Below are 116,253 nucleotides of genomic sequence, written 5' to 3' on the forward strand. Positions count from 1 at the left end.
GGGGCGGTGCCTCCCGAACCCCCCCCCCACTCACGCCTGCTGGAAGCACCGCATGCTGTCCAGGATGTTGAACTGCTGCCACCGCTTGGAGAAGTTGACCTTCCCGTCGATGAAGTCGGGGTTCCCCAGGTGGACAAAGGTCAGGTCCTGGAGGATGAGACCCCTGGGGGGTGGGGATGGGGAGGGGCCGTGAGCGGCCTCCCCCAGCCGCTCGGGAGACCTCTCCCCCAGCACGAGCGCGGCGTCACCAGCTCGGGGCCTGAGCGCAGCGGCTCCTTCGAGCCGCCTAGGTGCTGGAGGGCCCAGCAGCGGCCGCGTGGCAAGGCCGCGGAGGCCGACAGTGAGCCAGCCGCCTTGCATGGAGGGGCCGCTGTCACAGAAAAAGCACGGTAAAGCCAGCCTCCCGCGCTCACGCCTGCACCTCAGCTGCGCAGGGGGCAGATCTGAGGATGACAGGTGAAAAAGCGGGCCGGGAAGGAGTTCCTGAGATTCTCATCCCACCAGAAGTGGCGCTGTGGTGCAAAGTGGCAGAGAGCTAGCCTTGAGCAAGAGAGCTCAGGGCTGGTGCCCAGCCCCCACCAGGCCCCAGCCCCAACATGACTGAAGAAACAACAGCCAGTGAGGCAGAACCCCCAATGGGGGGACAGAGCCCGCTCTTGGAAGAGGGCAAGAGTGGGAGGAAAGATAGGAGCTCAGCGGGCGTGTCCAGGCTGCACCCTGGGGCCCGGCACCTCCCAGGGTGACTGGGACTCACAGCCAGGCCTTGCGCCCCGGAGCGGGCAGAGCTGGGTCTTCTGGCTGTGACCCAGGACCTGCAGGGGTTACTTTTAAAGATCGTGGCAAAGCTGGAGGGCGGTGGCTCTGTCTGTGGGTGTCGGCTACTCAGGGGGCAGAGACTGGGGGGGCTCATGCTTGTAGGCTAGCGTGGGCCAAACGTAGTGAGAGGTCATCTCAACCAGCAGGCCGGGCTGGGCGTCTGTCATCGCAGCCACACAGCAGTAGCCAGGAGGATCAATCACGTTAGTGGGGGGCAGAACACATGAATCCCGGCTGGGAATATGGCCCTAGTGGCAAGAGTGCTTGCCCCGTATACATGAGGCCCTGGGTTCGATTCCCCAGCACCACATATACAGAAAATGTCCAGAAGTGGCGCTGTGGCTCAAGTGGCAGAGTGCTAGCCTGAGCAAAAAGAAGCCAGGGACAGTGCTCAGGCCCTGAGTTCAAGGCCCGGGACTGGCAAAAAAATAAAAAGAACATATGAATCCCTACTTGAAAATAAAGCTAAAAGGACCAGTGGGGGGGGGGCTGTGGCTCAAATGGTAGAGCACCTGCCTAACAAGCAGAAAGCCCTGTTGACCCCAACACTGCTAAGAATAAAATGTGTTATGGCAAAGTCCAGCAGGCCCTGGCTATAGAACCAGGCTGGGGGGGGGAGGGAGGGGAGGAGGAGGGGGGTAGGAGGAACAGGAAGAGGAGCAGGAGGGAGGAGGGAGGAGGAGGAGCAGAAAGAGGGGAGGGAGAAGGGGGAAAGGAGGAGGAGGAGGGGGAGGGAGGAGGAGCAGGAAGAGGAGTGGAGGGAGGAGGAGGACAGGAGGGAGGAGGAAGGAGGAGGAGGGAGGAGGGAGGAGGGGTAGGAGGGGGATTGAGGAGGAGCAGGAGGAGGGGGAGGGGGGAGGAGGGGGGAGGAGGAGGAGCAGGAGGAGGGGGAGGGAGGAGGAGGAAGGGGGAGGAGGGAGGAGGAGGGGGGAGGAGGAGGAGGGGGGAGGAGGAGGAGGGGGGAGGAGGAGGGGGAGGAGGAGGAGAGAGGAGGGGGAGGGAGGAGGAGGAGGAGGGGAGGAGGAGGAGGAGGGGGAGGGAGGCACTCACAGGTAGGGGATGCAGGGAGGGCTCCACCTCCGACAGCGCGGCCCGTAGGCTCGGAAGGAGGACGAGCTGTCGATGAGGGTGCAGTACTCGGCCAGGCCCTGCAGGGTGGAGGGGGGCCAGTGAGCGCAGAGGCCGTTTCAGTCGCCAGTGCACAGGCAACGCGGCTGGCCCCTGCCCCGCCAGGGCTGGGTCCCCTTGCCGAGCGCCAGCCCGGCTCCTGTGGCACGGAGGCGGGGAGCCACTGGCGAGGTCGCGATCTGGGGGACCCTCTCCCACGCTCAGCGCCTGTCCTGCTGCCGGGGTGCTTGCCTGGCAGAAGCCCACCCCGCCAGGCCTAAGGCGGTGCCCAGCCCCAGGGGGCCCCTCCCGCAGGCCAGGCCAAGGCGACCCCGGGCCCCGGTGCCTGGGGAGCAGAGGTGGGAAGGGCGGGGCTGGCAGGCGGGGGCCCCGGGGCCTCCCACCCACCTCTGAGGTCTGCCTCTGCCACTCCAGCCTGCGGATGGGCGCCGAGTCCAGCGCGGAGAGGATGGCCAGGTAGGAGTTTGAAGTTGTTCAGCTTCCGCAGGTGCTGCGGAGGGAGGCGTCGGTGAGGGCAGGCGCGGGGCCGGCCCAGCCTCCCGGGGAGGGGCCGTGGGGCGCAGCGCTCACCTTCATGATCTTGATGAACTTGAGGAGCAGCCGCTCCCGGTCCCTGGGCCTTCTCCTGCAGCATGATGATGGAGCGGACCTGGGGAGGGAGGGGCGCGAGAAGCACAAGGGGTAGCACATCTGCCCAGCCGGCGCCAATACCAGAACAAGGGCAAAACAGACCCCCCCCCCCTGCCAACCCCCAGGAAAGGCTGGCGGTGTGGCTCATGGGGCAGAATACTCCTCTGGCTCTGGGTTCTATCCTCAGTACCTCAAGAAACCCAGACCAAATCAACTAACGACCAAACCAAGCCCACAAAACGCCACCAGACACTGCCCCGTGGCCACGTGGGGGGAGGGCGGGAGGGGTGGGGCTTGCCATCTCAGGACGTGGCGCCTCTGCCCCACCACCACAGCTCTACGAGGGTAGAGCTGTCTCCTCTACGGGGCTGTAGTGCTTCACACCAAGTCCTGAAGACACAAGACTTGGGAGTTACACGTTTTTAAGGAAAAAGGAAAGTCTTCGGAGCACCTACTCCGCTGCTAACAGCCGCTGCTGGGCAGAGCTGGGGTGGATGGGGGGTGGACGCCTGGGGCGGGAAGCGTCCTCCCAGCCACGCCCACCTCGTCTGGGCGGGGCCTGGGGCAGCGCTGCAGGTGGCCACCACGCCCTGCCCTTTCTCCACTGCCCAGTTGGGGGCAGGTGCCCGGGCCTCCCTCCGGCTCTCTCGGGAAGACCCCCCCCCACCCCCCACGTCGTCTTACCAGTAGGACATGTTGTTGAAGTGTTCTGTGAACTGCGTCAAGTTGGGGCTCTTCTCCTCATTCTGCTCTTTGGCCCAAAGTAAAACCTCTGGGATCTAGGAAAGGAAGCAGCAGTGCTGGAGCCCCAGCGTGCCGTGCCTGGGGGCTGGGACCCGAGATCCGCTCACCCGGAGCCGGCCGGGGCGGGGGGCGGGGGGGGCACCTCCCGCAGGCCCCCCGCGGCGGCGGTACCTCGATCTTATAGAAGAGCTCCGCGTCCAGCAGCGTCAGCTGCTCGGCGATTTCGTGGCTGTGGAAGTCCGGTGCAAGGTCCCCGGCCTGAGGAGAGAGGCGCGAGGACGTTTACAGGGGGCGGGGGAGCCGGGCGGCCCTCCTCGGGGCCGGCACACTCCGTGAGCTGCGAGCTCCCGGGGCCCACGGCCCCTCGGGCCCCCTCGCCCCCACGGGCGTCCCGAGGAGGGGCCCAGCCGCGGGGCACGGGGCCGGCCTGGGGCGACAGAGGGCGGGGCGGGGTGGGGCAGGGCGGGGCCGGCCTGGGGCGGCAGAGGGCGGGGCGGGGCGGGGTAGGGCAGCGGGCAGCAGCGGCTCCTCACCTGGCCGCCACGCCCCTGGCCGCCAGGGGCTGGTCGGAGTTGGCGCAGCGCAGCAGCTTCTTCTGGTTCCACCTTGTCCAGGATGTTCTTGCGCAGCACGCGGGCCAGACTCAGCTCCCCGCTGCTCACCAGGGCGGAAGACCAGCTCCATGAGCAGCTTCAGGATCTCCTCCGTCAGCTCCACCAGGCTGGAGGGGGGGCGCGGGGTGAAGGGGGGCCACGGGGGGCCCGCCCGGGGTCGGGGACGGGGAGGGGGCGCACCGCATGGCGGAGCTGGGGCCCCGCCACCCCCTCTGGCTAGGCGCCGGCGCCGCACGGGGACTGACCAGCCGGGGGGGGGGGGATGCCAAGAGGGCCTCCTGGCTCCTAGGAGGGCACTGCCACCTCCCTGCCACAGGGCTCCGTGTGTGACCACCACTTGCCCCACGCCAGTCGGGGCAGCGCGACAGGGCGGTGGTGGAGGGGGGACCGCGTGCAGTGGCCGCCTCTCCCCGGGGACCCGCACGGCCTGGCCCTGCGGCCCTGGGCGGAGGACGCTCCGGGGCAGGGCAGGGTCTCCCTGTCCGTGATGACACAGGGCTCCCGTTGCGGGGCGGTGGCCGGGGCTCTGCACTGCAGGAGGGCAGCGGGCAGGACGTGGCGGGCATGCTCGGAAGGGCGCGTCCCCCAGGCGGCCAGCTGCGCTGCTGGCCTCCCCCCCCCCCGCCCGGACCCCCGCCCGGCACTCACCAGAGCTCATCCACCACCCGCACCAGCACGAAGAACGTGTTCTTGCTGACACGCTTCTTGAACGTGTCCGAGAAGGGCGAGAACTTCTCGTAGGTGGGGCTGGGGTTAAGGAAGCGGCGGGCAGGGAGGCGGGCAGCGCTTGGGGCTGGGGCCCTCCACGGGGAGGCACAGGGGGAGGGAAGGTCGGGGAGCCTGGGCTGGGGCGGGAAGGGCAGAGGGAGGCCCGGGGCAGGGCCGCCCAGCAGAGGGCAGTCACGGCCACGCACCGAGGGCCGCCCGGAGCAGCAGCTCTGAGCACAGGCCGGCAGGGGCCCTGCCCAAGGACGGGCGAGGGCACGGCTGGAGGAACTGAGGCCCGAGGTGGACCAGGCCCGCCCGAGGCCAGAGCCTCAGTCCCCTCAGACCTCACCCGGCCGGCATGGCCTCAGTGGAAAATCTTTGGGCACCAACCTCACCGGGCTGCTCTGCGCCGCCCCCCTCCTGCCCTCCTCCTGGGTGTGCTCCATCTTCTCAGGCTTACCCAGAGTCACCCACACACCCCACTTCCATCCCGCGCTCGGCCATAGTCTGTTCCAGACACTCTCGGCCGGGTCACTGGGTGACACGGGGCCAGGGCTCGGGCACAGGCCCGGTGTGGTAGACTGAGGGGGCCCGTCCTGGGGAGCCAGGCCTCGGGTGCTGAGTGCCAGTGTGGAGGGGTGAGGGGGTCCGTCCTGGGGAGCGGGCCCAGCGCCCGTGAAGGATATCGGTACTGTAGCTTCTTGATGAGCTCCTCGGGGCTGATGAAGGTGCGGTAGGTGGTCAGGAAGGCCTCGCAGTACAGCACCAGGTCTGCGGGGAGCAAGGACCGCTCAGGAGAAGGCTGGGTGCGGGCCGAGGGCCCGCGCTCGGCACGACTCTCCAAGGGCAGGTGGAGCGCAGCCCAGTGCACAGGGCAAACACATTCTACTGCAGCCTGGGGACGATGCCTCATGCGTCATTTTCGGGGTCCCCAATCCTCCCGCTACCAAGATGACACCGAAGCTCGGGCTGAGCAGCCTCCCCTCGGTCGATCCTCGGGGTAGAGGCCCTCCGGCCTGCCCGCAGCTGAGGACGGCTGGCAGAGTGGGGGAGCGAACCCCATGGAGGGCCGGGATGGGAGCCAGCTCACATGCCAGCCCGTCGCTTTCCGAGAGAAACGAAATGAAAATGCCACACGGGGAGAGCCCTGAAGCTGGCCTGCGGAGGGCGGCCCCCTTCCAGGACAGCAGCTGCGCACCTGTGGGGCACCCCCCGAATCAGTGACCCCCCCCCACAGGTCGCTAGTGGAGGCCTGGTCAAGGACGCCCGCGGCCAGCCAGGGGGCCTTGGGCTCCAGTCTCTAGGACTGGGCTCCACCTGGCCAGAAGGGACAGGTGAGATTTGCTGGAGGACAAACCAGTGCAGGGGGGTAGTGTGTGTGGGGGCAGAAACAAGGACAGGGCGGCCTAGCAAAACAGAACTGGGGTAGGGTTCCAAGACTCAGGGGCGCCAGCACCCTGCAGCCAGGGGGGGCGTGTCCAGAGGGTGAGGAAAGGGGCGTGTCCAGAGGGCAGGGAAAGGGGCGTGTCCCGTGGGTGGCTGCCACAGCAAGGGGGGCGTGTCCAGTGGGCGCCAGCACCCTGCGGCAGGGGGCGTGTCCAGTGGGCGGGAAAGGGGGCGTGTCCAGTGGGCGGGAAAGGGGGCGTGTCCAGTGGGCGGGAAAGGGCGTGTCCAGTGGGCGGGAAAGGGGCGTGTCCAGTGGGCGGCTGCCACCGCTTCGCCCCCGCCTGAGCAGAGCGGCTCCTTCCCCTCACCCAGGGGCACCGGGCCCACAGCCCCGACCCCCTCAGGGTGACCACCAGGACGCCTGGCGGCACGGTGGGCACGGGGAGCCGGTGGCGGGGCACGGCTGCCATACCTTTTCTGTCTGTCTCAGTAGCGTGGACCAGCAAGATGTCCCCGGATCCTCCACGCACGTCCGGCCCGTCGTCACCCTGGAACGAACGGCGCAGGTGCGTGGGGCAGTGCGGGGCGACAGTCACCGCGCTGCGGGGACCCCCGGGTTCCCGCCCTCGCTGCTCCGGGGCCGGCGGCAGGCCAGCTGCAGGTCAGGCACGCCCCGGCCGCCTGCTGGGGTCTGCGCTTGGCAGGCGGCGTGGGGAGCTCTCCTGGGGCCTGCCCAGACATGGCGCCCACGCCGGGGTCTCCACTGCCCCACCGCACGTCCACCGGTCACAGCCAAGATGGGGGTCTTCACCCTGAACCCCGCCTCCCCAGGGAGACTGTGGAGGAAGAAGGACGCTTCCAGGCACCTCCATGCTCCCAGAACTGAGTGAGCTGCCCTCTGCTTGGTCCACTGGTGGCAGCCGGGCTGGGCGGGGCGCGTACCACCGTGGGGTCACCTCTCCTGGGTGCCCGTCTCAAACAGGCCTCCCCCACCTGGCCGAGAGCCAAGGAGCTGCTTGTGGGCCAGGCTGGAGGCCAGGCTGAGCTCCGCTGGGCCCGGGAGGGGGCGGAAGCAGCGCCCTCCCCTCCTCCGGCCACGGACCCCCTAGCGCCCCCTCCCGCGCCTCTGAGGGATGTGGGTTTCCTATCCCAGCTCCGGTCCTGTGGGCGCTCTTGAGTTTCCCTCTAGGGACAGCATCACCCTGTCTCTGACCTGCTTTTTGGGAAAAAATGAAGCCCTCTGTGCAGAGGGGCTCGGTGTCCAGGGGTCTCGGATGGTCTGGGGGTGGCGTCTTCCCGGCTGGGCCAGCCAAGGAGGACACCAGGGGGGCTCCACCCTCTCATGCCACGACTCTCCTCAAGTTGCAGTCCAGACAGGCGGCCAGCTCCCCCGGGGACCAGGCTTCCTTCCCATGAGCCCCCTGGGTCTGGGCTGGCACAGGGGGCGGAAGCGGCAGGGCCCTCTAGGGCGGGCTTCCTGTCACCACAGGTCTGGGCTCTGCACAGAGCGCTGCCCGGGCTCTCTAAGGAGGCAGGGGCCGCGAGGTCACGCACGCCTGTGGGCTGCCAGAAGGTTCCTCACGGTCCCCCATCGCAGGGGCTGCGAGAGGCTCCGCTAGGCCCAACAGCACGTTCCACCAGTGGCGAGAAAATAAGCCCTTTTCCCTTTCCGGGGCCGAGAGCTGAGCCCCGGGGTCCCCCCGCCCCACTGCTCACTCATGTCTTTCTGTTGGAGACACTGCAAGGTCCTATTCTCCTCGACCCCCACTCCCCACTCTTACTTCAAGTCGGGGAGTCGTTACCTCTTGCTTGAGCGTCAGCCTGGCCATAATCTCATTGTGGTCAATGAGTGACAGCTCGTCCACTTCCTCTTCTGACTGAGGCTCCAGAGCATCTGGGGACTTGGGGGCCCTGGCGGGGGAAGCAGTTGGCGCTGCATCAGACAGGCGCTGAGCACCCCAAGACCCAGAGGCTGGGGCGGTGCCAGCCTGGGACACAGGCGTCGGAGCTGCTCCTGGACAAGTCACAGAGGCAACAAGGAGCTGGACTGGGGGGCAGGGCTGGGGCGTGCACCCGGCTCCCAGATCTGCCGCAGACCCGGCCGTGCAAGGCGGGGACCGCCCCCCTCCCTGGGCGTCTCATCCGTAAGTGGGAGGCGTTAGGCGCCGGGGAGAGAGCTCCCCCTGGACTACTTGTGCGAGTGCTGGCTTCGTGAATGTAATCCTTTCAAAGGACCAAGCTCAAGACTAAGGAAGAACGGTGATGAAGCCAGGTGCCACTGGCTCACACCTATCATCCTAGTTACTCTGCAGGCTGTGTGATCTGGAGGACTGCGATTTGAAGCCAGCCTGGGAAGACTCCCAAATAAATAGCAAAACGTGGGATGGAAGACACGGTTCAAGTGGTAGAGCACCACCAGCCTAGAAAGCGTGAAGTCCGGGTTCAAACTCTTTTTTTTTTTTTTTTTTGGCCAGTCCTGGGCCTTGGACTCAGGGCCTGAGCACTGTCCCTGGCTTCTTCCCGCTCAAGGCTAGCACTCTGCCACTTGAGCCACAGCGCCGCTTCTGGCCGTTTTCTGTATATGTGGTGCTGGGGAATCGAACCTAGGGCCTCGAGTATCCGAGGCAGGCACTCTTGCCACTAGGCTATATCCCCAGCCCCAAGGGTTCAAACTCTTAATACCACACAGACACACAAACAGACACGCAGACACGTGCATTCACCAAGCCACGCCCAAGCAGACCTGTCACCTTGTCCTCAGCCTTAGAACAAGCAGTCACGGCAGGTAAGCACAGAGGGCGTGAGGAGGCAGAGCAGGGCCCGGCCTCGGGTCAGGGAGGCCCTTGGGAGGCTGGGAGGGAGCCTGCAAACCGCCGCCTCCCCCGGTGCCGCCTTCGCGGTTCCCGCGCGCGACACTGCTGGGCCCGGTACATGCTAGGGACATGCTAAGGTACGTGCTAGGTGCTGAGATGTATGAGGGGTGTTCAGGAGGATGCAATGGGCCTCGGCCAACGAGCCCGGGCCTGGAAGAACCACTCCGGCCACGGTCCAGCTTGGGCGTGGCCTGTGTGGAAGGACAGGTGGCAGTGACCGTGGCCGTGGGTGTGCTCAGCCCTTACACAGACCGTGGGAAACTTTAAAACATGTTCAGGTCCAAAGAAGGGGGCGCAGAGCCCACTGCCGCTCTGGTGCGGCACTGCTTTTGCGAGCCTTTACTGCTAGGATTGGACTGGAAAGCCCACCATTCCTGACCAGACGATCCCGGGGGATACCTCCGTCTAGGAGAATAAACAGATTTAACGTGGACAGCACTGAGGCGGGGGGGGGGGGGGGGCCGCGCAGGTGGGCCTCTCCAACAGGCCCGCAGAACTGCTCTCCTAGGTCTTTTTCTCTTTGTAGTGCTAGTCCTGAGGCTTGAGCTCAGCCTGGCAATGTCCCCGAGCTTTTTCTTTTTTGCTCAAGGCTAGCACGCTACCACTGGAGCCACAGCGCCACTTCCAGCTTTTTCAGTAGCTAAGCGGAGGTAAGAGTCCCATGGACTTTGCTGCCTGAGGTGGCTTTGAACTCTAATCCTGGATCTCGAGGATTGCCAGTGTGAGCCGCGGGTGCCCTGCTTCACCTGTCTTTGCTTTTCCCCCACGGGTCTCTTCTGTGCCAGTCTTTCCTGCCCCTTCCCCTGCTGGTGCTGAGGCCTGACAATGAAAGCGAGCACGTCTGGCTCTGCTGCGGCCATCCGGGGCTCCACGAGGCCCTGATCCTTGGCCGGGGAGGGGGAAGAGGCGCGGACGGGTAAAGGTGACGCCGACCGCGCAGCTCCTTCGCACGCGCCGAGGTGCAGCAGGGCTCCACCGCGCGGCTCGAGGCTGGGGTGGCTCTGCCTTGTGCTGACACCGGACATCGTACAAGTAAGTAACGAGACCTCACGTCCGAATGCACCCCACGGTGGACCTTGCTATAAAAAGTTAATACGTACAAGACGTTTCCACGGGCCCGGGGGAACTGGAGCAGGGTCTGCCTGCCAGCTGGCGAGGGAATTCACCATTAACTTTTCTAGCTGTGCAAACCAGGTAACCAGGAGTCTTAGTTGCCGGGGGGAAGACAAGTGTCACATCCTTACTTTCAGCACAGTATACGCACACAGAGAACGGAAGCTCCCCAGTGGCCAGTGCGCGGGCAGCAGGCTTGGGGTGCTTTTACCCTCCGTGCAGCAGGTCAAGCTGGAGACTAAGACCAAGGAAGCTTGACTTGGGGGGTTTGAGAGAGAAAAAGGGGGTAGGTACTGCGGGTGATTTGGATGGTGGGCAGGCAGGAAGGGCTGGAGGACTCTGGGCAGGGCTCCGAAGTGTGGGTTACAGGGATGGCTCCATTCTCCTGCAGTTTCATTATTTCAGAATCAGAAGGAAAACTCCCAACGTGGGACAGGAGGGTAGGCCCCGTGGGCGGGCTGGCCGCTCATGTGCTCCCGGAGGGGGGTGGGGTGGGCGCGGGGTGGTGGCTCTCTGCTCCCTCCCTACCTCTCTCCGCCATCTCTGCTGTCCTTCCCGGGTGTGCCGACCGTCGAGGGGTCCCTGGGGTGTCCGTCCTTCCCGGCCGCTGGCTCCTGCAAAGAGTGCGAGTGTTGGTGTTGGGCTGGTGGCCCGCACCGGGCCCTGTCTTCCTGACACTCGGCCGGCCGGTGCCCCCTGGGCAATCCGAGGCGGGGGAGGGGGCCACTTGTGTGGGAACTACGGGAAGCGGAGGCCCTGTGGACGGGGGCCATCGTAACCCGGAGCCAGCAGAGGCGACGCGGTGGCAGCCGGCAGCTGGACACAGCCCCCTGACTGCTCCCGGAAGAGAGGCTGCCCCGGGGACCCTCTCAGAGCCCAGTGGGGGCCGCGCTGCCCAGGGGTTCCCAACGCCTACCCTCTTTTGTCCCTAATAACGAGCGACCACCACGACCCTCCCCACGTGGCCGGACGCTGGGGGTGAGCACGCACAGCCGTGCGTGGCAGAATCTGAAGCCAGACCTTAACTGCGGAGGCCCTGCAGCTGTGCTTTCTAGTTCCGAGTCTCGGGGCCAGAACGCTCGAGCAGTGACAGTCCCCGAAGGGCTCAGTGCCCAGACGCAGGGTGAGGTGGCTCCCCCTGTCCTGCAGACTCACTGCTGCCCTGCTCAGCCCCCTCCCAGCCCCCGCCCCAGGCTACCACCCAGCCTCAGTGAATGGGGAACACCACCAGGCAGAGCACTCGAGATGGGGGGGGGGAGCCTCAGCTGGATGACGTGTGTGCACAGAGGTGACTGGGAGGAGACCCAGCTCAACTGAGGTGCGGGTGCCTCCGCCCTGGGAGCTGCAGCCCCACCGCCCCGGGGGGGGGGGGGGCGTCCTGTGCGCCTGGGGGGAGGGAGGCGCATGCCGGGGGGGGGGGGGCGAGGCAGGTGAGGCGGGGGCTCCAGGGTGGGAGGGGGAGCCTGGCACCTGGAGGAGGAAGAGGCAGAGGAACCAGACAGCGGCTGGACCCGTGGCTGGGGCCCGTGCTAGGCAGCACCTGGCGATTTCTAGAAAATCACCACACGTCTACGGAAGCGGGAGCGAGGGGGGAGCTCCACCCGGAAGTCCCGTCCTCTGCCGTGGGGCCTGCGGGGCTCAGCCAGCGGAAGCAGGAGCGAGGGGGGGCGCCTGGGAGCGGGGGGCCCCCCGGCCCTGTCGGCGGGCCGCATGCACAGGGCGGCCGCCCGCCCGCCCGCCGAGGTTACTTACTCCTCGAGGGGGGCCCAGTTCCTCGCTGCTCTGGCCAGAGGAACACAGACTGACATAGTCCCCCTCGCCAGTTTCCTCACTGGCGTTTGTACTCTGGGGGAGACAGGGGAGAGGAAAGACGATGTGCCGGGCCCTCCCGCCGGCCCTGGGGCTTGGAGGGGGGGAGGCGACCAGCGGACAGGCTAGCTCGGAACAGGACTGCTCCTTTTGGGAGAAAGAGATGGTGTGGGGTGTTCACCGGCAGTTCTGGGAGCCTCTTCTCGGGACTCGGGGGCCCCCTGGACTCGCAGGGCCAGGCCTCCTCTGCGGGTGCCAAGGGCCACTCTGGGAACGGTCGCACAGAGGCAGCACCCCGCCTGTGGGGTTCCTGGCATGGGGGGAGAGCTTCTGCCTTCCCCCCTCCTGCACCCCGTGCCCTGGCTCCTCTGCTGTGCGTGAGGCTCTGGGGGGGGGGCTGTCTTTGGGTCCCAGGGCCCTGCAGGTGGGGGGGGATCCTGCGCGGGGGAGGGGGGGGGCTGGGCCTCCCTCCCCCGCCAGCCGTCAGAGCTGGTGGCGGTTCCTGCGCCATCCTATGACAACTTCCTCCCTCGACATGGCCACCGGGTCCACGGTGGAAAGCCAGAGTCCTTGGATGGGACTTGTGTCTAGAAGGTTCCTGGGGACAGAGGGCGAGGACGGCCCCCGGCCTCCCTCCGCAGCCGGCTCCGGGGACCGGGGACCCTGCTTCCTATGGCCCTGTAGGTGCGTGCACACGGGCGTGTTCTCACCGAGTCAGTGAAAGAGGTTTCGGAGGAAAGGTGGGCAGGGCCATGGCAGCTGCTCTCCTGAGGAGACGAGAGAGGCCCGTCTGCGGTGCCGGGAGGCGGCCCGGCCGCGGCGGGCACGGCCGCGTCCGCGCTCGGAGACGGGCGGACGGGTGGGAAGTGTGGAGAGGAGGAGGAGGTAGGCGGGAGGAAAGGTTGGACGGAAGCGTGGTGGTGAGGCGCGAAGTCCTGCGAGTAGGACCTAAACACAGATTTGTACTACGGAGGGACGGAGGGAGACGGACACAGGGGAGAGAATGTGGGGAGGAGAGACAGACAGACAAGAGAAAAGGTGGTTAGATCAGCCGCGGCCGAGCAGGAAGAGGCCCGCCGTGCTGGCGGCTCGAGCCTGTAACCCGAGTGACTCAGGAAGCGGAGACGTGAGAACGGAAGTTTGAAGCCAGCCCGGGCAGGAAAGTCTGTGAGACTCTGATTTCCAGTAAACACTTCAGAGTGGGGGAAAAAAAAAAGGTGGAAGTGGAGCTGTGGTTCAAGTGGTAGAGCGCTAGACTTGGGCAAACAAGCTCGGGGAAAGCACCGAGTCCCTGAGTTCAAGCCCCGGGGCTGGCACACGCACACACAAAAATAATTCAATAGAAAGCCAGAGGCATAGCGTTACTAAAACACCAATCTCTTTTCTTCTCACTTTGTTTATAAACAAGTTCAGTGATTTATGCTACCTTCTGTCGCTCAGAGCCACAAAGCAGCACTCCGCCATTCTTCATCACCACGGGAGTCTGAGGCTAGACACGGAAGAGAGTGTGCAGGCCTCAGGTCCAGTGTGCTCTAGGCTACAGCGCTGGCACCAGTGGAGGCCCCGCAAGCCTGCCAAGCTGCTAACCGGCACAGGATTGCCTAGGTCCTCAGGACTATGCCTCCGGGTCCTGCCGGGCCTCAGTGCCCACCAGACGCTACAAATGTGCATACTCAGAACCCATGGAAACTGGGAAAAAGAAAGAAGGCAGGAAGTTTAAAGCAGGAGGTCAAAGTGATAGTATTGCTTTAAGTAGTTTGAGGTCACCGTGTGTGTGTGTGTGTGTGTGTGTGTGTGTGTGTGTGTGTGTAAGTATGTGCAGGTACTGGGGCTTAAACTCAGGGCTTGGCTGCTGTCCCTTAGCTTTTTCACTCAAGGCTGGTGCCCTACCACTTGAACCACACCTCCGTCTCTGGCTTTTTGCTGGTTAATTGAAGGTAAGCGCCTCACGGATTTTCCTGCCTGAGCTGGCTTTGAACCGTGATCCTCAGATCTCATCCTCCCGAGTAGCTAGGGTTACAGGTGTCAATCGCCAGTGCCCGGCTATGGCTGCCTTTTAACCTGAAGGAATATGCTGCAACCCAAGGGACCAGCCTAACCGCCCCTCTGCCCCCCTCCCTCCCCGCGTGGAAAGCGCTGCCCCTGGAGCCCTGAATCCTCACTCCGTGAGCTGCTGTGGCTCTAACAGGTCTGTGTCAGGCCTACTGCTTCTCATCTACCTCACCACTCGGAGTCGGCCGGTGGCCCCCGGTGACCTAGGGAGACTGCCTCACAGGTACTGACCACGCCACGCAGCCCGGCCGTTCCGCCCACCTCCCGAGTGGAGAGCCCAGAGAGCAGGGGTCCCGGGTGGCCTCGTCTCCTGGGCCACGGAAGGCGCCCGGGGGTTCTAAAGGGACGGTGGCACGGTGCCCGGGGGCTGCTTTTGAGGACCTTTCGGGAAGAAGCGCTTCAGCCTTCTGTAGGAGCCACATCCCCAGCTCTTGTCAGCCACACTCACAAATCCACCTGCTTGCTGCCGACCCGCACGCGGTTCGCCCGTGGCGCTGACTGCCGGGTGCCTGCAGGCCTGTTCACACGGCGCCTCGGTGTGCCCCGCCGTGCCCCGGCTCCTGGCTCCCACGCACAGCACGCAGCGGTCTTTCTGGAATCCCGGTGTGCCCGTTTGGGAAGCAGGCCTAACCAGCCCCGCGGCCTGTCCACCGGGCTTCGGGTCGGGTCTGCCGGGAGCCACGGGGCGCGACCGAGGACGCCACCCTCGTCACCTTCCCACCCCGGGGGACCAGGCAAGCGCCGGAGCCACAGACTTCATCTTTAAAACAAGGATGACATGGAAACTTGGCTCAGAGGGTCCTTGTGGCCACTCAATGGCACAGTGTCCAGAGAGCCCGCAACAAGGCCGGGGCGATGGGTGCCAGCCCGCCTCGGGCTCCAGGCTCTGGTGAGGGGTTACTCTGAGTAGCACAGCGGAGGCGTCTCACGGGGGCCACCCATATTGGCCAGATGACACTCAGGAACAGATACTGTTATTCTTATTTTGGTGCCGGTACTGGGGCTTGAACCCAGGGCCTTTTGTGATAGCTACTGCTTGGCTTTGCTTCTGCACCCACAGGCTGGCGTCCTGCCACCTGAACCATGCCTCCAATCCTTCCTTTTTGCCGGTTAATTGTAAAGTTTCTTGGGTGTATCTGAAATCCTCAGATTTTAGCTTCCTGCACAGTTGGGGTTATAGGCCTGAACCACCAGCATGCCCAGATCGTTATTAGTTTTTGAGATAAGGCTCCTTGCTACGTTGCCCAGAATGGGCTTGAACTTACAATCTTTCCACGTAGCCGGGATTATAGGCCCCGATTCTATTACTAATTAAAATGCCCAGAGCATTGCCTGACCCAAAGCAGCCATCAGCTTGGAGTGAGCAGGAGAGGAAAGCCTTACCTACCACCGAGGAGGCCGGACACCAGGGGCTGTGGTCCCTCCTCCCTCCCTCCCGCCCTTCCCAGACGGCCTTCCCAGACGGCGCTGGCATGCCGGCTATGCAGTCACACTGGGATGGAGCCAAGGCCGCAAAGCACCCTCGGGAGCGCCGGCGAGGCAGGGGAGGCTCTCCAGTCTCCACGAAGCCCCTCCGTCGCTCCACGGACGCCGGGAGCTGCGCTGCCGCCCTGGGGTCCTGGGGACCTCACTTCTCAACAAGTCTCCATCCCTTCCAGTTCTCCGGAGAGGCACCTCCAGCCCTTCAGGACACGCTTGCCCTCGGGCGGGAGGAGGGCGGCGAGGTCCCGTCCCAGCCTGCAGTCTATTTTAGGACCTGGCTGGTGCCCGGCTTTGCTTCTGTTGGGCTAGCTGTACACTTCTGCACACTTGGTGCACAGAAGTTTTTATTGTTAGCCAGAGTATGACTGTCTGGGCTGAGAGTTCTAGAACACCCAGGGGAGGCTTCCACGAGAGCGCTGGGGGTGCAAATAAATGGATAGGTGCCCAGCCCCCAGTGCCAGCGAGGACTGCCGGAGGGAGGCCCAGACCAGGGCCGAGGGCGCTACCTGGCCCCTCTCATTAGTAATGAAGGAACCCGGGAAGGCCTCAGGAACTCGGCTGGGGAGCAGTGGGGTGGGGGGCGGTGGCTGTCACCCTCAGATTGTTCGGGAACGCCACCTGCAACCCTGCAGGGGGATGGCCTACAGCTGGCTCCGGGGTCCCCTGGGCAGGGCCGGTGCAGAGAGCAGTGCCCTAGTCAAGAGCCCCAGGACAGGCGGGGTGAAGGAAGGCAGGTCAGCTCCCCTGAGAGTATCTGCTGAGGAGCCGGTGTGCGCACGCGGGGCGGGGGGCGGGGGGTTAGCGGGCCGCCGTTTGGAGACGCTGTCTGCCTATGCTGGGACTGGCATGAGCACCAGCCGGGGACAGGCCCTCTGCTGCCTCCGAAGCACGCAGGGAAGCGCCTCGGAAATCCGAGTCCTCGGCGGACGGGCCGCTGCACTGGGTTCCTGTCTCCACAGCTGAGGGACTCCGGCCCCGCGCACGCGCACGTGTGCGCACACACAGGCATGGACAGCAGCGTGTGCGCCCCGCCCTGCACGGCTCTCCCCGCGCACACGCACGTGTGCACACGCACAGGCACGAACAGCAGCGTGTGCCCCGCCTTGCACAGCTCTCCCTGAGCACGTGCACATGTGTACACACAGAGGCACGGACAGCAGCGTGTGCACCCCGACTTGCACAGCTTCCCCGCACACACGCATGTGTGCGCACACACACAGGCACGGACAGCAGTGTGTGCGCCCCGCCCTGCACGGCTCTCCTCGCACACACGCACGTGTGCGCACACACACAGGCACGGACAGCAGCGTGTGCACCCCGCCTTGCACAGCTTCCCCGCACATACGCATGTGTGCACACACAGGTACGCACCAGCAGCGTGTGCACCCCGCCTTGCACAGCTCCCCCGCACACATGCACGTGTGCACACACACAGGCATGGACAGCAGTGTGTGCACCCTGCCTTGCACAGCTCCCCCACACATACGCACATGTGCACACAGGTACGCACCAGCAGTGTGTGCACCCCGCCTTGCACAGCTTCCCCCGCACACACGCACGTGTGCACACACACAGGCACGGACAGCAGCGTGTGCACCCCGCCTTGCACAGCTCCCCCCGCACACGCAGGTGTGCACACACAGGTACGCACCAGCAGCGTGTGCGCCCCCCCTGCATAGCTCTCCCCGCACACACGCACCTGTGCACACACAGGCATGGACAGCAGCGTGTGCACCCTGCCTTGCACAGCTCCCCCGCACATACGCATGTGTGCACACACAGGTACACACCAGCAGCGTGTGCACCCTGCCTTGCACAGCTCCCCCCGCACGCACGTGCACATACACAGGCACGCACAGCAGCGTGTGCGCCCCGCCCTGCATAGCTCTCCCCGCGCACACGCACGTGCACACACAGAGGCATGGACAGCAGCGTGTGCACCCTGCCTTGCACAGCTCCCCCTGCACACACGCACGTGTGCACACACAGGCATGGACAGCAGCGTGTGCACCCTGCCTTGCACAGCTCCCCCCGCACACGCAGGTGTGCACACACAGGCACGCACCAGCAGCGTGTGCGCCCCACCCTGCATAGCTCTCCCCGCACACACGCACGTGTGCACACACAGGCATGGACAGAAGCGTGTACACCCTGCCTTGCACAGCTCCCCCTGCACACACGCACGTGTGCACACACAGGCATGGACAGTAGCGTGTACACCCTGCCTTGCACAGCTCCCCCTGCACACATGCGCGTGTGCACACACACAGAGGCACGCACAGCAGAGTGTGCACCCCGCCCTGCACCCCGGCCGTGCTGGGGGTGGTGGGGAGAGCCGTGGGTGCTGGGGCCAGGTCGCCACCGCACAGCCCCAGCTCATTCGCGGCGGCTCGGACCTCAGTGGTTTTGGACGCACTGAGCAAAACGCGCAAGCCGCCCGACGGCCGCTGATGGGGTCGGAAGCTCCACCTTCCTTTGGTGAGAAAACACGCTCGGCTCAGAGAAGCCGCTTCCGGCGTGGCTGGGGCTGTTCCTCGTGGCGCCTCGGCAGGTACCCCCACCAGCACAGCTGCCTGACGGGGTTCTGAGAGAGGAGGTGGGCTAAGGCCATTCCTAGGACAGGGAGAGGTTCTAGAATGTTCATCCCCAATGCCACCAGAGGGAAGAAGCCCTGTTATTCTCTCCTCTCTCTTTCCTGGCCCTAATCCGTTGTTTCTGAAGGCCATTCCGGTTCTCTGGGTCGGCCTCGGCCTCGAAGGTGCCCCCTCCTTGGACTTCCTTGTGCTGATTTATATAGCTACGTTTTATGTAATGACAAAATACAGGCTCCCAAGCCAGGTGGCAGATCTGAGCCAGGCCCATGTCCCAGGCGCCCCCTGAGACCTGCCACAAGCTGTCCGTCTTTGCTCCTGGCAAGGAGCAGCGCTTTTGTGGGTCACCTTGTGAGGGCGAGGAGAGCGTTGACGTCACCACGCAAGACAGCTCGAGCATCAGTATCGGATACTGCTGATACACACCCTCCGTTCAAACCAACTTCCCAGGGTTTATTGTAAAAGCCATGAAAAATAAACAAAAGCCAGAAGTGTCACTGTGGCTCAAGTGGCAGAGCACTAGCCTTGAGCAAAAGCAGCTCTGGGAAAGCACCCCGGCCCCGAGTTCAAGTCCCAGGACCAGCACCAAAACAAAACTTGAAAATTCTAAAAGACAAAGGATGTTAGGGCACAGACGCTCTGCTGGGGGGAATTCTGGGAGGTGGAGTGTAGACGCACACAGCACCCCTTCTCCTGTGGCCTCGCGGGGCCTCCTAGGGGAGCACTATGGACGCCCAAGGCCTCCTACCAGCCCCTGGCTCCCACACCTGCCGCTGCCCCCCCCCCCCCGCCCCTCCAAGCCCCACCGCATCTCGAGATGTTCCGTGCGCTGGCGGCACCAGCTCTACAGGGAGATCAGCAGTTTGGAAAGGGCCGGCGTCCAGCAGCCCACCCAAGTGACTTTCACACAGCTGGGACGTCTGCTGCGTGACTTCTAGAACTCTGTCTGGAGCCTGCTGCGGGGGCAGTGATGTGGGAGGGTGGAGGCGAGGACGCCCCGGCCTCCCAGGTGTATCAGGCCGTGTCACACCTCTGCTGATCTGCAGCTACAAAGTGCACGGATGTCAGCCTAATGCCGCCACTGCATTATTATTATTTTTTATTGGTACTGGGGCTTGAATTCAAGGACTCAGGGGTGCTCAGCTTCTTACTTGCTTGACGGGTACCCTACCCACGGAAGCCACACCTCAAGCCTCAAAGCCGCCCAGACTGGCTTTGAATGGTGACCCTCCAGATCTCAGCCTCCCGAGTGGTCAGGATGACAGCACCTGGCCTCGCTACAGCCCCCTCCCTCCCCAGGGAGCAGCCAGAGCACCCCAAGACCCAGTGTATGCTTGCTCTCTTCCCATCCTCCAAACCGGGCAAAACCGTCTGAGTTCTGACTCGGCTCTCGCTTAAGACTGAAAAAAAGGCTCGGCTTCTTCAGTGTTCCCCCCTCTCGATCGGGGACGACACTCGGCCGGAGTGCAAGGAAGACCCTGGACCAGGGACAGGAGTGGGACGCGAAGGAAGGCATACGGACAGGGTGAAGGAGACGCTGCCTAGGAATCAGCTCTGGTGGGCTGGGCTCGGCTCCCTGGCGCGCCCTGCTGGGGCGGGCGGGTCCTGGGCTCGGCTGGGCTCGGCTCCCTGGCACGCCCTGCTGGGGCGGGCGGGTCCCGGGCTGGGCTCCCTGGCGTGCCCTGCTGGGGCGGGCGGGTCCTGGGCTCGGCTGGGCTCGGCTCCCTGGCACGCCCTGCTGGGGCGGGCAGGTCCCGGGCTGGGCTCCCTGGCGTGCCCTGCTGGGGCGGGCGGGTCCTGGGCTCGGCTGGGCTCGGCTCCCTCCCTTTGCTCTGAGTGAGGGGACACAGGAGAGCTGGCCCGGAAGTCTGTTCTGCTAGGAAGGGGTGACAAGGTGGGGAGCGGAGTCCAGTCTGGACACCATGGTAGAAGAGAGAAGAGGCCGCAGGGTTACCGCGGCCCTGTGGGTCACTGGCCGGTGCGCCATGCGCAGAGAGCGGCTCCGTCCTCGTCCTCCTGCCATCTTGAGAACACCTGACACCCCGCCCAACGTGGTAATCAACACGGTTGGGAAATGGGGGTGCCGTGGGAAGACAGGAGAAGGGGAGGTGAGGAGCCCCCGCAGAAGGCGATGAGGTCTGTGGCCAGACTGGGGGGCAGGGGGAGCAAGCGCAAAGGCACTGGGGCGGCTTCGGCGGCGACTCGGCTGCGTCAGGGAGAGGGGGCTGTGGCACGGGAGCCAAGAACCTGCACGAGGCCTTCCAGAACAGGACATGGCTAGGGCGTGGTGGGGACCCCAGGTGTGGGGGGACAGGAGAGGGTGAGAAGTCCCGCGGGGGGGGGGGGAGCCACCATGAGGACAAGCCAGGTGGCTCAGAGGGCTGCAGAGCCTCAAGCGTCACATCAGGAACACGCTGGGCAGGAGGAATGACCGGTGCCATCACAGAAGGCTCCGGCAGCGTGGGGCTGGTGGGAGACGGCGAGGCACCCCCTTGTCTAGCAGACCCACGGCCAGGCCCCCAGTCGGGGTGACCGGCGGCCCACAGAGCCTCAGTGAAGGCTATCCAGCCGGCCTTCCTGCCTCCCCCGTGAACATCGCTCTCCCGGCACCTGTCCTTCACGTGCTGCTTCCAACATCCCTGAGGACACGAGTCAGGGTTCACCTCTCCCAGAACAATGCCCACACCAGGAAAGAAAGGGACTCGGGGTCGCTACTAAACGAAGCATCATCTGCTAACACGGGACAGGGTGGGTGCACGGGACTGCCCGTCCCGTGACCCGCTTTCAGGTGTAGGGTGGGGCGGAAGCGGCCAATCTCAGTCCTCAAGGGTGCATGAGGGTGCAGTGCAGGGGGCCTAAGAGAGTGGGGGAGCGCAGGCCGCTGTTCCCTTCCTGTGACCGTGACCGCGGGTGCTGGTGTTCTGGATGACTTTCAGAGTGCCGCTGACTGGCTTTCCCCGCCCTCCACTTCCCAGAGCCCAACTGCCCTTCAAGCCACGGCCCAAGCTCCGCCCCTCGGCTACCCTTCCTCCTTCTGCCCCCTGGACTGGGAGCCCCTCTAGGTAGGGCTCACACAGGAGGTGTCCCAGGACCAAGCTCAGCAAGATCAGCAACCCCGCACCCACTTTAGTTGGTGCTGTCCAGCGCCAGTTCACTCCTCTAGCAACCCAGTCGACAGAACCTTGGAAAGGTTACAGGTCGCTATGCCAAGAGCGACTCCACGCATCCCGCCTGGCCGGTGACGCAGGCCTAGGGACACGGAGGGGAGAGAGACTCGGGAAGGAAGGGCAGCTCATTTTAGACCCTAACCAGACACCAAAGGAAGGACGTGTCAGTGCTACACGAGCGCACGCACGTCCCACGCTCCAAACGTCGGGCCGTGACTCGCCGCTCCCGAGGCTCTTTCTTTTCAATGAAACCAAGCAGCACCTTCTTTCTTGGCTTGCGCTCCCTTCTGGAGCTAAGGCGGCATTGGCGACGCCCGAAGACTCCCCAAATGCCAGGGTGGACAACCGTGACGCACTCACACCTGAGCTTAATTCAACCACCTCACTACAGGCAGCTGTCTTGGCAGTGGGCATTAGATCGCCCTAGACAAAGATCAAACCCGGAACCTGGGCAGGTTTTAAAGTCAGCGAGTCCAAGGTTGTCATTCAGGGACGGGGGGGGGGGCGGAAAGGGGGGCAGTGCACACAGACCACTCCACCTGCTCTGCTAGAGCACAGAATGACGGGCAGCAGAGCGCCAGACCCTCACAAGCCCACTTTCTAAGCTTGCCTCGGGCGCATCCTTCTGTCTAGTGCAAAGCAGGTCAAAGTACGGCCCCCGGAGACAGACACCAAGGCCACCGGATTCCCAGGGGACAGACCTGGCTCCACCCTGTCCCGGCCTGAGAGACTGCGGAGAGAGAACAGTGGCTGTCTTGGCTCCTGGGAAGATCCAGACCCCACCAGGCTGTGCCTCCTACGGTCAGCAGAGAGCTGGCGGCAGGCAGCCTCCCTGTGAGGAGCAGGGCCTCCCTCGGGGCAGCCCTGTGATTTCACTGGGTGGGGGGGGCTGTCGTGGGTGGCCGTGCCGGGCGCCTGGCACGCTTCCACATGCTCAGAGCCTCCAGCTATCACACGAACCAGCCCAGGCCAGCCCCATGGCAGTGGCAGACACATCAGCCCAACGGCCCCGGGGCCAGCTAAGGTCCAGAGATGTCAGCCTGGGCCTGAAGGGCAGAGCATCATTCCGGAACGAGCCTCCTGCCCCAAGCCGAGACCAATGGTGGGTGTTTTAGGCCACAAGGCTGTGGGCAGTCGGTTCCGTGGCAGGAGCGCACTGACACGACCCTCGGGCTCTCACAGGCAGGCGACGCAGCTCTGGCTCCCTGCCTGGCTTCCCACGTGAGGAGGCTCTGCCCTTCATGCCAGACGCCACGCGTGGCTGCCCACGTCTCCTACCTGCCCGGGCAACCTCAGCGTGTGAGGCCCAGAGAGCCCGCAGCTCCTCCCCTTCCCCGCGGCCGCGTGGGGGTCTGCATGGCCGGGGCCTGCGGGAGCACGGGGCCGGAGGAGCCCCCCGCCTGGGAGGCCCCCGTGGCAGCGAGCGGAGTGTTCACGTGCTTCCGGGTGGAGCAGTGGGGAGCGACTCACCGAGGGCACGGGCAAGCTGCCGTGCCGGCTGAGAAAGGAGTTAGACACGGACACACTGAGGCCCTGAGTGGCACTGCCGTCCTCGGGGGTGAAGGCCACTTTAGTTTGCTGGACACAGTAGGAGACAGAGGAGAAGGAAGAAGCAGCAAAGGAGGCCTGCCGGGCAGAGAGAGGGTGAGAGAGAAGGCAGGGAGAGGGAGAAAGCAGAGAATGGTCAGCGCGGTAGCCAGAGGCCAAGGAAGCTGCTATCTAATCCTGCTCAGGGACAGTCTGGAGAGGGACAGCTGTGTGGCCCACCTGGAGGTGGAAACCCCTGCCGAGGGGGCCTGAAGGGAGCGGACAGTTTCCCTCCGCCCTGGCACAGCTAAAGTGAACTCACAGTGGACACACAGACGGCAGCCCGCAAGGCCTGTGCCGGGGAGGGTGTGGCCTGCCGAGCCGGGATCGGCCCTGCCACTGGCCACCCGTTGGCCTTGGGCACTCCCTAAGATCCCAGTGTTCGGGACGGCCTTGCGCAATGTGGGGCAAACTCTGGCGGATCTCCTGTGGGGCCGTGAAGGGATTCAGTGAAATGGCTCGAGAGCACTTGGACTCCTGTTTGCACCGTACATAGGCCGACAAGTGTGAGCAAGTATCACCAGCATCTTCGTGGGATTCCAGAGGGCCTGGCCAGCGGCCAGCACCGCCGGTCAGGTTAGGCCTGGACCGGGGCTGGAGTTGGCCTCGGTTCCCGGGTCTCTGACTAGCTGCGGCCTGGGGAGAAGCCCTCCTGGATCTTGGTCCCCGTCTACTGTACGAGGAGCTGTGGTGAGGGCTGTGTGCTGGCTGGCAAGGCGTTCGGTATGGGGCTCCTGGCATGCTTCCCCCCCCCCCCCCCGGTGGACTGGTGCCAGCTGTAGTGTGGTGCGGGGTCAGGATGCTCCCTGGGATGGGTCTGGGGCCACGAACCCATGGAGGATCTGTCCTCAAATACTCAGAGCCGGGAGTCCTCAGACAGGAGGCATGCAGAGACGGCAGGGCCGCGGGACAAACTCCATGAGATTTCCACCCACGCCTGAGTGTTTCCACACTGAAGACACCTCGGTGGGATATTTCCCCAGACCCCGAATGCAGCTCACGCAGCAGCAGAGGGGCCCAGGAGCCCAGTCCCAGCTCAGCCCCATCTCCAGACAAGGCTGCCTCTGTCCTGGCCGGATGTAGTTTTGGGGAGGAACAACATAGCCTGTTGGGTCAGCCAGTGCCCATGGAGGGTAGATGGCTTAGAATTCCCAGGAGTGACAAGGAGCCACCAGGGCTGTCTGTCCCCTAGGGGTGGCTGCCTTCCCAAATGTCAGGGCAGCACCTTCGTGCCCGTCTACAAAATGGTGGAGAATGCCTAGATGGCCACATCTGGCCCTCTCACCAGTTATGAGCCTCAAGCAAAATGACACCTGTGGCTCTGAGAAGGCCCAGACCTTTCTTTGGGAGAGCGTGGCTGGATGAGCAGCCTGGGTCCCCAGCCTTGTGAGAGCCCACCAGGCTTGCAATGGCAGCAAAGAGACAAAGGATGGAGTGCCCCCCCTGCTGGTTTGCCAGCCAGTTGAGTGCCCGGGCAGTGCCCCAAGCAGGACAGAGCCACCTCCAGCCTGCGCCTGGCATCCCTCGCCACTCAGAGCTGTGTTAGTAGAGGATGCGGCCCTGCCCGCCACAGACAAAATGCCGTCTAGAGTGGTTCTGTTCAACGGACCTTGTTCTCACGGGCTCGCCCCAGGCCAGGACTGGCATACCAGTCGCTGCCTACAGGCGGGCCCAGTATAGAATCAAGTCTACAATGGCCAGGCACAGACCATACTCTGCACTTTGACAGAGTCCCACTTTCTGTGAGGTTTATGTTGGAGTCAAAGAAGAAAGGAAAAACTTATTAGAGCTGGTCAGCAGAAAAAGCAAACCTTTTTTTTTTTTTTGCCAGTCCTGGGCCTTGAACTCAGGGCCTGAGCACTGTCCCTGGCTGCCTTTTGCTCAAGGCTAGCACTCTGCCACTTGAGCCACAGCGCCACTTCTGGCCGTTTTCTATATATGTGGTGCTGGGGAATCGAACCCAGGGCTTCATGTATACGAGGCAAGCTCTCTACCACTAGGCCATATCCCCAGCCCAAAAGCAAACCTTTTGAGCACAAGCCTGTCCCAGCTGCATGGGCTACTCCGGAACTCTCTATGGAGGGGAGATGGCTGCACGAGGGGGGGGGGCCAGGCTGCCAGGGACACATCCCAAGAGGAAGTGAAGGCGCCCACGAGGACTAGCCCTACCCCGTGGGGACGGCTCGCGTGCCCCATGCCCGTCGGGAGTGCCGGTTTGGAAGGCCACGCGCCGGGGAGGGGCTGCTTACCAGCTGCCGCTGCTTCGGGGGCAGGGCGGGCGGTGGAGCCAGCTCCTGGGTGGTGTCCCCGGCGCCAAAGGAGTCACTGAAGCCGTAGACCTCCATGAGCATCTTGTTCTTCTGCTGGTAGATGTGCTCGCTCTGCGGCGTCTGGTAGAACACGGAGGGCTGTGGCTCCGAGTAGTCCTCCAGCAGCTGCATGTAGGCCAGCACTGTGGGACAGAGGGCGGCCTGGAGTCCTCTCGTGGGAGCGCATCACAGGGCCCCACCCGCTCCGGGCCGGGCTGGTGATCGTGTCAGGACGGCCGGCCGCCCCGCGTGTGCCCGCGAGTGCCCTGTGGACACGCGCGGAGATGGTGGCCCGCCGTGGCAGGCACCTCCTTCGCCGGGATGCTCACGGTAGGAGGCTTCCTGGGTGGGGAATGGGTGGCTACGGGAAATTTCTGTACTTTCCCATTGAATGTTGCTGTGACTAGGAAACGGCTCGGAAAACAGCGGATCTAAAGCCCAAGGGAGCCAGGTGCTGGCGGCTCATGCGTGGAATCCTAGCTACTCGGAAGGCTGAGCTCTGAGGATCGCAGTTCAAAGCCAGTCTGGGCTACAGAAAGTCTGCGAGACTCTTACCTCCAATGAACCACCAGAGAACTAGAAGTGGAGCTGTGGCTCAAGTGGTAGAGCGCTAACCTCAGGCAGAAGAGGCCAGGGACAGTGCCCAGGCCCTGAGTTCAAGCCTCACAAATAATAACAACATAAAATCACAAACAACAACAAAGCCCCCACAAGGGATCCCTAGTTTGAAAAACAATAGTTCACAGGGTACCTCATTCTCTTCCTGAAAACCCCAGAGTTGTTCCAGCCACGCAAAGCCGCACCAGCTTTTGGGAACTCTGGTGGCTGGGACGCATCCCCAACTCTCACTCTTCCTAGCCCTTTCAGGTTCTAGAACACACTCTTGAGGGACACACGTAAGACTTCTGACACCCCTGCTCACTGTTCTTGGGGTCCCGTGCCTAGCCCCACCCCACGAGTGTTTCCTTCGCAGTCCCCTACCCCTCCAGCAGAAGAGGGAAGGCAGGGAGACGGAGAGGGGGCCCGGGCGGGGCTGTGACAGCCAGGCGGGGCAGGGGGGCTTTGTTCTGAGTATGGCAGTCGCTGCGGGCTCTGCTGAGCGAGCCTGGGGCTGACCGGTGCCCCAAGAAAGCGACTCGGGGTTGCGGCACTGTTCTGGTGAAGGGCTGTGGTTCAGACGGGGCATTCTAAAAGCATGCGAAAGGATCTTCTGTGTTCTCCCAGGGGCTGAGGCTCTGGAGAGGCTCCCTGCTGGGTCACTGGCCCCATGAGCGTTTGAAGATCCACACACAGCCCTGCCGGCACCCCTAGACCGTGCTAGAGAACCCGCCAGGGAGGCGGGGAGGCGGGTGCCAGCGAGGGCCCTATGTGCAGGGAGCGGGGTCAGGGCGAGACGAGGCACCTGCCCTCCGAATGGTCACCCGTACTGACACCTCGGAGCTGCAATGGTTACGCCCAGCCGCGGGGCAGCCCAGCCTCCTGCCTAGGTGGGGTGGCGGGAAACAAGAGCAGGACTGGCCCTGCCTGGGAGGCGACAAGGGAGGGAACAGACAGCTCAGCGGCCCCACGGGGTGAGCTCACCCCCGCAGCTGCCGCATGCGGGAGTGGAAGCCGGCTCAAGGTGGCCGAGTCTCCGTGCACGGCCGCCCTTCCTCCAATGCCCAGCAACACCCAGAGCCCGCGCCGCTCTGACGCTGCCCGCACGGAGCAGAGGTGGAGGCTGGCAGCCTGGCACCTGGTCCCGTGTCTCTGTGCAGTGACAGGCTCCCGCTGGGGACAATCCCTCCGCACATACGGAGGGCAGGGCTAGGAGCCCCCGACAAGGGAGCGAATGCACTGGCATCTGGGAGGGAAGGGGCCCTGGTTTGGGGAGCGGAGGACCTGTGGCAGGTACAGGGGTGGAGAGATCTTTCCCCCTCAGCGCCCCTGCGGGTGGAGCTGGAATTCAGGTGCCAAGGGAGGTGCCGGCGTTACGCCGCCAGGTCCCATATCTAGCTCGTAGGTATTCTCTGCGGGGAATTCTGGAGCCACGCACATCACAGCGGTGGCAGCTGGCTGGCAGGGAAGCGAGAGGATGGTGCCATGGGGTGGGCAGGGGTGGGCACGTGGGGGGACCACGAGACCAAATGTCCAGAATGCTATTTAGTGATTCTACAGCAGATCGACAGCTGGGAAGATCCAGAATACAAGTATTTTATGTGTCGGTAGCCTCAGCTATGAGAACAACCGGCTCACTGGGGTGCACCCTCTGATGGCGGCCCACTCTGGACGTGACTGCCCCCGGTGGATCCTCGGGGCAGCCGCGTGGGTACCGCGTGGGTGCACTGGCACGCCTGCCCCCCCCCCACGGCGGCGGCGCTGTGCAATCCCTCGTCCCCGTGCAGACCACGCGGTCACGTCACCCCACTGCCGTCTCAGGGGGAGGCTCTCGGCTCCAGAGAGGATGGGGCCCCGGAATCACACCTGCGCCCCGCCCCGCAGGAGAGGGCGGGGCTGGGGTCAGCGCCAGAGGCGCCCGGCGAGCTGGGGGGGGGGACGCTTACTGTGTTTGTTTTTCTTCTCTGGCAGAGGCGGTGGCTTCTCCGGGTCACTGGCTGCTTCCGGGGCGGTGAAGCCGGCGGGCTGGAAGGGGAGGATGGAGGCGAAGGGCGGGTAGGGGCCGGGCGGGCCAGGGGCCTGGCTCTGCAGGTCTTCCTCCGAGAGGTTGTCGTACTGAGAGGGGTGCCGCTCGTAGGGCGTCCTGCTGCCCGAGCTGTCCGTGCCCTGCGAGGTGGCGCTCCTGCGCTTCTTCTCGGGAAGGGCGGGTGGGGTATCCGTCTGCTGCCCTGGGACCAAGGGCCCCTCAGGCTGGGGACAGCCGCCCAGAGGCAGCTGGAAAGGGTGGCCGAGGAACGGAGAGCCCGACTCCCCCAAGGACTCCGGCAGCGGGCTGAGGTTACAGGCCGCTTGCTGAGGTATCTGGTCGGCGTCGGAGAGGTCTTGCTGGAGGAATTCGTAGTCGGGATCGTAGTGATCTGCAACGCGACGGGAGATGGTGTTACTGAGGGGCGACGGCCGCCCTTCCTGCTGTGCCCAACCCGGCTCACAGGGAGGCGAGGGCCGCTGCGTCAGTCCTCACTCTAAGAGCAGGAAAAACAGGCGGATGCGGCCGTGTGCTAGACTGCTCAGGAACCTTCGACGCACAGGCCTGCCTTCTGCCTTTATACAGAGCCGGAGACAGAGCCAGGGCTGTGAACACACCGTGCAAGTGACTCGGCTCTGAGCCTCATTCCCAGCCCTTCCTCACGTCACAAACACTTCCTACTCAAACAACAGCAAACAAACAAACAAACAGACACAAAAAGAGAGCACTGCGGAAGCAGCGAACTACGTGAAATTCAGAATCCACATCTTCTATCTGTTTACATCTGCAAGTATTTTCCTAGGTCTCCCCCTGGCACCCAGAGGATCTTTCTCTCTCTCTTTTTTTCCTTCCTCCCTCCCTCCCTCCCTCCCTCCCCCCTCCCCCCTCCCTCCCTCCCCCTCCCTCCCTCCCTCCCTCCCTCCCCCCTCCCTCCTTCCTATCTCTTTTTCCTTTTTTTTTGGGTCAGTCGTTGGGCTTGAACTCAGGGCCTGGGCACACTGTCCCTGGGCTTCCTCACCCGAGGCTAGCATTCTACCACTTTGAGCCACAGTGCGACTTCGGATTTCCTGGGGGTTCATTGGAGATGAGAGTCTCACAGACTTTCCTGCCCGCAGGGGCGGGAGCCAGCCGAGCACCTCTCCCGGGGCTCCGTGGAAGCAGCCGCGTAGCACGGCCTGGCCTGCCGCCCAGCGGGGCCGGGGAGGGCGGCGGCTGCGGGGCTCACCGAGCGTTTCACAGCTTGTGTTCCGGGAGCCCTGGCCGCTGTCCCTGTCCAGGGAGGAGAGCTGCTCGTCCGATCGGCTGAGCTTGCCCGTGCTGCTGCAGGGGGACAGGCGGGGCGACTCCCCGCCACACGACCGGCTGCCTCCGGACAGGCGCCTCTGTGCGTAGCAGTCCACGTCGAAGTCCTCGGGGAAGAAGGGACACCGGCTCAGGGGCGGAGAGGGGCAAGGCCCGGGGCACACGCTGTCCCGGAGCCCGGACGGAGCCGCACAGGGCTGGAAGGCGCACGCAGGGGAAGTCCACACCCCCCTCCCCCTCCCCCCTTCCCGGGGACTGCATTACCTGCCTGTTGATTCCCACAGGCAGGCTGGAGCCGCTGGTGGCTCGGCTCATGGGGGCCACCACGGCCACGCGGGTAGGGGACGGGGCGGACTGTCTTTTCTTGGGTGGTAATGCTGGTGGACTGAAAGAGACAGAACATCCTGGCCAACCCAACACTGCCAAGAGGGGCGCTTCAGAACCACGGCAGGGAAAACGCGAGTGACGCTCTTTTATTACCCGACTCCCCATTTCCGATTCCCACACCTCACCTCCCGTCTACTCCCCTCCTCTAAACATGTCAAGAGTGAAGAGCAGAAAGACCCCCTTTCCCCTTTCACAGTAAATGGTACCAAGTTCCACTTCAGTGACACCAAAGTCAAGCTGTAAGGGGAGCTCAGAGCACGCGCAAGGGCCCTGGGCGGGGCTAAAGCTTCAGAGCACCTAAGGGAGCAGGGACTGAGCACCCAGCACGCGCCCCGGCCCCACGCCCTTCCTCGTGCTCCTTCTGCCATCGCATCCCCACATCCTGTGTGAACAGTGAAGGGCCTGGGAGATGGTTACCTATTATCAACCACCCGAATGCCAGGCAAGGGGGGCTTGGGGGGCGCAGCCTCTTCGTCGGCAGAGTCTGGGAGCAGCTCGGTGGAGGGCGACGCACCTGTGGCCTTGTTTAGAATCTCCATCTCCCGGTCTGTCAGGGGGAGCTCGGGCGGACTGGAGAGACAGCAAGAACTTGGTTACAGAAGGCTCGGAGCACAGTCACGTTCTGAAAGCGGGGGGCAGGGGGGGGTCGCTGGTGCATTTAATCACCAGTAAGCTGCCCGCACTCGCCCGGGTCCCCGCGGGGACCCTCCGTCTCCTCAAGGGAAGCGGAAGCCTGGGACTGGCGGATCTCAGGGTGGGCTAAATGCTTCAAGTTCACACTGTTTCTGTCTCCCAGGAGCAAGTGGGAAGGGGAAGTACCGCAGGGCACCGCCACTGTCCGCCAGGTGCTCGGCCTACTCTCTTCACGAAGGTAAGGTTACAAGTACCAGGGGGTCCTCCCCGTAGCGTCTGGCGCATCCCTTCACCCTGGGCCTGGCAGGAGGGAGGCATCGTGCGGACGCCTTCGGCCGCGGGCGCCCTCCGGGGACCGCGGCCCTCCTGCTCCCCGCGGCCCCTGCGACGGTGGGGCCGGCCCACACTCACCCGTCAGGCTTGCCGGCTGGGGAGCTGGGCTTCACCGGGCTGGTTGGAGAGGGCCGTCCCTGCTTCTCGATGGTGAGCCTGACCAGCTCCTGCGCCCCACGGGAGAGAGAGAGGCGATGACCCCCGGGCAGGCGCCTGTCCACCCTCCGCCCCTGCGCGCCAGGGCTACGTGGTGCTGGATAACTGGCCACTTCCCCCAGGGCCCCCACCCTCCAAAAGTCCCAGCGCACCGTGCTGGGAAGAAAAGTGGCAAACCCCACAGTCACCAAATGGCTGCCTCATCACCCAGTCAAACCCAGGGGAACAAGTCCTCGTCAGTGTGGTAGTGGCGGCACTTTTTGTTCCCTAAAGTTTTCTTTGTCAGTCACGGGGCTTGAACTCATGGCATGGGCGCTGTCCCTGCGCTTTACTGCTCAAGGCTAGCGCTCTACCACTTGAGCTACAGAGCCACATCTGGTTTCCTGGTGGTTCACTGGAGATAAGAGTCTCCCGGACTTTCTTGTGGGGCCGGCTTTGAACTGCGATCCTCAGATCTCAGCCTCCCGAGTAGTTAGATTACAGGCGTGAGCCCCTGGGGCCTGACTCTACCCTCTCTTAACGGCTTTCTAGAGCTATCATTCACATGCCACATACAGTTGCATAGTTTTTGCCTGTTTGTAGAGCTGCACAACCACTGATGCGACTCACTGCTTTAGAAATGCTGCCCCGGTGCCCCATCATCGCAGATCTGTCTCCACCATCTTCCTTCTGGGGAGAGTGAGCACCCCTTGGGTAAGCGTGCCCCAGGGCTTTCAGGCTTTCAGGCTTCAGCATCAACAGCATTTCCTCTCTACCCCAACCAAGGCTTTGAAGCCGCAAAGCTAACACAACCCACGCCGCCAGTGAGGTAGCCGGATCCCCCGGAGCAAAGATTCCTTCGCAAACACAAACACTAGAAAAACAACGCGCATGCCCACATAAATACCAAGCAAGAAATTCACAGCTGTAAACAATGGTCACAGTCATGAGCTTCTGTGGCTTTGATGGCAATAAGATCGAAACTTCCAGATGCATGGGAGCTGGGTGGGAGGGTCATTTTGGGCAGTGGGAGGATGACTTCCCAGCATGCATCTAAGGCCTTAAATGTCTGTGTTCTGAGAATTTTACCCAAGGAAAATGTCATGAATGTGTGCAAATACTCAGCCACAAAGGATGGTCATCACAGGATAGATTAGACTGCTTGGTATAATCTAATCAAAGACAGAGCCCAACAGGGGACTACTGGATGGTCATTAAGAACCGAACCAAGTCACATCTGGGCCTGTAGTGCATGTCGGTAGCGTACTTGGGAGGCTGGGGAAGGAGGATTGTTGGTTTACGCCAGCCTGCATGTCACAGTGAGACTTCGTCTCAGAAACAAATCGAGACATAAAATCACAGCACAGAGAGAGAGAGAGAGAGAGTCAGGAGACATGAGGTCCCTGTGTCTCAGTGGGCAGAGGGGAGAACCGTCACGCTTCTTGCTACTATAACACAGAAGTTCAGCAGCTGGGTGAGTTTGCTGGCTGGAGATACAAACAGGACAAGAGGGAGGCTGAGGACCATGGCAGGGGGAGACGCGGCCCCGCGGGCCACGGCTGAGGAGGCCGGAGGGGCAGCGCTACCTCATCAGGGTCACAGGGCCAGACAGCAGGACTTGCAAGCCCTAGCTTTCTTATATATATATATATATATATATATATTTGTGTGTGTGTGTGTGTGTGTGTGTGTGTGTGTGTGCTGGTTCTGGGGCTTGAACTCAAGGTTAACACTTGTGCCATGGCTCCACTTCTCTGTGTGTGTGTGTGTGTGTGTGTGTGTGTGTGTGTGTGTGTGTTTTGAACTGGAGATAAGAATCTTCAGGGGCTGGGAATATGGCCTAGTGGTAGAGTGCCCGCCTCTTATACATGAAGCCCTGGGTTCGATTCCCCAGCACCACATATATAGAAAACGGCCAGAAGTGGCGCTGTGGCTCAAGTGGCAGAGTGCTAGCCTTGAGTGGGAAGAAGCCAGGGACAGTGCTCAGGCCCTGAGTCCAAGCCCCAGGACTGGCAAAAGCAAAACAAAACAAGAACCTCGTGGACTTTCCTGTGCTAGCTGGCTTTGACCCACGATCCTCAGATCTCAGCTTCCCAAGCATGAGCCCCCAGGGCCTGGTGGGAAGCCATGCTTTCACGCCCACTCTCTTTGGGACAGGCTCACACTATATAGCAAAGGCTGGCCTGGAACCTGTGATTCTCCAGCCCCACCTCCCCAGTGCTGGGATCACAGGCATGTGACGCGGTGCCTGGCCAGGCTCACTCTACAAAAGGGCAAAAGGAACGCAGAAGCCCGCATCTGCAGGGGTAGGGACAAATTCCACCCGTTCCTCCTTTCCCGATTCTTGAGCGATCATAATGGGACTGTCATCTCTCCGGAAAGTAGCTGTGACCTCAACGCATGAACGATGGCAAAAGAATCCGAGGAGGACAGACACATGTGCAAGCGTGCCTCTGGTTCCAGGGCAGCCTCGGGATGGCGGCCACCTCCCTCCCTGCCTGCCTGCCTGCCTGCCTGCGGGCTGAGGCTGGAGAGGGCCGGGCCAGGGCGGGTGGGAAGCCCTGGTATTACTGCAGGCCCCAACCTGCGGGGCTGCGGGTGGGGCTGGGGCTCCTAGGAGCCCTGAGAAGTGGCGCTCTGACGAGCTGCCCTGCGGCCCTGGTTTCTCCCTGAGCGTTGACCAGAGGCTCAGCCTTTCTGAGAAGAGCCGCAGGGCATACAGGGGCATGGATGACAGAAAGGCTGCTTCTAGCCTCGGACCACTTCCTCTGCCACGATTCAGTCACCATCATCCACAGCCACCAACGGAAGGGGATCAACAGCCAGTTCACTGAAAATCCAACCTCAACATCCAAAGAAGGTGTTCAGGAAGTGTCTTGTGAAATACGTGACTCTCCACTTCCACATTTGCTTCCTTCACGTTCACTGTGTCAGGGAGGATGGCAGGGCTAAAGGGCCTTTGGCAAGTGAGCAGCACTGCCCAGGACGCGTCTCCTCAGGAGCCCCCAGGCGGTGGCACCTGGCCAGGTCTGGTCACTGGGTGAGGAACGCAGGCCAGTGGGGCACCTCCTATAACGAGCTGCACAACGTGGGCCTGGAGTCCAGCTCCACGGTGACTTGACCGGCATGCCTGCCTGCCTGCACGCCTCCCTCTGTCCCTCCCTCCCTTCCTTCCTTTCTGTGCCAGTTGTGGGGCTTGAACTCAGGGCCTGGGTGCTGTCTCGGAGCTTCTTTCTTCCTCAACGCTAGTGCTTTACTACTGGAGCCACAGGTCAACTTGCGGTGTTTTGGGCTGTTAAGTGAAGATAAGAGTCTCATGGAGGGGCTGGGCATGTGGCTTAGTGGTAGAGCGCTTGCCTAGCATGCATGATGCCCTGGGTTCCATCCTCAGCACCACATACACAGAAAAAGCCAGAAGTGGTGCTATGGCTCAAGTGGTAGAGTGCTAGCCTTGAGCGAAAGAAGCTCAGGGACAGTGCCCCAGCTCTGAGTTCAAATCCAGGACTGGCAAACAAACAAAAACAAATGAACAGTCTCCTGGACTTCCCTGCCCAGGCTGGCTTTGAGCTGATATCCTTGGATCTCAGCCTCCTGAGTAGCTAGGGTGATAGGTGTGAGCCACGGTGCCCGGTTCCCAGTGACCTTCTTAGCCACGTCTGCATTGCTAGTGAGAGGCAGCCACAGGGCAAGGGAGTGTCACAGGCAAGTGACCGCACAAGGCACACTGGTAACTGATGGAGAGGAAGTGTCAAGAGTGGGGGTGGGGGGTGTAATTTTTAAACTAATAATGTAGCTGGGGCAAGAAGCTACCGTGGGAATCACCCAGACAAGAGCCCCGGGGACTGGCAGGAGTGGTGACTAGGCACGCACGCATGTCCCGCCACAGGGGGCCAGGGTGGCTCCGACAGGTGCGGTCTAAACGGCAATTGCGTACGCGGCAGGTGAGCAGCCACACTAGAAAATGAGATCGCTGAGGGACTCAGAAAGTAGGCTCGGGAGGGGACTACAGGAGGAAAGGCAGACATCTGACGTTAAGCCTCCTTACTGTTCTAAGGCACAATACCTGCCCCCCACTAGTTCTGAATGTATGCAATTTCTTTCTTTTTTTTTTTTTTTGCCAGTCCTGGGACTTGAACTCAGGGCCTGAGCACTGTCCCTAATTTCTTTTTGCTCAAGGCTAGCACTCTACCACTTGAGCCACAGCGCCATTTCTGGCTTTTTCTATGTATGTGGTGCTGAGGAATCGAACCCAGGGCTTCACGCATGCTAGGCGAGCTCTCTACCACTAGGCCACATTCCCAGCTCCAAATATGCGTTTTTTTTGTCTTATAAAAGTATACACCAGGGGCTGGGGATATGGCCTAGTGGTAGAGTGCTTGCCTCATATACATGAAGCCCTGGGTTCAATTCCTCAGCACCACATATATAGAAAAAGCCAGAGGTGGCACTGTGGCTCAAGTGGTAGAGTGCTAGCCTTGAGCAAAAAAGAAGCCAGGGACAGTGCTCAGGCCCTGAGTCCAAGCCCCAGGACTGGCAAAAAAAAAAAGAAAAAGGATACACCATACAATTTCTTTGTCCTCCTCTTGTCCTCTTTCTTCTACTTTTTTAATAATTACTTATTTACTGCCAAAGTGATATACAGAGGGGTTACAGTTTCATACGTAAGGCCGTGGGTCTTTCTTCTTTTTCTGTGGCCCTGGGGTTGCTGTTTTTGTAATGTAGGGCTGCACTGAGAGCCCCAGCCGATCTGGACTGTGGTCCTGCTATCTGTGCCGGTCACCACTGCGGAGCCTAAGCCCACCCGTCCAGTGCAATGACGGTTACCATGCTAGGAGGAGGAGGCATGCTGGATTCTGACAGATGGAGCAGCGAGGAAGCAGCAACTTGTGGTGGGATGGGAAGGGGAAGTCTCTCAGACAGTCCAGCTAAGCAGTGATAAAAACTGGTAGGCTCTTTATGTTAGTATTTTCTAACCCTAAACACCCACAGTGCAGGTGGTGACCACGACTGCTACTGATGTCACCAAAGGAAGGATGATCTGAGGGACAGAGGCATGCCAAGTGGTAGAGTGCCTGCCTAGCAAGTGCTGGGTCATGGGTTCGATCCCCAGCACTGTTATGTGTCCAAATGAAGCTCAGGTGCTACCACAAGTCTGCCTTAGCCCCTAGGTAGAGTCAAGAACCAGAGGGCCATGCTGAATAGCACCACATGGATCTAGACTTGAGAATTCTTGGGAGCAATGACTTCAGAGCCTAGATGCTGTCCCTAAGCTTTTGTGCTCAAGGCTAGCACTCTACCACTTGAACCATAGCTCCATTTCTGGCCCCCTCCTCCTGTTCCTCCTCTGCCTTCTCCTCTTCTTCCTTCCTCCTCCTCCTTTTCTTCCTTCTCCTCCTGCCCCGCTCTCCACCCCCCTTTTTTGGAGATAGTAAGTCTCACAGACTATCCTGCCTGGGCTGGCCTCGAACTGTGATCTTCAGATCCCAGTCCTTTGAGTAGCGAGGATTATAAATGTGAGTCACCAGTATCTAGCAGGAGCAATGAATTTTAAATAAAAATAAAGTAAGTTGCAAGGAGAAAAATAAGAGAGAAAAGGGAACTTTACTTTAAATACCACCTAATAAATTATAGCATAGAGACTTTATTTGGATCCTGAATTTAAAAAACTGTCTAAAAATAGCAAATTACACCTTGCAGGCCAAATCTATTCCAGGGCTCATTTCTGTAAGGCTCCCAAGCAAGGTAAGAAGTGTTGGTTCAAAACCAATAAAAACAAACACACAGGAGTTCCCAGCACAGATGTCTGTGGCCTGAAAAGCCTAAAATATTTACTGTCTGGGCTTCGTCAGAACACGTGTGCCTTGTTCCAGACACAGCTCGTGTGAATGGCACAGACACTCAGGAATTCCAGGCAATCTGAGGATGGGCTGGAAGAACAAGAAACAAGCCTGGCCATGTGTGGAACAAGGCCCCTCATTAGTTCTCTTTCTCTTTGTGGCAGTAGTAGGGTTGGAACTCAGGGCCTTGTGTTTGTTATGGAGGTGTTCTACTACTTGAACCATGCCTCCTGTCTTTTTGGCTTATTTCCTATGCTTTCTGCCCTGGACAGCCCTGAACTTTGATCCTCTTCCTTATTTTCCCCACAGAGGTGGGATTATAGGAATGGCCCACTAAACCCAGTCATGCTCATTCTCGTTCTACATACTATTTTCTGCTTTGCAAATGTTTGACATTATTCACAATGAAAAAAATTTAAGAACAGGATCAAAAGGAATGGGAGATAGTTTACTTGAAATGTCAGAGACAGCTGGCTGTTCCATGGTATTTGCTCTCCCCAGTTGATTTTTAGCTGGGCATATGACCAAGCTCAGGCCAATAAAATGTAAGTGGAAATGTGTGAGGCCTTCTGAGAAGCCTCCTTGACAGAGAGGCGCAGTTCCGTGTTATCGGAAACGTAGCCACCATGGCTACAGAGGAGGTATCTCTTTTTTTTTTTTTTGCCAGTACCGGGTCTTGAACTTGAGGCTTAAAGTCTGGGCACTTTAGTTTTGTCTATTTTTCTCAAGGCTAGTGCTCTACCACTTGAGCTACAGTTCCACTGTTGGCTTTTTGGTGGTTAGTTAGATATATGAATATTTCAAACCATCCTGCCGGGGCTGGCTTTGAACTGCAATCCTCAAACCTCAGCCTCCTGGGTAGCTAGAATTACAGGCCTGAGCTACAGCACCCGGCTCCAGACATCTTTTGAAAACATGGTGCTGTCTACCTCTAGGCTTTATACATGGGAGAAAAAAAGTTCTGTTTTTTGAAAAGGCACTGGTAGCTGGAGTTAGTAATGTCTGCCATACTAGCTTAGGAGGTTCACAGTTCACAGGCTGAAAAGTCTGAGAGACTCCATCTTCAATCAACCTGTTAAAACCCAGCCAGGAGGCGTGCCTCAAGTTGTAGAGCACCAGTTGTGAATGAAAAAGGTAAGAAAAGCTTATGGAGAATGCGAGGCCCGGAGTTCAAGCCCTGGAATCAATACATGTACAGCATGCACGCGCGCATGTGGACACACACACACACACATGCACACACACAGTGGCACAGAGCCACTACTACTTCCATTTTTTGGTAGTCAGACTGAATCCTAACAGATGAAGGCCCAGGCGAGGGTAAGGCTGAGGGCGGCCTGAGGGGAAGGCTCGCCTGGACAGGGGCCGCAGCTGTCCCTGCGTCCAGGACGGCCAGGCTGGGCAGGCCAGCAGGCATTCTACGGCGCCCAGCCCTCCCCAGGTGTCCTCATACCTTCAGGGCACGTATTTAAAGAACTACAGGAACCTCAGAGAAATAGCTGGTCCAAGGCCACATAGCTAACAAGTGGTATTTATGCGAGGGTTTAAATGACAAATTGTATTACTCATTCAGGAACAGGAACAAAGTAAGCTGCTTTTAAAACATTTTTGTAACGTTCCCTCCCCCACCCCCCCAAAAAATTCCGTTGAACTGAAGTAGCCACTTGGAAGATGGTGAGTCAGTCCTGAGGAACGTGCCAGCATTCCTCCTCCAAGTGGGGTGACCACATCAGTGGCACCCCACCCAGCCCTCCAGCGCACACGCCAGGACACAGGCGGGGACGGCGGGAGGTAGGAGCGAGGGTGACTCAGCCAGTGCACAGGGTCCCGCGGGCCCAGTGAGTGCTGGCTGTCACCGTCGCAGCCGTAAACACGCATGCCCACACGGCTGTGGGCTCAGCCTTCCCGGGCGCCGAGCAGCGCGGGCCCTGGCCTGCCGACCACCCCGCCAGTGGCAGGCTCGAGCCCCGGCCGGGAGCGCGCCCGGGCCGGCGTGCTCCCTCCCCATGGTGGCGGCTCTTACGTAACTGTGAGCTTCTGTCTGTCTGTGGTCCTTCCTCCCCTGCAGTTAACTGTGAACTCCTTCAGCCCAGGGCCGTGACCGGGGCACGCACAAGGTTCTCATTAAATGCTTCTTAAACAAACGAGACAAACAGTGCACAGCCCCTGACCCACGGCATCTTTGTCTTGGCTGACATATTTTTAAGATACTTATGGAAAAGTTATTTTCTTAGGTGTTGACAATTTCAAATTCCATAGATACTCTGTGTCTCCTTTTCTGCTTTCTCTGATTACTGAAAAGTTGGAAATTTTTCTTTCAGACACGCCTTTCAACCAATACAACGGTGCTTCAGTGATTTCAGAGACACGCCACCTGGCATCGCCACGAGCCTGTGTGGAAACTTGCTTTCTTCTGCTCCCGCTGTTCTAACTTGCTCTGAGCACCTCACCAGAATGGATATGGTGGAAGGAAACCCAACCATGCCACCTAAAAATCATTTCCAACAATAGCTTTTCCAGAAGTGCAGTCAGGAACAGCAGGGGCGGCTGGCTGGAACTGCGTGGCACAACACCGTGCATGCAGATCAGGTGGACCCAAGTGACCGTGGGGGTGCCACGCAGGCCACGTGGACCCGAGTGACCGTGGGGGTGCCACGCAGGCCACGTGGACCCCGAGTGACCGTGGGGGTGCCACGCAGGCCACGTGGACCTGAGCGACCGTGGGGATGCCACGCAGGCCACGTGGACCTGAGCGACCGTGGGGATGCCACGCAGGCCACGTGGACCTGAGCGGCCGTGGGGGTGCCACGCAGGCCACGTGGACCTGAGCGACCGTGGGGATGCCACGCAGGCCACGTGGACCTGAGTGGCCGTGGGGGTGCCACACAGGCCACGGAGACCTGAGTGACCGTGGGGGGTGCCACGCAGGCCACGTGGACCTGAGCAACCGTGGGGATGCCATGGCATAATGTGATAGCCCAGATTCAGCACAGCTGTGCCTGGCGATGCCCGTTAGTCTCCCTGCCCACAGCCAACCACATTGGGCCTGACCACTCACTGGGGTGAAGAGAAGACGGGGCCTTGGCCTAAAGGGTATTAGAGATGGGGAGCTGCAGGGACTTCAGCCAAGAGTCCATCTGGGAGAGATCTGTCATGTGAGCAATGTCTCCGAAGCCTTCTCTATGTAGTTTAGGCCCTTTGGGGTCCTCGGCCTGCTCCCCAGAGCTCTGGGGAACAGCATGCCAAGGAGGCAGTTTCCAAGAATTTGAAGCCTGGTAAGTTGGAAGGAACCTTTGGTGCCCCAGTGTAGGTGGCTTAGCTCTAATTTTGGATGGAAGAATCTAGAAAGGAAGAGGGCCCAGTTTCTCCGGCCACATTTACAAAGCAGGCATTGAGTATTGCATACTTAATAAAGAGCCAGTAATTCCTGAGTGCTTAGTGTGAATCTGGCATTGTTCTAAAAGCAATACATATATTACCTAATTTAATCTCCCCTGCAACTCTGCAATGCATAGCACTGTTAGGCTAACTCTCTATGGGTGAGTAACTAAGGTAAAGAGCAGCTGAATAAAAGGCTCCAGTCCACAGACGGCAAGCTGTGGTTCCTCTTTTCATCCCAAGACACAGCCCCATCTAAAAGCAGGTCCCCTGCTCTCCCTGCCCGCCCACGCCCCAGCCCTGACATGTGTCTTGCTCCTCAAACACTAGGACTTCCTTTCTCATTAGGACTTGTGCCCCAGGCCCAGCTCCAGACACACTACGGCCTTTGCTTCTACCCCAACTCTGATTACTAATTTCCTCCCAGGCCATTTCCGACTTCCCTGGATAGTAAACACAGACAGCACGAGGGAAATCAAGCCCATACAGATGCTTTCATTCCTTAGTCATCTCAACCTTGCTTTGCTACAGAGACTCCCGACATGCCCCTGCAACATGAAAAGGCAGCGGTGATGTACTGGGAGTTTTGCTAAATGACAACACAAACCCCCTGCAGTGCATTTTGTCTGGCTGTGTGTTCAGAGTGATGGTAGAAGGATTTGAGAAGAGTTATGGGCTGGGCATGTCCACTCGGGCTACCAGAAGATGATCATTCTGATGTCTTCTGATGCGATACGTTTATTCGTGACTGTCTGGGGTCGTCTGGAACCCATGCAGTACCTTCACTCCATCCAGCACGGCCTTGATGACGCCCTTCACCGTCGTCACTGTCTCCTTGTCCTCCGAGTTCACCCCTTCAAGCATCACCTGGTCAGACCAACGGATGAGGTTGGCGAGACTTTGGTACACCCGGTTATAGCAGGAGGAGAGGGCTGAGCTAGAAAGAAGAGAAAGGTTTGTAAAGATAGACAAATCTAAAACATGACGGTCACTTCCAGAAACTTACCTACATAGGAAAGGACCAGTGTGTCAGTGGCCAGAGTGTGTGCTCTCTCTCTCTCCTTCTTTTGGTAAGAATCTATGTCTCTTTCTCTCTCTCTCTCTCTTTATTTTTTTTTTTTTTGAGAGGATGGTCTTAACTAGAGACCCTCCTACCTCAGTCTCCTGAGTGCTGGGATTACAGTGAACACCACCACACTAAGCTAATCTCTCCTGAGCTTTCTGATCTCCAACCAAGATTTTGTGGAGCTTTATATTTTAACCTGTTAAAAAGTTTATTTCAGCTGGGCGCTGGCGGCTCATGTCTGTAATTGTAGCTGCTCAGGAGGCTGAGATCTGAGGATCGCGGTTCAAAGCCAGTCCAGGCAGAAAAGTCCCCGTGAGACTCTCATCTCCAATTAAGTACGCAAAAACCAGAAAGTGGTCTGTGGCTAAAAAGTAGTAGAATGTTAACCTTGAGCAAAAGAGCGCAGGGACAGTGCCCAGGCCTTGAGTTCAAACCCCACAACCACCAACCACAAAAAAAGTTTATATCCCAAATATAACATAAAAATCCCATCACAGTAGTTTCTTCAGAAGCTGCTGTTCACTGGGCTGAGCCAACAAAGCTTTGCATGACTCTTGTTTTAAATGAGATTGAAAGTCGTTCTGCACAAATCAGAAGGAGCCAATAGATTTGCGAGGTTTCCGTGAGCAGGGCTCTGGGATGGAGTGGCCACGAGCTCAGGAGAGACAGCACTTTGTCAGAGCCCTGTCCCTACTGAGCTTCGCGCCATGCTCAGGCCTGGGATGGTGGCTGAGCAGCCGGAGGAGCACAGCGGGGAGGAGAGGCGCCGGGATGGCCTGCGAATCCCTGCGATGCGTGAGGGGGGTGACAGAGTGTGTGTGTGCTTACGCAAGGACACCTCCAGCCTCACTGTGATGACAAGAAGCCACCCTCAGTACCTTGTAGAGTTGTAGCCAAGATACACAATGTTTACACATTCCACATTTCAAATAACAAAAGATCATTTTCTTGAATTTTGTTAAGGATTGTTTTTCTGCTCGGACTTATGCGTAACAGCAGAGGAAGAGCGAGAGGCGTTGGAGGAAGGAAAGCAAGCCCCCAGTCCCTGAGGACCAGGAGGGCAGGGGGAAGCAGCTAAGGGACTATGGAGAGACAGGTGCAAAGGGTGGGTTCTGGGCCCTCCTTTCTGGGAAGCAGGGCTCCACGGCCTAGGCGCAGGGGAGGCGGTGGTGCCTGTGGAGGCCTGCACCCAGCTCAGGCCTCCCTCTCCTTGGGAAGCCAGGCAGGGCCTCTTGAATGCAGCTGCAGCCTTCTACTCCTGGCCCGCAGGGGTGTCTACTGAGGTACCACCCTTTTGGATGAAGGCAGTCATTTCACACTAAATTTCTCTAGCATCTAGGCTGCCATTTGCCGGGCGCTCTGAAACAACCAGCCATCACAGCACCCTTCCCATACTGAATCTGGACATAAAGTCATCCTGTGGTGAGGGGCTGACTAGGAGGGAGACAGGCCACTGAGGACATGTACCTAGACCCAGGACTGGCCCAGTCTTCATGGATTAACGCCAGCTGCCGCTAAGGCCCAGGCAGTGGTCTCACATGAGAAACCGCCCCTCCCGCTGAGGCCGCGAGTCGGCTGCTTGCTCAGTACAGACTAGCTGTGTCCTTGGAGCTCAGCCTAGGGTGGCCAGGGGCTGCCGGTTACAGGCAGCTGCCAAGGGGCGGGAGAGCCCCTTTCCACTCACATGCTGCACGGGTGAGGAAGAGGGCACGGAAAGAATCTAAAAGAAACATCTTTCCCTCGGATACACGAGGCCCTAGGTTCGATTCCCCAGCACCACATATACAGAAAACGGCCAGAAGCGGCGCTGTGGCTCAAGTGGCAGAGTGCTAGCCTTGAGCGGGAAGAAGCCAGGGACAGTGCTCAGGCCCTGAGTCCAAGGCCCAGGACTGGCCAAAAAAAAAAAAAAAAAAAAAAAAAAGAAACATCTTTCCATCATCAGCTTTGGGGCAATTTCAGAAGGAAAATCCCTTGCGGGGGATTAGCCAAAGATCAGCTGGCTGTGCCCTGGCACCTGCCTTTAGCTCCTCTAGGAAGGAGATATGAACACTAGATAGCCTCTGTCAACTACCGTGCACGAATAGGTATGTGCCTGCACCTCTTGGGCAGAGCACCAGCCCCCACTCCAGGAGGAAGAAACCCTAGTGGCAAAGCACTGTGATGGGATTAGCAACAGCAATGCCATGCACCTTCTCAGAGGCTTCCCCACTGGTGCGGAGCAGGTCAGGCACCCTGCTTGTTTCCTTGTCCGTGCCCCCCAGGACATACCTTGCCCCCGAGGCCACAGGTCCTTCCTTCTCTGACTCTTCTCCCCATGGCCAATCCAGGCCCTGCCTCTCCCACAGGTTGGCCTACAGCACGCCTGCGCCTGAGATCACAACTCTCTTGCCAACCTTCTGCTTCAGTTCCAACAGAGCTTGCGCTCTACCACAGTCAGCACTTGCTACATGGTGGTGAGCCAGAAGTTTCCCACTGGATTTGAACCCTTTCCTAGTGGGATCATCTCGTGAGAACAGAGTAGAGCACCATCCACACATTTGGCCGTGGTGTAATGTCAACGTGAGGCTCAGCTTCTCAAGGAGACAGGCACCGAGGCCGTGTAGGAGCCAGGCATGGAATGAACCCTGGGACAGGCACAGCACGGGCAGCAGGAGGCCAAGCCACATCAACAGAACCAGGGAGCTTCTACCCCAAAGACTACAGTATCCAGGGGTCAGGAAAAACCCCAGGGTGGAAGTCCAGGCAGAGAGCTCGTTGGAAATGAAGATGCCAATTACTTTATCTCTCAGAAGAAGGGAGCTGTGAACTTCATTGCCAAATTCTGAAAGCTGCTTGTAAAAGCTCAGTTTCACGGGGCTAAGCGAACACAAAGCCAGCGGGAGGAACTGCAGAAAGATGCACTGATCTCAAACAGGTACCATGGACAAAACCCCAAACCCCAACCCCATGCTCCCGCCAGGCTTTGAGACTATTGAAAACTGCTGCTCCTCTTATCCTTAACAGTACCTAGAAGCAAGCTTCTCGCTGACCTTTAAGAGGAAAATGCACTCTAGCAATCCAAGCCTCAGTACTTAACAAAAGCTTCTTGGGGCAAAGTCTGAGTGCGGACCCCATGCCGTTTGGGAGGGCCTGGCACAGGCCGTGCTTCCATACGCCACGCTTTCAAGGGATTCTCCCCTGCCTCTTCTGGCTGACCACCTAAGCTAGTGAGGACTCAGGGCCAGCACTGAGTGCCATAAGAAGTAGTGGTTAGGTACATCAGGGGAGGGAGATGTTGGGGACAGCTGTGCCTTTAAGAGGCCACAGCTGGCTTTAGCCCATCCCCTCTTCTTCCGCCTTTAACAGGAAGAGAAGCCCCCGCCCCTGGGGTCGAGCACGTGTCTGATGGCCGGGACCCCAGAACCCAGGCCTTGGGGGGCTGGGTTCTCCGCCCACAAAGGAAGTCCCCTGACATCACTTGAGGGACAGCCCTTGTGGCCAACCTGTAGTCCCTCTCCTGTGCCCGCCTTTGGGGGTATATCTGTTGGCTCCTCATTTGAATAAACAGAACGCCCCAGAGGCTGTCTCCGAGACTCCCACGCGCCCGTGTCTTTCCTTGGGCTGGCGGGCATGGGGTCTCGCAACCACACGTGAACTGAGGCTACATCGGGACCCCGCTTCTGCGATTAACCTCTACTGGCCAGGAGGCGTGAGAGCGAGTATGGATCCCACACAGACAAGCCCAGGACCTCCTCCCACGCAGATGGGGGGGTAGAGCGAGGCCCGGCAGGGAGATGTGTTCACATCAATGTGACTGCTGCTCCAGAGTGCACACAGAGATCTTCCCCTGGGATGGTGGAGAGCAGCCTGAGTCGAGCCTCAGGAGGAGCAGTGGTCGCCAGGCTGGGAAGCGGACAGGTGGAGCTGGCGGGCGGGACGGCAGTGGACGCGTCCCTCCTCGCCTCCACTGCGCCGGGAAGCCTGTGCTTCCGGTGCCCGAACCCAGGCGCCTCTCAGCCTTCCTTCCACTGCTGCCCCGGCTGAGCCCCTCAGGGCGACTCACCTGTGCTGGATGCGGGGGTCGGTCTGCACCAGGGGCAAGATGGCCTCCAGCACCTTGCTGGCTGACCCTGGAAGCATCTCCAGCACCTTCTTATCGATAGCCATCTTGTCCACAATTGTCTTAAAGTAGCGCAAGGCACTGACAACTTCCTTCTCCTTCTCTTCCAGCCAGCTCAGGTTCTGAAAGGAAATATTAAGCATAAGGCGGGAGAAGAGAGATTAAAGGGAACTACTGTGAAAAAGCGAATTTTCCCATAAACTAGTTTGAGACTCCTGCAAACAGCAAAGGATCTGGCTGCAGAAGCCAAGCCAGACTGTTTTCCTAAGGAAAGTCATCAGGAGACAGAGACAGACCTGGAGGGAGAGGGGCTGGACGAGAACGGTCGTCTAGAAATTCCTGAATTTCCCTCCCATACCCGAGGTCCTGAAAATCCTCTCTCTCTGCCCTACCAGCCACGCTGGATGCTCACACGCTGAGCGCGGGCTTCCTGATGGCCAGAGGAAGCAAGGGCCACATCCAGGGCACCTTCTGTCCAGGGAATCTGAGGCTGGCTGAGGGCAAAAGGGCCCCAAACACCCCCCTCAGGTTCCTCATTAGAGCTCCTCACGGTGCAGCCTGGCGCCCAGCCCTCTCCTGAAGGACCCCGCCGAGTTGGGAAGGGCGGGAAGCTCAGGCAGGAGATGGGGAAGTATGGCCGGGACCCAGTGGCTGCCTGGGCACTGGCTGCTGAGAGAATGCTGGCAAGAGCCACCCAGGAAGAAGAGAAATGACAAGCCCCAGGCTTTCCACAGCTCTCCCTCCACACAACACCCCAGTCGTTCTGCATCTCCAATCTTGCCTTCTGAAGCCCCCCACGTCAGCACTTCCGGTCAAAGCTGGCGTGGGCAGGGGCAGGGAAGTGGAGAGTGAACTCACATAGACCATACGTGAGAATAGCGAAATGAGGAATTGTGAGGAGGGGAGCCAGGTGCACCCCAAAGTTCTAGAGTGGGATGGCAGGGGTTGATAAATATGCAAACAAGAGGCAGACATATCCAGGCACTGGTAGCTCACACCTGTAATCCTAGCCACTCAGGAGGCTGAGATCTGAGGATCATGGTTCAAAGCCAGCCCGTGCAGGAAAAGTCCATGAGACTCTTATCTCTAGCAGAAAACTGGAAGTGGCGCTATGGCTCAAAGTGGTAGAGTGCTAGCCTTGAGCAATAAGAGCCCAGGGACAGTGCGTAGGCCCCAAGTTCAAGCCCCATGACCACTACCACCACCAAAACCAAAAAGGAGGCAGAAATAGTATAAGAAAGGGAGTTATTAGTTTGAATGTTAGCTCTTCTAAAATGATGGGGAATGTCATTTAAATCTAAACAGAGGCAATTATTTCATAGGAATATCAAAAGAAAGTCTATAAGTGGCTGGGTCAACAAGTAAAGAGCTGCTTCAGTCAGATAGCTTCCAGAGACCCCGTGTGGACACTCTCTGGGGAATCCCTGATGGCGCTTTCCACGCCTTGAGGACCCCAGCCCCTCACTCTGGTGCTAGGCTCCCTACTGCCTGGACAAGAGTGCTCTGCTTTGCCAGGCCTGCCCAGGCTGGAGGAGCTGAGCTGTCAGAGCCAGGCCGACAGGAGGAGGACCAGGACACGGCCATCTTGATACTTCAGAAAGTGCTGGAAGGCAATGTGACAAAACCTGGTGAGGGAACAGGAAACCCTCTAAGAAAATATGTCTCAACATATTCAAGTGAGAAAGAGATTGGGAAGTGAGAACTGGGGTTGGAAAGCATGGGGGGGGTGCACTTCAGAGTGGAAAGAGGCTTTTCCTGTCATTGCAGAAAGATCAAACCAACTTGAACGAACCAGGCAGCCCTGGGCTCCCCTATAGGAGCCAGCACTCAGCAGTCAGGTGGCATCTGTTAACTCTCCAGCAAATTCCATGTGCTAAGTGTTGCTTGGCCCTTCAGCTGCTAGTTCAGTGGTCAGACACAAAGACACACCTAGACCAGCACTAGCAAGGCCTAGTGACACGATACTGTGGCTCTGTCTAGACACACACCCTCAGAGTGTCACTCTCCACCTGCATGCCCTTCCTGTCCTGGGGATGGCCTAGAGCGGAGGCTCATGGCTGGGCTCTGGAGACATGGACTTCTGGCTCCTTGTTAGAAAAGGAGTGAATGCATCTGCCCTGTGTGAGTATAGAGATCAAAGCCAGGGACTGAATGAGGGCGTGAAGTCACTGGTAACATCTCACAGATGCAGAACCAGCACTGGAGATCATCAACCTGCTAATATTGAGGCACGCAAAGGAGACACAGGAGACAAAGGAGACAAAGGTCTGAAAGGGAAGGAGAGGGCCAGGCCATGGCCGTCTCTCCAGGGCACCTTGCCACCCGGCAGAGCTGGGTCTCCCACCTGTGCTGTTTCATTTAAAGTCCACAAGCAGCCCACAGAGCAGGTAAGGGAAGCCAAGCTGCGGTGGGCAGTAGGGAGGTTGTGCAGTGGGCCCTCGGTCACACGGCGGAGTGACAGAACAGTCCCTGAACATGGTCTGCTAGATTCTGGAGCTGGGGGTGATGAACAGGGCAAGGGAAAACCCATCAAACCTGTACAGGGCTGGGGTGGGGCAGGTGGGTGGGGTGTGCCCAGAGTTCCAACTACGTGGGAGGATTAGGGCCCAAGCCTATCTGGGCAAAAATACAAGAACCTATCCAAAAAGTAACTAAAGCGAAAAGAGCTGAGGGGGGAGCACCAGCCTAGGAAGTGCAAGGCTCAGTTTCTGTATCTGGAAAAAAAAAAAAAAAAAAGGTTGGGAGGCAGAGGCAGGAGGATTGTGAGTTGGAGACCAGCCTCGGGCTACCCAGTGAGATACTGTCTTGCTGTGAAAAAGGAAAAAAGTACTGGAAGATCTAAGTGTGGTGATGCACACCTGCAGTCCCGGCTATTTGGGAAGTGGAGGCAGGAGGACCCTGGGAGTTTTGGAACGGCCTAGGCAGCACAGGAAGACCCTACGCCCCAACTGTGTTAACACACAAACAGGCCTCGCAGAATTAGAAATAGGCCCCCAGCCTTGCCCCTCAGGTGCTTGTTTAGTAAGTACGTAAATCAAGATGTGGGCCGGCAGGAGCAGAACTGCTTTCCTGCCCAGTGGTGGCAGGGCCGGAAGGGAGACAGCAGGCCGGCACAGACGCCATTACAGAGCTCTGCAGAGCAGCAAGCAGCCGGCGCCCAGGGGCCCCGTCATTCCTCGTTCCTCATGCAGCCTGCAGTCCCGGCCCTTACTCCCTGCCAGGACAGCCAAGCACCTCCAGCAGGCAGATCTGGCCTAAGCCAGGGCGGAGGAGAGCACATGAGAACTGGCATAAGAAACATGGGCCTCGCGGGGCTGGTTCAAGGCAATGCCACACAGCTCTTTTCTGTGCTCGGTGGCACAGGCCGCTCCCGCCCACTGGAGCTCAGTCCAGCGAGCTCGGTTACAGTGGGCTCCCCCTTGCCAGCATCCTCCTGCTTACTCACTCAAAGTCAGGGAGCTGAAAGTGGACCCCTTTAGAGTCCCCTTAAGAGCTGTTGTTGAAGGGGCTGGGGATGTGGCCTAGTGGTAGAGTGCTCGCCTCATATACATACATGAAGCCCTGGGTTCGATTCCTCAGTACCACATAAAGAGAAAAAGCTGGAAGTGGCGCTGTGGCTCAAGTGGCAGAGTGCTAACCTTGAGCAAAAAGAAGCCAGGGACAGTGTTCAGGCCCTGAGTTCAAGCCCCAGGACTGGCAAAACACACACACACACACACACACACACACACACACACACACACACACACACACAAAGAGCTGTTGAAGTGCCCTCAGGATGGAAGAACTTGCACTCCCAGGGCCATTTCTAGATGGTGCTAACTGCTAGTACAGACTGCATGGGATATCAGCTTCAGATCACAGTTCGTGGCTACGTTTTGTTTGCTACTTTTGAACATTCCACAGCTCACTGCCAGGTTTGTTCAGCGTTTTCAAATGTATAAGCTGTAAGAGTTTGCAAATTCAGCTATGAAGACAGAAGAGACCACCGGCATGGCCAAGTGAAACCGGTCTGCAAGGACAGTAGAGTGCAGTGGGGAAAGCAGAGCTTAATGAAGCGGACTTGGCCACAGCCTCCACTGAATGTGCGCTGGAGCTGCTGACAAAGGCCTGTGCCGCGTGGGTACAGCGTGAGGTTGTGAGAGTGGTGTGTGTGAGAACACGGGAGAGGGGCTTGGGCAGAGGCTCAGCAGGTGGCAGTACGTCTAAGCCTGCTTCTTTCCACCCATGCTTTCCAAGTGCATGTGCTTCTGCGGGGGCAGAGGCCAGCAGACAGGAAGGCCTGTAACCTCTGTAAGTGGGAAGTGGCCTGAGAACAGCACGTCGGCAAGCGGACAGTCCCTCTCACCCCTGACCTGCAGCAGGCTCCCTACCCCTCCAGCACTGTCTGGGGACGTCCACAAAGCAGCAGCTTTGTGGTCACTCTGTCCTATGCCAGTGACTGGCACACAGCACAGTAATGCAACCCTGGATAACAGCTAAGGGCCGGGTGGGGCCAGCGGCGCAGCCCCCGGGATGCCTGCGTGCAGGACACCTGCCAGCAGCTTTGGCCCCGACCACTAGATGCTCAGTATCGTGCTGGCTTCACACCCTGATGGAGAGGACTAAAAACCTGCTCCCCACTGCCAAATCTCCCTGGGGTTTGTAGACAACCCAGTAAGCGAGGGGCTATTTTCTCATTAAAGTTTCCTCCAGCTGGGTGCGGTGGCTCACGTCTGTAATCCTTGCTACTCAGGAGGCCGAGATCTGAGGATCATGGTTCAAAGCCAGCCCGGGCAGGAAAGTCCATAAGACTCTCATCTCCAATTAACCACCCCGGAAGTAGCGCTGTGGCTCAAGTGGCAGAGTGCTAGCCTTGAGCTGAAGAGCTCAGGGACAGTGCCCAGGCCCAGGGTTCAAGCCCCATGATTAACACCTCCCCCACAAAAAAAGGCTCTTCCGGTGTCTCTCTGGGGGTAATTGGTGGCTCATGCCTGTAATCCTAGCTATTCAGGAGGCTAAATGCATTGTGGTTTGAAGCCAGCCTGGGCAGGAAAGTCTGTGAGAAGCTCATCTCCAATAAACTACTCAGAAAAAGCCAGAATGGCTCTGTGTCTCAGGTGGTAGAGCACTAGCCTTGAGCAAAAGAAGCTAAGGGACAGGGCCCCAGGCTCTGAGTTCAAGCCCTAGGACTGGCACAGAAAGAAAAAAAAAATTAAGGAGTGATAGAAGCTCATGGGATGGGGGTGGGTGGGAGAGAGTGACGTGACAAAGGAGTCGTTTGTTCGAATAAACTGTATACATATGTGAACGTGCCGTAATGAACTCCCTTCTTGTACTACTGACATATGTTCACAAAAAGATGTTGTACTTCATAATTTTCATTCTGTTAATATGGAATGTTATGTGTTTTATTGCCAATGTAAAGGTTTTGCATATCAGGAATTAATTCTGCATAATCTTTATATACAATATTTTTATGTATTATTGAATTGTATTTATTGTAATTTTGTTCAGGAGTTTTGCATCTATGTTGGTCCACAGTTTCCTTTCATAAAAACATCATTGACCATGAAGAAAAGAATTCAAGGACTGAAAGCCAGGCACCAGTGGCTCCCGCCTGTAGTCCAAGCTACTCAGGAGGATGAGATCTTAAAATTGCAGTATGAAGCTAATCCAGGCAGCAAGGACTGCCTGTGAGACTCTTATCTCCAATTAACCACCAAAAGGCCAGAAGTGGAGCTGTGGCTCAAGTGGTAGAGTGCCACCCTTGAACAAAAAAAAAGCTAATGGACAGTGCCCAGGCCCTGAATTTAAGCCCCAGGACCACATGCAGAGAAGTGGCTGAACGGCTTAACAAAGCTTGCCAGCTTGAAGTGCCTGCCTGGGGGAGCTCAGCTTGATGGTCTGCGAAGCATCACAGCACCATGGCATAGAACTTGCTGCTTCTTCCACCTGGAATTAGGTCACTGGGAAGCAGGAAACAATCCTTTCTGGCCTTCAGGTCCCTTCTGCTAACACAGGCAGCAATCTTGTTTTTTGGTATGTGTAGGAGGCGGTACTAAGCTTGAATCCGGGGACTTGCACTTGCTAGGCCAAGTTCTCTGCCAGGTGAACCATTCCTCCAGCCCCCAAAACTATCATTCAACCAAAGACTTTTGAACTTAAAACCTTTATTTTCTCTATATGTGTGTGTGTGTGTGTGTGTGTGTGTGTGTGTGTGTGTGTGTGTGTGTGTGTGTGTGTATGCGCGCGCGCGTGTGGGTGCTGGTACTGGAGCTTGAGCTCAGGGACTTATTCTAGCTCAGTTTTGTTTACACTGTACCATTTGAGACAACAGTCTCAAGGATTTGTCTGCCAGGGCTGGCTTTGAACCATGATTCTCAGATCCTAGCCTCCTGACTAGGTAGGATTATAGTTGTGAGCCACCAGTGCCTGGCTATTTTCTCTACTTTTTAAGGGCATTGTCCCTTGGCTTTTGTGTTTAATGTTAGTGTTCTATCACCTGAGCCACAGCTCCACTTCTGGCTTTTAGGTGGTTAACTGGAGGTAAGAGTCTTATGGACTTTTCTTTCTGGGCTAGCTTTTAACCATGATTCTTAGATCTCAGCCTCTTGAGCAGCTAGAATTATAGGCGTAAGCCAGCAGTCCCGGCTTGGCTTGCTTTCTTAAAGAAGAAATGTAGCAGGTGAGAATGGTGATATATGCGTGTAATCTAGCAGTCAGGAGGTAGAGGCAGGAGGATTGCAAATTCAAAGCCAGCCTGGGCTAAACATTGAGGCCTTGTCTAAAAAACACAGGGTTGAGAATGTCACTCAGTGGTACAGTACTTGCAAGGTATGCACAAGGTCCTGGTTTTGATCCCTAGCAGTGCCGAAAAAGGGAGTTGACCGTCATGACTTTGGATGGCCTGTATTTGAATCTTGCCTCCACTCCTTTTGCATGTGCTGAATGTCTCTACAGCTCAGCTTCCTTTTCAGCAGGACAGGTTTCCACTGTAATCACTGCAGTGATTACCAAGGAGGAGGACATGTGAAGTGCTCAGCATGAGACCAGGAGAAGGCCCCATCGGTGTGGGGGGCATGGGGCCCTGGCTCCTTGCCCCTGTATCCCCCAAGGTTTGCAGATGGCTAAGAGAGCAGGGGTGGCTTAGAACCTTCCCATCTAAACTACTCACATCATCTTGGCAAGTCAGGAAAGAACAGCTGCTGCCAGGGTGAGACTCGCCCACCCCAGGACCCCCTGGACCCAAAGGCACACCAAACCCACCCCTGACAGGAGCCCCAAGCTGCTGCCACATGTACCGAGCACCCTCTGCAGACGAGGGCGCTCCTGAGCAGCCTGGGCCCCCATCACCACCCAGTGAAGACCGCAGTGAGTGCAGGAGGTGCTTTCCACCCCAAACCACGGGCCAGGAGCCTGCAGGGGAGGGCAAGGCAAACCCCATCATTCTCCATGTCGCACTGACCTTCTGCCTCTGAGATCTGGAAGCCACAGCACTGGTGGACATAAATTCTACTGTCTGCTGCTCCAGATCCAAGGGGATAGGGTAGCCCTCTGGTAGAAATCTGTCTCTTGCCTCCTGGAAGAGAGGAAACCTGGATTCCTACAGAGCTTGAAATGGCCGGTGTAGGTGGAAGGGAGGGGTTGATGAAAATCAACAGCTGTTCAGCACATCTGGCTCAGCTGGCCCTGCTGAGGTTACTAGGGTTCACGTATCTTTGGCTGGGTCTCCAGGGGTTTGCATTTCAGAGCATGGGCCCTGAAGCAGAGGGCTGGGTGCTCAGGTTGTCTGCGGTGTGCGTGTGTGTGTGCGTGTGTGTGTGTGTGTGTGTGTGTGTGTGTGTGTGTCTCGCGGGGCAACGTGGGGCCTTCTAGGGTGGCACACGGCACCTGGGTGTAAACACAGTGCCCAGATGGCGCCACAGCCAGGAAAGGAGAACTGTCCCAGCCACCATCAGGACGGTCACTCCCCATCCCACAGGGCCACCGATGGCCCAGGGAGTGCCCTGACGGAGCCGGTGCCGGGCGCCTTGCTGGACACAGGCCGGAGCCAGAAGCACACCTAGAGGGGCAGCTAGCTTACTTTGTTGCCAGGCTTCTCTGGAATCTTCACGGACCCCTCGGTGGGCTTTCCCTTCTTGGACGGAGTTCTCTTGATTTTGGGTGAGTGGAATTTGTCCATCAGCTTCATGGTGAAGGAGGAGAGGTGCGAACGCTGCGAGTCTGAAAACACAGAGTGTGGATGGTTAGAGGCAGAGCCGGAAGAGCCATGGCTTCTGTGGTGGACCTGACAGCATCCTCCATCTGACCTCCGGCCCTGCTTGTTCAGGGGCTCAAAGGGAAGGCAGTGCAGACACACGGAAACATCCCTGCCCACCGGCTCTACTGCTCGGCAGCTCCATGCAGGTTCGGTTGTTTAGAACTGTGGCCATTAAAAAAAAGTCAAAATGGGTATGGAAAAGGATCTGGAAAATAATGCCCAAGTATCCTTTTCAAAATTCCTATGATGATCCAATCAGAGGGGAAAGGAGGGGAAGGAAAAAGGAGGGGAGGAGACAGGAGGAGAAGGGAAGAGAAGGGAAAAGAGGGGAAGACTTTCTAAGTAGGAAGGAATTCAAGCAGAATTGCAGAGGCATGGGATGTGAGGAGTAAAGTCCCTTTTGAATCAGCCTTCTCACTCTTAGGTATAGGAACCTACAACAAGTGCTGCAGGCCTGGCCCCAGAGCCAGCAGCAGAGCCAGAACCACAGCAGGGGTTCCAAACACACTCCAGGCCAAGGCCAAGGCCATGGCCAAGGCAGTGACTTCCCTAGTGGTGAGGACCAAATGAAGACTCTTGTTTGATATGGCAGTGGGGTTCTTACAGGGCAGCCAGGTAAGAATACATGGCATCTGCCTCTAGACTGGAAAGCAAGATGTAAAATTATCTCTGTTTGTAGATGACATGTGTTGTAGGCGGAGCATCTCAAACAATCCTCTAAAAACGATCAGCACTGGCTGGGAGATTAGCTCAGTGGTAAATCACTTGCCCAGTGTATGTGAGGTCCGTCCCCAGCACCCCAAAACCAACAATAAAACTCATAAATTCAGCAAGACCATACAGGATGGCAGATCCAGACGCAAGAACCAATTGTATTTTCTGCACAGCAGTAACACATACTTTAAAATACAATTCTAATAAATCCTTGTGAAGTGCTGGTGACCCAACAGAAGCAATTCCTTCCACTTGTTCTGGAATTCGCCAAGGTGAGCAGCTGGGGTGGGGTGGCCCTGGTGACGGGGCTGCGGCGGTATGCCAGGGAAGACTGCTGCATTAGCAGCGGGACTGGCAAGAAAGTAAGGTTCCTGTGGAACCAAAGCACAATTGTATAAGAACATAATGGAGGGAGAAGAGAAAACCTACGGTGTCTGGGAAGGCCCTGGTGCCATGTATGTCACGTTAGTATCTTTTGATGGTCATGAAATTTACTGTAAAAAGAGAGCATGCACGAACCTCAGGAACAATAATAGCCACATGGAGTGGCCCAGGTCCGTTTGCTGAGAATGAAACCAATGAGGCCAATTTTAGAGAGATCTCCTCCCATGTGCTATCAAAAGTGTGCACGTATTTCACCCACAAGGTTCGCTACACTAACAGCTCCATCGAGATTCCCAAACTCCCAATGCACCTGAAATTGCACTGGAACTGCTGATGGCTGTGAACTTCCTAGAGTGTTAAATAAGTTATAATAAACTGCTAATTTTTTTCAGTATTTAATACCTGTAGTTCAGTTAGTGGGTTGTTTTTTCCACATTTACCAGGTTGCCTGTATGCAATTTAACTATAAAAACGTTAATTGCCAAGCAGATTATCTTCTGTTCTTTTGCAGAGCAATCAGGGTTGAAATTTATTTGCTATGTTGACAAGTTAAGGATGTTTTCATAAACTAAGAAATAAGCAAATAATGGCAATTATATTATGAAAAAATACTTGGGCATAAACTTAAAAAGAAATGTAAAACTTACACATGGAAAACATGGCTGAAATTAGACCTTGTAGGTGAATGGAAAGAAAGATGGTTTCTGATCACAGACCAGAACATTGGGCGTTGTTAAGACGACAATCTGCCCCACTAACAATGCACAATTCTGAGAACATAGCAGTTGACACCCTAATCTTAAATCTAGTATGGAAGCACAAGAGAGCCAGTACAGCCCCAAAAATCTCGAAGAAGAACAAAACCAGAGGACTGATATTTACAAATAAACCACTAGCAGCCAGGTGTGGGGGCTCCTACTACTCCACCATCCACGGCTCTAGGCCAGCCTAGCTCATGAGACCGCATCTCAACAAACACGCTAGGTGTAGTGGCACATGTCTGTAATTCCAGCTATGGAGGTTCAAATTAGGAAGACTGCAATCTGAGATTGGCCCAGGCAAAATTATCAAGAGTCTACCTGAAAAATAACTAAAGCAAAAAAGGGCCAAAGGCAAGACCCAAGCGGTAGAGCACCTGCTTAGTAAGTGCAAGACCCTGAGTTGAAATTCTGGCATCATAAATAAATATGTAAGCACAAAAACTAACCACTACAGAAAGGCACATCAATCAGGATAATACGGCACCAGCTAAAAGACATGTACATGAAAGGAATAGACTGGGGCTGGGAATGTGGCCTAGTGGCAAGAGTGCTCGCCTCCTATACACGAAGCCCTGGTTCAATTCCCCAGCACCACATATATATAGAAAATGGCCAGAAGTGGCGCTGTGGCTCAAGTGGTAGAGTGCTAGCCTTGAGCAAAAGAAGCCAGGGACAGTTCCCAGGCCCTGAGTTCATGCCCCAGGACTGGCAAAAAAAAAAAAGCAGCTCCTTATCTAATTTCCAGCAATTTAGTGCTTAAAAAAAAAAAATCCCCTCCAGAAAAAGGTACTTTGTTCAGTGCTGATAGGGATGTAAACTAGTACAGCATGAAGGTTCCTCAAAAGACTGAAAACAGACCTTGCTATGACCCCACCACAGGGCACATATATCCAAAGGAGATAAGTCACCATACCAGAAAGACACTGCATATGCTTATTAAAGCCCTAGTCATAAGAGCCAGACTGGAATCAGCCAAGGTGCCCCAAAACAGATGAGTGGATAAAAACCTATGGCACACATACACACATCCCATTATGTATATATGAATATTATACATTCATAAAGAAAAATACAGTCATCTGCAGAAAAGTGAATGCAATTCAAAGACATCATACTAAGTGACACATGCCAAGCTCAAGCTCCAAAAGTCAAATATTGTACGTTTTTGGTCATATACGGAAGCTGGATCTAACAGACATACTTTTTTATGAACATGTACACACACACACACACACATATCCTACACATAATTATAACTAAAGCCCCACTTAGAAGGAGGAAGGGGGGGACAGAGGGTGAATCATTTTGTAATAGTTTCCAAGCATATGTGAAAACAGCCTAAAGAACCTCACTGCGAGCTGTTGATGATGAACAGGGCAGGGAGCATGGAGAGACAGACCGGCAGGGGTGCTGGTGAGAGAGGACATGGAGGAGGCTGGATACTGTCCACATACACGTTTTGCAACCCTGAGAACAGAACAATGAAAAACCTGTTGGAACTGTTCGGGAAGGGGAAAGTGGGGCAGGGAGGGCGACCGGGGGACGGCACAGATGAGAGAACATGGCAAGCAGGAGTGGGAGTGTGGCGATGAGATCTTCTCTGCCCTCTAACTAGAAATAAACAACACAGCACCTGACTCCTGCACAGCTGAGTGCTGAGAGCTGGGTGCTGGCCAGAGCTGCCGCAGCCCTTCTTAGTCCCCAGAGGCAGGTGGAAGCCAACACAAAGGAAGCGGTGCACCTGAGCCTCACCTGGCCTAGCTCCCAGGGTAGGTGGGCAGGGTGCAGGAATAGCCCTAACAGCGGCAGCCATCCTGGGATTCAGACCAGGTCAACAGGCAAAGTCTTCCAGCCCACAGTCCCCACCCCCACCCCACTACCGCTGCTTCTCCTCCTCCTCCCCCCGGCTTCTCTACCTCCGCCACTCCCTTGCCCTGTGCTGTCCCCACAGGGACCATTGCAGCTTATACTTCAAATCACCCCAACAACCTCATCACTTGTGCTGCAGACTGCTGGGGCTAAACCACCAGCACGTGCCCCTCTACATGGCCACTTGCTTGACTTGTGAAGACAAGGACTGAAGTGGTTGAAGTGATGTAGGGCCTGTGGGCAGGGCACGCAGGGGAGGCGGCTCTTCAGTTCCCACCTCTTCCTGTACCCGCCATCCACTTCAGGAGTCATTTTGGGCAGCAGTGGCCGGCTTCTGATCAGCACTGTGATTGTGAAGGAAGGCCACAAGCGACAGACATACGTTCTGCCTCCTTATGTATACTGGGTGACTGTGTCCAGCTGGAGGCTAGGCTAACTGCTCTTAGCACGTTTGATGCAGACTGGCTAAGCTGTATTATTCTGGGTTAGTATGTTAAATGCCCCTTGACGTGTGTTTCTAGCTTTCAGTGGGTTGATCAGGATGTAATGCCAACCTAAATCAAGAAGCAATGTGAAATTGCTGTCGTGTCTGTCACGTGGCTGGCCCAGTACAGGAAGCTGACCTAACTATATGGTTTGGGTGGGTAGCAAGGCTGGTCAAACTCTGAATGCTTACTTTCTAGCTGCCTACAATCTTGCTCACTCTCCTGATTAGACAAAGTCTTATAAATGCTCTCTCCTTTCCTGCTCTCCTGGAGCCAGTGCACCTGTTCATCTGCTTCCTGCTGGGGACAGCCTGCTCCTCTGCATTGCTCTTACCACGCTGTACCTCACCCCTTCTGATGCTAACCTCACAAGAGCCTGAAAGGCCCAGCACACCCTCCTGGGCAGGATCCCAAGCCCGAGGGGATGTTAAGAGATTTGCTAATCTGTACAAGCAAGACTGAAGGCTGGGAAAGAAGCAGACTCAAATGGGGAGGCTGGGGCAGGAGGCATGGTTTCTTGGGCTTGCTGTAGCCGTCAAATATCTTTATAGGGGGGAAGAAAGATGGCGCCGATGGAGTAGGGAGACACCCCGACTCGCTCCAACGACATAGTGAGCTGGGAACCCCAACACCCAACACCCCATCAAGAACCCAGCAAAACCAGCAGCCAGAAGCAGTGGAGAAACGCAGGAAAACAAAAAGGAGCAAAAAAGAAGAACCGAAAACCTACACGGAGCCGGAGATTCACCGGGGCACCCTCCCCCCACCAGCCGACCCTGGCACAAACAGGGTCAGGCTGGGAAAGGGGAACCCGGCGATCGGCAGACAGGCTGCCAGGAGCGCAGAAGTCATATAGGGGGAGACCCCTCGGACACAAGGCAGGGTGCGGACCAAGACACACCGGCAGCGACGAGAAGTTCGGGTCCACACCGGGCTTGGACAAGGGAACCCAGCGCGGCAGAAATCGGGAACCAGGGAAGCCACCACGACACTTAGCCAACCCCTGGAGGGCCAACGGCGGCGCGGGACACACACACAAAGCAGCAAAAGTGAGTGCCCTCCCTCCCCCCTCCCCCACCCCTGAGGGAACAAAGAACCCACAAATCAGGCGGGGAAACCCCCATCAGGCGCTGGGAAGTCAGTTTAGCAGGGGAAGGGCTCAGCAGCACCAACACCCCACAGGTTCCTGAACTGGCAGAACCGGCCCCGCCCCCTTCCCAACAGGGGCCAGGAGACGGCCGGTTGTGCAAACCCCACCCGAGGCGCCTGGACCTCGCAGACTCTTACAACTAAAACCACAGGCGCTGGTGGGCAATACCAGCCCAGCAGGGTCACTTGAGCCTGATCACGTCCCCCCTCCTAACAGCGGAGGTGAGGTCTGAAGGTGCCAAGCCACACCCGGACAGTCGATCCCACTGGGCCCCACACGTACCCCCCCCACACACAACGGACTCGTGGGAGGGCGCAAGCACAACCCAACAACCCAGGACTTGCTCTGGGAGGCATATCCCGCCGAAGTGCCTGTTGCACTGAACGCACAGCGCACAGGAGGGCGGGGCCCCCGGCGACAGCGCCTGCTCTGGTAGGCGTACCCTGCACTGGTGGGCGGGGACACAGCGACAGCACCTGCTGCCCGTAGACACGCCTACACAGGAGAGAGGGAAGAACCAAACCTGAGAAGCCATCCAGATCTCCAGATGCGCAAATCACAAAGAAACATAACTCAGTTCATCAAAGGGCAAGCCAACTCGCCAGCTCCAAAAAGCAGCACGACTGAAGAGGAGATGGAGACTAAAAAAGCAAATGAGGCCATGTTAACAGGAATGATCGAAAGCGTCAGAAATGAAATCAGAAAACAATTCCAGGAATTTAGAGCGGAAATCTGGAAGGACACCCAGGAAGCCAAGAAAGAAATGGAAGCAAAACTGGATACAATGCAAACCTGCTTTAAAGAAATGGAAGCAAAAATGGATACAATGCAAGCTGCCTTTAAAGAAAATCTCCACATCCTAAGAATTGAAATGCATGAAAAAATAGATTTAAAATACAACTCTTTAAAGGAAGAAATCTCCACGATCAGAGCTGATATGACAACCATAAATAGCTCTCTGACATCCATAAACTCCGCAATTGAAACCATGACACAAAGAGTAGACCATATAGAATCCAGAATCTCTCGCCTGGACGATGAAGCAGCTGACAACAACCAGAAAATGACCACACTCCAAGAAAAGGTGAAGCTTCAGGGAAGACTAATCCAGGAACTAATGGACAAAGACAAGAGATATAATCTGCGCATAATTGGAATAGAAGAAGGAGCCGAATACCAGAGCAGAGGGCTTAATCATGTTCTCAATAAAGTTATTGCAGAAAACTTCCCCAATCTCACAGGGGACCCCATCCAGGTAACCGAAGCCTATAGGACACCTGGCAGGCCAGACCCCAGGAAAGCCACCCCAAGGCACATAATATTCAAGACTTCAGACCTCAAGATTAAAGAGCAAATTCTGAATTCAGCCAAAGCGAAGAAGGAAACTTTTTTCAATGGGAAGAGGATTCGAATAACATCCGACTTATCCACACAAACTTACCAAGCTCGAAGCGAGTGGAAGAACACCATCCAAGTACTCCAGAATAACAATTTACAACCTCGGATCAAATATCCAGCGAAATTGGAGTTCACATTCGAAGGGAGAACCAGATCTTTCCACACCAAAGAGGAGCTAAAGGAGTATGTGAATAAAAAACCAGCCCTACAGCGAATATTAAGAGGGGAACCCCACCCAACAGAGATCGTAAAAGACACACAGACAGAATCAGAAAGAAACTTCAATAGCCAAAGCCCAGCAGAAACACAAGCTCACTAAAGACAAGAAGAAAAAAAAAAAGAAGAAAAAACAGCCCACCAAGAAAATGGAAGGAGAAAAAACACCCTTATCCTTGATCTCTTTAAATATAAATGGTTTAAACTCCCCGATAAAGAGGAGCAGACTGGCAGAATGGATTCGCAAACAAAAAGTTGACATCTGCTGTCTACAAGAGACCCACCTTACAGCAAGGGACAAAAACAGGCTTCGAGTGAAAGGATGGAGCAAGATCTACCAAGCAAATGCATCCACCAAAACGGCAGGTGTAGCCATCCTGATCTCAGACAAGCTTGACTTCTCTTTAAAATCCACTCAAAAAGACAAAGAAGGACACTACATATTAATACAAGGAAAAATCCAGAATCAAGAAATCACGGTGATAAATGTATACTCACCAAACAAAAGAGGCCCGACATATGTCAAGCAAATTCTCAAAGAATTACAGAGCAAGATAGACGCAAACACAATCATAGTGGGAGACTTTAATACTCCTCTCTCTCCAAGAGACAGATCCAACACTCAGAGGATTAGTAAGGGAGCTGAGGACCTAAATAACACCATTTCCCAAATGGATCTAACAGACCTATATAGAACCTTTCACCCCACAGAGACCCAATACACCTTCTTTTCAGCAGCCCATGGATCATATTCCAAAATAGACCACGTCATAGCCCACACAAAGAACCTCAGCAAATACAAAAGTATTGACGTCATCCCATGTATTATATCTGACCACAGTGGATTAAAGGTAACCCTCAACAACAAAGGATACCACAGAGCCTATACACACTCTTGGAGGCTAAACCCCACGCTGCTATCCAACACTTGGGCCACAGATCAAATTAAAGATGAAATCAACGAATTCATAAGCCACAATGACAAAGAAAACACATCACAAAGAAACCTATGGGACACAGCTAAGGCAGTTCTGAGGGGCAAGATCATTGCACTCAGCACCCACATTAAAAGAATGGAAGCAGAGCAGGTGAATACCCTCACGATGAAACTAAAACAACTGGAGAAACAAGAAATGACAGAATCTAAAACGACTAGGAGAGGAGAGATCACAAAGATTAAAGAAGAGATAAAACTGATTGAAAATAGAAAGACCATTCAACAAATAAACAAGACTAAAAGCTGGTTCTTTGAGAAAATAAACAAAATTGACAGACCCCTTGCAAGACTTACAAAAAAAAGAAGAGAAGAGACTCATATTCGTAAAATCAGGGACTCCACAGGAAAAATTACAACAAGTACACACGATATTCAAACAATCATAAGGAGCTATTTCCAAAACCTCTACTCAGCAAAAAACAATAATTCTACAGAAATGGATCAATTCTTAGAGAAGTACAAACTGCCCAAACTGAACCAAGAAGAAATAAATCAGCTAAATAAACCAATAACTTACGGTGAGATACAGGAGGTAATCAAGAACCTCCCTACTAAGAAAAGCCCAGGCCCAGATGGATTCACCAATGAATTCTACAAAACCTTTAGTGAGGAGCTAATTCCAATACTCCTCAAACTCTTCCGCGAAATAGAAATGGAGGGAGAAATTCCAAACTCATTCTACGAAGCTAATATCATACTAATTCCCAAACCAGGCAAAGACCCAACAAAAAAAGAGAACTACAGACCAATATCACTAATGAACACAGATGCAAAGCTCCTCAATAAAATATTAGCTAATAGGATCCAGAAAGTGATCAAGAATATCATACATCATGACCAAGTAGGCTTCATCCCTCAGTCACAAGGATGGTTCAACATCCGTAAATCAATCAACGTAATTCACCACATAAACAGAGCTAAAATCAAGAATCACATTGTTATCTCAGTCGATGCCCAAAAAGCCTTTGACAAAATACAACATCCATACCTATTAAAAGCTTTGGAGAGAACAGGAATAGATGGAACATTCCTCAAAACAATAAAAGCCATATACAACAGACCAACTGCTAATATCATATTAAATGGAGAGAAACTTAAGTCATTCCCCCTAAAATCAGGAACAAGACAAGGATGCCCACTCTCCCCACTTCTGTTCAACATAGTGCTGGAATCCCTAGCCATAGCAATAAGGCAAGAGGAGGACATCAAAGGGATCCACATCGGCAAGGAAGAAATCAAGTTATCCCTATTCGCAGACGACATGATCTTGTATCTGAAGGACCCAAAAACCTCAGTACCCAAACTCCTACACCTAATAAACCAATTTGGCAAAGTAGCAGGATATAAAATCAACCCACAAAAGTCAGCAGCTTTTCTGTACACCAGCAATAGACAAACAGAAAAGGAAATTATGGAAACAATTCCATTTACAGTAGCCAAAAAAAGAATAAAGTACCTAGGGATCAACTTAACCAAGGACGTGACGGACCTATTCAATGAAAACTACAAAAATCTAATAAGGGAAATCAAAGAAGACACAAGGAGATGGAAAGACCTCCCATGCTCATGGGTAGGCAGAATCAATATAGTGAAAATGGCCATATTGCCCAAATTGTTATACAAATTCAATGCAATACCTATCAAAATCCCAGCCACATTCTTCACTGAAATAGAGAAACCAATCCATAAATTCATATGGAACAGCAAAAAACCTAGAATAGCCAAAGCAATTCTAGGCAAAAAAAGCAATGCAGGAGGTATCACAATACCTGACTTCAAGATCTACTACAAGGCCATCATAACAAAAACAGCATGGTATTGGTATAAAAACAGATCGGAAGACCAATGGATTAGAACTGAAGACCCAGAAATAAAACCGCACTCTTACAGCCAAGTGATATTCGACAAAGGAGCTAAAGATATACAATGGAATAAACATAGCCTCTTCAACTACTGGTGCTGGGAGAACTGGGCAGCCATATGCAGAAAACTCAAAGTAGACCCAAGCCTATCACCATGCACCAAGATCAACTCAAAATGGATCAAGGACCTCAACATCAGACCTGAATCCTTGAAACTACTGAAGGACAGAGTAGGAAAGACACTAGAACTTATAGGCACAGGAAGGAACTTCCTGAATAGAGTCCCAGGGGCACAACAAATAGGAGAAAGACTCGACAAATGGGACTTCTACAAATTAAAAAGTTTCTGCACAGCTAAGGACATAGCCACCAAAATAGAAAGACAGCCAACGATATGGGAAAGGATATTTACCAGCACAGCAACAGACAAAGGCCTGATATCGGTCATCTACAGAGAACTCAAAAAACTAAGCCCCTCCAAGCCCAATAAACCTATTAGGAAATGGGCAAAAGAGCTAAAGAGAGACTTCACAAGAGAAGATATAAAAATGGCAAAGAAACATATGAGGAAATGCTCAACATCCCTGCTAGTAAAGGAAATGCAAATAAAAACAACCCTGAGATACCACCTCACCCCAGTTAGAATGGCCTATACTCTGAACTCAGGAAACAACAAATGCTGGAGGGGCTGTGGGGAAAGAGGAACCCTTCTCCATTGTTGGTGGGAGTGCAAATTAGTACAACCACTCTGGAGAACAGTATGGAGGTTTCTCAAAAAGCTCAATATAGACCTACCCTATGACCCAGCCATACCACTCCTAGGCATCTATCCTAAACAGCAAAATCCAAGATATCAAAAAGGCATTTGTACTACCATGTTTATCGCGGCACAATTCACAATAGCCAAAATATGGAAACAACCCAGATGCCCCTCCACAGACGAATGGATCCAAAAAATATGGTACTTATACACAATGGAATACTACATAGCGATTAGGAATGGTGAAATATTGTTATTTGCAGGGAAATGGTCGGAACTCGAACAAATAATGCTGAGTGAGACAAGCCTAGAACACAGAAAACAAAGGGGCATGATCTCCCTGATATATGACTGTTAACAAAGGGAGACGGAGAGACAGTAGAGACCAAGTCTGTGAATACTGTATATGTGCTTGATACATTGTATATTGCATATATGTCAACCTGACCTAGACAAGGGATAGAAAAACAGGTTGTAAGATATCATAAGAAATATACACACTGCCCTACTATGTAACTGCACCCTCTTTGCACAACACCTTGTAAAAAAATTTATGTCCAATTAATAAAAAAAAATAAAAAAATTTAAAAAAAAAAAAAAATATCTTTATAGGGACAGGCGGGTAAGCTGACTTCCCATCTTTGCCTGGGCCGGCTGCCTGGAGTTGTGTGGAGGAAGATGTAGGGCTCAGAAACTGGTCACATGACCCACCATCATGACCGCAGTGGAGCCAGGGCAATTGGGCCAGGGCAGGCAGGGCTGACCCGACTGTGACCCTGGGACCAGCTGCGGGCAGCAGGTACCGGAAGCCAGGGGGACTTCCGCAGTCTCATGCACCTCTGCTCTGCTGTGGAGCACTGAGCATGGTCTGCTGAGGGGCTCTGTGGGCCCTGGGCAGGCCTACCCACACAGCTTTCCACAGGAGGCTCAACAGCACAAAGCAGCCAGCTCTAGTGCCTGCTGACGAGTCAAGTGGACAAAACTTGTGCTGACAAGCAACCTTCTCAACTGGAAACTGAGTCCAGCAGGAGTAGGGCGAGTGCAGGCTGTTTGCTTTTCTCTGAGACAATGGGGCCTGCAGCTAGGGCCTCAGGTGATGTTCAAGGTCTCTTCAACTAATCTGAGCACTAATCTGACCAGGGGCAGTGGGTTGGCGCCAGACAACATGTTCACAAACACTGCTTTTAGGGTAATCTTGCCAAGAGCTCCAGACACATACAAACCTGGCTTGCCCTGCCCCTCCCATGCACATGTCCATCACTGGAGCAGAGGGCGGAGCCAAAGCCCTCTTCCTCTTACAGACATCTCTTAGTAACACCCCAAATATTTTCCAACTTTCAGGAAATTACAAAATAGAATTTACAAATATTCTTTAAGAAAAAGATTTTCTACTAAAATTAAGACAAAAAGTGGAAAGACTTCATACGTGCACGTACGCAAGCTACAGAGGATGACTCTAATCTGTCCAGGACTATGTTTCTGCAATGACAGCACCCTGCGTTACTGCCCTACTCAACAACTGCATGTGGTAATGTGACTGCGGAAGTTTCCACTTAGCTGTCCCAGATGGAGTAGCTGGAGCTAGACAGTCAGCTGCCTTCATGTACCCTCTGCTCCTCCATAATCATACCTTGACCCCTTCTGCCATAGTCTATGTCCACACGTGTAGTGTGAGTTGTGAGTCTGTGAACTTGACCTCGATGGCAGCGTATTACAAAGAGCCCATGCGTTTGTGGCTCCCTCAATCACAGGCCTGACATTTATTTACCCATGCTAATGTGTGTATCAGTGCTGTAGCTTCCAGTGCTAGGAAAGTCCAGATTCCACAGTGCTACTGTCATTTATCGGCTCTCCTGTCAGTGGACAGGTTGTTTCCAGCAATTTTTTTGTTTTGTTTTTGGAGGGGGAGGTGTCAGTACAGGGGCTTGAATTCGGGGCCTTGCGCTCTTGCTTGGTTTTCTTTACTCACAGCTGGTGCTCTACCGCTTGAGCCACACTTTCATGTCCAGCTTTTCTCTGGTTAATTGGAGGTAAGAGTCTCACAGACTTTTCTGCCTGGGTTGGCTTTAAATGTTGATCTTCAGATATTAGTTTCCTGAGTAGCTAGGGTTACAAGCGTGCACCACTGGTGTCAGCTTTTTTTACTTTCATTAGCAATGCTGCTATGAATATCTACGTCTCCCCGTACACATGCTTATGTTCTCTATGGACATTTGCTGTATCTAATCATGTGATTTTCCCCAAGTGGCTGAGTGGCTTCCCAGTTGTTCTAGCAACACTGAGAGACCCAGTTCCTTGACACTCCTGCCCCTACCCAGGGTTGCCAGACAGGCACATTGTTCACAGTCATGTCTAATCACAGGAAACAAAAGCCCTCCTTCCTATGGAAGTGCCAAAGTGTGTGTATCTATGCATAGAGACCTGTAAGTCTGAAAGCCAGGAGGAGAAAGGCCATCAACAGAGCTTACAACAAAACCCACTCCTGCTCAGTGTGGCATTTACACCAAAAAAGGTCAGAGATCCTCAAGGGCCAATCTGCTAGTCATTCCTTCCAGGGGAAGAAAAGCACACATGACATCACAGTTCTGTGTTTCTAACAAGAGCCACTCTCCTATTTTCTTTGGCAACCTCTGGGCTCCACGTCCTCTACCTAGAAAGAGGGGAGCCACAGGGTGCACCCCACCTGATCACAGAAAAACCCAAGCAGAACAGAAGCATACAAAACCAGCCAACTGCTTCTACTATGTCATCTTTAGATCCTCAACTCGCCCCTGGGCCTGACTTAACGGCAGCCTGTGCCTCTTGCTGACAAATGTCCAGATCAACTGGCCTTCTTTCAAGTGTCACTTGCAGCAGCAGCTGGGATCCCAACTTAGCAGTGCTTTCTGTCAAGGCTAAATGTCACCCTCAGATGTGGAGTCTGTACACAGCATCACGTGCGGGGACCCTGCCGCCAGGGTCACCGTGGGACAGCAGCTCCGAGGTGACAGCGCAGGTTCTGAGAATGCGGTGGCTGCCTAGTTCTCATCACTACAGCACCGGGCACAGAGCTGCGGCCCTGGAGAGAGAGCCCCAGTTCAGGGCAGCCTGCCTCCCCTGCCTTCCCCGCCTGCACGCCAGACACAGGACAGCTGCTGTGAGCGGGGCTGAGGACACTTGGAAGGACTGCTGAAGTGCATTGCGTGGGCCCGGTGCAGAGCATGGCCCCATGCACTCGGGCAGTCTGCTTTAACTTGAGAGCTGACTTTGCACCTCTGGGCCTCTCCTTTCCCTATCAGCACATACAGGGGAGGTGTGACAGACCTCCCTCCTCCTCGGGTGGCTCCGAGGCAAGAGCCGTGACCCCCGGGTGTAAAGCATGGAGTCGAGGGCCTGACACATGGCAAATGCACAGTCCACGGCAGCCGTTACTGGGACACAACTGCCAACACTATAAGGCAGAAGCTAAAAATAGCCCCAGCCAAGCTGAGTGCAAAGCAACCTGGTGCCTCATTTTTCCCTCACAATGTCCACACTGAAAGACCCCCTGTCTGACCTAACATAAAACTGTCCGGGCTAGAACAGAGGGAAGGCAATATTTAAAGGCTTACAAAACAGAAGGCTCTTCTGGTATAAAAACCTGCCTGGAGTAAAATCCGCCCCATTTGTTACAGAGGTTGTGCGGATAGCCTGGACACTGCTGATGGAAATACTGGGTGCATCTTTTTTCTCCCTCTCAACAATGAAGGTAAAACAAACTGTCTTCGTGTTGGGCTGGCTGCGGCCAGCAGTGACTGCCCAAGTGAGGCTCTGGGCAGCGGCAGAAGGAGAGCGAATGTGACAGAACCGTCCTCTCCTTTCACTTGCATGGCTGGTAAAGATTAAACACACATTCCAGAATGAGACAGAACCTTACAGGAGACCGTATCCACACAGCCAGTACACACTGGGTCTGGTGCTCCACCCCGCTGATCATCACACAACAATGAGTTACAACAGAGTGAGGTACCGTGGCACCCATGTATACCTGGTGGCATATGCCAGCTGGTTCACCTGGCATGGTGGCGCAAGGCCATGATCCCATCTACTCAAGAGGCCCAGGTAGGAGGATTGCAAGTTCAAGGCTAGCCTGGGTTGTAGAGCATGACCTGATCTGAAAAAAATGAAAACAAAGAAAGAAAACTGGAAGCAGGAAGCAGTGGCAAGGGTCGGAGCAAGAAGGCCTCTCCTTCCATGGCTGTTCTCAGGGCAGCACTGTCGGCGCGCCTAAGGATGGCAGGACAGGGAAGGCAGGGCACCTTCGGATAATAGAGTACTACCCTGTCACAGAGTGCTATCATACAACAGGGTACTACCATTCAACTCAGTACTAGCATACAATGGACTACTCTTATACAACGGAGTACTATGCTGCCCCTGAATGAACCATCTGTGCCGACACACCATGACCCACTACACAGGGGAGAGGGAAGCTAGGCACAATAAGCACATTTGAGGTGGTTCCATGTGCATCAATACAAACAGGTGAAATTAATCTATTATTTGCAGCATCGAGGGCAGCTTGAAGCCGCGTGCCGGTGGCTTACACCTGTAATCCTAGCTACTCAGGAGGATGAGATCTGAGGATTTCGGTTCAAAGGCAGTCCAGGCAGGAAAGCCCATGAGACTCTTATCTGTAGTTAACCACCAGAAAACTGGAAGTAGCACTGTGGCTCAAGTGGTAGAACACTAGTCTTGAGCTGAAGAGCTCAGGAACAGTACCCAGGCCCAGAGTTCAGGTCCCATAACTGACCAAAAAAAAAAAAAAAAAAGAGTAGCTTGAGGAGGGATTGGCAGATGCATGAGGCAGGGGCTGGCTTCTGGGCAGGGGCTGACTGCACTGATATGTGCAAGGCAGACGGGGAGAAGCAGCGGAGGGTAAAGTGACTGGAGGTGAAGGGAGTTTAACCCTGGGTCCTATATTTTTCTCTCAGTACAAACTTTAGCAAGGCTGCGCCAGAAGTCGAGTGGGTACTTAGCTTGTAATCGTTCTTTCTTCCCAGCTTTCTGAATCTAGGGCCCAGAGAAAGGACTCCAGTACTCATTTTAGGCTCTGGCCCATGGCCCCGTCATGGCACTCACTGGACACAAATAGATAAGTGCTTGTTAGTGCACACAGAAGAATCAATGAATGGATTTGCAGCACTAATGACAACTGCACTCAGCCAACACCAGAGGGTACTATGAGATCAGAGATGCGGGGTGGTGTGCGGGAATGTTCCGTGTGATTCTACACGTAGTGCCCACACACAGAGGGCACTGTGGGATGGGAGATGTGGGGTGGTGTGCGGGAATGCTTAGTGTGATTCTCCACAGTACCCATACTCAGGACCTTTCTGTGCTGGGTGCTTCGATCTTGGTTGCTTGGGTCAACATAGTGTTTGCTGTTAAGTCACCCCCAGGGAACAGATGAGAAGCTCTCTTCTCCCCTCTCCCTCTAGGTCTCTAGAAGACCACAGGCTCTCTGGGTCATTACTGGCAGGCGGAAACCTAATGGGAGTCACACAGGCAATATTTAGTTAGCACAGTTTAATCTAGAACATTATCCTAAAGGTGATTAAAACAGCTGATGTGAGAGAGTTCACTGTCCTTTCCCTGCACACTACCCTGGTGTGGATTTTGCACTTCTAGCCTAACTTACTTGGGCCATCTCTCCAGCACAACTGCAACTGCACTAGAGACAGGTAAGTCTTAGGTTCGCACCATCCATGCCCAGGCAGTTCCTGGCACGGGTTAGACCGCACTGCCTCTGGGAGAGCACTAAGGCTGTATGAGGCTACAGGACACAGGTGGGTAAGTTCACTGGGGACTGGGCTCCAGGTTCGGAGGCCCCCCCCAATACTTCTCACATAACAGGCTGCATGTAAATGGGCAACCAGTAAATGGGACCAGGGCAGAGGATGCTGGCCGAGACCTGGGAGGACTGGAGCAGACACGTCTGAGTCTTAGCTATTTCCAGCGACACAAGTTGACTTCCTCTGGGGCAGGAAGCGTGGACACCATGGCAGTCCTGTCAGAAGGAGCACCCACCACGGGATGGGAACAGAAAGGGGCAGTGCTGATCTCCACACCTGGCCTGGGGCAGTCCCGTGACCCCACGCTACCCCACCTACATCTCTGATGCAGGCGATCCCTCCCTGAGTGGGATACTGGGAAGGTGGCTTCCCGAGAACCTCACTCATCTGTAAAATGGGAACCCTTGCCCTGACCTTGCAGGCCGGTTAGAAGGCTGGAAAAGGTGCCATTAAAGTCACGGTGCACAACCCAGGTGCCACCTGCTGCCACCCAAATGTTGGTGAGAAGAGTCCACTTTGGGATAATAACAGCATCAAGAGGACAATTGTTACTTAACACAGACTTAAAAACAGAGAGAATTCCAAAAGCATGGGTGTCTTGTAGGACTGACTTAGAAACCAGTCTCCCCAAGCAAACTTCTGATATGGGCAGGGTGTGGGTTACTTCTGGGGAGCCCCTGCCCGCCTGCGAGGCTCACTCCACATCAGGCCCTGCCTCAACTCATGGGGGCACGAGGAGCCCCTGGCCTTAGAGCTATCACGTAGCCCAATCATAGTGTCTTTAAACACCCACTCCCAAGAGGCCCTGAGTGGGGATATTCTTGTTGCCATCTGGCAGGGAGGAAAGCAACTCACAGGGAGGATGTCAAGAGCCTTGGCCAAGGTCACATAGTGGCGTTTCTCACCCCCCCCCCCCTTCAATTCCAGGAACAAGGTGGTGGCAGCTCTAGCAGGTGCTCGAGCTTCTCAAAGTCCACTGTTCCCCTGGTGTGTGCATCAAGGAAGGGCTTCTTTTTCTCTACTGTGTGGAATTGATCTCCGGGTTAAAACTACAGGCTTCGGCCAAGTGCCAGTGGCCTGTAATCCTAGCTTCTGAGGAGGCTGAGATCTGAGGATCATGCTTTCAAAGCCAGTCAGGGCAGGAAAATTTCATCTCTAATTACCTACCGAGAAAGAAGGAAGTGGAGCTGTAGGTCAAGTGGTAGGGCACTAGCCTTGAGCAAAAAGCTAAGGGACAGGGTCCAGATCCTGGGTTCATGTCCCAAAATAGACACAAAAACAAAAAGCCAAAAGCTACAAGCTCCAAAGGTTCCTGGAGATGAGAATTAATCATTTATCCAATCTTTTTTTCAGAGACAAAATGAGAAACTGAGAGGTGGTAAAATCATCATTGTAGATCCCCATACTGGGTGGACCATGAACATCTCAACCCTGGGATGGGGAGCGAAGGATGCAGGTCCAGCCTGACCTTCGTCCTGTAGGTGGGGCTGTTTGGAGCAGAGCAGCCTTGGTCCCTCAGGACCAGTGCCAGGGCGGGGTGGGGTGGCGGGGGCAGCAGGCCTTCTCAGAACCAAACAGCCCACCTTGGCTCAGCTTGGCTGGGCTTGTATTCAGCCCTTCAGCCCCAGAGAGGAGCAGGAAGGCCTCCCTGGCTGGGGCCGCAGCTGGTCCCAGCAGCTCCCAGGAGGGAGCAGCTCCCTCCATCTCTGCTGCGTTTGGCTTGCTCAGTGACCATGAGGACTCAGTTCAGGACAAACATTTTCATTTGTTGGTGCACGCAGAGTTCACTTACTTATTTCCTGGGTGACAAAGGAGTTGGGAGCCAGAGTCCCAGCAGCTTAGGATACCCGAAAATGAGCCCCCTCTGTCAGAGAACGAGGATGAGGAAGGGATAGGGAAGCCTGGAGGCGGTTCTTCCATTCCCCACCCCACCCCCCCCCCCCCCGTCCCCCTCCGGGAGTCCATTCACTCAGGAGTCACTGACAAGGCCAGGAGCTGCTTCCTCAGTTCTGGCTGAAACAACACCAGCTCCCTGGCACAGCCATTTCTCCCACTCTGGGGCAACTTGGGCAGTGCGTAGGTATTAGAGGGAAGGAGGATGCCCACCCCAGGGCTGGCGACACCTCCTACACTCCTGCCCTAGGTGACAGCCATGCACAGACTAGCAGTGCACCCAGAGGCTCCCAAGGAGCCTCAAAATCCTGGAATGAAACCCCTAAAGTCATGCTCGTTTAGACAAAGCCAGAATTTCATTGATTTAGAGTCTGAAATTGAGCCACTTGGTTCCCAGTGAAATGCTGAGTCCCCTGCAGCCTTGTCTGCTCGCAGGACCGCATCTATGCCCACAGGCACGCCATTGTGATCCCTAGGTGATGCCGCCTTTGCTGCATAGACAGGAAACTGGGGCTGAGGAGAAAGGCGGGCAGGGATTTGAACATGGGTCTGCTTCACATGCTAGCCCTCAGTGAGTGGATTTAGTGGCCGGAGAGTGCAAAGAACCCTGGAAGGGTGGCCAGGAGGTTGGAGGGCTGGAGTGGCTTTTGTCCCTGGAGGATCTTCACGTCCTCCAGGTCAGGAAGTGGCTTCCTTCCCAAAGTGCAGGGTAAAGTGCCAGCCAGATCCCAGCACCCAGCTTCCCACCGGATGGCTCCCAGTCTTGCCCAGGCCTCCCACAGCTCTCTTTAAAGCCAAGACCTAGCACAGAAGCTGTTCACAGACACATTCCCAGCCTTGATCATTGGAAGCAAGTCACCGCACGACCAGAACCTGAGGCTTTCTGGCCAGCAGGGCTTGTAAAAGTGAATCACCCCGTGGAGAATGGCAATGGCAGCTCAGAGCTCACAGTGGCAGCACTACATCAAAGGCCTGTGGGCTGGGTCAGCCCCAGCGCTCAGGAAGAGGCCCTCCAATCTGGGTGGGGGGATGGTCACCCAGAGTCCTCAACTCCACTGAGGGGAGAAGATGGATCTTATCTCAGGGATGCTGCAGTTGCCAATGTGTGCTAGGAAGCAGGAAAGTCTCCTGGTTCTGCTGAGCGTGCACAGAAGCCTGTGCCCAGGACAAAGTGGGTGCAGTGGAGGGCTGCCAATGGCCATCCCCGTTCCTGGCTCCAACACCCCTCTACTTCCTCCCCAGCACCTCTCATTCAGAGCTCCGCTGAACCCGCTCCACACAGGGGAGCACTACAGGAAAAACCCAAGGCAACCCAGCTTCAAACACCTGCCAGGGCCAAGGCTGGAGAAGCACTTGAGCCTGGGAGCTTTGGAGTTACTGAGAGGTAACACCAACCGAAGCACAGCACCACATCACTTGCTGGGCTTCATTCTAGAATCCAGCAGGTCTCCCCCCCTATCTTGCAGGTCCCCTGTTCCAAAGGAAGTACTCTTCCCACAGAAGGTAGCCTCCTGGGTGTGTCTAAGCCACACAGGAAGGAAGGCAAAGGTCCACCTACCCAGAGGCAGGACTTATCATCAGAAGACTCTTATTCTCAGGAACAACGTTAAAAATCAAGCTCAGCCTCTGGGCCCACCTACCTTGCTTGGTGCAATTTGACCCACTGCATTTATAGCTACTGGGACCCTGTTCCATGTGGGTGCGTTCTCTCTCTCTCCCTCCCTCTCTCTTCTTTTTTATGGGTTGTATGCACAGAGGGGGGGTTCATCATTACATATCTACACATTGAAACAGTGTATCCTGTGCAACTTCATCCCTTCTCTCTCCCCCATCCCACTCTCTGTTCTTAAAACAATTTCAACATTTTCATACATGCAAATAAATTACTTGGACCATATTCGTCCCTATTCATGCTCTTGCTTATTCCCTGCACCCGCTGGTATCCAGCCTGCATCACAGCCTGTCTTGCTTTCCTGTCTTTTAATTTTTTAAGTGTGCATTAGCTGCACAACGGGGTTTCACTATGGTATTTCAGACCACAAGCGCTTTGTGAGCTAACAGGAAAGGAGCTATGGGGTCCAGAGCAAGTTAAAAGCTGAGGCATGAGAGAATTACTTCTTAGAGACCCAGAAAGGTTCAGCCTGAGCTCAGTCCAACAGACAGTGCAGATCTGGATGTGAAAATCATAGGGCTGAGTTGGGTAACAACAGGAACCCCAAGAGAGACAATTGGTCCTCGCCACCGTGTGTGTGTGGGGGGGGGGGGGCTAGCCCACTGCTAACTTTGCCACACCATACACTATTAGCAGGTCCCAGCGTCAATGCTGTAGACTAGCACAGAGCAGAAGGTTTCTGAGGGCATCACATGTGGTTGGGCTGAATTTTGACTCATGAAACTTATTTCAGGCATGACTAGCATGAGGCAAGCCCCTCTGTCTTTATGAGTGCTGGAATGGGAGCCCTTGCTGGCAGGATGAGGTGTCTTTCAGTCAGGACATCAGGACTCAGGGCGAGCTTTCTGCCCAGGGTCTGGAACTGAGGGCCATCAGCAGCATGAAGGCAAAGAAGATGGAGGATGAGCAACAGCAAAGGCTATCTTCCCAGTCTATGGACCACAGTGAGAAATGTGATCCACAACACATCCAGACTACACTGAAAAAAAAAAAAAGGAGAGAAAAGAGAAACAAAAGAGAGAGAAAAAAAGAGCTCCCCCCCCCGAAATACCTACAGACAAAGGAGAGACAGAAAGGAAGATATAAAAGGAGCAGGAATAAACTGAAAGACAAGAGATTAGCATCACACACACACACACACACACGAAGGGGAAAAGGAACATAGCGTTTATAAAGTCTTTACCTATACAGCCCTGGTGATAAGTAGATTGGAATCAACAAGCGCAGTATGAGATTAAGAGGCTTCCAGGCAACCGTGGTACCGGGACTGGTTATTGCCAGTGTTAAGAAAGAGACTGGAGGGCTGGGGATATGGCCTAGTGGTAAGAGTGCCTGCCTCGTATACATGAGGCCCTGGGTTCAATTCCCCAGCACCACCTATACAGAAAATGGCCAGAAGTGGCGCTGTGGCTCAGGTGGCAGAGTGCTAGCCTTGAGCAAAAAGAAGCCAGGGACAGTGTTCAGGCCCTGAGTTCAAGCCCCAGGACTGGCCAAAAAAGAAAAAAAAGAGACTGGAGCACAGAAGTGCCGTGAGGATGATGGGCTTGGGCAGAGGGCGCAAGGCCCTGGGGCAGCTGGCCGCCATTGCTAAGTATGGACTGGATCCCCTCAGGTCCACCTCAGTGTCATTTCCCCAAAGTCTTTGTGTGCTAGCTGCTTTTTTTTTTTTTTTAAGTACTTTACTAGGTTATTTTTATGACAACTCTGTATCTCAACCTTGCTCTCAAATGGGCAGGGAAAGCCTCTGAGGGTCACTGTCACCAGCTCTCCAGCCTGGGACCAACGATTCGAGCTAACCTTTGGCCGTCCTGTACATGACATTCTTTGGAAAACAGTTCTGCAGGAGAGAGGTGAAGCGGCAGAAAACTCTATGTCCTGGGGAGAAGGGCTGACACTGAGAGCAAGCCCGGCAGAGCAAGGGCACAGGCACAGTGTAGGTGGCTGGGAGCCCAGAGTCTGACAACAGGGGAAGTTCTGAGCTCTTCCCAGGGCAAACCCCTTCTAAAGGGGAACAAATCCATGCCCTACATTTGCATAGCTAGGGGGCAGGATGACTGCGGGGCCCACACACCAAAGTTCAGCAAAGTGGAGTTGCTAGAAGCAAGGAAATTCAGCAACTCCAGGACTCGTAGGACAGGCTCGGAGCACCAATCTGCCAGCAAAGGTGTGCAGAAGCCCTAGGTGTAAGCACACGTGACACAGGCGCGTGTCTGCACCTGGGGAGTGCTGCTCTCCTCCCGCCCTGACTGGCTTGTTTCCCCACTGTGGTCTGCTCAGCACCTCCAATGGCGGGAAAGTACGCCTTGGGTCTGAGTAATTCTCAGCCAGTAATTCTCTGGATGGAGTGGGTCAGAATGGCTGAGGTCTATGCTTATTGAATGCACCCCAAACCTTCCTACTGTGACCAAGAAAGCAGATCTGGACAAAATATGCTTGCCTGGAGATACAGAGTGCATGCCGTAGATTTCAGTGCAGAATTTCTGAAGGGAAGAGGCTAGAGGTTAACATACCCTAATTAGGGCTGGGTAAAAAGCCACCTGGCCTCATGGCCCAAGGGTCTAAGGCTGGGCTCTAATCCCACTGCTGACCTGACCTGTGGATTAATTATATCCTCAGTGGAAAACAAAGTCACTTTAAAGTCCCTCCAGCACACTGAAGGTGATAATGACATTTTACATTTGAGAAGGAAAAGCTTGAGTTTTCTAAACAGGAACACAGAACCTGGCAAGGACCCCACAGTCCAAGGCACAGATTGTCCAGATCGGAGGAAAGCAGGACACTCGTGCCTACCTACAAGGGGCCGCGGCAGCTTCCCTGGGGGAGTGGAGGGAGGAGCCAGGGTATGCCCACCAGTGCTAACAGAAGGTTCCAAGCCACCCATGACCACAGGCCGCACTATGTTCTTTTGGGAAGATGGGTTCATTGCATTCTACGGCTTTGTTGCCAAGAAGAGGGTTTTTACTTTGCAGCTGGCATTTCCCAGGTGCCATGACCTCAAACACAGTACCTTAGCCGTGGGAGCACACAGTGCCAAGTGCCAGTGGGTACACTTGTGAAGGTGGGAGCACGCAAGGCCTGGATCGAATTAAACTCTGGAAAGGGCGACTTTATGGAGCCAGAACTGAAGGCCTAATTTTTGAGTCTATCTTTTAAAGCATTTTTAGTTCCAACTTTCTTTGAAGTACCACCACTGAGTAGGGATCAAAATACATCAAGCTTCTTTATAATAATATTTTTATGTTCTCTGTGGTAGGGGTTGAGTGTTTTCAAATTTTTCATCAAAACAAAAGCACATAGCCAGAACTCTGTCCTGGAGCTTGGGGGAAGCGCGGGCTGCGTGTCATTTTGTCTTCAGCCTTTCTTTCAGCCTTTCGAGAGCAGTGAGCCTGAGCCCCGCGCGGCAAGGCCAGTTGCAGGAGGCGGAAGCAGGCAGCTGCTTCTGCCCAGCCTGGCTTTAAGCTCCCATCTCTTACCCAAAGAAATAATAAGCTGGCCCTGGGCCAGGCCCCAGCGTGCAGGAGGCCAGCTCCAAGGTCCCCCTCTCCCTTCAGTCCGCACCCCCCCCCCCCGCACATGTTTATGTGTAAAATGTCCCCAAGCTCAAACCACTGGGACCCTAGGGAGGAAGGTGGGGCGGGGCAGCAAGGCAGGGAAGGGAGCTCTGAAGTCATCTTCCACAGTGGCCGTGATGGCGCTCAGCCCCAGAGGGGAGCCCTGAAGCGCGTGCAGCTGGCCTGATGGGCTCGGTGTGGTAGGCTGGGGGGTGGCTGGGAGGGGTGCAGGGAGCGTGGGGAGCACACGGTGTCCTGTGGACCAGGAGAGCCGACGGCAGTTGGGGAGGCAGGTGGGGGAAGCCAGCAGGGCCGAAGGGCCCAGTGGGTCCTGCTGGACTAGGAGGCCTCTTCCCGAGGGCGGTGCGATGTGACCTCTAGGGTGTGGAATGTGACTTCTTCCTGGCTCTGAGAAAGCCCTAGAAGTTTACACCCAGAGCCTGGAAGCCGCTCGCCCTCTGAGGGATGCGTTGGGATGTTCTGATGGGCCTGATGTCTAGACAAAGACGGCTCCCGGGCCTTGTTGTAGCAAAGACAGGCCTATCATCTAGTCCTCATCACACCTCCGCCTCGAGCCTCTACTACCTGGTGCACCCACACTGCCGGCCTCACAGATCTGTGTTCTTTTAATTTTTTATTATTATTATAAAGGTGATGTACAGAGGAGTTACCATTACCTAGGTCAGGTAAAGCGCACGTTTCTTTTTGGACAATGTGAGTCACGCCTTCCCTTGCTCTCTCCCAGTTTTTCCCTCCCATCTCACCCGCAAGTTGTACAGTTCATTTTCAACATAGTGTCTAGAGAGAGGCATGCATTCTTTTAACTGAAGAAAAGAACGAGGCCAAAGACAGACTCAGTGGCACTCATGACGCCTAGGCACAGCCAGTGTCCCATCCTTCGCAGCGGGCAGGGGCTGGGGAGGCCGGGAACAAAGAAAACTGTGGGTAGCAAGTGGCTACAAGAACCTCCCTCTGCCAGGACGCCAACAGCTCCTGACTCTCAGCAGGTTACGAGGGGAGGCTGGTGGGCTAACCAGAGCCCCTGGGACTCTTGTCCTCTCCTTCTGTCCTGAGGTTCTCAGCTAGCACCTGGCTGTGAGACTCAGAGCCTCACTCATCCGGCAAATATGTACGAAGCCCCAGGGAGGCCCCGCAACTAAGTCAAGCACTGGTGGAGCACGTGGCTGGCCCGAGTTTCCTCAGCCACAATCTTCCTCTAGCACTCACTTAAAAAAAAAAAAAAAAGGTATTCAAGCCAGGCACTGGTGGCTCTTGCCTGGAATCCTAGCCACTCAGGAGGCTGAGATCTGAAGATCAAGCCAGGGCGGGAAAGCCATCAGCTCTTGGCTGTGAGATTCTTATCTCCAATTAACCACCCAAAAGTTGGAAGTGGAGCAGTGGTTCAACTGGTGGAGTACAAGCCTTGAGCCAAAAAAGCTTAGAGGCAGTACCCAGGCTTGAGTCAAGCCCCAAGACTGGTGCATGCGCGCGCACACACACACACACACACACACACACACACACACACACACACACACACACATATGTACACACTGTGTTCTGCACATAGAGATGTGAGGTGCTGGAACGAAAATATTGGATTTCTACTAATGAAGTAAATCGATTATGTATGCCTACTTGGCTCTTCTCCCCCAATGACTGATGTATGCATCCCTCTGGATGTCCAGTTAAATAAGTGCAATCATCAACTGGGACCATCGTAGGAAAGAGTAACACAGATAACATTTCTTTCTCCTAGAACTATTTTAGTGACTCAGTTTCACAGGTTGTGAACATGATCCCAGGCACAATGTGACATACAGACTGACATTTTCAGCAGCCCACTTAGCTTCAGGAGTTGTGTACACAGGAAATGCAAGAGCAAAAACAAAAGCTAAAATGCTCTGCCCAGCTACCAAAATACTAAAAAAAAACAAACAGGACTAAAATTAGCTTCCTCCCTTACGCCTGAGGAGCTTAGTAAAGACATCTGTGGACGGCTCGCCCTCCTCCCTCTGTTGTGTCACAGACCCAGGAAGAGGCGGGGGTGGGGGGTGGGGGGGGTGTGGTGCTGCGGTGCGGAGGGAAACTGACCTCACTTCGCAGACTCGGTGGGAACAGGAGCCCAGGTCTGCACCCACCCCACAGAGATTCCATCCAAAACCAAAGCTTCGGCAGAGCTCACTGAGGTGGTACATGCCTGCAACCCTAGCTTCCCGGAAGCAGAGGTAGGAGAATGGAGATAAGAGGTCAGCCCTAGGCAAAATAACCCCAAACCCTGGACCGGGGTGATGGTTCAAGGGGTATCTAGTGAGCACTAGCCTAGGGTCAGGGCCCAGAAGTCAATCCCTAGTACTGGGGGTAGGGATTGAAGGAGAGTCTGAAGGAAGGTGACCCCCCTTGAGGAGTGAAGGCAATGTTGTCAGAACTGTCAACAAGCTGTCTAAAAGAGTTAAAACTTACCTGATCATTAGTGTAACACAGACATAGCTGTTCCTGCTCTGAAGCTGGGCCAAGCGAGTCACAGAGTTAATGTGCAAAGTTAAAATCATTTTTACCCCTCAGTAGGTATTTATTTAGGCAACACTAAACATGAAACACATTGTTTATCAGAAACTAAGATCACAAGGCTTAATGCAACTGAGCTGTGCCTAATGGCTCTAAGTTTCGTAATGGCAAAAGTAAAGTGGAAACATTTGCCTGGCACTGGTGGATCATGTCTGTAATCCTAGCTACTCAGGAGGCTGAGATGTGAGGATCATGTTTTGAAAGCAGGCTGAGCAGGAAAGCCCATGAGGCTTTTTTCTCCAACCACTAACAAGCAGGAAGTAGAGGGGTGACTCAGGTGGTATAGTGCCAGCTTTGAGTGAAAAAGCTAAGGGACTATATCCAGGCTGTGAGTTCAAGTCCCAGTAAGGACAAGCACACACGTGTGCACATACACACACACACACACACACACTAATTTGTTAACTAAAAGAATATGAACTCAACTTCTAGAAGGAACTTTCAGGAAGATGTTAAGTGGATCTTCAATTTTATTTTTACAAGATCTACAATGTTCCTCAAGTAACCATTTAATACCTGTGCTGAATGAAAAATCAATAGCCCAATAACTTCCTATAAACTGTTAGCGAGTATAAATTGTTCATATAATACCTGTTTCCAGAAACTCCAACTTAATATAAAAATAACCCTTAAACAACTGAAATGTCGGGGCTGGGAATATGGCCTTGTGGCAAGAGTGCTTGCCTTGTATACATGAAGCCCTGGGTTCAATTCCTCAGCACCACATACATAGAAAATGGCCAGAAGTGGTGCTGTGCCTCAAGTGGCAGAGTGGTAGCCTTGAGCAAAAAGAAGCCAGGGACAGTGCTCAGGCCCTGAGTCCAAGCCCCAGGACTGGCCAAAAAACAAAACAAAACAAAAAACAATTGAAATGTCTTACTCCACCTGTCTTTGACAGAAGCAAGGAAGGGACCCAAGCCACATCCCCAAGCTTAAGGACAAATTTATTTATTCACTTATTTAATGGCAATTCTAGAGCTTGAACTCAGGGGCCATAGCTTGCTAGGGGCTCTACCACTTGCCCACAATCTCCTGGCCTTTTGGCTTTTATTGTTACAAGTAGGATTTCAAGTTTGTCCTAGTAGGGTCCTCCAATCCATCTTATTTACACCCCTGGCTAGCTGAGATGACAGGTGAATTCCGTCATCCTCAACTTATGGACTAAGATGGGGGTCTCACTACTTTTTCCCACTCTGGCTGGCCTCAAGCCTCTATCCTCATAAGTTCTCCCTCCTGAGCAAATGAAGTAGAGGGATGAGCCACTGGAACCAGCTCTGAGGATGGGTTAGACAAGAGAATTATCTACTGAAGAGCCCCAGAATTGGCTGGGAATTTTTATAATATTAATTATCTGGCATAAACTCTTTAAGGCTTTGTTTTCTATTACTGCATAACAAGATACCCCAAGTTCAGCAGCTTAAAATGACCCACATGAGGGCCTCGTTCCTGGAAGCTGCAGGTAGGTGGGTGTTGTGGGCTTGGATTCCGTTCATGGGGAGGGGGATGGGCTGAACAAGACTTCAGAGGCCACAATGTGTGACCCCAAACAGGCTTCTTGGGCATGGTGATGGTGCTTATTCTGAGCACTGCAGACATGAGTGACTCTAGTCCTTGGGAGAGAACTCTGTGCCCCAAAGCAAAGTGACACTGGGAAAGGGACTGTGTTAGGGAGCGGCTTCTCTGCCATGCTTTTATGATGTGAGGGGCCACCGCAGACCCCAACAAGCTTTGTTCTCCAGGCAGTCCCCCTCTCGGCATCCCCCAGCAGTGCGCCTGCCATGCCACGCCATGCCCATGCCACGTGGGCGCAGGAGCCCCAAGCCCTTGCTTCTTGCAGGGTCTCTAGTTCTGGCCCTTTAGGGAGCACCACCTATGTGAGCCCCCTGCCCCATGGAGTAACATGTGAGTTTTCTCTTACTGACCTGTTTTAAATCAACTCAAGTTGTACCCCATCTAAACACCCAGGACAGAGGGAAGCCGTGCTCCTCTCCCTTACGCAGCGATGGGGGTCTTGCTGGAGTTGTCTTTAGCTAGCTCTCCCCCTTCAAAGCCAGCAACAGGGAATGTCCCAGTGAGTCTGGGCTAGACAAGCTCAGTGGGAGTGAGATTCCATCTCTTGCCAAATTAGTGTCACAGGTCCTGTCCCCACTCAAAGAAGAGGGAGTAAGGCAGGGTGTGAGCACTAAGAGGCAAAAATCACTGGAGCCCCATGCTTTCAGATCTTTTGCAACCCTCAGTGTAAGCCAACATGGAACTAAATACAAATAAAACTAACTCTACTCCCAAATCCAGATCGAAAGTATTGGCTTATGGACTCAGTGTCCTTAAGCATTGTGTCTTTAGTTACAATGAGACATACTATGGAAGCTCAGGATACTTATTTTTGAGGTCAGACGCTTTCACAAAGCAGGCAAACAGGAGAAGGCGGGAGGAGGGATACATATTTCAAGCCAATCAGCATCACTTCCTTTCAAAAGCACCTGGCCCAGGTGAGGGTGAAACGGGAGCGGCGTGATGAGCTCTTTGCCTTCCTTCTGTGGTGTGAACACTTCACTCCTGGCATGATCCTCCTGGGTAAAGATAACGATTTTCTTTACCACCTAATGTCTAAATAAAAAACAAGTCCTTTCATTTGCTCTAAAGCAGAAGACTGCAAACTTTCCCCTTAAAGGGCAAGACACCGATTGTTGGCTTTGTCTCTTGTCACCACAAAAAAGCTGCATAGGCAATCCATATGCAAATGAGTCCAGCTATATGCCAATAAAACTATTTACAAAATCAGGCCAATGATTGGGTTTGGCCTGTTATCCTTGCTCTAAAGAAACGGCACTGATTCACCGCTGAAGAGACAACTACCATTACTGGTTGTCTCCAGCAGGGCTTCAAGGGTGATTGTGACTACACGCTATTATTGGCTATGTACGTTTGGTCAAGGCTCTCCCACTAACCCCATACACCTGTGTAGACCTCCGTCCTCACCCCCAGCATCTACATAAAATGCTGCTCGATCAGCCTCGACATCAACACCAGACAGCCATCCAGAAATGTTTTGCTCCTCAGTTTAAATCACTGCTTTGCCTACAGACCTTCCTTGGCCTTCTAGCCTAGACAACTGGGTTGAAGCTTTCTGCTAAACCAGACCTTCCCACCTTGCAGGTTGTGTCCTACCTCTCTCTTCCTCTAGTGTGGGCAGTGGGAGTGAGCTTGTGTTCTGCTGGCTGCCCAGCTTATGATCATCACTCCTCCCCGGGTGGCGAGGCCTGGGGTCTTAGGATCATCACTCCTCCCCAGGTGGAGAGGCCTGGGGTCTTAGGATCATCACTCCTCCCCGGGTGGCGAGGCCTGGGGTCTTAGGATCATCACTCCTCCCTGGGTGGCGAGGCCTGGGGTCTTAGGATCATCACTCCTCCCCGGGTGGCGAGGCCTGGGGTCTTAGGATCATCACTCCTCCCTGGGTGGCGAGGCCTGGGGTCTTAGGATCATCACTCCTCCCTGGGTGGCGAGGCCTGGGGTCTTAGGATCATCACTCCTCCCCGGGTGGAGAGGCCTGGGGTCCATTATGCGATGCTGCACCGCTCTGAGGCCACTGCACTGCCACATTATAATGATTTGGCTGAACTATAAATAGAGTTCTGGTGAGAAGGAAGATCTAAAATAAGCTGAATATTTCAACTGCTCAGGGTTGAAAGCATGCAGAGATAATCAAGCTGTTAATCATATCCATTATGTTAAGTCAAACATAACATGAAGTTATATTCGTGCTGCACTCGTTTCTCAACAATACTGGAGAATTTAAGAAGGCAAGCTTGGATAGTAGACTAGTTCATAACAAGCTAATGATTGTAGCTTGTAGAGAGTTCCATTCACCCTGTCCTCTACACAAGATTGTTCTCCACTGAGTATCATTCCTTTAGATTTCATTTTCTTAAAGGGTAAAGAACCTCAGCTTTTTCTTTTCTTTTTTTTTCCAGTCCTGGGCCTTGGCCTCAGGGCCTGAGCACTGTCCCTGGCTTCTTTTTGCTCAAGGCTAGCACTCTGCCACTTGAGCCACAGCGCCACTTCTGGCTTTTTCTGTGTATGTGGTGCTGGGGAATGGAACCCAGGGCTTCATGTCTAAGAGGCGAGCACTCTGCTACTAGGCCACATTCCCAGTTCATCAGCTTTTTCTTAACTGAAAGAAGCAAAGAAGACACGGGGAAGCATAGCCACCGGGACCTCCCTGGGATGGTGCCATGGATGGAAAATTTATATGGTGCTGGCAAACAGTGCCAAGTCAGGAATTCCATCTTCCCTCCTCCCCGTCACCGCCCCTCCCAGGATGTGCCACTCCCATGCCTGGCCAAATTAATTTCCACATAAGTAGAAAATTAACTTGCCAGTCTGACACTGTATCACCTGGGTTGCCGTCGGGGATGACAACAGCAGTGGGCTGCTGGAAGCGCTCCTAGCATGAGGCGGACTGGCAGAGCAGCTCTGTAAATCACATGTCACACTGGTGGATGGGGCTTCCGGGACCTTCTAATGAGAGGCTTCTCATTAGGAGCCCAACTACCCATGAAAAGAACTAGAAATGAGCCCCAGTGGGTCTTTCAGCCTGCCTCAGTTCTTCACTCAGCATGGCCTGGAGAAGATGCACCGGAGACCCTGGGCCACGCAAGAGGAGAACACTGTAGGCAGCACCCCCGCGTCATAGTTAAGAGCTGAAGTTCACTTGTCCCACGTCTGTGAACACAGGCAGCCTGTAGTTTGGACTTCTGTGTCCCATAAGAACTGGAAAGCCCCACAGGAACCACCACTCACTGTTTAAATACAACAGGTCTCCTGCATTCTGTGTCTCAGTGGTCAATACAGGCCAGAAACATAGGGCCACACTTGATTGCTTTCTAACCTTTTCAAACTCCAGGTCCTGCCCTCTTCCAACTCGTTTCCATTTTAACTTCTAAACATCACCTGCCTGGCAGTCTAACTCAACCTGTGAAGTCCATTCTTGCCTCTCTCCAGTTTTTTTCCACCAAGCCAGGATACCCTGGTCACCTCTCAAAGCCCAAATCTGATCTTTTGCCTCTCAGCAATCGCCATCCCGTCTCCCAAACCTCTTAAAACACTGCATGGCTGCTTGGCACATGAGTGCCCCAAACTCAAGGCTCTGACAGGGCTCCAAGCCACCCCTCGCACTGCCTGCACCTCTGCCTCGGTGTCCTGTGCCCAGTTTCCTTCTCCCTCCACTGGGGCTCACCTGACACGCCGCCTAGTTAACTCTGGCCCAGTCTTCAGATCTCAGCTCTGATCTTTCCAGGTTTATCTGTGTGTAATTATGTACCTACCCTACTATTACAGTTTCTCGGTACCCTGAGGCACCCACTCAAGTTATGGAGGGCAGTGACTCCTCTCTCTGCATCTAGAGGATACTGGCCCTGGGCCTGGGAGACCTGAGACATCCGTCATGGTGTCGTCCTATGCTTCTGACGAGGGACCCAGGGCTAGAAAGCTTGTGGCCACAATGTTTTGTTTTGTTTTGTTTTGCCAGTCCTGGGCCTTGGACTCAGGGCCTAAGCACTGTCCCTGGCTTCTCTTTGCTCAAGGCTAGTTAGCACTTTGCCACTTGAGCCACAGTGCCACTTCTGGCTGTTTTCTATATATGTGGTGCTGGGGAATCGAACCCAGGGCTTCATGTATACGAGGCAAGCACTCTTGCCACTAGGCCATATTCCCAGCCCCGTGGGCACAATGTAGATAGATGTACCGTAGGTACTCAAATATTTGCAGAGTAACAGTGAAGCCAGAAATCAGTCCGTGGCCTACTCACCTGCTCAATGGCTCAAGTCTTCTCCTTGATTAGGACTCCTGAGGTTTAAATGGCAGTCGGCTCAGTCTGAGGAGGCTGACTACCTGAGATCTGAGGCACCTAAGGTCTCCTGAGGTGAGCCTGCGACCACTGAAACCACATACGTGATACCAAACACCACATCAGGGGCCTGAGTTCAAGCATCAATACCATCAAAAGAAAAAGGTTCAATAAAATGAATTTTCACATTATTTCACTGTTCTGCTCAACTCTGCGGCAACTGTTCACTTCTCTCTTGATAAGGGGCAAAGCCCTTGCGTTGCCCTCAGGACTGATGTGTTCTTGCTCCACCCACACTGGCCTGCTTGCTCTCCTGGGTCCCCTGCCTGAAATGTGCAGGGCAGCCACAGACAGAAGCTCAGCCACAAGCCCAGCTCCTCTGAGACGTCACACAGACTCCAACTTCTCAGTAAGGTTTGCCCTGTGTAACTGAAAAGGGACCCCCTCACCCTTGGGCTCTGGGAACCCATGGCCTTTGTCACCTTGTCCCTGACTTCTTATGTAAGTCACTGACTGGGCAAAGCTTTCCATTCTAGACAGCAAGGTCCACAGGGGACTTGTGACCATAACGGCCATGACTGGCATGCAGCTGGTACCATCGGTCCCACATACGTGCACAGCCACGCTTCCGTCTTGATCTGGAAGCACATCAGGCCGCTGGCTTGTCCTGCAGGAGTCGTTAGCTCAAACTCTCAACATCAACCCCAATGCTTCCCAGAGCCAGAAACTAATCCACCCAGCTCATCTTGCCAAATCTGGCCCCACTACACAGATCAATGCCCTGCTGCCCAGGGATGAGACAGTGAGGAGAGAAGGCGCATTGGGCCAAATGGAAAAAGGACAGGCCATCTGGAGCAGCTCAGCACAGGAGCACACATTCTCCCCAGATTACAGATCCCAAAGCCTCTTGTAGCCTTCTGCTGGCACCAGTGACAAAGCCCAGTGCATCACGGGAGGGAGGAACAGAACACCAAGAAGCAGAGCGGTCTGTGGTGCCAGTCAGTACTTGTATTCCAAGGCTAACAAAAGTTTTACATTTGAAAAGCTTATAAACAGAAAAATAAGGGCTGGGGATATGGCCTAGTGGCAAGAGTGTTCACCTCGTATAAAAAGAAAAATAAATACCTGTGACAGAGACCCTATGGGGCCCACAAAGCCCAAGTATTTATGTATACTAAGTAAGCCTAAGTATTTAAGTATATTTCTTTACCAAAAAAGAAAGAAAGAGAAAGGCTGATGACTATGATGTAAACTATATGTTATACATGACCTAAGAGATTTCCAAGTGACAATTCTGACGCCACGCAATATTCCCTTATGGCTAGGTTTTAGAGTCCAAGCCCAAGCCCAAGTGGGTACCTCTATGGATACCAAGGTACAACCAGCGAAGCCTTGAGAGCCACAACAGTGCGGCCAGTAAGAAACACACAGCACGTCACAATCTGAGCAGGACGGACACACACATGCCATTTTCCTGATAAATACAAATGCCATGAGTAGAAAATGGATAAGAAACAGAGGGACAACTCTTGAAAGTACAGAGCAATGTTGCAAGTACAACAACTCTTTAACCATTGATTCTCTGTGAGGCTGCCATCCCAACCCTGATCACAGCTGTGATCTGTGTGCTGAGCACACTTTCACACCCCAACACAGCCTGCTACCTTCACTCTACATGTGTGCACAATGGGGCAGACAGAAACGAAGTGATGTCACCAAGTTCACCTGGTGAGTCAGTAGCAGACCACTTCCTCTCCCTGCAAAAGAAAGGCTACCTCTTCACTCTGACTCCAGTCCCAGCATCACCTAGCTCAAGGCACAGCCAAGCAAGGCAAGCAGCCTCCCTGTGGACTGTGGTTAGGGGTTACCCTCCAGGGAGGCCCTTTTTCTCTCTCCCTTTGGCCACTCAAGAACTTCAGAAAGGACAAATCTCAAAGTCTCCCTATAGAAGCAAGGTTGGAAAGACCTGAAACACCAGCTTGAACCTAAGAGCTTTAAACACTGTGGTCTCTGCTTTCCAACCAAACACCATTTTTTAGAGTCAGTGTACAGGGCTGCCGGGCCACAGAGAAAGCTGCTTTCCTAATGAGTGAAGTGGCTAGCTGCTGCTCTAGCTCTGGGGCCACCAAGGTTCTGCCACCAGGCAAGGAGAGGACACCAAGAAGGTTGTACTTCCACTACAAATGGAAGGACTGGGAGGAGCATGAGGAAACTGAGCCCAGGACACAGTGTGACGACCACCCAACATCGAGATTCGGGCTGTGGGCCAAAGTGCAGACACAGACAGCCTCTCTCTCCTCAGTGGTCCCTGAGGGAGCCCCACTGGCTCACTCTCCCAATTCACAACCTGAGGGGAAATGACTTGCTCAATGCTACACACCTTAGATGGAGGCAAAGTTCTGGAATGCTAATGCAATCAGTCCTCCTCACTCTTTGGATCTATTCTTGCAGAGCTTTAAGCCCAGTAGGTGGAGGAGACTCAAGCCAAGTTCCAGAAGAAAGCCAAATAGAAGTGGCTACCCTTGGATTAGAGCCAAGGATAAAGGTGGGATAAGGGAAGGCAGAAAGCCTGAAGATGGTGGAAGGTGAAGGGGGGATGCAAGGCTAATTGGTAGAGTCAGCTGGCTGAGGACAAGTAGAAAGACTATCAAAGGGCACTGAGGAACCAGCTGAGAGGGGCAGGAGTTTGCCTCAATAAAAGCCCTAATTATACCATTGACCTCAATGGGATCCTACGAAGTGCATTTGTCCAGTCCCAAGTAGTGAACAGGCAAGCCACAGGATAACCACCTCCTTCAGCCCATTCAGATTATGAGACCAATCCCAATTCTTGTGCCCAGTAAGAACAGAGAGGAGGGGTACTGCAGCTTGCACTTGTGGACAGATACCATCAGGAAGGCTGAGGAAAGAAAACAGAGCCCAAGGTGTGGGTCTCAACTCTGCCACCCCCTAGCCTGCTCCTGAGCTTTGTCCTTGTGCTTTTACCTGCCGGCCACAGAGGGCTGGTGAGGATCAGAAGCCACATCTCAGCCCCCAGAGAGCAAGAGCAGACTGCGAAAATGGCCTGCTCACCTCTGCACGGTGAGCTAATAGCCTGCCACCATCGGTGAAGGAACCTCCCTCCTCTAGGAGACCTGCCACCAGGTATCAGGTCCTCCCCTCCACTGCCTACAGAGACCCGAAAGACAGGAGCCAGGTGACATGGCTGAAACTGCCAAGTGCAGAAGCACAAACTGGCCATAGCAATTTCAGCTCACTGGATACAGGGTGAGGATTAGCAATAACTAGATTCCACAGTGATGCTCAACACAACCGCTCCTGCAATGACAACCCTGCTCTTGCCCAGTGGCTCTCCTGACCATCAGTCAGTAATGGAAGAGTAACCTGCTCTGATTTCCTGCAGACAATACGCAAACCCAAAGACCCTGGAGTTAGAGCGTTGGCAAACCTAACACCTCCCCAGTCTTGTTTTGTGCACATAACATAAAAGCACATCACATGTGTGCACATCACATAAAAGCAACTAGTGGTTTTCAGAATTGTAAATGGCTTCATTTTAAGTGCCTATATAAGTCTCTACCTAATACTCACTTGCAGATCCTTTACACAGATGAACTGCCTGTCCTGGGGGCTGAGTTCTCAGCAGTAGCCTACAAGGTCCCCTGAAGGAGTCACCCTGGCACTTTGGCAAGAGGTACTTGAGAGCCAAGTGCCCCTGGCCATCACTGTTATCATAAGGAATGGCAACACCCTCTATACAGCTGGAAAAGAAATAGCCAAACGCGGAAATGCATTTTACGCACATTCTCAGGGTCAAACATACCCAAAGCAAAGACCAGGGACAGACATTGTTCTAAATTTGGAGATATCTGATGACAGAGCCAAGTTTCCTTCCCCTTTCTTGCCCACACCCAAAACAACACCCCACGCTTCTCATGAGAAAAATTCCTTCACACTTATGGTTTCCATTTCCCACATCTGATCTTTTACTTAATAAAAAAAAAAACCAATTTATGGAAAGTCTGAGTTACATGTTCACTGTGCACCCATGGAAGCCCACAGTTCACACAAACCTGGTACCAGGCCTGGTACACAGAAAATCATACTACTTTACATTACATCCCACTTGTTACCAGTGCTTTACGGCCACATATTACATAGGGTACATATAAGTACCATAAATGTATATGCAATGTCTGGAACATATCCTTTACAACATGTGACATAATCCTAATCTGTACAATACGTTGTCTTTATGTCCATACTGTATACAGCATTATATCCTCGTTCCATTGCTGTCCTATCAGAAGCCACATACCAGCTGCAGGACCTGGTTCTGTAAGCCTCATTCTTTCACTGGCAAAATGAAGGAATCACTCTAGAAGATTTTCGAGCTCAAGACAACTGTGACACTTAGAGCAAATTAAATCACCTTTCCAGTTTTTTCCTTCCACCCCTGGACCTAGTTATGATGACATCAACACAGCTTTGCCCCTGAGGAGGGGTTGGAAGTGTCCCCCAGGGCACTGAGTGATACCCTGAGGCCCAGCACGAGCCCGCCCACCCCCACTGCGTGCTGCTGGACGGTGCCTCGTCACATACCAGCGGCTGGGAACCCGTACCCAGGCAGCCCTCAGCAAGGACTGCAGCGGGGAAGAGCGGGGCTGGCCACCCCCGGCCTCCCTGTCAGCATCAGCATCAACCTTATCAGCACGCTGGGAGCTCCCGTGAGGAAATTATTTAAGAACCATTGCTCTCTGGGAGATAGTACACAAAGGGCTGTGGTGATAAGTGAGTACTTTAAAAGAAAGTCCCAAGTCTTTTTCAATGAAACTTATCACTGGAATGCTGAGTCCCGCCCAAAGTAAAGAATAGTAGGAGATTAGAATTCTGTAATAAAGATGGATTCTTTGCACTTGTAATGGCTCAGAGACTTCCCATGCCCTTCCCCCTGAGCTCGCACCATCAGATAACTCACTACTACGCTTGCCAGCATCTATAATTTAAGTGTGATAAGACAACCATCTCACAATGGTAAGTAATATTGGATTCTGATGTGTTTATGATTAGCTGGGGATTTATGGATGCCTTGTGGAAAATGCTAACAGACCCATCTCTTTTGGAAAATAACATGGCAAGATCCTTAAAGCTATCCCTGTCCAGGCATGGGTGGCTCGTGCCTATAATCAATCCTAGCTACTCAGGAGGCTGAAATCTGAGACTCACAGTTCAAAGCCAGCCCAGTCAGGAAAGCCCGAGACTCAGACCTCCACTTAAGTACCAAAAACACTGGAAGCAACACTGGCTCAAGTGGTAGAGCACTATGCCTGAGCAAAAAAGCTCAAGGACAGTATGTCAGCCCTGAGTTCAAGTTGTAGGACTCTCTCTCCCTCCCCCTCCCCCTGCCCCCAGCTAGTCCTACGTTTCTGGCTTGGGAACTCATCCTAAGGAAATCATCCAACAAAGTCACAAAATCATAGTAATGAAACTATTTCCCTACAAAAGGAAAATGAGGAAATGATTTTGAGACTGGATGTCAGGTAAATGATTTTTAAGTTATAGAACAAGCTATTCAGAAGGCTGATATCTGAGGATCAGGGTACAAAGCAAGCCCGGGCAGAGTCTTTGAGACTCCATGTCCAATTAACTGGCCTAAAAAGCAATCAATCAATCAATAAATAAATAAATAAAATGGAGCTGTGGCTCAAGAGGTAGAGTGCTAGCCTTGAGCACAAAAGCTCAGGGTCAGTGCTCAGGCCCTGAGTCCAAGCCCCAGGACCAGTATCAAAGAAAAGAAACTATATGTGTCATATGGCACTGTCATCACATAAACTATAAAGACCATGCAGAAGCTTGACCTTGAAAGAAAAATGACTTATACATGTCTGTAACTTATAAGACACACATACACATGCACAACTCTGATGGGTACCAATGGAGACAGCTACACTTGAGTGGCTCTCTTCAAGGATTATCTACTGAACATGTGCCTGTCTCTCTCTCTGGTACCAGTACTGAGTCTTGAACTCAAGGCCTCATGCTCTCACTTGGTTTCTCACTCAAGGCTGGCACTCTACCACTCGAGTCATACCTCTACTTCTGGCTTTTTTTTTTTTTTTTTTTTTTTGCTCGCCCTGGGGCTTGAACTCCGGGCCTGGGTGCTATCCCTGAGTCTCTTTGTGCTCAAGGCTAGTACTCTACTACTTGAGCCACACCACCACTTCTGGCTTTTTCTGAGTAGTTTATTGGAGATAAGAGTCTCAAAGACTTCTGCCAGGGATAGCTTTGAACCATGATCCTCAGTTCTTAGCCTCCTGAGCAGCTAGGATTACAGGTGTGAGCCACGGGCACCCAGCACTTTTGGCTTTTTGATGGTTTGTTGGAAGTAGGGTCTCACAAACTGTTTTGAACTGTGATTCTCAGATCCCAGCCTCCTAAGTAGCTGTGATTACAGGCATGAGCCAACAGCGCCTGGGCTGGGAATATAACTCAGTGATAGAGTGCTTGCCTAGCAAGCACAAGGCCCTGCTTTATCCCTAGGACCAGAAAGACCCCCCCCCAAAAAAAAAAAGAAGTAACATAATTTCACCTAAAGTAAAATGTAACTTCTCCATGTTTGACACCAAAAGTAATGGTAATTCAGGTACTGGATACTTGTCACATGCCAGACAGTGTTCCACGCACTTTCTATGACAACCTCCATCCTCGTGGTGTCACATGAGTGAGTACTATCTGTAGAGGAGATATTACTGAGGTCCAGGGGTTAGGAAACCTGCCCAAGGCCAGCCAACTGGAAAGTAGGAGAACAAAGATTCCATCCTGTCACCCAGGCTCCAGAGTTCATGCCCTAACCGTTGTGTGATGATGAAATCACAATCTTCTGACACCACAGCACCAGCATGGGAAACTGTTAACTAAAAGGAACTCACCCTTGCCTAGTCCTAGCAACCATTTTCAAGGCATTCAGCCCCACAAGAGGCACCACTGCGACCCAGAAACTGACAATAGGTGCTCAGCCTGCTGGGCGCTTTACAGCCGTGAACACGGGTGGTCATCACTGACTCACAGCCCTGGAGGGGACTTGGGAAGACTTCCGGCCGTGTGTTCCCCTTGACAGAGAAGAACAGGGGCACAGAGTTATTCAAAGCCCACAGAGTCAGCTGGGAGTCAGCTGTGCCACAGCCACGGACCTGGTGAGTGTGGGGCTTTCTCCCATGTAATGGACAGTAACAAGCAGTGTTAGCAGGCAGTAAGCACTCATTAGATCCTTCGTGTATGTTACAGGCACGTCTTTACATTTAATTCTCACAAATTCTCTGAAGTGAGCACGCGGATAGTTCAGTTAGAGACTGAGAGACAGGCGTGGAAATGTCTTGCTTCCTTGGTGGGAAGGCACTGGGCTGGGCTGCCAGGGCCCTGTGTAGCCCTTGTGTGTTGGGGGTTGATATTTACTGCCTGTCGTGAGAGCATTCAGTGGTCCCAGATGTTTCCTCACTTCCTAGAGTGTAGAGGTGAGTCTACACACAGCTGCTGGCTGCAGCCCCAGTCTCTGACTCTGTCTTTGGCCTCTGGCGGAGGTGGCCAGCAGGCAGAGCTGAGGCAGATCCTCCCTCCTGCCCGGCCTCGGCTGCTCAGCCAGCCTGTGGGCTGCAGCTTTTCATAGTCAGCCCCTCCACCAGGGTGTTAATTTCATTCGCTGACACCCACACTGTGTACAAACATGCAAAACATGAACATTTCCATTTACTAGGCTAGTGTGCTCGGGGCTGAAGCAGATAACAATTCAATTTGCAATTATACTGTGAATTTTTAATTCCCAAGCAAATTTTTGCCCATGTTGTACTTCCCAGAGCCAAAATGTACACTGCTAGCAAAGTTATTTCTGAAAAATATTTCTGAAATTTCTGAGAAATTATTTCTGAAAAAAGGAAGGGAGAAAGCAAGCTTGCCTGCCTGCCTGGTGGGAGGGCAAGATTACAAGCCTATTTCAGAGAAGTCCAATTTCGCGGGAAATTTCCAAGTTTCCCCAGAAGCCTGGGTCAATGAATCAACAACTACATGTCAACTCTTCATGAAGTCGTTTTGTGAAACTACCTTTCACAACATGAACAACCATCAACAAATTGCCTGGATGCAGAATGGCTGCAGGACAGAGGAAGGAACACCCACTGTCATTCCCCAGACATGCAGGACTGTCTATGAACCTTCTAGATCCCACAGCCACTTCCCACACTGGTAGCCACCACTTGCTGTGTCTCCACTGTGGGCTGGGTGCATGCAACAGGGCTCTGCTTCCCACACTCACCTCATTTATTACCATCGTGTGCTAGGGAGTCCTCCCAGGACGCAGCACACCAGCAATGAACCTGGGACAGAACCAGGCCCTTGCATCCTGCACTCAGGGAGTGTATGATCAGGTGGCAGACAGGTTGAAGGAAATGGAAACAGTTAAGAAGTGGAGATCTGAGAGGGCAAGTCTCTCCCACTGGTGCTTAAACGCTTTGCTTTTCTAACTTTCTAGACCTATAGTATAAAAACAAACTAAGCTAGCTAACAGGCGTAGGATGATTTCCTTTGTGCTTTTGCCTCCGGAATGTATTTTGGACTAGCTGCCTATAGCTGACCCACAGGGCGATATGCTGGGGCTTCTACTCACTGACACTTAAGGAAGACCTGTCCCTGCAGGCTTGGTTTGCCCATCCACCAAGATTCTACCGCCTGCCTAAAGCTTCCAGAGGAAAAAACACTGAGGTCAGTCACTGTGTTGGTGATTGGGAGTCATTAACCCCAGACGCTAAGCATACTGTCCTAAAATCCCATTTCCAAAGTATCAATAACATAAATAGACAAAGACAAATTCTGAAGAACAGTTCAGCAGGGTACTGTGCAATTCCAGACACGACTTTTGGATCCGAGATGAGCTTTGGGAAGATGAACTCAGTCCCAGGGTCCACCCCGTGTAAACCAACAAACAAACAAGTCAAGGGCAAAGAGTATGAACAACCAAGAGCTCCCAGCTGCAACCTATCTACCATGTCTCTTGAAAGCTCCACTAGTGACACAAGTCCTGCAACTGCTCACTGAAAAAAAAAAAAAAGCGCAAACTTTTCTTTATATTTGTCTGTAAACTCAGCTGTTTCCAGTAAAGAAATCTAAGACCTCTTAACTTCTAAAATTGCTAAGGTTCATCTTGAAGGCTGTGTGTTGAGGGATCAGAATGGCTTGCCTTTTTTTTTTTTTTTTTTAATGTGCAAAGATAGATTAAAGAGGGGCTGGGGATATGGCCTAGTGGCAAGAGAGCTTGCCTTGTATACATGAGGCCCTGGGTTCGATTCCCCAGCACCACATATACAGAAAACGGCCAGAAGTGGCGCTGTGGCTCAAGTGGCAGCGTGCTAGCCTTGAGCAAAAAGGAAGCCAGGGACAGTGCTCAGGCCCTGAGTCCAAGGCTCAGGACTGGCCAAAAAAAAAAAAGATAGATTAAAGAGGGCTGGAGTATGGCTTTAGGGGAGAGAGAGCACTTTGCCTAGCATGTACGAGGCCCTGAGTTCCAGCCCCAGCACAAAAAGACAGGCGGACAGGCCAGTTCCCTTTATAATCTCCTATCCACCTCAGTCAGACCTCCCACTTGTCTCTCGTGCCACTTAGATACATCAGGATCCAATCAAGGACTACTGAGGAATATGTTTTCCTAAGGAACACATTAGACAGAAAGAATGATTGCAGAAGGTCACAAAGACTGGACGCCAACAGCAAATTAACACTCTACTTGCGTTCCCCTTTCAAAGAAAAAACTTCCAGGGCTGGGTGTGGCTCAAGTGGTAGCGCATTCTGAATTCAAACACCAGTACTTACTTTCAAAAATAAAGTTATACAATCTAACCACAAATGACAACTACTGTAATGTTTCTAGACATTTCATTCCAGGTTGCTTTTTTTTTTTTTTTGTACTGGCACTGGGGGCTTGAACTCAGATCTTGCTTGGCTTTTTCACTCAGTTAGCACTTTACCACTTCAACCACAACTCTACTTCAAGTTCTTTGCTAGTTAGAGATAAGAATTTCATAGCCTTTTCTGCCAGGGCTGGCTTACAATCTTTATCCTCAGATCTGAGCCTCTCAGATAGCTAGGATTACGTATGTGAGCCACCAGCACCCAGTTCAAGTTACTTCCCCCACCCCCCATAAGCACCATGCAGAAGGGCTGTCTGGCTTCAGACAGCTGCCCCTGGAGCTGTGTGACCAGTGGAGAGGCCTGATGAGGTCCCACCAGCACTGGTCTATGAGGTGAGGAACCCGGGCTCCCCAGGCTGACTGTCCTGGGTCAGGGGTAAAAGGCTGGCTGGTCAGGGTCCAAATGCACTTGAGCACTGCTCTGGGCCCCCAACTTTGGTCTCCCAGCAGACGCTCCTGGGAGCCCGAGAAGCACACACACTGTGTAAGTGGCTGCTGCCCTGCGCTGTGGTGTCCAGCACAGCACACGGGAAATTCCTTGGAAGAAAAGTAGCATATGCTTAAAACATTCTCTAAACAAAACACAACACATATCATTCAAACTCCTGGATATCAAAACTCTGACCTAGAATAGATCTGAACAGAAAATCAACAAACAGATGTGGCGTGGAGTAAGACATGACTTCTCAGCCAGTCCGAGCCACCATCATGAGATCTGAATCTCAGTTTTCATTAGGCCACCAGTGGAATGCCAGCATCTTCTCATCTGGACAGCGGGGCCGGCTCCAGGGCCATCCTCGGTCCCCCCTTGCTTCTTAGGGAAATGCAGCTCAGGGCTTCCTTACCTTGTCTCCAGGGGCACAGATGACTTCGGCTCAGGGGTTTCTGCTTTTCAACAGCATTGCCCATTCTAAAGCCAGAGGATCACAGAACCCTTCCAATTGCAGGCGTCTTTGTCGAGCAGCAAAGGACCGCGGCACTGACTGGCAGGGGAATCATCTCTGGGACATCCCAATCGCCCAGTGCAGGAGCCCTGGTATGTCTACCCCAGGACTAGGGAAGGAATTCTTCTCTGAAAGATCCTTGACTCCAGCCTTTCAAAGCCTTAGGTCCCAGGGAGGAAACCAGAAGAAAGGCCTTGTTACCGCCCTACCGGTGGGTCTGGGTGGCTGTAACCATCTATATTAAGCAGCTTTTTCCTCCGCCTCCTTTGACACTATTACTCATAGGCCCTGCAGCCTTAGAGAATGGCCAGTAATCCCAACACTCTGCGCTGCTGTGCCCTGGGGAACAAGAGGGGACCCGCCATACAGAAGCTGGAAGCCACCGAGAGCCAATTCTGGGTGTGTCACAAGAAACTGTCTCACGCAATCCCACACATTACACCTCCTACTTAAGGGTCTTGCTCTCAGACCCCTGTGTGCCTTGTGATGGCAGGTCAGAGATGACAGGTCAGAGGAAAAAAGCGGATTCATTCCGGATTTCAAAGGAAAAGAAAAATACCAAAATATAAGTCCTATCAAAGTTTCCAAAGAGAAGAACCTGGGACTGGCACCAACACAGCTCAAACTTTGAAACCTCCACTCCGCTTTGGGAACCCTTATGCCAACTAAATTCAGAACAATGGGTTTGACAGAAGAAACCAAGGGCATAAGGTCACCGAATACCAAATACCAAGGAAGAAAAGGCCAAGGCAGATGGAAAGACCTCATCTCTATCCCCAAGTTTGGGGCTGGCAAAGCCCCTAAGTGAGCACTGAGATAAGAATGTCAGCTCTGGACCCAGCCCCCTGGGCTCCAATCCCTGGTCTGTCACTGGCTTTGCCAACGAACTCTGCAGCCTCAGTTCCCTCCTCTCATAAATGAGTATAACACAGACCCGCCTCCTCAGCTGACCTGAGGACCAGAGAGAAGACCTGGCTGTAAAGTACTTAGCATGCTGTCCAGCACTTTTTTTTTTTTGGCCAGTCCTGGGCCTTGGACTCAGGGCCTGAGCACTGTCCCTGGCTTCTTCCCGCTCAAGGCTAGCACTCTGCCACTTGAGCCACAGCGCCGCTTCTGGCCGTTTTCTGTATATGTGGTGCTGGGGAATCGAACCTAGGGCCTCGTGTATCCGAGGCAGGCACTCTTGCCACTAGGCTATATCCCCAGCCCAGCACTTTTTTTTTTTTTAAGACAGTAGCTTTTCATGCAAGAGAAAATTGGAACCGAGAATTTGCTAAATGTGGGAATATTGATCTAATCGTCTTAATTCTAATTAAATCATATTGATATTCTTTAAGGGTTAAGGTACTTCATTCTCAAGTTTAATCACAATTGAACTCCACTAATGAAACAGTTCCCAGGGAGAATGGCAGTATCCAGAAATTAGTTCTCTTTTCATAGCTGACAGATGGATAATTTTGGTCATACCAGTGATTTGATTGATCACTGTCTCAGCTCTGATTCTACAAGGGTTTCTGTAGAAGTTGTTATCACTTGAGGGAAATAGTCTGGATTTCTGTGAGATGATTCCTCTTGTTCCTGGGTGCAGCTTCATTTTCATGGGTAATTGCCCTCATTTGAGTGGCAAGGATCTGTCCTGCTAGGCTTGTTGTTGTTTGGAGGTAGTTTCTGTCCTTTATAAAGATGTTGATCATCAATCCTGTGGTTTTTGAAATTTAAGATGATTAAGAAAGACTCAAGAGGAAAAAAACTAGAGGCAAAAACAGTCAGAGAGAATTAAGTGGGGTTTGTTAGGCCAAGCACTTATCATTTTTATGACCTTAGTTTGGAAAACTGTATTAATTCAGATGAGAGATTCTGGCTTCAAGTTAGCCAAAGGCATCAAAATAAATTTGTACCATGGCATCATGTGGCCTAGTATGGGAGCAAATTAGAACTAGAGCAAACTTTGGAGACAATATTAAGAAACAGTCACAAAACTAGATGGCGCTGGTGGCTCATGCCTGTGATCCTAGCTGCTCAGGAGGCTGAGATTTGAAGATAAAAGTTATCTCCACTTAACCACCAAAAAGCCATAAACGGGGCTTAAGTGGTTGTGCACCAGCCCTGAGTGAAAGTGTTTAGAGGACAGTGCCCAGGTCCTAAGTTCAAGCCCCAATACTGGCACAAGCCAAAGAAAAATCACAAAATGAACGAGCCTGAGCTTAAGAGAAAGTTGATGTAGGGGGTGAAGGGGCATGGTGGGGCATGGTGGGGCATGGCGGGAGGGGGGCTGGGTGCCGTGTGGCCACTGGGACGGAGTCCACACAGGCAGAGGGAGGGAGCCATTTTGCTCCACCAATACTGGGGTCTCCCAGAGCCTGAGATTCCAAACTGGACCAAGTAAATCCCATGTGTTGGTTTCTCCACTCCAGTGATGTAGAGAGAAATGAGGGACCTCCCGGTTTTCCTCCCAGTTTCCCTCCCGGCGCCACTAAGCCACTCCTGAGGTCAAACCACAACCACAGGCTAGAGAAACCAGGGCCCCAAACACCACATGCTTGCCCACGGGTGCAGTGGAGTCCACCAGCTGGCAAAAGAACAACTGAAGCTCACCTTCCTTCACCCCCAATAATCACCTCCCCTCGGTGGGGAGGTGAAACTTCACTCCTCCTTCCCATCTAAACACTGTGATAATAACGCTCCTTGGGCAGGTCTGAACACCGACCTGGAATCTAGTCTTGTGCCTTCTGCTGTCTCACCTGCAGTTCAGTGTCCGGTCAGGACCACCACAGATCAAAGAGACTCTTGATTATGATCCTGTTTTGTAACATCTCCTTTCACCTGAAGGAAGTTCTAGCAACATTTGGAAAACACTTCTGTTGCCCAGCTGGGCAGGGGCCAGGCTGAGGAACTGTATGGGGGCAGGTGGAGGAATGAACAAATGAGCCAAAGGATCCTCAGGTTGGCCTCTATCCCCTACTTGAACGAGGGTTTGAACTCGGGGCCTTGCATTAGCTTGGCCTGCTGGTTCATGACTGGCACTCTACCACTTGAGACACACCTCCAGTCCAGCTTTTTGCTGGTATTTTGGAGATGGAGTCTCACGGACTTTCCTGCCTGGGCTGGCTTTGAACCTCAGATCTCAGCCTCCTGAGTAGTAAGGATTACATGCGTGGGCCACTGTTTCCTGGTAGGTCAGCACGCTTCTCATCTTTCCAAGCAAGAACGTGAGGGTGGTGCCATTGTCACCTGCCCTCACCCAGGCTGCGCCGGACCCTGTCCCGGAGTTTCAGCCACATTCCCATTGCCCCTCCTGGTCCACTAAGTCCTGGAACTGGGCCTGTTTGTAGCAGATCCTTACAGAGCTGGGCCTCTCAGAGCGGCATACTATAATTATTGGACCTGCACTCAGGTCCAGCTCACCATGCGTGTCTCAGGTGCCATGTCTGAAACAGCATTTCATGAGCAAACACATCCTAAGTCCCAACAGCTTACTTATTTAACACTTCCAAAGGAAACAGTATGTCCTTGAAAGCCTAGCTTCCAGTGAGGATTGTATCTCGGGCAGCACGCTCTCCACATGATTCAAACATGAACTGCTCAGGCTGGGCAGAGGACAGGTTCCAGAGCTTGAACTCAGGGCTTCGCATTCCCCAGCTTGCTCAGTTGGCTCTCTACCACTTAGGCTATGCCTTAGCCCAGCTTTTTGCTGGTCATTTTGGAGCTAAGAGTCTCAGACTTTTCTGCCCTAGCTGGCTTCAAATCTTGATCCTTGCCTTGATCTTAGCCTTGTGAGCAGCCAGGATTACAGGTGTGAGCCACTGGCACCTATCTTCGAATAGCCTGTTTAGGGGATGCCTCAGGAATTCCCAGATCAGAAAACATGTCATTAGAGTCACTGCCCAGATGGGCTAGTGACTTACTTCCAGTCTATACCTTAGAGAGACAAGGAAAAACTAATCATCAAAAACAAACAAGCAAAGGAAATCTAATAATAAAAAAGAGCATGCCAGCAGTATGATGCTGCACACCTGTAATCCCAACATGCACAACATGTAGGAGGCTGCGGCAGGAGGATTACAGGTCCAGCACAGAAGGGCTCCCTGCATAACCAACATGATGTTTCCAAGGGCTACACAAACACTCAAGGCTGCGGGGATGTGTGCTGACTTCAATCAGACCATATCTGACCTCTCTGAACCTGACTTTTTCACATGTATCAATTGTATACAATTATGCCACTTATTTCATAGGGCAGTTAAAGATGTTCAGAAATGAAAGACATTGTTGGCACACAGCAAGCGCTCAATAGAACAGCACCTGTTGCTGTGTTCATTGCTATTGCCTGTATACTGCCAAGCCTTAGGTAGAACATGCTAAAAGAACAGGAATTCTCACAAGGGAGTCCCCTAGGTCCCATGAGATCCGCCCACTGCCGCGGTAAACGCCTCATTCCTTAGTCAATTAAGTTCCACTTACAAATGTGTACCATGGGAATTGTAGTTTGATTGTGGAAGGTGACATAAACCATGGAGGCAGTACTATGGCTACTGAAATCTGAGACACTTTAAGACCACCGTCCCCTTCCATCTAGAAACTACTAGATTTGGAAGAAATCTGGGCCAGAGTTCTGTAGGTGTTGCTCACTCCTTCAGGGCAGTTTTCAAGACCAAAATGGCCCAGAGGGAAAGGCGGCAGATGGCAGATCTTTGTGTGAACACACTCACGCCCCAGGACCAAAGTTGCAGAGCTCACAGGCCGTGCTGGGCTGAGGGTGAGCTTTGTGTACTTGCCTGAGGGGAGGAAAGTCTGATGCTGGTCACTTCCCTCCTGGAGGCACAGGCAACAATACGAGGAAGCGCTAAGCATGGTGGGAACTGGGAACGTCCCAAGTGGGGCTCCAGCGGGGGCCCACATGCGTACAAAGACCTGCAGACCGTGAAGCCGGTCTCTGCTACTTTTCTATCCCTGAGAGGCCTGGGGGAGACCACTAAGGGTAAAGACACTGGACAAGCAGTGTCATAGGAGCCCAGGGTCCTCCCCTGAGACCTCTGCGTCATATGGCAGTCTCAGAACGTCATCCCAGGGGGCCTCAGGGACTCACTGAGCAAAAGTCAATAGCTTAAGGAGCATCTGACACATACACACAGAATCTCGTCAGGGCCTCAGTCAGGGCCAGAGGCTCAGGGCAGTGGGGAGTACGGTGACCTAACCTAATCAGAAATCAGGGAAGAGGGAAGCTTAAAGAACAGGTAGGAGGTGAAGCAAAGGGGCCAAGAACACTAGGCAGTATGTGCAAAGGCCCTGTTTAGGTCCAAGGACAGGAAGGGGCAGGGCTGGTGGGTGGGGCCTTACAGCTTCCAGGGCTTGGTCTCCGTGGCCTGTGGGGGAGATAGGTCCTAAGGTGTATCCTAGCATCCAAGGCAGCACAATAAATGGGAAAACAGAGACAGAAATAAAGACATTCCCCAGGCAGCCAGAGGGTGTGCCACTGGCTCCTGGGTAGCCAGCTGCACTGTTTCAGCAGAGGAGTGGACAACCACCCTGAGCCCCAATTCTCACTGAGTGCTCAGGGTGGGTGCTAACAGGGCCACCTGCTCTCCAGTGCCACCCCACCCAGAGATGCCACTCCTCAGCAACCGTTCTCCCGTGGTTGACATCACTGAGCCTGCTCCAGAGAGAAAATCCACACTCCTTGCCTCAATTCCACCTGCAAGGTGAGGAAGGTACTACATGGGTGTGTGTGTGTGTGTGTGTGTGTGTACACACACACACTTTTTTTTTTTTGTTAGTCCTGGAGCTTGAACTCTGGACCTGGGCACTGTCCCTGAGCTCTTCAGCTCAAGGTGAGTGCTCTACCACTTGAACCACAGCGCCACTTCTGGTTTTGGGGTGGTTAACTGGAGATGAGAGTCTCAGACTTTTCTGCCTGGGCTGGCACTGAACCACAATCCTCAGATCTCAGTGTCCTGAGTAGCTAGGATTACAGGTGTGAGCCTCTGGTGCCTGGCTAGAAGGTGCTATTTTTAAAAAGTGAACAGAGGGGGCTGGGAATATGGCCTAGTGGTAGAGTGCTCGCCTCCTATACATGAAGCCCTGGGTTTGTTTCATCAGCACCACATACACAGAAAAAGCCAGAAGTGGTGCTGTGGCTTAAGTGGTAGAGTGCTAGCTTGAGCGAAAAGAAGCCAGGGACAGTGCTCATGCTCTAAGTCCAAGACCCTGGACTGGCAAAAAAAAAAAAAAGTAAATAGAAAGAGTAAATCTGTGCTCTGCCTTTTTCCTGGTATTGGAACACTCGGGGAAAGAGTCCAGATAGAAAGAGTCCACCAGGTAAGAAGTGCTAGCTGGTGGCCATTTTTCACCTTCATCAGTCCCCTGCCACTCAGCACTGCTGGACACATTGTCCCTGAGCCGGGTACTGCATGTGCTTCCACAGAGAGCCTCAGCTGTGTGCCAGCCCCACCGGGCACAGCAGCAGTTGGCAAGGGCTTTCCCTCAAAGGAGGAGGAGCAACACTGAAAAGCAGCAAGTAAGTGCTGCCTTGAATCAGAGCAGGAGGGCGAGGAGACAGACGGCCCGGGGTGGGCTGAGGGGGCAGAGCAGGGCCTGCACACAGAGGGACTCGAATCCAAGGACTGACTCGGGGCGAACTCACAAGCCATCTCTGGATCTATCTATCAAGAAGAAGCTGAGGCCAGGCACTGTGGCTCCGGCCTGTGATCCACTCAGGAGGCTGAGATCTGAGGATCCAGTCTATGAGACTCTTCCCTCCAATACCACTAAGAAGTTGGAAGTGGAGCTATGACTTAAGTGGTAGAGTGCTAGCCTTGAGTTAAAAAAAAAAGTCAGGGACAGTGCCCAGGCTCTGAGTTCAAGCTGTAGGACAGGCAAAAGAGGAGGGAGCGAGCAGAGAGAGGGAGAGAGAGACACAGAGAGACACAGAGAGATACCAGCTGAATTTAAAAGTGTGAGGGGCAATGAGCTTTCTGAGCTTTCCAGCCATGGGTGGAGCTAGCATTAGGAGCCAGGCTTCCGACCTGACCCCCACTCAGGCGGCCAGTAGCTCACTGGGAAAGGAAACGTCCATGTAGAGGGAACAGCAGCTAAGGGCACAGGCTCAGAGGCAGGACAGGTGGAGGAAAAGCCAGGACAAGCATGGGACATGCACGTGAGGCGGCTGGGAGTGACTCAAGGCCGAGGAACCTCGGGGACCACAAACCCGGCTTTGGACTTTATCCCAAATGTGAGTCACTGGACAAATCTGAGCACACTGGTTTCATCCAATTTACCCTCTGGCTGTGGAAGGACGAATGGACATTTGCGAGGCAAGAGTGGAAACTGAAGCAGCAGTGAGCAATGAACTGCAGAGTCCTAGAGAGACAGCAGCAGCCTCAAGGGAGAAGACATGAGGGTGACAGCCAGGATGGATATGTGGTGGACAGGACGCCGGCTTTAACATGGAGTCAGTGACCACCCCAGACCTCTGGCCCAGGCCACAGATCAGGACCGGGATGGGGCCCGCACAGAAGCACGCGCCTGTAATGTAATCCCAGCACTTAGGAGGTTGGGGCAGGAGGGTTGAGAGTTCCAGGACCGCCTGGGCTACCACAGCCAAGACTCAGTCTCAAAAGAAAACAAGCCTGTGACTGGGAGCCTAGGAGGCAGGAAAGAGGCCCCCAGACGCCCAGGCTGCCGGGATTGGGGCCTTCCCAGCCTCGTGAACGGTTCATGTTTTGTTTGGTTCCGCAGTGCGAGCAGGTCTGGTCAGGACTGTGAACAAGCCTAAACAAGATCGAAGCAGTATCCAGGTGGAGATGTTTAGCAGGCAGCTGGTCCACACGTCTGCAGCTGAGGGAGCAATGGGGCTGGAAATACAGTGGGAGCAACATGTATTTAGATGGAACAGACTGCCTAGGAAGACTTCAGCAGTTTCGGCCCCAGGATGTTCCACTCTGGAAAGTTCAGAAGACAGAGATGATCCCCCAAAAGAAGAGTGGAGAGGAAGCTACCTTTTTTTTTTTTTTTTGCTAGTACTAGGGCTTGAACTTAGGTCTTGGCTCGTTTCTGACAGCTGCACTCTACCACTTGAACCACACCTCTAATCTGGAGATGGAGGCTGGCTTCAAGTTGCAGTTCTCTAGGGCTCAGTATCCTGAGGTTACAGTTGTGAGGCATTGGCACGCTGTGAAACTTTTTTGTTTCGTGTGTGCGTGTGCGTGTGTGTGTGTGTGTGTATGCCAGTCCTGGGGCTTTAATTTAGGGCCTACATGATATCCCTGAGCTCTTTGGCTCAAGGCTGGCCTTCTACCACATGACCCACAGCTCCACTTGCAGCTGTTTTTGCTGGCTAACTGTAGGTTAAGAGTCTCATGAACTTTGCTGCCCAAGCTGGTTTCGAACCACAATACTTGCATCTAAGCTTCCTGAGCAGCTAGGATTGATGCATGAGCCACCAGCTCTGTGAAGCTTGTTTTATGGAGCATTTACACATTAAGAGAAATCAGAAGAATCTGTGAACATTTACCATAAGCTTTTTTTTTGGGGGGGGGGGGTTGAGAACTCTGGGATTTGAACTCAGAACCCCATATTTGCTAGGCAGGCATTCTACCACTGAGTCATTCCTGTAACCATTTTTTTTACACTTTTTTGGGTTGGGGGGAAGGAGCTGGTTGTGGGACTTGAACTCAGGGCTTGGGCACTCTACCTGGATACATGCCTAGAATTCTAGTATCCAGGTGAAGACAAGAAGATCAGTGAGTTCAAGGACAGCCTAGGTACATATCCTGTCTTAGGGGGGTGGAAAAATGTACCTATGTATTGTACGGCGTCAAACAATTTAGACTTCAGAATCTGTTTTCAAGTTCTAGATGCTTAGCTTTTAAATGTTTTGCTTATCATAATTACTAATACATCATCCTAATTAATTAGCTAATATCCCCAGGCACAATACACATTAAGTGTGAGACCCATCAAAGAGCTCTCTGCACAGCACTAAGCTGCTGGCCTTCTTCTTGTCAGGGCTAATTGGACAGTGCTGCTCTCTCTCTCTCCAGCAACTGGCAAACCAGCACTGGGAGCAGCATCCGCGCTCACTCCTACGCACACAGCAGAGTCAACTGCAGTCTCTACACCTTCCTTGTGTCACTGGGATAGGTTCTGCGCTGGCAGGGACTTTCACCCTACTCTCCCCAGCCAGCAGGACCTTCCACCAAGCCCTCAGGGCCTCAGGAGCCTTCTACTCCTGTCCCGTGATCACAGCAGAGGCACCTGATGCTTTCCCAACTTGAGTAAGTGGAAAACACAGAACCTCAGTGGAGCTTCGCAGCCCCTCCGCTCCTGTGGACAGTCTGGGCTTAACTGCACTGGAACAGCCATATTTCTGAAGCAGTGCTCGCTGCTCCCAGCTCTGCAGGGCCAATTGGAGCTCAGCAGTGACCAGTGAGCACATCTGTGTTCATCATCCTCCCCAGGAAACTGGTGCAGGGACGGGGGCAGGGCTGCGGGTGCCAGGAAAGCAGGTAGGGGTAGGAAGAGTGCTCATCACCCCACATAAGCAGGGACCCTCAGTGGTTTTGTTTTGGTGTTCAGACATCAAACCGTGGGGCCACAACATGGGCACAAGGATAGAAGCCAGACCCCCAACTCTATAATCAAAGGCTGAGCCTCAACCGGGTCAGATGGCACACACGCTTGTGATCCCGGCACCCTGGAGGCTGAGGGAGAAGACTGAGTTCAAGACTAGCCTTAACTATGTGTAACAAATGAAAAGACAGAGTCTGGCCTGGTGGGGGAGAGCTGGAATTGGACTACAGTGCAGCGTGCTAGAACAGAGCCCGGGGTTACAGGTAGATGTCTAAGGCGCAGAGCAGCTGCTCAGGAAATCAGGCAAAGAAAGGACCAGGCATCACACTGAACTTCCTTGCCTTTTTTTATTTTTTTAATGCCAGTACTGAGGCTTGAACTTGGAGCCTGGGCTCTGGCCCTTAGCTTTTTTTGCTGAAGGTTAATGCTCTATCACTTAAAATCACAGCTCTACTTCCAGCTTTTTGCTGGTTAATTAGAGATAAAAATTTCTGAAAATTTCTGTCCATTCTGACTTCCAACCAAAATCATCAGATCTTAGGTTCCTGAATAACTAGGATTACAGGCATGGGCATGAGCCACTGCTACCTGACTTTCTTTCTTTCTTTCTTTCTTTCTTTTTTTTTGCAGCACTGAAGACTGAACTCGGGGCCCGTGCTCTTCCACTGAGCTAAATACCGAATCCCTGGCTTTCTTCCTGGCTTTCTTGATTACCAAGGTGCACAGTGCCTGTTTCCTCACATTTTAACTTTGAATCAAGGTGTGTTGATTTTGCTGCAGTAGTTCCTGAGGAATGTAGTGAATCAATAATACATCTTACTTGTGTTGGTGTCAGTGAAATGCAGTCATTGGTTTTTACCCAGCTCCTCGGAGACAAGATAATGAAGCTCCTGGGCTAGTCTCAGGCGGCAACTTCAGCACAGAGGCAGGCGCTATGCCATCTAACAGGGCCTGCCAGGCTGGCAAATTTGGACGAAGTTTTGGCCTTACTTCTGTTTGAATCCTCCTCCTCCTTCTCCTCCCCCGAGGCAGCCTGGAATCCAGCCAAACAGTGCTGAGCGCCTGCCACCTGTGTCATCAAGCTGAGAGTAAGTGCTCATGGTGAGCTGGAGGTCACTCGGAAGCTCAGGCCTCGCTGTGCACGAGGCCCTATGCCACAAGGCCCACCAGGCACCAGGCGCCTCCCCACAGCCCGCCAGCCGCTTGTGCCATCAATGGGCTCCCGAGGGTACAGGACAGGATGTAGCCTGGCAGGGGCCCTGGCAATGTCTTCTGTGGGGGTCCTTGAAGGGGTCTGGCATGGCTGAAACGTCCAGGTAGAAGGTGACAAGATCTGCGCCCGGCAGTCCAGGCTCTGCCCTGGCTTACAGTAAGCTTCTTTCCCCACAGGTCCCTCAAAGCCAGGATGGGAGCCACAACACCCAGGGTGGATGATGCCCTACCAGGCACTTAGAAGTTATCCAGTCTTTTCCTCCCACTTCCCTGTGGAAAGCATTAACCAGTATACAATTGCCTAGCAATACAGCCACCATGTGCCATCTTAGGAAAAGAAAGTCTTGATATAAATCTACTGCATTAAGGTATTTCAGATTAAATAGTACGTTTGTGCTAATAAAAACAGAAAAATAGGGCTGGGCATATGGCCTAGTGGCAAGAGTGCTTGCCTCGTATACATGAAGCCCTGGGTTGGATTCCTTAGCACCATGTATATAGAAAAGGCCAGAATTGGCGCTGTGGCTCAAGTGGCAGAGTGCTAGCCTTGAGCAGAAAGAAGCCAGGGACAGTGCTCAGCCCTGAGTCCAACACCCAGGACTGGCAAAAACAAAAACCAGAAAAATAGCCAGGTATGGTGGTGCATACCTGCAATCCCAGCAGGTGGCTGAGGCAGGAGGGTCCTGAGTTCAGGGCAGCCCGGGCTACATATAGACCTTGTCTCAAAAAAATAAACAAATGAAAACCAAAACGAAATAAAAAATGTAGTATCCACAGTGATGTTTTTTTTAATTGCGTGGAAGGCTGAGGACATAGCCTGAGGAAAAGGCAAACAGACCAGGGTGGGTGGGAAATTCGAGTGGTCAAGCAAGGCAGGGCCGCTGGCGGTGACGAAACTCCGCGTCCCGATTGTGGTGGCGGCTCGACAAATCCATACATCAAAACACTCATGGCTTTCCCCTCAAAAGTCAATTTTACTATGTATAAATTTTAAAACGTTTTCCCTTAGAAGGGGAACTACCTGCTTTATCCACCCAAGCATTCCTGAGGCCTGGAGGAATCCCTGCCTTGGTACTAAATTTCTGAGTGCAGGGCTGACTGGGCTAGCAGGAACACCCAGCATCCTACCAGGCATGTGCATTAGCATGCCACCTAGCAGCAGGGATTTACAGCTGGCACAAACACGTGTGCCACAACCAGCACCCCATTGGCAGTGTCCCCTTGTCAGAAGCTCAGCAGACAAAAGATCTAGAGGAGCTCAGGAGCCCTGCGGGGGCCCTCTGTTTTAGAAGGGCGCAGAGGAGCCAGGGAGAAAGCCTGGCTTGCCCGTGGGCACCGTGACAGCCACAGAGCCTGACCAGTCTAGCCCTGGCCTGGCAGCTGCAATGACTCGCATGCTTCCCTGGTGACTCCCCGGCAGTGAGTGCTTTGGTCCTACCCAGAGGCCCAATGTAAGACGTCACTTCACAGCCTTTCTGATCTGTGATCATTGCAGGAGACGCTCTACGAAGAGAAGGAGTAAGGGCTGGCCAGGCAGAAGAACGTGCTTTTGATCTGTGCCTTTGGTTTTGTGATGAGCTCAGAGAATTAATATTTGTGAGGTGCTCTTCTTGACAAGCTGAGGCAGAAGCACAAATTAGTGTGGTTATGCTGATTAAGTCAAAAGGCCTACAGCTGCACTAACAGATCCACAGGAAGGACACACAAACACATGTGTGCACACATGTACGCGTGCAAGCACAGCCACCCAACCCCATGAGTTGACCCTGATGTGGTACTTCATATATCTTGGAAGTTACTGATCCACAAGGACCTTAAATGGCTTATAGTATATTAAAACTCACAAAACAAAGCAACACATTGTGATTATCTGAACAAAGATGGCTTAATTAATCCTGAATGTCAGCCCTGGACAAAGAAACTGAAGTGATGTCTCTTGGGATGAAGCAAAAAATCCCTCTGCTTCTGGATCAGGCTGCTGAGGGTCTATCCTAAACCCCTGGGCCTGCTTCCTTCCAGCCAGGCTCAGGAAATAAAGCCAGCAGGACTTTCCTCCACCTGCCCGTGGGCACTGGGACCACACATGTAGCAGAAAGGAAATACCACCTCCTTTTCCTAGGAGCCATCCCTCACGTGCTTGCTGCCCAACTGGGAAAATCTAGTCCTTGGAATTCCATGTTCTCCAAAGAAAAAGGGGAAGGGCCAAGTGTGTACAGTGCATGCCCATCATGTGTGAGGCCCTGGATTCCATCCCCAGAACAATGAGAGAGCTGCACAGACAGACAGACAGACAGAGGGAAAGAAAAGGAGGGAAGAAGGGAGGGAGGGAGACTAACACATCTCAACAACCAGAGACTTGCCTTCCTCTGGGGAGTACTGTGATCTGAATTGTATTTGTTATATTATCATTTAAAATGGAAATGGTTATTTTAGGTCTTAGGTAAGAGCAAAGCTACTGCTTATTGAACCGACTCTCACCCCCATTCTGGAGAGTGGAACCCAAGGCCTATCTCATGATAGGCAAGTACTCTACTACTGAATTATATCCCTGTCCTGCCCCCCTCCCCACCCCCATTTGTGTGTGCTTGCACACACGTACACGTGCCGGTCCTGGGACTTCATTCAACTCAGGGCTTGGGCACAGTCCCTGAGCTTTTTTGCTCAAGGCTAGATCTCTACTACCGCTTCAGCCACAGAGGGGTGTGGGGTGCATGTGTTACTAATCATAGGCAAGAGTCTCAATAGCAGGTCCTTCCCAGGTTGGCTTGTAACTTTGATCCTCAGATCTCAACCCTCTGAATAGCTGGGATTATAGGTGTAAACCACGGTACCTGCCCCTTTTTTGTTTGCAATACTCAAAGCTGGGAAGTTCAAGGTCAAAGGGAAGGCATGTGACCACAGTTTGCTGTCTTAGTTTGCTTCATTTTTGTACTAGGGTTTGAATTCAGCCCTCATGCTTGCTAGCCATGTTCCCAATCCTTTTATTTTTGAGATAGAGTCTTGAGCTACCTTTTGCCAGGGCTGACCTTGTACTCTTGTCTCTGCCTCCCAAGTAGCTATGGTTATAAGCACAAGCCACTATGCTCAGCTTTATTGAGCATGTCATCTGTGTCAAGACTCTGCCAGTATTTTCTGTGTGTAACATCTCATTCACTCCTCCCTCAACACCTGTTTTACTGGTAAGGAGCTGAAGCTTTGATAAGGTGAAGTGACTTTGCCCAAAGCCCCACGACCATAACATGGAAGAGCCAGACCTAAAACCCCAGCTCTAGGCCCTGAGCCTGGGCCCAGACATCACTTGGTGCCCTTATCACCCGCTGCCATGCAGGTAGGGAGTGAGGGGCCTTCAAGGGGCACTGACCCAGCTCACGGTGCAGACCAGGGGCCATGAGGAGGCTCTGCCCCTCTGGGGCAGAGGAGCATGGGAAAGCTGATACCATGACACAGGTGGAGGCACTGGCCCCTCACCTTTCAGCACCCTCGTAACCTGGGCCGGCTTGTGTGAGTGGTGACATGCCGCCATCTTAACTCTCCAGGGCCCCCTACTGCTGGGCCACCTGTGAAAAGTGGCTCCTCAGCAGACTTGCAGCAGTATTTCCAGCCATGGACCCCTTGGCTGCTTCTGTGCTGCATGGTTAACCTGCCAGTAGACATGGTTGTGAAGCCATGAAGAGGCTGGAAACCCCATGGGAGGCCCAGAGCCAGACCTGAGCCAGGGTAACAGAGGTTACCCCGCCAGGCCCCAAGACTGCCAGAGACAAGGCTTGGGGGAAGGGAAGCAAGGTCCTGCCACCACCAAACGAGGCAGTCACTTCCCCTCGGCCTGCCTCCCGGCCCTCAGCTGTCAAACAGGCCCATTTCCCTCTGTATGAGAATAGAATTAATGGAGCCATTCACACATCTACCAATAAAGCTCCTAGCACAGTGCCTGGCACACAGGCAGCCTTGGAAAACGCTAGCTGTCATCTTCTTCCTCTGGGAGAATGCTGCAGAGCTCCAGCCCCTCTTGATGAGAAGCAAAGAAACCAATGCTGCTGAGGATGGGTTTTATTCTGAAGATGAATAGTTAGTGCTACTGGAAACCATCAGCAAGGCAGCCCTTCATGTGCCTGGCCCCCCTTGGCTGGAGACGAGACTCATCAAGTTAAAAGAGAGGCACTAGAGGCTCAGAAAGATTCAGCAATCAGTCCAAGGTCACCTAGCAAGAAGCAAGCCTTTCTGAGCCCTCGGCACTCAGGACCGGAAGCATCGCCCTGTGATTAGGGGTCTTGTCACTGTGGCAACCACCTTATGGACAGAACAGTTCCTTAAAGCACAGGAGGCCTGGTTGACCCCATCACAAGAGCCAAGAGACCCACATCCTGGGCCCAGTGGAATCTTGAGCGTGTGGCAAACGCTTGTGTAGACTCTGGCCTGTGACCTACTCCAGCTCACAAAGAAAAAGCCTGTGACTCGGTTCCCTCCTCTGCAGAACAAGAATGGTAGGAACAAACAGTAGAATCTCTCTTAAACCACACAAGGAACATGCCCAGGACTGAGCCCGATCCTGGCACATGGTAGGAGCCTAAATGACTCTTAGCTGCTACTATTATTTTTACTTACTGAAAGGAGGGGCTGAGAGGAGCCAATTCTACAGCCCCCACACAATCATCTGTCTATTTCTTCACAATCATTCACTTAAAGGAGGACAGGCACATGTGATTATCCATAACCAGCAAATAAATCCAACCACTGTTCCCAACCAGGGGGTTTGTTTGTTTGCGCTCAATCAATTAAGTGTCTATCTGGAGCCAGCCCACTGGCCTTTAGCCCTCTCCCTCCCCCCACCCATTCCAAGTCTTCCCTTCTCCCAAATGTCGGCAGCCTCACACTCCTGCTCCGTGTGTGTGTGTGTGTGTGTGTGTGTGTGTGTGGTGTGTGTGTGCGCATGCACTCGTCCTGGGGCTTGGACTCAGGGCCAGGGCCCCGGCACTGCCTCTGAGCACTACACCACATGAGCTACAGTTCTACTTCTTGCTCTTTGCGGGTTAGAGATAAGATTCTCACAAATGTTCCTGCCTAGAGTGGCCTCAGCTTCCTGAGCAGCTGGGATTATAGGTAGGAGCGGCAGGCACCCAGCTTCTGCTCCATTCGTAACAAAGCAGTACGGCCTGGGAGCAACCTGCCAGGTGCACGTAAATGCCTGAAATCAGGCCCTTTATCCCTGGCCCAGGAAGCACCACACACAATTCAGTGCCTGCAGGCCCCACTGCCACGCTTTAAAAGCAGGACAGAGTTTCCTGATCACAAAACTTAATTTGCAGTGAAATGACTGTGGTTTTGACAGGGGAAAGCCAGGAAGGGGGGGGGCATATATCTTTTGGGGCCAGTGGGTAGGAAGGTTGTGCCACTTAGGGGCAGGAACAGAGGACACTGGTTCATACAATGTCATATGTCTCTCAAACCACAGCCCAAAAGCACAGGGAAAGAGGAACTGTGACCCCAGCCACGACTTCTAGTCCACTCAGACTAGTCTTTCCACTAAAGACAGCTCAGAGCAACTCCTGGGCCCCTTGAGAAAGCAGCCTCACCCCAGTACCTCTACTCCTCATGGAGACACCCAAGGGGCAGCAAGTTATTCCTAAATAAATCACAGACGCAACTGGCACTCGCTGTGAATGCAGGCGGGGCAGGGTTTGCATACACCTTGATTTTAAATGGAAGGCAAAATGCCAACTGCTCTATGTGGAAAGGCATTGCCTGAGGACTGCCCCTATGCAAACCAAGCAGCTGCTACAGGTGGCAGCTCACAGTGAGATGACTGGCAGGCCAGCCCACGCCCCATTTCTCCCTATCCTAGATACTTTAATATTTTGATACTTTGATATTTTTCAGTGTCAGGGAGAAAACTTAGGGTCTGCATATACCAAGCACAAACTCTATCTATCACTGAGCTCCACTCCTAGACCCCCCACTTTTTATTAGGACAGATCTTTGCTATATTGCCCAGGTTGGTCTCGAACTCCTGTGCTCAAGTGATCCTTCTGCCTCAACCTCCCCTCATAAAGCTAGGACCACAAAAACATGCTACCACATCAAGCTTGGAATTCGATCACAGCCTCACTGTTAATGTTCACAAATGTATATATACTTAACACAGAACCCCAGCTCACTGTATTACCCTTATCAAAATTACAAGTCCAGGGCTGGGGATATAGCCTAGCGGCAAGAGTGCCTGCCTCGGATACACGAGGCCCTAGGTTCGATTCCCCAGCACCACATATACAGAAAACGGCCAGAAGCGGCGCTGTGGCTCAAGTGGCAGAGTGCTAGCCTTGAGCGGGAAGAAGCCAGGGACAGTGCTCAGGCCCTGAGTCCAAGGCCCAGGACTGGAAAAAAAAAAAAATTACAAGTCCACTAATTTGCTAAGAAACAGTCCAACGAGTAGTTTAAAAAGGTATATTTCAAGAGTCAGTCAGGGTTGGAGTGCAGTTCAGTGTTAAAGCACTTGCCTACTATTTGGAAGACCTTTAGTGTGGAAAGAAAAGAAGAAAAGGGAAAAAAAAAGGAGAGGGGAGAAGAAAGGAGAGAAGGAAGAAAGGAAAGAAAGAAGGAAAGGATGGACAGAAGCGAAGGAGGGAGGAAGGGGATGAGGGAAAGAACAGACAGAATTAAAAATCAGAGACCTGGAATCAGAAACGCAAGTTCATTCTGTGATCATGTGAAGTCATTCACGCGTTCTTTTCATAAGCAGGTGCAGAGCCCCCAGCGCGGGGCCTGGTGGGCTTGGCAGTGGACAGGCACGCTCCTCCACAAGCAACCCGGCTATCCAAGGCCCTTTTAACTTGGACACAGGAAACCGGGGCTTGCCTTCTGGATGCGGCAAACGCTCTCATTCCACCCAAGTGTCGTTTCCTTGGAGCCTTTCCATAGGGCTTACTGTCCACTGGAGGAAGGGGAGCGGTGAGTGCTGGGTGCTGGAAGAGGCTCGCCTGGTGGAGGTTGGGGAGCCTGACCCAGGGCTTTCCCCCTGGGTCCCGTGGAGGGTCCCCGGAACTGCTTCAAGGGCCATGGCTGAGCAACGTGAACTGGTTTTAAGTGACTTCTCTACTAACTACTGTCTAAAAACTGCCTTTTTCCTCTGTGTGTGTGTGTGTGTGTGTGTGTGTGTGTGTGTGTGTGTGTGTGGTGCAGTGGTCAAACCTAGGACCTGGAGCACTGGCATATACTCTACCACTGAGTTATATCCTCAGCTTTCTCCAGGGGACCTTTTGCTTCACAGCAAATGGCGGGGGGTTGGGGAGGAGGGAAGGGGAGAGACAGGGACGACGGGACTGATTTCAGAGCCACTTTGTCCTGGTGCTGATGGAGAAAATGAGACCCGGAGAAGTGATGACAAGATCACTCAAGGTCGTAACGTCAGGCCTGATGATCTACAAAACACATGACAGAAATGAAGAGGGCAGGCCTACCAGATGACAGGCCCACTGGAATTCACAAACTGTGGGGCTTGTTCTTTTCCTCGCAAAGCGGCCTTCAGGGCAAGGTGGGTAGCAGGTCGGAGGCCACCCGGGCGTGGAGGCCACCAGGGCAGGGCGGGTGTGGCAGGTGGCCCCGCTGCCAGGCCTCTGCTCTTTCCATTGTGCCATCTTGTTATGGCAACAAGCAGCACATTCAGCTGGACTAAGGTAAGAGCAGCCTGGGGCTGGAGGCAATCCGCAGGCCAGGCTAATCTGGGAACTGACTTTTGTGCAAGCTCATACATGACTCATCTTTACAGGCCTCCTGTGGAGGCTCCTGACTGCTGCAAGGAATCCCATTCAAGCCGCCTCTGCCCACAGCTGCTCAGGAGACCAGCAAACATTTGGGGTTGCTGTGGCTGGTTTGTAAAAAAAAAAAACTCATCTGTGTTAGTGCTATTTCTTATCTACTTATAGTATCACTCATGTTGTTAGTGTTATAAATATCACACACAGTCTTTTAAAGGCCATGTTGGGTCTGCTTTGGTTTAACTGGTAGACTTTTCTCCCTAAGATCAGAAGAGACATGTAGAAACACGAACCAGAATTAGATAGAAGATGTCATGATCTCAGCAATGCTAGAGGCTCTAACACAGCCCTGCTGAGGGAGAAAGGCCCAGTTCCCGTTTCACTTCCCCTGGGTCTGCCATGTTGGGCGAGTCACAAAATTTCCCTGGGTCTTAGGTGCCCGCAGATGCAAAGGGCCATGTCTCTGGCTCTCCCCTGGGGAGACATCCCCAGGACAGAGTGAAAGAGGTGGTTTACTAAGTGCATTTGAAAACCACAAGAAGCTGCAGGCATGTTTAAGACTGGTGTGCCACCCTGGGCCACTGTGGGGGCAATTTCTGACTTGAAATAGAAAGACACCAATGAGAAGACCTCAGAGGATGCTGGGAGAGGAGTGAAGGAATGAGGTGCTGCTCTCAGACTGTGGCATCGTTACTGAAGACATTGTAACCACAGATGCCTAACTCTGGGAATTCGGAAGTGTAAACTTTGAGGATCAAAACAGTGATTGCCCATCTGTCTGAGGTCCTGGTAGGCCAGGAAAAAGTACAGTCCCCACAAGACACATAATAACAAAAGGCACTAGGCAATTGCTGTCTATTTCCACTGAGCGTGAAACAAAAGTATCTTCCAAGGTTTCAAAAGGGCAAGACACGTTTTAGAATGTGTGTGAGAGCCCACGTTCATCCGGTCTGCAGAGCTCCTCCCAGGTGAGCCTGCGGCCACTCTGTAGACTGGGACACTCTGCCAAGGTTGCAGGGAGCTAAACACTGGCAGGTCTGGGAAATGGTGAGGCCTCTAGACAGACTGTGGTTTTCTGGGATGGCAGTGAGGGAGGACAGGGATTAACACAACAGCAAAAACACTCCTGCTACGCTTCCTTCATGGGAGGCAGGGTCCTTTTCTTTCTCCCAAGGATGAGAACAACTCAGGATGTGGGGGGTACTTGGGTAAGTGGTGGCAGGCAGGTAGGCACTGCGTGGAGGAAAGCAGGAGTATCCCCTCCTCCTGGGCAGCCACCTGTGAGTCTGGGCCTCCAGCAGCCTGCTGCCCTCCTCCTGGCTCGTCTGCACATCCCCCCACCTCTATTTGTCACAGCAGTAGGTCACGCCCCCCCCCCCCCCCGTCCAATCCTGTGATCTTCCCAGCACTGCATACAAGGCACAGGCAGATGCCACTATGAGGGTGGGTGATGGGGAGGCCGCCGCGCTCCCCTGCCCTCGACATACAGAGCTGGCGGAGCTGGATGAGGGACTGATGTGACCAATCAATGAAGGAAAAGGCGGCGATCCGATGCAAACACCCATGAATCACGGGCAAGGACGCCCATCCAAACTTCATCAGCCCACGTGCATAGGGGGTTGGCAATGTGGCTGGCCAGGGGAGAGGGAGACCACCTGCCTTCCACTCGCAACTGCTTCGTGGACTCAGGGTTACAGAGAGAAGCAGGAACCTGAGATTTCTGAGCAATTTCCTGGTTTTTAAATATTGACCAGCAACTTTGTTTTGGCTCCTTAAGAAACCCATGTGGATGGAATGGACTGAAGCCAACTCACAGCTGCCAGTTTGGCCTTAACTCTGGAAATGTC

At 54.0% G+C, this 116,253-nt stretch overlaps 1 protein-coding gene, 1 long non-coding RNA gene and 1 pseudogene across 2 annotated transcripts; 1 reads left to right on the top strand and 2 right to left on the bottom strand.

Annotated features, from left to right (window-relative positions):
- Positions 1 to 2,546: 2,546 nt before the first annotated feature.
- Positions 2,547 to 96,862, bottom strand: Rapgef1 (Rap guanine nucleotide exchange factor 1). Its single transcript, XM_048345267.1, has 23 exons — positions 95,781 to 96,862; positions 52,868 to 53,007; positions 52,250 to 52,363; positions 44,746 to 44,924; positions 40,418 to 40,574; positions 30,366 to 30,454; positions 29,739 to 29,891; positions 29,199 to 29,319; positions 28,858 to 29,041; positions 27,553 to 28,023; positions 24,950 to 25,152; positions 22,584 to 22,739; positions 12,532 to 12,786; positions 11,765 to 11,857; positions 10,541 to 10,626; positions 7,829 to 7,937; positions 6,499 to 6,574; positions 5,327 to 5,411; positions 4,581 to 4,673; positions 3,852 to 4,039; positions 3,490 to 3,576; positions 3,259 to 3,353; positions 2,547 to 2,594 (listed from the first exon to the last, which is right to left on the bottom strand). The coding sequence occupies exons 1-21, from the start codon at positions 95,842 to 95,844 to the stop codon at positions 3,497 to 3,499; spliced, it is 3,096 nt and encodes a 1,031-aa protein (XP_048201224.1). The 5' UTR covers positions 95,845 to 96,862; the 3' UTR covers positions 2,547 to 2,594; positions 3,259 to 3,353; positions 3,490 to 3,496.
- LOC125350579 lies at positions 54,164 to 54,502 on the top strand (annotated as a pseudogene).
- Positions 54,737 to 72,640, bottom strand: LOC125350588. The gene is made up of 3 exons (XR_007210772.1): positions 72,627 to 72,640; positions 72,220 to 72,225; positions 54,737 to 55,063 (listed from the first exon to the last, which is right to left on the bottom strand). It is a non-coding gene; the product is annotated as an uncharacterized LOC125350588 (long non-coding RNA).
- Positions 96,863 to 116,253: the final 19,391 nt, after the last annotated feature.

The sequence above is a fragment of the Perognathus longimembris genome, chromosome 1 (assembly GCF_023159225.1).
Source record: "Perognathus longimembris pacificus isolate PPM17 chromosome 1, ASM2315922v1, whole genome shotgun sequence".
Classification (NCBI taxonomy): domain Eukaryota; kingdom Metazoa; phylum Chordata; class Mammalia; order Rodentia; family Heteromyidae; genus Perognathus; species Perognathus longimembris.

Bases quoted from the DNA above. Each gene is read 5' to 3' on its own strand.
- Rapgef1 (XM_048345267.1), bottom strand. From the start codon at position 95,844: ATGGGCAATGCTGTTGAAAAGCAGAAACCCCTGAGCCGAAGTCATCTG. The intron at 7,938-10,540 runs GTAGGGAGGGAG...TTCCCCCGCCAG, and splicing joins AGCAGAGATGGCGGAGAGAG to GGCCCCCAAGTCCCCAGATG. The intron at 4,040-4,580 runs GTGAGTGCCGGG...CCCCCCCTCCAG, and splicing joins CGGGTGGTGGATGAGCTCTG to CCTGGTGGAGCTGACGGAGG.